The sequence below is a fragment of the Coregonus lavaretus genome (assembly GCF_964263955.1).
Source record: "Coregonus lavaretus genome assembly, chromosome: 18".
NCBI classification, from domain to species: Eukaryota; Metazoa; Chordata; class Actinopteri; order Salmoniformes; family Salmonidae; genus Coregonus; species Coregonus lavaretus.
In genome coordinates, this window is record NC_140005.1 from 44,395,188 (window position 1) to 44,539,366 (window position 144,179).

General features: G+C 43.6%; 1 pseudogene across 1 annotated transcript; it reads left to right on the top strand.

The window, feature by feature from the left end:
* The first annotated feature begins 4,577 nt into the window (after positions 1-4,577).
* LOC311145662 (ribokinase-like) lies at positions 4,578-62,205 on the top strand (annotated as a pseudogene). The gene is made up of 7 exons: positions 4,578-4,643; positions 37,366-37,493; positions 39,964-40,027; positions 40,312-40,374; positions 40,854-41,018; positions 60,915-60,996; positions 62,172-62,205. The product of its transcript is annotated as a ribokinase-like (transcript).
* Positions 62,206-144,179: the final 81,974 nt, after the last annotated feature.

Consider the following 144,179-nt stretch of genomic DNA (forward strand, 5'->3'; position numbering starts at 1 on the left):
ACCTGTCAATTTGTGGAAAAATCCCCCTGATTAACTCTTTAGTATTATCCCAATTTACCTATTTGCTTATGGTCTTGCCTACAAACAGTTTTTTAAATTATATGGAGAAAAAAATATTCAATTTTATTTGGAACGGCAAGCCAGACAAAATTAAACGGGCCTATTTATATAATGAATATGAATTCGGAGGACAGAAATGAATAAATATTAAAGCATTAGACCTATCACTAAAAGCTTCAGTCATACAAAAGTTATACTTAAATTCGAACTGGTTCTCTAGCAAATTAGTAAGATTGTTTCACCCCATATTCAAGAATGGCCTTTTTCCCTTTATTCAGATTACAACCTCTCACTTTCAGTTATTTGAAAAGGAAATCATCTCCCAAATATCACTATTTCTAAAACAAGCCATAGAAAGTTGGTTGCAATTTCAATTTAATCCTCCAGAAACGACAGAACAAATAATGCAACAACTATTGTGGTTAAACTCAAATATACTAATTGACAAAAAAACTATTTTTATAACAAAATGTTTAAAAAAGGTATAATCTTCGTAAATGATATCATCGGTAGGACTGGTGGAGTTATGCATGCAGCTAACAAAAACATATGGAAATGTCTGCTCTACCCAAAATTACAACCAAATAATTGCAGCCTTACCGCAAAAATGGAAGAGGAAAGTGGAAGGGGGAGAAACTAAGGAACTTGTCTGTCGGCCTTACATTAAAGAACATAATTGGTTAAAGAAAACTGTGATAAATAAAAACGTATACCAGTTTTCTTTAAGGACCAGAGGATTGACAGCCGTCCCATATAGATTGCAAAATAGCTGGGAAGAGATTTTTGACGTACCGATCCCATGGCATAGTGTTTATGAACTGATACGCAAAACGACACCGGATTCAAAACTTAGAATCTTTCAATTTATATTATTATATACAATTCTTGCTACCAATAGAATGTTATTTATATGGGGGGTACAATCTTCCCAGCTCTGCAGATGTTGCTGCGAAGAGACAGAATCATTAGATCATTTGTTTTGGTACTGTCCATTTGTAGCTTGTTTTTGGACACAGGTCCAGGAATGGCTAAAGGATTGCAATATTTACCTGGAGCTAACCTTGCAGATAGCATTACTGGGTGATCTGAAAAGTCATAGTCAATAATATAATAATACTTTTAGCAAAAATGTTTATTTTCAATTTACAATCTGTAGAAACAATGAGAATAGAAAGGTTCAGAACTTTTGTAAAACATCACAGTACAGTTGAAAAATATATGGCAAATTGAAATCCTATATGGATGGTGTTAAGTGATAGATCGGTGGTGTTGAATGGAGTTCAAGGATGGGACTAATAACAACTAACAACAACTAATAACAAGATAACTAATAATGTAAGCATACTGTGTCCATAATAAGTATATAGGTTGTAGGTTGGGAGCTTTTGTGAAATAGCACAATTAGAATATACGTAGAAGCAAACCGGATGGACATCATGAAAATGATCAGAGAGGTTGAGAGTAGAAGAAGTTCAGGAGAAAAAACAAACAAAATATAATTATTGTAAAATTGACTGTGTCCATAAAATGTTTATAGTAAGTACAGTGGGGAAAAAAAGTATGTAGTCAGCCACCAATTGTGCAAGTTACAGAGGCCTGTAATTTTCATCATAGTTACACGTCAACTATGACAGACAAAATGAGGGGAAAAAAATCCAGAAAATCACATTGTAGGATTTTTAATGAATTTATTTGCAAATTATGGTGGAAAATAAGTATTTGGTCAATAACAAAAGTTTCTCAATACTTTGTTATATACCCTTTGTTGGCAATGACACAGGTCAAATGTTTTCTGTAAGTCTTCACAAGGTTTTCACACACTGTTGCTGGTATTTTGGCCCATTCCTCCATGCAGATCTCCTCTAGAGCAGTGATGTTTTGGGGCTGTCGCTGGGCAACACGGACTTTCAACTCCCTCCAAAGATTTTCTATGGGGTTGAGATCTGGAGACTGGCTAGGCCACTCCAGGACCTTGAAATGCTTATTACGAAGCCACTCCTTCGTTGCCCGGGCGGTGTGTTTGGGATCATTGTCATGCTGAAAGACCCAGCCACGTTTCATCTTCAATGCCCTTGCTGATGGAAGGAGGTTTTCACTCAAAATCTCACGATACATGGCCCCATTCATTCTTTCCTTTACACGGATCAGTCGTCCTGGTCCCTTTGCAGAAAAACAGCCCCAAAGCATGATGTTTCCACCCCCATGCTTCACAGTAGGTATGGTGTTCTTTGGATGCAACTCAACATTCTTTGTCCTCCAAACACGACGAGTTGAGTTTTTACCAAAAAGTTCTATTTTGGTTTCATCTGACCATATGACATTCTCCCAATCCTCTTCTGGATCATCCAAATGCACTCTAGCAAACTTCAGACTGGCCTGGACATGTACTGGCTTAAGCAGGGGGACACGTCTGGCACTGCAGGATTTGAGTCCCTGGCGGCGTAGTGTGTTACTGATGGTAGGCTTTGTTACTTTGGTCCCAGCTCTCTGCAGGTCATTCACTAGGTCCCCCCGTGTGGTTCTGGGATTTTTGCTCACCGTTCTTGTGATCATTTTGACCCCACGGGGTGAGATCTTGCGTGGAGCCCCAGATCGAGGGAGATTATCAGTGGTCTTGTATGTCTTCCATTTCCTAATAATTGCTCCCACAGTTGATTTCTTCAAACCAAGCTGCTTACCTATTGCAGATTCAGTCTTCCCAGCCTGGTGCAGGTCTACAATTTTGTTTCTGGTGTCCTTTGACAGCTCTTTGGTCTTGGCCATAGTGGAGTTTGGAGTGTGACTGTTTGAGGTTGTGGACACGTGTCTTTTATACTGATAACAAGTTCAAACAGGTGCCATTAATACAGGTAACGAGTGGAGGACAGAGGAGCCTCTTAAAGAAGAAGTTACAGGTCTGTGAGAGCCAGAAATCTTGCTTGTTTGTAGGTGACCAAATACTTATTTTCCACCATAATTTGCAAATAAATTCATTAAAAATCCTACAATGTGATTTTCTGGATTTTTTTTCTTCTCAATTTGTCTGTCATAGTTGACGTGTACCTATGATGTAAGTTACAGGCCTCTCTCATCTTTTTAAGTGGGAGAACTTGCACAATTGGTGGCTGACTAAATATTTTTTTCCCCCACTGTATATATATAAACATGGGGGATTGGAAGTGATGCAGACAATTACATTGATGGAAGTTACAATCTATCTGCAATATTAAGCTGATCTACCCCCTAATTTAAAAAAAAAAAAAAAAAAAAACATAATTGCTAAAGGGTTTTCTAATGATCAATTAGCCTTTTAAAATGATAAACCTGGATTAGCAAACACAACGTGCCATTGGAACACAGGACTGATGGTTGCTGATAATGGGCCTCTGTACACCTATGTAGATATTCTGTAAAAAATCTGCCGTTTCCAGCTACAATAGCCATTTACAACATTAACAATGTCTACACTGTTATTTTAATGGACAAAAAAATAGCTTTTCTTTCGAAAACAAGGACATTTCTAAGTGACCCCTAACTTTTGAAATGTAGTGAATATATCTTATGTCGTTCATGGATTATGTTTTAAATGCTCATAAACATGTGCTAAAGGTTCCTGTTTCAAAAATATATTGTTCAAAACAAGCTGTTCTGTTACTTACTACTCTGCCCCTTAGTGACTGCCAGCTCGGCCTTCGTGGACGCATAGGTCAAGCGAAATGTACTTTGCTTGGGAAGTAATGTGTATCAATTGACTATCAATTGACGTTCAACATTTCAACAGGCTATTAAACAGCCTACTAACTCTAAATCAGTCAGGAGCAGGCCAGGTATCCTAAGATTGAATTAAGACTTGAGGCTTATGTAAACACGGTATTTCATATATGTTTAAAAATGTTTATTTGCTAACATTTCCAAAAACCTGTTTTAGAATAAGGCTGTAACGTAACAAAATGTGGAAAAAGTGAAGGGGTTTTAATACTTTCCGAATGCACTGTACATAGTAATGAAACGAAAAATGCCTTATTAGGCTATACAGTCATTCTACAGTGCCCTTGAATTCACTTTTAGAAACACGAGTTTGGCCAGTCTTTGGTTTAAGGATTATGCAGTGAGCTATGCATGCCTAGTTTGTTAATTTAGCCTAGCAGATGCTGTTATATTTCAATGTCCTAATCACAGTCTACACAAATCTATAAATAAGATGGTAGATTCATGCAGTGCTTTTATTATAATGGAGATATTTTCACCCATACCCTTGTCCGCGGTGGTCTGCGAATCCACAATCTTCTGACTACTTTGCCATGTAATGCTTACAAAACAAAGAACAGTTTCTAAAACTGTATATCTAAGGCTCTGGTCTGTCCTAGGAGTGAGGGTAAACAGAAGGTATGTTCTCTGTTATCCACTTTGTTTTAGTTATTATTTTGGGTATAGGGGAAGGTCACTTGTTGTTTTTGTAAGCGCTCAGGGAGGGTTGGGTAAAAATTTAACCCGTCTAAAGTATCAATTGACTCCTGTGTGTCTCGCTCCAATAGACCATGACAGAGGAGGCTTTCGATGTGGTGGTGGTGGTGGGCTCATGTATGACTGACTTGGTCAGGGGAGTCAGCTCTGGCATGCATCCCATCACTGAGAGAGGGAGTGGATCAGAACTTGCCTCAATGTACTTTTGGGATCTTATGGGAACATATTGTAGAAAGTATTCAGTCACATATAAACAATAAACCTGTAGTTTGAGATGTCATAAGATGTCACAAGTAGTTTTAGCCAATGTATAGTCTCTTCGAAATGTGGGTATTGGTTCTGAGATTAACCAATGCATAAATTATGGCACTGTTGTTTTAGCAGAGAACTGTTCTTCCACATATTGTCTTCTGCAGCTGACAGCCACACATCTTTGTTGTACTAGAAAAGGATGTATTGGTCATTCTGGTTTATACACATCACATTGTGATGGAGACATGGAAAGGCCTATTTTCCGAGCCGATGGCAATCATGTGGTCGAACATGCTCTGTGCGTCACGTTAGCCTATATTTACCATCAGTTGTCATGGGCAGTTTTTACACAAAAGGGGAAATATTCGAATGTGGGCTGAAGGGTGTTTCAGGGTTCATGGCTCGAAATGGATGAGGCTGTTGCTCTAAAGCGCTCTACACACTTTACGCAAATGGAGCGACGGCGCATCGTATATGGTCCGTTCCTAAATTTGTGCCGAACAAAGCATAAAACGATGCTCGGTTGCTGCGTTTGTGTAGTTTGTGTAAAGTGTGTAGCGGCCTTAAGTGCCCTATATACAGACACAGATAAGGGAACTGCTCTGTTCTTCTACCCCCGCCTGGATTATTAATAGCCTACCATAGGATCTAGTTATTCTAGTAATACTATTTATATGATAAATACTGTCCGCTGCCCCCAGACCCAGTCACCACCTTAGGCTATATGTCACGTGATGTGGACATGAGGGGGATGGAGGCATAACTTCAGCCAGAGGGGTAAAGGCCCCCAAGGGCCACATCAGAAACGCAAGGATGACAAGGTATTGTTATAGATTGTATTATTTTGATAGGTTAGAATTGATAGAAAATGTGTTTTTGAATTGGTTTTGTGCCTTAAAATATTGTCTCAGGTCTTAAAAAGTTCAACAGACCAAATATTGTTGAAATTGTACATGTAACTGTTTCAGCATCACTACTTTGAGAAGGAAGTCAAAAAATATATAAACGTAACATATAAAGTGTTGGTCCCATGTTTCATGAGCTGAAATAAAAGATCCCAGACATTTTCCATATGGACAAAAAGCTTCTTTCTCTCAAATTTTGTGCACAGATCACATCCCTGTTAGTGAGCATTTCTCCTTTGCTAAGATAATCCATCCACCTGACAGGTGTGGCATATCAAGAAGCTGATTAAACATCATGATCATTACACAGGTACACCTTGTGCTGGGGACAATAAAAGGCCACCCTAAAATGTGCAGTTTTGTCACACAACACCATGCCACAGATGTCTCAAGTTTAGAGGGAGCATGCAATTGGCATGCTGACTGCAGGAACGTCCACCTGAGCTGTTGCCAGATAATTTAATGTGCATTTCTCTACCATAAGCTGCCCCCAACATCGTTTTAGAGAATTTGACAGTACGTCAAATCGGCATCACAACCACAGACCACGTGTAACCACGCCAGCCCAGGACCTCCACATCCGGCTTCTTCACCTGCAGGATCATCTGAGACCAGCCACCCGGACAGTTGATGAAACTGTGGGTTTCCACAACCGAAGAATCTGCGTGCTCGTTGTCCTCACCAGGGTCTGGACCTGACTGCAGTTCGGCGTCGTAACCAACTTCGGTGGGAAAATACTCACCAATTATGGCCACTGGCACGCTGGAGAAGTGTGCTCTTCACGAATGAATCCTGGTTTCAACTGTACCGGGCAGACGGCATGTATGGCATCATGTGGTCGAACATGCTCTGTGCGTCACGTTAGCCTATATTTACCATCAGTTGTCATGGCAGTTTTTACACAAAAGGGGAAATATTCGAATGTGGGCTGAAGGGTGTTTCAGGGTTCATGGCTCGAAATGGATGAGGCTGTTGCTCTAAAGCGCTCTACACACTTTACGCAAATGGAGCGACGGCGCATCGTATTTGGTCCGTTCCTAAATTTGTGCCGAACAAAGCATAAAACGATGCTCGGTTGCTGCGTTTGTGTAGTTTGTGTAAAGTGTGTAGCGGCCTTAAGTGCCCTATATACAGACACAGATAAGGGAACTGCTCTGTTCTTCTACCCCCGCCTGGATTATTAATAGCCTACCATAGGATCTAGTTATTCTAGTAATACTATTTATATGATAAATACTGTCTGCTGCCCCCAGACCCAGTCACCACCTTAGGCCATATGTCACGTGATGTGGACATGAGGGGGATGGAGGCATAACTTCAGCCAGAGGGGTAAAGGCCCCCAAGGGCCACATCAGAAACGCAAGGATGACAGGGTATTGTTATAGATTGTATTATTTTGATAGGTTAGAATTGATATAAAAAGTGTTTTTGAATTGGTTTTGTGCCTTAAAATATTGTTTCAGGTCTTAAAAAGTTCAACAGACCAAATATTGTTGAAATTGTACATGTAACTGTCTTAGCATCACTACTTTGAGAAGGAAGTCAAAAAATATATAAACGTAACATATAAAGTGTTGGTCCCATGTTTCATGAGCTGAAATAAAAGATCCCAGAAATGTTCCATATGGACAAAAAGCTTCTTTCTCTCAAATTTTGTGCACAGATCACATCCCTGTTAGTGAGCATTTCTCCTTTGCCAAGATAATCCATCCACCTGACAGGTGTGGCATATCAAGAAGCTGATTAAACATCATGATCATTACACAGGTACACCTTGTGCTGGGGACAATAAAAGGCCACCCTAAAATGTGCAGTTTTGTCACACAACACCATGCCACAGATGTCTCAAGTTTAGAGGGAGCATGCAATTGGCATGCTGACTGCAGGAACGTCCACCTGAGCTGTTGCCAGATAATTTAATGTGCATTTCTCTACCATAAGCTGCCCCCAACATCGTTTTAGAGAATTTGACAGTACGTCAAATCGGCATCACAACCACAGACCACGTGTAACCACGCCAGCCCAGGACCTCCACATCCGGCTTCTTCACCTGCAGGATCATCTGAGACCAGCCACCCGGACAGTTGATGAAACTGTGGGTTTCCACAACCGAAGAATCTGCGTGCTAGTTGTCCTCACCAGGGTCTGGACCTGACTGCAGTTCGGCGTCGTAACCAACTTCGGTGGGAAAATACTCACCAATTATGGCCACTGGCACGCTGGAGAAGTGTGCTCTTCACGAATGAATCCTGGTTTCAACTGTACCGGGCAGACGGCATGTATGGCATCGTGTGGGCGAGCGGTTTGCTGATGTCAACGTTGTGAACAGAGAGACCCATGGTGGAAGTGGGGTTATGGTATGGGAAGGCATAAGCTACGGACAACAAACACAATTGCCTTTTATCAATGGCAATTTGAATGCACAGAGATACCGTGACGAGATCCTTAGGCGCATTGTTGTGCCATTCATCCGCCGCCTTCACCTCATGTTTCAGCATGATAATGCACGGCCCGATGTCGCAAGGATCTGTACACAATTCCTGGAAGCTGAAAATGTCCCAGTTCTTCCATGGCCTGCATACTCTCCAGACATGTCACCCATTGAGCATGTTTGGGATGCTCTGGATCGATGTGTATGCCAGCATGATCCAGTTCCCCCCAATATCCAGAAACTTCGCACAGCCATTGAAGAGGAGTGGGACAACATTCCACAGGCCACAATCAACAGCCTGATCAACCCTATGCGAAGGACATGTGTCACGCTGCATGAGGCAAATTGTGGTCACACCAGATACTGACTGGTTTTCTGATCCACTCCACAACCTTTTTTTTTTAGGTAGCTGTGACCAACAGATGCGTATCTGTATTGCCAGTCATGTGAAATCCATCGATTAGGGCCTAATGAATTTATTTCAATTGACTGATTTTCTTATACAGTATGAACTGTAACACAGTCAAATCTTTGAAGTTGTTGCATGTTACGTTTATATTTTTGTTAATTGGCTTTTTCTCCACAGTTGGCTACACTGTATCACTCATACCACAAATACTTGGCTTCCAATATCACCTGCACCACAAATTCCATTTGACTTCTAATCTAGCCTATGAAAGCCAGACAGTGATCCATTGATCTGCCCATTGACTGATGATGTGGATATGACCTCATCAGTAAATCCTAATTAACTCCATTGAGACAGAAAGGATTCAACTTGGACACCATGACACCATGATCCTGTGTAATTAATATTTACCCAACTATTGCAGTTTCATCATCTCAGTAAATGGTGTGAATAGTGCAGTGAAAATGTCCTTCCCACACATATTGCATCATTACTCATCATCTCAAGTACAGTTGAGTGTTTGGGCAGACATAAGTGAGACAACATTTGTCTCCCCTGATGTAGGCTTAGGCTACCTTTTTGTAAGGTGTTGCACAACACAATAGGTGTTAGAGGTCATGAACGGTCGAAATCGTGTTTTTCATGAAATTTGATGATATTTTAAGGAAACCAGATCAAAGTATGATGATCAAAGTATGAAAAATGACTGTTGCTTCTACATTGATAAAGTTTGATCATAAAGTTACTGGTCCCCTCTCCCATGTCAATCACTTAGATAAATTATTAAGGGGACAAGGTGATATCACCTTAACTCTCATTTTAATATCATCACAAGAGACATGCCAAACGGGAGACATGCCAAAAATATATAATTGATGCAGTTTCAATGTTTTTTTAGTTGCTTTGTGTATCACCAAATTTGCTTCATGATTTTACTGCATCACTGCTCACTGCATTCATATTTTCAGAATGACAGTCAGGACCCTTTAACACATGTTTTTTTTTACTTTTAAAATAAATGTCTTGTTTTTTTGTATATCTTGTTTTCTTACTATTTGTATGTATGTGTGTATTGCTAGATATTACTGCACTGTTGGAGCTAGAAACATAAGCATTTCGCTGTACCTGCGATAACATCTGCAAATCTGAACTTTGATTTGACAGAATGATTTTTACCGTCTTTCACTTGCTAAAACATTCCCATTTTCACGGTTTCGGCCGAGGCTGCTCCTCCTCCTTGTTCGGGCAGGCTTCGGCGGTCGTCGTCTCCGGAGTACTAGCTGCCACCGTTCTTTGTTTTCGATGTTTGTTTGGTTTGGTCTGTTTGGTACACCTGTTCATGTTTAGTGTTGATTATGTGTCCTATAAGTTCTCGTTGTTTCTGTCATGTGTTGTGTGTAATTGTTTTCACCTGTCTGTTGGTGCTGTTCATTTTTGACAGTCGCTAGTTTTTACCGTCGCACTGTTGTTTTCGTGCGCAGTCGGTTTTGTGTTTTACGCACTGTTGCGTATTGTTCGCCTCCGGGTTGGTTAGACCCGTTTGTTATTTTGTCTTTTCTAGTAAAGACTGGTTTGACTTAGCTCCTGTGTCCTGCACTTGATTCCGCACCACATCCGCATCAGATACCCTGACACCCATGTGAATGTCCATGCAAACGTACTGTTCTATCATAGGTCACCCTTCAAGTCACTTGCCCTTTATTTTTTTTGTTTTACTAACTATACAATTTTACAATTTCCATCAATTTTACAATTTCCATTCCATTATCTGTTAATATGGTGAAAACAAAAATACATGGACACGCTCGCTGACGGTTTTGATCAAATTTTCAACATCTTTCCTTCGTTCGTTAGAAATTCAGTCATCAACTTTGCGCTTTGAAGGGAAGGAGGAGCTGCACCAATTAGGCCCTGCAGTACTACTGACGGGAATAGGCTGTGATATGTCCATTATCTGTCCATATCAAATGAACCCTCCTAACCAACCTTATAGTGTTTTCCCTTTACAGCGCAGACATTTTTGCACCTGCTACCAGATGCAATATAGGCCTCCTGTAGCTCAGTTGGTAGAGCATGGCGCTTGCAACGCCAGGGTGGTGGGTTCGTTTCCCACGGGGGGCCAGTATGAAAAATGTATGCACTCACTAACTGTAAGTCGCTCTGGATAAGAGCGTCTGCTAAATGACTTAAATGTTAAATGTAAATGCAACCTATGAGGGCTATTGACATAGGCTAATTTGAGCCATTTCTGTCAGTGAGGGAAATGACCTAAGTCAGGGATGTGGTTCAGGCAGCACCTCGGGTATAAAAAAAACAATATATATTATTATTTGATATTTCTATGTATTTTATTTATAGATTTTCAGATATGGTAACAGAAAAACAGTACAACCCCAACCCCTCATCCACACACCCACCCTCCCCACCCGCCCACCAAGGTATCATACAAGGATATCACAGAAAAGTAAATTAAATAAAAAAACATAAACAGTAATAGAAACAAAAACAATATAAAAATAGTATAGTTTAATTATATCAGCACAATATATGGCCACTAGAACAGTTTACCAAAATATAGAAGTTACACTAAGTAAAAGAGAGGCTCTCCACGTATTGTATTAATGGGGACCAGCTTAAGTCAAACTTTTGTCGGGATCCATGCACAGTGTACCTAACCTTCTCCAGAGGCAGAGATGACATCACCTCCTTAACCCACTGCATAAAGGAAGGCGACTTTGTAGACTTCCAGTGAAAGAGGACAAGGCTGTAAGCTGGCAGTGAGCTAGCAGCGAGGCAAATGCTATCACATTCGCCTGATGCGTGGTAACATTCAGGTCTAGGGGAAGTACACCAAATTGGCAGTGAACGGGTTGGGGCTAATAGTTGTATTACACATATGTGAGAATGCCTCAAAAATGGGGTCCCAGAAGCCACTCAAAGATTGGCATTACCAAAACATGTGTCCCACAGTCGCTGGACTCTGGTGGCATCTCAAACACTTGGGCTGAACATTTGGATATATATTTTGGCAATCAGTCATGCGAGTAATGGAGACAGTGCAAAACTTTGAACTGAATGAGCCCATGCCTTATGCAAAATGATGTGTGGATACGCTCAATACTATGATGCCATATGTCTTCGGGTAGCTCTCCACCCATGCTGATTCTGTATTTGCCAAGGAAGGCGGATTAATGTTCTGTATTATGTTGTATAATCTGGAGATTGTGCCCTTCAGATACGGGTTAAGATCTAAGCACCTCTCGACTGGACACTTAGTGGGCTCGAGTGTAAATGAAGGGAAATGTTTCTAAGCAAAGCTGCGAGTTTGCAGGTACCTAAAAAAGTGGGTATTGGGAATATTATGGTCAACCCTCAGAGTATCGAATGAGACTAATGTGTTGTCAACAAATAGGTCACAAAAAAACACCAGACCATTCCTATGCCAGAACTGGAATGCTGTGTCAATCTGCAACGCTGGGAAGAGATGATTAGATGTTAATGGGGAGAAGCAGCTTGCTTGTTTAAGGCTATAGTGATTTCGGAATTTGGACCAGATATTTTTTTATTTTTATTTTTATTTGTAATTTAGCAGACGCTCTTATCCAGAGCGACTTACAGTTAGTGAATACATATATATATATATATTTTTCATATATATTTTTTTTCATACTGGTCCCCCGTGGGAATCGAACCCACAACCCTGGTGTTGCAAACACCATGCTCTATCAACTGAGCTACATCCCTGCCGGCCATTCCCTCCCCTACCCTGGACAACGCTAGGCCAATTGTGCGCTGCCCATGAGTCTCCCGGTCGCGGCCGGCTGCGACAGAGCCTGGATTTGAACCAGGATCTCTAGTGGCACAGCTAGCACTGCAATGCAGTGCCTTAGACCACTGCGCCACTCAGGAGTTTTAAGGGAGTTCTTGACAATGGGATTCAAAACATGGGTACCAAGGTTCATGGGCAGTGGGGAGCACAGGAACAAGACAGGAAAAGTTGGAAGACTGTAACTCCATGATGGCCCAAGTTGGACCATCCTTGTTTTCAAATGTAGAAACCCAATAAACACATTTAGATATATTTGCTGACCAGTAGTACTGTAAAACATTGGGATGCCCCAGCCCGCCTGCAGGTTTAGGTCTCTCTAGATATACCTTTTCTCATTCGTGGATTTGACTTATTCCAAATGAAGTTGGAAATGCAGCTGTCCAGTTGTTTGATCATCGACTTTGGAAATAATTTGGAATAAGTACAAAAACCTAGGTAGTACAGTCATTTTAACAGAATTAATAATCTTGCTTAGTGCGCTACAGGAGTGTTTTGAAGTTATGTTTAAACAGAGCCTTAAATGAGCATGTGACCTTTATCCCCAAATAAGTACAAGGCCTGATGCTCCACCTTAAACGGGAAATTGGCATACCCAGTACCTTCTGCTTACTGATTAATGGGGAGGAGCACACTTTTTGTTAGGTTTAACTTACAACCAGAGAATGTCCCAAAACCTTGTAGCATGTCCAAGAGATAGAGTATAGACTCCTCTGCCCGCAAGGCGATAGCAATAGGCTCAATATTCATATCAAATAGGAAAGGGGATAAACAACAACCCTGCCTGGCCCCCCTGTGGAGAGGGAAGTAGCTAGAGGTAACATTGTTGGTGCAAACAGAAGCCACTGGGGACGAGTACAAAATCTTAATCCAGGAAAGGAATGACGGGCCAAACCCAAATCTCTCTAGTACTGTAAATAGATATTCCCACTCAACCCGGTGAAAAGCCTTCTCAGCATCAAGAGAGATGACGACCTCTGACCTCTGGCTGTGGAGTTGAGTGGGTGGAATAAAGAACATGAAATAGCCGGCGCATATTATAGAAAGATTGCCTACCTGAGATAAATCCGGTTTGGTCAGAGTTAATTATATTAGGCATCACTGTCTCGGAACGGCGCGAGAGGACCTTAGTGAGAATTTTATAATCGCAGCAGAAGAGGCTTATAGGGCAGTATGAGCCACAGTCTAGGGGATTCTTGTCCTTTTTAAGCAAAACCGAAATATTCGCCTGGGTAAGTGTCTGGGGCAGTTTCTGATTAGAAAGGATTTCATTGTACATTGAGCTGAGGATAGGGGATAGTTTAGAGGAGAATGCTTTACGGCTCTGCATTGCCTGGATTGCCCGAGTGGCTTCCTCATCACTTATTGAGGCATCCATGTTAGTTTGTTCATCTGAATTGAGACAGGGGATGTCCAGATTGTCTAGGAATGCATGCATACGAGATGTGTCAGGAAGAGCCTCTGACGAGTAAAGAGCAGTGTAGAAATTGATTGTTGATTTATTTGGGATTGGTAGAAGTTAAATCAGCTGCAACACAGATTTCATGTATGGTGCTGCTAGCAGCGGAATGTCGAAGCTGGTGAGATAACAACTTGCCAGCTTTCTCTCCGTGTTCATAAAATATCTGCATCGACTTAAACAGAAGCTGCTCCGTTTGTTTAGTGGAAAGATTGTCAAATTCCGATTGGTGTAGCAGTCTCTCTTTTGTAGAGTTCAGGAGTCGGAGAAGAGGCATATCTGTTGTCCACATCTAGAATGAGTTGAGATAGCTCCATATCTGTTGTCCACATCTAGAATGAGTTGAGATAGCTCCGATAAGCGCTTAGTGCGCTGTGTGTTGTCATACGCTGTTTATGAAATCATTTGGCCACTTAGATATGCTTTTAATGACTCCCACACAGTAGATTGAGGCATGTCAGGGGTGCAGTTGATCTGTAACAAGACATCAATGTGAGTTGATACGTATTTTTTAAAGGCACTACAGGATAGTAGTAGTGGATCAAGTTGCCTCGCGCGTTGTGACGCAGTACTGTCCGGAAAGCGGATATCTAGCTGGACAGGGCTATGGTCTGAGATAACGATGCTGTGATATTGGCTATTGGTTACAAAAGGAAGAATTCTATTGTCCAGCAGGAAAAAGTCAATCCGGAGTATGTGTGGTGGACTGGAGAGAAAAAATGAGTAATGTTTAGCAGTGGGATTGCTCCTCCTCCATGGATCAGACAAATTATAGGATTCTAGAAATGAGTTGATTACTGCACCTGATTTTGAAATTACATTGTTGGGCTTCGGTCTGGATCTGTCTAGACTTGGATGTAATACACTATTTTAATCTCCGGCCAGTATCAAATGATGAGAGTTGAGGTTGGAAAGTGTTGCAATGAGGTCAGAGAGAAATTTAGCGTCATCCCAATTAGGACCATAGAGGTTAGCCAGAACAACATATGTGCTAAACAATTTCCCCATCACTATAATATATCTGCAATTAGTATCTGATATGACTTTGGAGGAGACAAACGGGCTGCCTTTTCTGATAAGGATGGCTGCCCCTCTGGCCTTAGCACCAAAGTTAGAGGGAAATATTTGGTCGACCCATCCTCTGTTTAGTTTATCATGGTGGCTGGACCGGAGATGGGTATCTTGGAGAAAAACAATGTCCGGACTTAAAGACTTAAGATGAGCATATACTCGGCTATGCTTGACCACATGGTTCATTCCTTTTAAGTTCCAGCTGATAAAGCTAGTGGAGCCTAGAGAATGTGAATTAGGCATAGTCATAGTAATTAGAAATGAATCTTAGTACAATCACATGGCCAGTGTGCTGAAAGGTCAGAGTAATCAAATATAAAGAAAAGAAAAAACTGCTAAGAAAAACAAAATACCCAGAAAACCTTGGAAGGTTACATCTACCATGTTAAACCGGACCTCAGTAGAGCTCTATCCAGAGGGAACATAATCAAGTTTACACATAGGGAAGGGATTCTGGAGGGAACCACCTCAGTTCTCTAATGTATCTTATGCAATATGCATATTTGAAGGATAATAAAAAATTATATTTAAAAAAGGAGGTATACGTTCCGCTCCTCACCTCGACCAGCTCCATCCACTTGGGATGACTTTAAAAAATATTGGAAAAACCCCCCAGTATAATTCAACATTTTTATAAATGTAACCCTCATTGAACATCCTAACAAGCCAGAACACAGAAAAATCACTGGCAAACGCTTGGTAATTAATACCCGTCCTGCAGTGTTCGCTCGGCTGTACAACCTGCGGTCCATTGCCAGCAGCCACTAAGCACCAAAGCGGCCAACCAGTCAAATAGTAAAGAATTATACATATGGTCCTTTGGGAGTACAAACTTGTAGGTATTAAACATGCTCACAGTATACTGGTAGGGTATCCTATTAAGGCATGGAAATAGAGAGCTCAGTGGCAAGCCTTAGGTAGCGACTAGGCTAATTAGTACCGCGCCACCTAGCACCGAGGCTGTCCAGCCACAGCTAGTTGGTAAAAGCTAATTGTACCATGTACTGTAAATAAAATACTATTCAATCTATATTGTCCTTGTGAGAACATGTCACCATATACATACCATCATTGTTCATAACATTAAGTTACTGGAAGAATAACTGTCCTTTTTTTGGCAACAGGGTGGAGGCATGTTTCTAATCAAGAGATGAGTTCACTAGTTGGTCCTTAGTCACTTTAGCATGGCTAGTGTAGGGTCAGGGGCAGAGTATGGGCCTACAATGGCTAGTTAGTCGTATGCTGCCTGTCCTCCTGTGGATGTCGGTGCGCAACGATGTATTCTTTGGCCCTGGTAGGGTCCACTAATGTTTTCTGCTCGCCGGAGGGAGTAGTGATCTTCAGCACTGCTGGGTAGAGAATGCCGAACTTGAAGCCCCCTCACCTCGTTGAAGGCTGAACTCTTCTTCATGACTGCCGCCGTGTAGTCCGGGTATATGCGAATATTCTGGCCGTCGGATAGGTCAGTGGATAATGACTCCACCTTAGCCAACACACTCTGTTCAGACGCCATTATTATTACATTTTTTATTTAACCTTTATTTAACTAGGCAAGTCAGTTAAGAACAAATTCTTCTTTACAATGACGGCCTACACCGGCCAAACCCGGACGACGCTGGGCCAATTGTGCGCCGCCCTATGGGACTCACGACCAGTTGTGATACAGCCTGGAATTGAACCAGGGGGTCTGTAGTGATGCCTCAAGCACTGAGATGCAGTGCCTTAGACCGCTGCGCCACTCGGGAGCCTTAGCTAGGTCGGGGGGGTCAGAGTCTGTGTCAGTGTCCGGTGAGCCCGAGGCTTTAGTAGAGGCCTGCTCTTTTGTGACTCGTGGCTGTTGTTGTTTCGACATTTTACAATGAAAAGGCCAAAAATGTCAGGAAAAATTGCCAAATTAGTGAATTGGGTTTGATTCCTAATGAAATGTTTTCAAACTTAACGCAGTAGGGAAGGTGTTGGTGAAGTATTAATAGTAAATTGTTCGTCCTGGACAGGAGCACCGAGAAAACGTGTCGTCACATGTTGCTGCTTACCAGCGCCCCCCGTTATTATAATTGTTTTTGTTTTTTTTGTTTTTTTGGAACTCAGTCGGGGTCTCAATTTACTGTTGAGAGTTAGAATAATAGAATACACAAGGTGCAATTTCGAATTTTTTTTGTGCATCAGCAGTTTCTCTATTGTTATGTCAGTCATTGACAGTCACTCAACTAGCCCAGCTATCTAAACTTGTAGTAAGCAATGTCAAATTACCGACCGGGGGGGGCTCCATTGATCATCAGATATCATATTAAAACTGCAAACATTTCTCTCCACCCTATGGCAAAGTTTCTACAATTGCAGGAAATTAGCTGTAAAATATCATTTTTTTGGTCTCCGCCCCATTGCAAATTGAGTAGAATTGCATGAGATTAGTTATAAAATTGCTAAATCTTCTCTCCACCCCATGGAAAAATGTGTAGAATTGCAGCAAACTTGCTTTAAAACTGCAACATTTTCTCTGTGTTCCATGGCAAAATGTGTAGAATTGCAGAAAATGTTTTGGGGTCTCCGCTGTCAAGAGGGGGGGGGGCACCTTCACCTTCCCCTGTTCCTTTTCCCTCTCTCACGCGACCTCTCTCTGACTAGAAGTGAAAAGGTCTCTTACAGTTTTTCTCAATTGCTAAAACACTAAACCCTATTGTCTGAACCAAAGGCTCAGTTGCCTGAACCCACTGATTGAATCAATCACTCTTTTGGCAAAACCACAAGCACTTTTCACCTGTTTAGACATAACTTGCCAACACATTTTCATTGTGATGCACCCGTGCTGCATAATGGTGAGCACAGGTGACAAAAGTCAAACACAATTAGAGCACAGGTGTCACCACTTGAACACAACAACTCAAAATTGATCACACTTGTGGCTAATGATGTGAGGGAACATATACAGTAAGCCAGTTCAGAGAGCACTGGTTTGTGAGGCCCTACAATGGATAGAAATCTGAGAGGAAGAGTTCGTGTGAGAGGAGGTCGAGGTGGTCGAGGTGGTCAGCGAAGACAAAGAACAGTAATATCTGATGAAATCAGAGCTACTGTGATTGACCATGTTCTTGTCCATGGTATGAGCATGAGGGAGGCTGGACAAAGGGTACAACCAAACATCAGTAGATTCACTGTGTCCACCATAATCCGAAGATTTAGAGAAGAGAACAGGTAATTACCTTTTTTTGACATTATAGTACAGTATGTAAATGTTGACAGCAATTACTGTATGACATACTATATACTGTACCACAGTATACTGTAAGTAAATATATGTTTCAGTACATCACTGTACCAATGTACTGTAGTATTGTAATGGAGGGTTGGTCTAACTCAGGGGTGTCAAACGTCCGGCCCGCGGGCCGGATCAGGCCCGCAAACGGGTTTAATCCGGCCCGCGAGATGATTTTGAAAAAAATATAAAAATATATAAAATAATAATTATAATAATAATTTTGTAAAGTATAAAAATGCGCTGCAATTTTTCAATAAATAAACTGCTGTTCCAATTGCGTCCACTGGATGGCGCAATAGCAATTGTGTTAAGCAAGCAAACTGTTTATACCGGGGCAGAGCAAGTAGGTCAAGCACGTGCAGCCAATGAGCTACTTTGTTTTGCCCGCGATATTTATTACGGCTTCTACTTTTAACATTATGTGCTTTGGCACCCTCATTGCCCCAATATGTCTCTGTCAAAAAAGAGAAAAGTGGACGCAGAGTGCAGAGTGTTCCAAGAAAAATGGTCATCCTATTTATTCACGGAATTGAATGGGAAAGCTGTATGTTTGGTGTGTTCAGAGCATGTTGCAGTGCTGAAAGAATATAACCTTAGTCGCCACTATGTGAGTCTTCATGCCGACAAATATGACAACTTTCAAGGACAGCGGAGATGAGAGAAGGTGAATGAACTGTTGGCGGGTCTGAAGAAACAGCAGTCTGTGTTTACTCACAGCCGAGACATCAGTGACGCTGCAGTGAAAGCTAGCTACCTCATTGCTAATGAAATCGCAGTGGCTTCAAAACCATTTAGTGAGGGTGAATTTGTAAAAACATGCATGATGAAGGCAGCGGAGATTGTGTGCCCTGAAAAGCGGCAGGCTTTTGCAAATATCAGCCTGACAAGAAACACAGTTGCAGACAGGATTTCCGATCTTTCAGTGGATTTGGACAGCCAGTTGAAGCAAAAAGTAAAGTCATTTATTGCGTTTTCGGTTGCAATTGATGAAAGCACAGACATTACAGATGTTGCACAACTGGCCATTTTCATCCGCGGAGTTGATGACACATTGACCGTCACCGAGGAGTTCGTGGAGTTGGTGCCGATGACAGATACAACGACAGCAGCTGATATTTTTACCGCACTCGTCGGCGCGCTGGACAGGGTCGGAGTGGACTGGTCCCGCGCTGTCAGCCTGGCTACAGATGGTGCGCCCTCAATGATCGGGAAAAAAGCAGGCGTTGTGACAAAGTTCAGAGAGAAAGTGCAATCTGCAAATGGAGGACGTGATTTTTTGACTTTTCACTGTATTTTGCACCAGGAGGCTTTGTGTTGCAAGTCATTAAAGATGGATAACGTCATGAAGGTGGTCATCCAAACTGTTAATTTCATCCGATCCAGAAGCCTGAATCACCGTCAGTTTGACAGCCTTCTCAGAGAGAAAGACCACATCTATGGCCTGCCATACCACACTGAGGTAAGATGGTTAAGCCGAGGTGCTGTGCTGAGGCGTTTCTTTGATTTACGAGAAGAAATGGAACAGTTCATGGAAGAAAAGGGCAAACCAGTGTTAGAATTTCATTCCGCAGAATGGATGCAGGACCTTGCAGTTATGGTGGATGTTACAGAGCACCTGAATAACTTGAACAAACAGCTGAAGGGCGCAACAAAGTTGTCACGCAGTATTATGACAGCATACGTTCTTTCAAGTTGAAGCTGTCATTGTGGGAGACGCAACTTGCCGGTGGTGATGCAGCTCACTTCCCCTGTCTGAAAAATGTGTGCGCGACCCAACATGTGGCAGACATGAAGCGGTTCAAAGATAAAATAACGGGACTGTTACGGGAGTTTGAGCAACGCTTTCAGATTTATGTTTATATGTTTTTATGTTGATGTGCTATTGTTTTTAATTGATTTTATTTTATTTGTATATTTAACCTATTCTTGACTCTGTGGTTCTTGCACTTGTTTGGGGAACAGGATTTCATTATTTTTATCTACATTTCTGCCTGAGAAATGACACCCTGATATAGTTCTGTGATCTGTGATATACTTCTGTGAATCACTGAGGCATTGTGTGTTTGTGTGTTCTTTGTCCTCAGAACTTTCAAATAACTTGAGGTGTTTTATGATTAACAGTGATGTTGTGCTTTTGGACACTGTCCTCAGGCTCCAGCTTTATGTTTATATGTTTTTATGTTGATGTGCTATCGTTTTTAATTGTTTTTATTTTATTTGTATATTTAACCTATTCTTGACTCTGTGGTTCTTGCACTTGTTTGGGGAACAGGATTTCATTATTTTTATCTACATTTCTGCCTGAGAAATGACACCCTGATATAGTTCTGTGATCTGTGATATACTTCTGTGAATCACTGAGGCATTGTGTGTTTGTGTGTTCTTTGTCCTCAGAACTTTCAAATAACTTGAGGTGTTTTATGATTAACAGTGATGTTGTGCTTTTGGACACTGTCCTCAGGCTCCAGCTTTATGTTATATGTTTTTATGTTGATGTGCTATTGTTTTTAATTGATTTTATTTTATTTGTATATTTAACCTATTCTTGACTCTGTGGTTCTTGCACTTGTTTGGGGAACAGGATTTCATTATTTGTATCTACATTTCTGCCTGAGAAATGACACCCTGATATAGTTCTGTGATCTGTGAAACAGTTCTGTTAATCACTGAGGCATTGTGTGTTTGTGTGTTCTTTGTCCTCAGAACTTTCAAATAACTTGAGGTGTTTTATGATTAATAGTGATGTTGTGCTTTTGGACACTGTCCTCAGGCTCCAGCTTTAAGTTTATATGTTTTTATGTTGATGTGCTATTGTTTTTAATTGATTTTATTTTATTTGTATATTTAACCTATTCTTGACTCTGTGGTTCTTGCACTTGTTTGGGGAACAGGATTTCATTATTTGTATCTACATTTCTGCCTGAGAAATGACACCCTGATATAGTTCTGTGATCTGTGAAACAGTTCTGTTAATCACTGAGGCATTGTGTGTTTGTGTGTTCTTTTTCTTTAGAATTTTCAAATAAACTTGACGTGTTTTATGATTAATAGTGATGTTGTGCTTGTACTATTTTGGACACACTGTCCTCAGGCTCCAGCTTTATGTTGTATGTTGATCGTATTAAAACAAAGAAAACAATTTGAAGTTGTTGTTTTTAAGTTATATATACCATGATTTTTCCGGTCCGGCCCACTTGGGAATAGATTTTCCTCCATGTGGCCCCTGAGCTAAAATGAGTTTGACACCCCTGGTCTAACTGTTTGTAGGCCTAGTATTCCATGTATATTTTTTGTAACTCCATGTTCTCTTTTTGTAGAATTGAAAGACTGCCACATGGGGGTGGGAGGACAGGTATGTTCTCCCCACACCAAGAGACCCTAATTGTTGATATGGTCCGTGAGAACAATGCCATTAAACTGAGCGAAATTCAGCAGAAGATCATTGAGGACCATTTAAATTTTGAGGGTATCAACAGTGTCAGCCTCTCTACTGTTGATCGTGTCCTCAAGCGCAACAGACTGCGCATGAAACAGCTATACAGAGTGCCCTTTGATCGCAACTCAGACAGAGTCAAAGAGCAAAGATTCCAGTATGTACAGGTTGGCATATATCCAGACACATTCAATGTTGATTACTCTAAGTAGTGATTTACTGTAGTGGCCTAAATCACTTTTTCCGTATCACTTACAAAACTATATATATTTCTACAGAGGGTTTTTCAACTGGATGCAATGGAAAGACCCCATCAATACATCTACATGGACGAAGCTGGGTTTAATCTCACCAAAAGGAGAAGGAGAGGCCGTAATGTGATTGGCCATCGGGCCATTGTTGGTGTTCCTGGGCAGCGTGGTGGCAATGTCACATTATGTGCTGCCATCAGCAATCATGGGGTTGTCCACCATCATGCCAACCTGGGGCCCTACAACACTCACCAGCTCCTCATTTTCCTCAATCACATGCGAGATGCTTTGTTAGGGCAGCAGGATGAGCATCCCATCTATGTTGTTGTTTGGGACAATGTGAGTTTTCACAGAGCCCTCCAGGTTAGAGAGTGGTACAATATGAACCAAGGTTTTATCAATCTTTGCCTTCCACCGTACTCCCCTTTCCTAAACCCCATTGAGGAATTCTTCTCCTCATGGCGGTGGAAGGTATATGAACGCCAACCTTACACCAGGGTAAATCTCCTGCAAGCCATGGGACTTGCCTGTGGTGACATAGGTGTGGAGGCATGCCAAGCCTGGATACGGCATGCCAGGGTTTTTTTCCCCATTGCCTGGCCAGACAAAATGTGGCCTGTGATGTGGATGAAGTCCTGTGGCCTGACCCAGTACGGAGACATGATGCTGTGGCTGAGTAATGCACTTATTTGTATATTTTTGTACTTTATTTTTTACATGGGCTTACTGTACACAAGTGGCAAACGCATAATATTTCTGTTTGTTTTTACAAGTGCTACATGTAAATGCACAAGATTTCTGTTTTGTCTTTTTGTACAAGTGCTAAATGCACAGGTTTTTTTTGTTTTGCAACATGCATTTAGCCTACAGTGAACAATAAACATTTATTTCTCCAGCTTCATGTCCTGAGCATTGTGTTTTCTATTTTTCTACGTAGTGTTTAGTGACTGTTCAGTAGTGTTTTTTATTTTGATTGACTCGGGGCACGATTTGACAACATAGTTCAGTTTTGAGCACAGATTGAACTGTTTTGAGGTGAAAGTTTGGTTTTGCAAGAAGAGTCAGGTTTTGTGAATGTAGCTTGAAAATTGGGTTTTGTGTTCACAGTTAAGAGAAAAGGAGAGCAGCTTTCAATAAATGTGTCTTAGCAATTGAGAAAAACTGTAACCTACACAGCTAGTTGATGAGTCAACACAGCATGACTGTATAAGGCCTTCCTGTCTTCGAAGAAACTCCTTTGTAAAGCCTTTACCTTTCTGATAATCTATTCTATTTTAAAGCACTACTAGGTTATGTCAACCTACGTGACTGCTGCATAAGGAAATAAGGAAATGGTCCAAAGTTAGCAATGTTTGCACAATCCTCAGTCCCTCTTAAACCTACTTCTGATAGTGATACCGATGTGGTAATAGCTCTCAGGCTACTTCTGCGTCTGAGTCATCCGTGTGTTCTGAAGGTTAGCTTAAATGGAAAGCAAATGTTTTCGTCTGTGCTGCACTCACTGGCCTCCTTAGCCGTAGTAGCCTTGCTAGCTATTGCTCATAATGACAACAGAATAGGCCAAGTTATTTTCCTTGAAAAACAAGAGAGACATAACAAGCTTCGAAACAAACAGCTGACATCACCGAATACCTGTGGTGGCCTTTTGGTGTCGCGGGAGAAAACAGTTGGAGTTGAGCTTTAGCACGTAGCTGCCCATTTGGTTGGCGCGCTCTCAAATACACAGACAATGGGCGAGTGTCTGGTGAGGGAGGGGCAGGGGTTTACCATACCTGTCAATCACAGGTGCTGAGAGGCAGCCAAGCCAGCCAATAGTTGTGGTCAGTTGTCAATAAAGGTGGGACCGGAAGCTGTGTGTGTGTGTGTGTGGTTGCGTATGTGTGTGCATGTGCAGAGTGCAATTACTATGCTTGGCCCACGCACTCTCATACCCTCCCCTACTTCCTCTCAAGTTTCATAGTAGTGTATAACTCTGCTTATCAGGAACAAACACTATCACAACCCTGTTTCGTGTAGAGAGAGAGAGAGGGGGAGAGAGAGAGAGAGAGAGAGAGAGAGAGAGAGAGAGAGAGAGAGAGAGAATCCAGTCATCCAACATACAGAAGAACAATTTCTGATGTCACGCTCTGGCTCCGGGACTGTGTATTTTGAGCCAGGGTGTGTTCATTTGGTTGTTTGGTATTGGTTGTGTTGTATTTGGGTTGTGTTTCCTTGTTTGGTCGTGTGACTCCCAATCAGTGGTAACGAGTGTCAGCTGTCGGCTCGTTATCTCTGATTGGGAGCCATATTTAAACTGTCAGTGTTCACCTTAGTGTTGTGGGTTTTTGTTCCATGTTCTGTCAGTGTTACAGAGGACTTCACGTATCGTTCTTATTTGTTGTTTTGTTCCAGGCTTTAATTAAATAAAGTCATGTTCGCTCAACGCGCTGCGCTTTGGTCTACTCATTCGTCAGACGATCGTGACAGAAAAACCCACCAAGACCAGACCAAGCAGCGTGTCCAGGAGCCATCGCTAATTGATCTCCGTGGCAGCTTCGACTGGGTCAAGCCCATTGAGGAGCTGAGTGAAGAGGGTTGGAGACAGAGGAGCGAGAGGTGGGAGAGAATGTTGGAGGCCTGGTCCACGGGGAGGAGAGACCCCCAGAAAATGTTTAGGGGGGGGCTCACGACATCGGGGCAGCAGGAGGCCGCTATGGAGCGGTCCAGCGGGGTTGCAGAGGAGGCCGCCAGGTTACGGGGGCCACTGGTAGAAGAGGGGATGGAGGGAGTAGAGGCACGGCGAGAGGTACTGGCGGGTGTTGCCAGTCCGGTCCGGCCCGTTCCAGATCCCGGTGTAGAGCCAGTGGTGTGTGTCCCCAGTACGGTCCGGTCTATTCCTGCTCCCCGCACCAAACCTAAGGTGTGCGTCGACAGCCCAGCCCGGCCCGTTCCTGCGCTCCGCACCGAGTCTGTGGTGCGCGTCGCCAGCCCAGCCCGGCCTGTTCCTGCCATTCCCACCAAGTCAGTGGTGTGCGTCGCCAGCCCAGCCCGGCCTGTCCCTGCTCCACGCACAAAGCCTACGGTGTGCGTCGCCAGCCCAGCCCGGCCTGTCCCTGCTCTACGCACAAAGCCTACGGTGTGCGTCGTCGGCCTGGTCCAGCCCGTTCCTGCTACTCGCACCAAGCCAAGGGTGCGAGTCGTCAGCCTGGTCCAGCCCGTCCCTGCTCCACGCACTAGGTCCACGGTGTGCGTCGCCGGCCCAACCCGGCCTGTTCCTGCCACTCGCACCAAGCCAAGGGTGCGAGTCGTCAGCCGGATTCAGCCTGTTCCTGCCACTCGCACCAAGTCAAGGGTGCGAGTCGTCAGCCGGATTCAGCCCATTCCTGCTACTCGCACCAAGCCAAGGGTGCGAGTCGTCAGCCGGATTCAGCCCATTCCTGCTACTCGCACCAAGCCAGGGATGCGAGTCTTCAGCCTGGTGAGGCCTGTTCCGGCTCCACGCACCATGCAAAGGGTGCGTATCGTCTGCCAGGTCCGGTCCATTCCTGCCTCACGCGCCAAGCCAGGGGTGCGCGTCGGCAGACCTGATCCAGCTAACTGGGTCAGATCGGACTGGGGGCACTACGGGGGGATTGTAGTAGGGTGGTGGTCAAGCCCGGAGCCGGAGCCGCCTCCGAGGAGCAACACCCACCCAGCCCTCCCCTATTTGGGGTGTAGGCGCGGTCGGAGTCCGCGCCTTTAGGGGGGGGTACTGTCACGCTCTGGCTCCGGGACTGTGTATTTTGAGCCAGGGTGTGTTCATTTGGTTGTTTGGTATTGGTTGTGTTGTATTTGGGTTGTGTTTCCTTGTTTGGTCGTGTGACTCCCAATCAGTGGTAACGAGTGTCAGCTGTCGGCTCGTTATCTCTGATTGGGAGCCATATTTAAACTGTCAGTGTTCACCTTAGTGTTGTGGGTTTTTGTTCCATGTTCTGTCAGTGTTACAGAGGACTTCACGTATCGTTCTTATTTGTTGTTTTGTTCCAGGCTTTAATTAAATAAAGTCATGTTCGCTCAACGCGCTGCGCTTTGGTCTACTCATTCGTCAGACGATCGTGACATCTGAGTTGAACATAAATGTTTCCTTCATATTGCAACAAAACAAACAACCTATGGGGATCAACTGTAGATGCATTATATAAGCTAATTAAACATACTGTAAAAAAAAAAGTGAGACTAAATTATATAGGCTAAAATAGATTAGTACACAAATGCAGAGTTGTGGACTCGTCACATGACTTGGACTCGAGTCACAAATGTCATGACTTGAGACTCGATTTGATAGAAAATAAAATTACCTGACTTGGGGCCTCAAGACTCGGGACTCGACTTTGACGTGAGAGTGATGACTTGAAATTATCTGGCCAGGTTTTGTAATAATTTGTCACTCATTTTGTGGCACAGAGTCTATGTGGATTACTCTACACGCAGCCAGAGACAGTAGCCGCAGCATCGCCCTTGCAAAAAAAAAAACTGAAACAGATTGGCTAGTGAAACGCACACTCGGCCCTCTGATTGGACCAGCAAACTGTCAATCAACACAGGTCGGGTGAGCTAGCAAACAGATTGCTGATTTGCAGTACAGCTATAGGATCAGGTGCAGCACAAACCTTAAATTGTAGGTAGAGAGGATTGCCATAGTAAATAAATATGTAGCTCCAAAAATTGTTTGAAGATTAAGAATATTAACTGTTACTTTGCAAGCTCACCAGCAATGGGGCAAAAATTACTAGCATAGGCCTACTTTTGGTATGTAAAAATTGCTTGAAATTGATAATTTACTTATGAAGCTTGCATTTGGAATTTGTTGTTAAATTGAATTATCACTGTGGCGAAGAGGCACCATAGGCACAGCTTTTTTCTCTTGTTAAAATGTTTGCTGTTGCTTTCACACGTTTAAATGCATACAGTGGGGGAAAAAAAGTATTTAGTCAGCCACCAATTGTGCAAGTTCTCCCACTTAAAAAGATGAGAGAGGCCTGTAATTTTCATCATAGGTACACGTCAACTATGACAGACAAAATGAGAAAAGGAAATCCAGAAAAACACAATTTGTCTGTCATAGTTGACGTGTACCTATGATGAAAATTACAGGCCTCTCTCATCTTTTTAAGTGGGAGAACTTGCACAATTGGTGGCTGACTAAATACTTTTTTCCCCCACTGTATGTGGTAAATCTATATTCCATGTAATACTACAATAATAGGCTCTATGCACGCATCACTAGGATGCTTGGGCATTTCCGGTTACCGGGAAAAAACATTAGACAGTGACAGTAGACCGTTATGATGGCAGAGATGAAGTTTACAAGGTGTTTGCTGGAGTTGCCTAAAGTATCTGTTAATGATATACGGAGGGTCGTCCGGACATCCAGTACGACACCACGTAGCAAACTGGATAAAGGCTTCAAATTTGACGTTTCTTCTTTTCTTTGCAACTTTGAAGGTAATATGCTAACGCTAGCTAGCCTGAGCTCGAAGCCTTGCTTTGGTGTTTTAAGTCATGACTCTGTCCTGCTTCAGGTTAATCATGCTTTAAATAAAGTTGAATCATGTGTATATACCTCTCACTTCATGTGTTTGTACTTTTATGAAAGTATCAGGTAAAAACAGGGCTACAAATGAGATCTCTGTGAGAGCCCACTGCTACCGCTCAATGAAGAAACTAAAGCCACCACACCAGCTGAGAGTAGGACTAGATTAAGTGACACGTTCAAAGTTCTGTTGAACTTGTTCAAGGTTCCGTTCAACACATGTTTTACTCGTTTAATGTTACCACAGCTTTGATTGCCATTGCTAAGAGAACACTTTAGAACTTTAGTGGTTTTCACGATAGCTGAACAGTGGTAGCCTAATACAGACCAGGGTAGCTGAGTGGGAATTGCCATGCTTTGTTGTTGGGTCTGTTGTAAACAAATTGGAGTTTGGTTTGAAATGTAAACAATAATGAGATTACTACTTTTTCCTGACTTGATGACTGCTGATGTTCTACTCAAAACTGTCCTGTCATCTTTACTTCTTTCTTTATAAACATATGGCCCAACTTCCTTGCTTTTGTACTTGATGTTTCTACTTTTCAAGAGGAATTAGGAGCAAAACCTTCACTCTACTGTTGTTATTGGTACTAGGCTACAATGTTGCACCACTCACCTACTGCTCTGCCAAAACTGTTTGAAGGTAGGTAAATGGCACACGACAATAGGTAAGTGGTGGGAGACAGTATAGCCAAGTGGTGCAAGACAGTAGGAAAGTGATGCAGAAAGCACAAAAGTGACACGAGACAGTAGATAAGTTGCTTACACCAGTAAAAAGTAAAAAGAACAAGTTTTGCTCCTACTCCTGCTGCTTTAGACCCTCGTCTTTCAAAACCCATTAAATTATGCTTCTGTGTATTTCAGATGACATTGCGTGATTCACAGCCAGTTGTGCTTGTTAAAAGCTACTGTTCCTGTGTGGCTGGGTGTGGGATATGCAACCATTTGGTTGCATTACTATATCAGACTGCCCATTACTCTGAATGTGGCATGTCTGTCGTCCCTCCTGTACTTTCGTGCACTGAAACAGAGCAGAAGTGGCATAAACCACGAACAATGGTTTTTTCAATACCAGACAGTACCAGACAGTTGTGTCACATGCATACTAGCATCTCTCCTAATACCATCTCATAAATAAAAAGGCAGTGATTTGTTTTTCTTTAACACATACATGTCAAAATACCTCTCTATGAAAAGTAACTGAACAGACACATGAACTATTGTACAATCATTTTAACATTTATTTTGTTAACTGTCTTATTTACAACATTGTAATATTAAAGGGGCGCTATGCAGTTTTGGTCATTTCTTCGCTTTTTTCTCTATAGAGCTCCCCCTACATATAGATATTTGGCAGCTCCTATGTTTACTTGTGTCTGACTCCTTGCTCGGTCAGCCTGCCGTTTCCTCTTTCTCTGTTCCTCCGACAATGCTTTCCTAGCTTTCTGCTTCTTTTTGGCCGGCTCAGCCATGACGATAGTGTGAAAAACTCCACTGCTACCTTGTTAGCCGGTTCCTGAATGGGCGTATGTGTGCAGTGCTGTGAAGCAATTTGTTACATCGAGAGACCTGATATCACGCGATACTTCCTGACGCTGTGGACGGCGGCTCGCCGGCCGAAAGTTGCAAGGGTGGTTTTTCCGCTCACAGGCGCTAGGGGGAAGGGACACGACCACCATTCAACTCGAAAAAAGTCATATAACCATTCCAATGACTCCGAAGCTGTTCAGTTAAGGTAAATTAAGCTAAAAAAGCTGCATAGTTACCCTTTAATTGCCACATATACAAATTGTAACATATCAAATTATAACATACAAATACTGAGACTTTCTTGTATGCACTCTTACCTTTTTTTTTTCTCTATCCTCATTTCTTTATTATTTATGATTTGGTTTCGCACTGTGTGCTTTAATTCTGTTTTTCTGTACCAAATATTGTATGTATACAGATTAATAGTTGTAACTTTACTGTTACCGTTCTAAAAAAGTGAGCACTGACTTGACTAATTTACTGTCTGTACGATAATCTGTGGCTCAATAAAAACATTCTTGAAAAAAAAAGACATGAATTTCATTACATATTTCATCACAGCCTATTTGTTCCATAGCCATCCATGAGTGTTCATTTTAGGATTGTGCTGCCAACATTAGCCATTGGTTGCCCAGGCTTTAACAAAGGGCCCATTTTGATAATTGACCAAAAGACAGGCAACTGTGCAAAGTTGATTGATGCTGCCCGTCAATGAAAGAGGGATTACTGTACTGAATAATGTATGTTTCTTAACCCTGCGAATGAGCCGCTCAACACGTGGACTCTCAGTCTGGCAATAGATAGATTGTGTCTTCCTGACCTCTGGCTCAGACAGTTGTGCTCTCTTACACAGAAAGGTAGGTATGTGGACCTTGCAGGGCACACAGTCTTCTACAAGGAAAGCCTTGTCAACCATTATGGCCATAGATGGGTTTAAGATAGCCACAATGCCAGACTGCTTCAGAATCTCTTTATCGCTGATGGCACCTTCATAGAGAGACGACACAAAGGTTACTGTGCTGTGAGGGGCCATCCCAATTAATCCTTTAAATGTACAGTGTGATTTATAGTTCGAGAACACCTCACTCTGGAGGAGAAGAGAACTAGGTGTTTGGCAGCGTATTTCGGTACAGTCCAAAATAATTTGTGTGTCAGAGTAACCCTGAAAAACCTCTGGCATGTGAGATTTGACAGTCTCCTCATCCAGCCAAATACCCACAGCCCCTAGTACAGTATACAGGAAGTTAGCCCATGTATTTATGATGCGGCTTACAGTTGACTGGTGGATTTTGGATCTGTGGGCCAGATCCTTCTGCATCAGACCCAATGACAAGTAATTCACGAAGAGAAAAAATGTGTCAATGGGTTGAAGAACCTGAAAAGAGTAAGAATTCCATTATTACCTCATTACACAAATAGATTGTTACTGGCTTAACTTTCAAGATAATAAGATGATGCAATATATCTTGCTTTGTAAGAACAACTGTAAAATATATTCACCGCTGCATTGCCAGTGTGAGGGGCCTCATCAGTCTTTGCTACACTTTGTGCTCTTGTCACCCGTATGATCTTGCAGGTGGCTGGCTCTATCTGCTTCCAAAAGGCCATCAGGTGGGCATGACTTGCAAACCTGTGGGACATACGTGTTACATTTCTATATGTTAAGTGTCCATACACAACATTAAATTGCAAGCATGTTAGCATCCTTATTGACAGTTATACAACATCTTAGAACATTTGGCACTAAGGTCAGAAACTGGACCACGCACACGTCAGTCCTTTTGCTGACTGCTCTTCTCAGTATTTTAAAATACAATTAATGCACTAGTAGATAGCCTAGATCTAGAGCAGAACTCCAAGCAGAACTTGCTGCTGATAGTTATCTCCTCAATTTGATTTCGGACCCTTGCTATCTCTACACTAAGTTCTTCATTGTGGTCAAGGGACATCTCCAGCGCAGCAGGTTCAGTACTGTTGCAGTAGTCATGGTCAGGAGGACAGTCCAATTCCACAGACGGATCATTCATGGTTTCTGTGTTGGGACGCTCGGTCCTTTCCCAAACTCCGGGCCGTGGGGCTGGAAGACTGAAATTGTTCCATTGAAACAGCACTGGAACAGCTCCCTTCTTCAGACGTCTGCGCCCAGCTGGAGTCGGAGGCTCTATCACATCTTCACTTAGAAAGTGTCGGCTGCAGACTCGTGTGTTTGTTGTAAGAAAGTTGACTTGTCGAATGTTAATCACCCACCGTTTATGTAGTTCACTGTCTTTGGGAAAAGTAAAAAAACTAACAGAAGAATTGCATCTGGCAGACACTGTACATTGCGGCACACAGCAGTGTTGGCTGGAAGAGCTGTCATCCCATTTTTGAAAGGACACTTTCGTATGTTTACACGTCATCGTGTTATAAGTCAAGACGAAGTATTACAAGTAAAAACATTAACATAAACATTTAAACAATTAACCGTTTCGGATGTTTTTGACGACAAGCATTCAATGCTAGCATACGGTAGCACAGCATTCTACGATAACCGGAAGTTTACATCCATCCTGAGATTTAACCGGAAATACGTCATGCTCGCCTGTGCATGTCGCCTATTGCTAGCATTTCATCATTCCATCCCTTTACCGTTTATTGCTACACATTTACTTGATCTGTTTCATGCTTAATAGGCTTACGATACATTTTCATTTAGCCAACCATTTCTTACCCTGCTCTGAGTGGGCGCGATGTTTATTGTGCACATGAACTTTCGCAAGACTCATGAGGTAGAAGTTCTGTTTATTCAATGTATGGTTTCCTTTCTTCATATTTCCAGAGTTATGTCGTAGTTCCGTGTGTCTAGTTCCTATGTTGCTGTCATTTTTGTTGTGCGTAAGAGGAGCACGGGCACCTCAGCGCACAGAGAAATCAGTTACGTGGCCTGTGGCTCCACACACTTTGGAGTCAGAACTTTGAATAAGAGAAAATGATTGTTCCATGTATGCATGGTGTTGAAATGACTGGACTCGACTTGACTTGCTCTTAGAATGCAGGACTTGGAATTGACTTGAGTCTTGACCCGTTCTACTTGTGACTCAACTTGAAACTTGGACCTTATGACTTGAGACTTGCTTGTGACTCAAATAATAGTGACTTGATCCCACCTCTGCACAAATGTGTTTCTGAAAGAAATGTCCTAAGAAAGAGAGGACATAAGACATAGGACATGATTCATCAAAACTATTGAGCATATGGACTCCCATACGTTCCCCGCTATTTTGGTTTTGACCAAAACAACCTAAAATCTCCTGCATCAACACCCAGGTTACTGGAAATTCTGAGGATGGGAAAAACAACAAATAACTATTTTTGTAGACTTACTGTAATACCCTCGTATCTCAACCACCATACCTGCTACACACACACACACACACAAATACACACATACACAAATGCAAATCAAATCAAATCGTATTTGTCACATACACGTGTTTAGCAGATGTTATTGCGGGTGTAGCGAAATGCTTGTGCTTCTAGCTCTGACAGTGCAGTAATATCTAACAAGTAATATCTAACAATTTCACAACATATACCCAATACACACAAATCTAGTAAGGAATGGAATTTAAGAATATATATATATATGGACAAGCAATGACAGAGCGGCATGGACTAAGATACAGTAGAATATTATAGAATAGAATACAGTATATACATATGAGATGAGTAGTGCAAGATATGTAAACATTATTAAAGTGACTAGAGTTCCATTTCTTAAAGTGGCCAGTGATTTCAATAGGCAGCATCAGCCTCTAATGTGCTAGTGATGGCTATTTAACAGTCTGATGGCCTTGAGATAGAAGCTGTTTTCATTCTCTCGGTCCCAGCTTTGATGCACCTGTACTGACCTCGCCTTCTGGATGATAGCGGGGTGAACAGGCAGTGGCTCGGGTGGTTGATTTCCTTGATTATATTTTTGGCGTTCCTGTGACATTGGGTGCTGTAGGTGTCTTGGAGGGCGGGTAGTTTGCCCCTGGTAATGCGTTCGGCAGACCGCACCACCCTCTGGAGAGCCCTGCGGTTGCGGGTGGTGCAGTTGTCGTACTAGGCGGTGATACAGCCCGACAGGATGCTCTCAATTGTGCATCTGTAAAAGTTTGTGAGGGTTTTAGGTGCCAAGCCAAATTTCTTCAGCCTCCTGAGGTTGAAGAGGCTCTGTTGCGCCTTCTTCACCACACTGTCTGCGTGGGTGGACCATTTCAGTTTGTCAGTGATGTGTACGCCAAGGAACTTGAAGCTTTCCACCTTCTCCACTGCGGTCCAGTCGATGTGGATAGGGGGGTGCACTCTCCTGAAGTCCACGATCATCTCCTTTGTTTTGTTGACGTTGAGTGAGAGGTTATTTTCCTGGCACCACACTCCCAGAGCCCTCACCTCCTCCCTGTAGGCGGTCTCGTCATTGTTGGTAATCAAGCCTACTACTGTTGTGTCATTTGCAAACTTGATGATTGAGTTGGAGGCGTGCTTGGCCACGCAGTCATAGGTGAACAGGGAGTACAGGAGGGGGCTGAGCACACACCCTTGTGGGGCCCCAGTGTTGAGGATCAGCGAAGTAGAGATGTTGTTTCCTACCGTCAGGAAGTCCAGGACCCAGTTGCACAGGGCGGGGTTCAGACCAAGGGCCTCGAGCTTAATGATGAGCTTGGAGGGTACTAAGGTGTTGAATGCTGAGCTATAGTCAATGAACAGCATTCTTACATAGGTATTCCTCTTGTCCAGGTGGGATAGGGCAGTGTGCAGTGTGATGACGATTGCATCGTCTGTGGATCTATTGGGGCGGTAAGCAAATTGAAGTGGGTCTAGGGTGACAGGTAAGGTAGAGGTGATATGATCCTTGACTAGTCTCTCAAAGCACTTCATGATGACAGAGGTGAGTGCTACGGGGCGATATTCATTTAGTTCAGTTACCTTTGCTTTCATACCGTATACACACTCACACACCCACGTGAAGAAATACTATGGTTAAATACTATGGTTAATTCCTATGTTGTTGATGTAAAGAATATTTGTTGGCCTGTGGTGTGTAATGAGGAGCAACCACACACTGCACTTGACACATTTATGAAATTGCTTATCCTAGTTACTAATAAGCATGCACCCATTTAAGAAAATGACTATAAAAACTGTTAAATCCCCGTGGATTGATGAGGAATTTAAAAATGATATGGTTGAGAGGGATGAGGCAAAAGGAATGGCAAATAAGTCTGGCTGCACAACCGATTGGCAAACGTACTGCAAATTGAGAAATCATGTGACTAAACTGAGTAGAAAGAAGAAACTACACTATTAAACAAAGATAAATGACCTAAAGAATGATAGTAAAAAGCTTTGGAGCACCATAAATGGAATTTTAGGCAAAAAGGCAAACTCAGTTCCATCATTCATTGAATCAGATGGCTCATTCATCACAAAACCCACTGATATTGCCAACTACTTTAATGATTTTTTCATTGGCAAGATTAGCAAACGTAGGCATGACATGCCAGCAACAAACGCTGACACTACACATCCAAGTATAACTGATCAAATTATGAAAGACAAGCATTGTAATTTTGAATTCCGTAAAGTGAGTGTGGAAGAAGTGAAAAAATAATTGTTTCTATCAACAATGACAAGCCACCAGGGTCTGACAACTTGGATGGAAAATTACTGAGAATAATAGCGAACGATATTGCCACTCCTGTTTGCCATATCTTCAATCTAGGCCTACTAGAAAGTGTGTGCCCTCAGGCCTGGAGCAAAGCAAAAGTAATTTTGCTACCCAAGAATAGTAAAGCCCCCTTTACTGGCTCAAATACCCAACCAATCAGCCTTTAACCAACGCTTAACTAAACTTTTGGATAAAATTGTGTTTGACCAGACACAATGCTGTTTTACTGTAAACAAATTGACAACAGACTTTCAGCACGCTTATAGGGAAGGACATTCCACAAGCACAGCACTTACAAAAATGACTGATGATTGGCTGAGAGAAATTGATGATAAAAAGATTGTGGGAGCTGTTTTGTTAGACTTCAGTGCGGCTTTTGACATTATCGATCATAGTCTGCTGCTGGAAAAATGTATGTGTTATGGCTTTACACCCCCTGCTATATTGTGGATAAAGAGTTACCTGTCTAACAGAACACAGAGGGTGTTCTTTAATGGAAGCCTCTCCAACATAATCCAGGTAGATTCAGGAATTCCCAAGGGCAGCTGTCTAGGCCCCTTACCTTTTTCAATCTTTACTGATGTCATGCCACTGGCCTTGAGTAAAGCCAGTGTGGCTATGTATGTGGATGACTATACACGTCAGCTACTACAGCAAGTGAAATCACTGCAACACTTAACAAAGAGCTGTAGTTAGTTTCAGAATGGGTGGCAAGGAATAAGTTAGTCCTAAATATTTCTAAAACTAAAAGCATTGTATTTCGGACAAATCATTCACTAAACCATAAACCTCAACTAAATCTTGTAATAAATAATGTGGAAATTGAGCAAGTTGAGGTGGCTAAACTGCTTGGAGTAACCCTGAATTGTAACCTGTCATGGTCAAAACATGTTGATACAACAGTAACTAAGATGGGGAGGAGTCTGTCCATAATAAAGCACTGCTCTGCCTTTTTAACAACACTGTCAACAAGGCAGGTTCTACAGGCTCTAGTTTTGCCGCACCTGGACTACTGTTCAGTTGTGTGGTCAGGTGCCACTAAGAGGGACCTCGGAAAATTACAATTGGCTCAGAACAGGGCAGCATGGCTGGCCCTTAAATGTACACAGAGAGCTAACATTAATATGCATGTAAATCTCTCCTGGCTCAAAGTGGAGGAGAGATTGACTTCATCATTACTTGTTTTTGTAAGAAGTGTTGACATGCTGAGTGCACCGAGGTGTCTGTTTAAACTACTAGCACACAGCTCGGACACCCATGCATACTTTACAAGACATGCAACAAAAGGTCTCTTCACGATCCAGAAGTCAAGAACAGACAATGGGAGGTGCACAGTATTACATAGGGCCATGGCTACATGGAACTCTATTCCACATCAGGTAACTGATGCAAGCAGTAGAATCGGATTTAAAAAAACAGATCAAAATACATATTTTGGAACAGTGGGGACTGTGAAGAGACACACACAGGCACAGACACACAGAAATTATAAGACACACACGTGCATATGGATGTGTATTGTAAATATGTGGTGGTGGAGTGGTGGCCTGAGGGAACACACTGAATGTGTTGGGTAAGGTGTTATGAAATGTAATGTCATGTAATATTTTAAACTGTATGTAACTGTCTTATGTTGCTGGACCCCAGGAAGAGTAGCTGGGAATCCAGTATTTACTGTAGTGTTGCGGACATGATTGTAGAATACTGTAGTAAAAAAAAAACTTTGTATATACTATGGTCGTTACTGTAGTGTTTTTTGCGGACTGTAGTATACTGTTTTTGCGCACATTACTGTAGTGTTTTTGTTTTATTATCTTTGACATAGCAGGGGAAGTCTACTGAACAAAATATTGAAAGAACACATTTTCCATAATAGGTAGGTAGGTAGGTAGGTAGGTAGGTAGGTAGGTAGGTAGGTAGGTAGGTAGGTAGGTAGGTAGGTAGGTAGGTAGGTACGTAGGTAGGTAGGTAGGTTGAACAGATAGCTCAGCGCTTCTGCTCTTTTCTTTAACCTGTTGGGAACACAATATATGGTCTATACTTGGCATGTAGGTTTTTCACTTATGGGTGGCACAAATTGGGATATGGGGGAGGGGAATGGGCAGGGTATATGCAAATTAAATTATGTAGTATTTACTATAGTAATTACTGTAGTGTTTTTGCTGACTGTAGTGTTTTTGCAGACATTACTGTAGTATTTTCTAAAATGCCTGAGTTTCCGACTTGGAATTCAAAGTTGGATGACCGTTCAAAACAATTTTTCCCAGTCTGAGCTCCTTTTTTTTGAGTTCCCAGTTGTATTGAAATCACTGAAGTCGGATGTCGGAGATGTCCAAGTTCCCAGTTGCAACACACACACACTTTATCCGTATCCAAATGTCAATAATAGCTATGGGTCATGGTGAAAAAACAAGTTATTCACCATGTTCTTGCCACCCTGCTGTGACCCTGAAGTAGCCTGGTGACTCTCTCTGTCATCACCAGCCCGTAGGGTGGTAGCCTGGGGGAGAGAGGACGGTGGTAAGCATGGACCAATCCTGTAGTGAGTCAGGCATTACTGGCATTGGCACTGACACAGTCAAGTCAAAGCAGTTGTGGTTTAAGTCTAGGCAATCCCCATAGTCTGTTATTAGCAGAGATCATATCACCAGAGAACAATTGTTGCTGTCTCAATAATGGACATATCATTGAACCCGTGTCATAGCTTTTTTAAGTTTCGTTTAGACGTTTTACTAAAGGGTTGTATTGTGAGACTGTGAGGGATATTTTCACCTGTGCTATTTCTCCCTCAGACAGGCACCAAGGCTACCCAAGGCGGGAGAGACCATCCATGGTCACAATTTCTTCATCAGTTTCGGAGGCAAAGGGGCAAACCAATGTATCCGGCAGCTAGAATGGAAGCCAAGACTGCCATGGTCTGCAAGGTATGACACAGTGACAGTATATGGCAAGCACGCACGCACGCACACACACCTCTCTCTCTCTCTCTCTCTGTCTCTCTCTATGTACACTCTCTCTCTTTCTATCCATATATGTATACAGTGGGGAGAACAAGTATTTGATACACTGCCGATTTTGCAGGTTTTCCTACTTACAAAGCATGTAGAGGTCTGTCATTTATATCATAGGTACACTTCAACTGTGAGAGAAGGAATCTAAAACAAAAATCCAGAAAATCACATTGTATGATTTTTAAGTAATTAATTTGCATTTTATTGCATGACATAAGTATTTGATACATCAGAAAAGTAGAACTTAATATTTAGTACAGAAACCTTTGTTTGCAATTACAGAGATCATACGTTTCCTGTAGGTCTTGACCAGGTTTGCACACACTGCAGCAGGGATTTTGGCCCACTCCTCCATACAGACCTTCTCCAGATCCTTTAGATTTCGGGGCTGTCGCTGGGCAATATGGACTTTCAGCTCCCTCCAAAGATTTACTATTGGGTTCAGGTCTGGAGACTGGCTAGGCCACTCCAGGACCTTGAGATGCTTCTTACGGAGCCACTCCTTAGTTTCCCTGGCTGTGTGTTTCGGGTCGTTGTCATGCTGGAAGACCCAGCCACGACCCATCTTCAATGCTCTTACTGAGGGAAGGAGGTTGTTGGCCAAGATCTCGCGATACATGGCCCCATCCATCCTCCCCTCAATACGGTGCAGTCGTCCTGTCCCCTTTGCAGAAAAGCATCCCCAAAGAATGATGTTTCCACCTCCATGCTTCACGGTTGGGATGTTGTTCTTGGGGTTGTACTCATCCTTCTTCTTCCTCCAAACACGGCGAGTGGAGTTTAGACCAAAAAGCTATATTTTTGTCTCATCAGACCACATGACCTTCTCCCATTCCTCCTCTGGATCATCCAGATGGTCATTGGCAAACTTCAGAAGGCCTGGACATGCGCTGGCTTGAGCAGGGGGACCTTGCGTGCGCTGCAGGATTTTCATCCATGACGACGTAGTGTGTTACTAATGGTTTTCTTTGAGACTGTGGTCCCAGCTCTCTTCAGGTCATTGACCAGGTCCTGCCGTGTAGTTCTGGGCTGATCCCTCACCTTCCTCATGATCATTGATGCCCCATGAGGTGAGATCTTGCATGGAGCCCCAGACCAAGGGTGATTGACCGTCATCTTGAACTTCTTCCATTTTCTAATAATTGCGCCAACAGTTGTTGCCTTCTCACCAAGCTGCTTGCCTATTGTCCTGTAGCCCATCCCAGCCTTGTGCAGGTCTACAATTTTATCCCTGATGTCCTTACACAGCTCTCTGGTCTTGGCCATCGAGTTCAAACAGGTGCAGTTAATACAGGTAATGAGTGGAGAACAGGAGGGCTTCTTAAAGAAAAACTAACAGGTCTGTGAGAGCCGGAATTCTTACTGGTTGGTAGGTGATCAAATACTTATGTCATGCAATAAAATGCAAATTAATTACTTAAAAATCATACAATGTGATTTTCTTGATTTTTGTTTTAGATTCCCTCTCTCACAGTTGAAGTGTACCTATGATAAAAATTACAGACCTCTACATGCTTTGTAAGTAGGAAAACCTGCAAAAGTGTATCAAATACTTGTTCTCCCCACTGTATACTTACCTACCTACTAACCAGTCGATTACTCTTTTACCTTAGTCAAACCGACCTCCTCTCACCCCACCTTTCAACGCCTGGCCCTCATTCTCTCTTGATCTGTACCATTACACATGCATAACACACACCCACACACCATTCTCCTTCAAACACCCATTATTCCCATACATCTAACCCAAGGTCTCTAATCAGCTAGGCATAGCACAGCATGAAAAACTTTCACCAAAGTAGCTGAAGCCCCACCTCTGTCAAGAACAAAGGGCCAGATCGATACACAGTACAACACAGGAGAGGCTCTCCAGGCATGGGCAGAGCCCAAAAATAGATGCCTAGGCTTTTAAGAAACATCGAAGGAGGAAGGCCGCACTTCAAACAAAAAGGGGGCCAAGGCTGCCATTATAGTACTACAACCACTGCATACTACACATCATAGGCAGATAGGGCACAGATGCCTCTTTGACTTCTTACTTGAAAGCGTAGGATAAAAGTGGGGAGCCTGAGGGCGAGGTGGGGACCCCTTTTACGCCCCCCGAATGAGTTTATGATGTGGACATCCCAGAGCGGATGGAGGGATAGAGGGAAGTGGAGAGGAGAGGTGGACATGAGGAGGCGTCGGATGGGTGGGATCGTCATATCTTGAAGGCTTGGCGCGATGGCCGTGTGTGTGTGCATGTGTTTGTGTTGAGTGACGGCACTTTGCCAGTATGCCAGCGGGGTACAAGAAAATACAACCCAATTCTGTCGATATCTCTGTATCTCTATGTATGGCTTAGATCAGTGTTTTCAAAGTTTCATCATTACATTTTTTTCAGGTTGGCAAAGACTTCTTTGGAGAAAACTAAATTTTGAATTTCAAGGACAATGGTGTATCCACAGGTTAAAATACCAAAACTTACAATGTTCAAAACATCAATCTATTCTTAAAATACTCCAAATTAGCTGCACTTATTTCAAAACGAGTTTAAAACCCAACAGATGTATGTGATTTCATGGCATGCATCATCCCAGACCTAGATCTAAATAGTATGTTTAGATATGCTTGGTTTAAGATTGAGTTTTCGCAGTGTAATTGAACCGAAAGTGGCAAAAGATGAGAAACGAAGGGTTACTTTATATGTATTGAAATGCTTAATATTTATTCTCTTTTTCTCCCTCTCTAGACTTTGTGGGGCAGACGGCTGCCGCTGCCGCTGGTACTGCCTCCATCATCGCCAACGATGCAGGTAAATAAGGCCCCCCCAACAAATAACACATACACGATCACTCGCTCATCGAATGTGCACCTACTTGGTTACTCACTCAGACACACACATACTGTACATATGCTTTACTGAGGAGCATTATTCGTTGGATGTGTACTAACACACATACACACACACACACACTAAGTGCATCTGAATGGGGAAAGTATCAGCAAGCACCGCTACTTCCATATAAACCCTACTCTGTACAGAGCTCTAACACACATACAGACTCAAGTGGTGCGCCCACCCACATATCAGCTGATGCATTATATCACCTGGTTCTATTTGCAGACACAGTCTGGCTCATTTGTCCTGGCTCATTTTACAATCTGTGCAGAGAAGACACACACACAGAAACACACATACTGTACATATGTTGTCGTATGCAAGGGCGAGTGAGCCTACTATCCCATCATTATCTTTCCATCGGGCCACTTCCAGTTGTGTCACATCCGCAGGGGAGAACGCCATCGTGATCGTGGCCGGCGCCAACCTGCTGGTGGGTGGCAAGGATCTGTGGCGGTCCCTGCCAGCCCTGAGCCGTGCCAAGGTGCTGGTGTGCCAGCTGGAAGTCAGCCCGCACACCTCCCTGCAGGCCCTGCTCCTGGCCCAGGAGAACAACGGTCAGTCTCGACGTCTGTCTTCGTGCTGTCTTCTTACTAAGTCTGTCTGTCTGTCTTGGAGAACAACGGTACATCTGGACGTCTGTCTGCCGTGTACTGTCTGTCTATCTGTCTGTCAACATACGGTCTGCCTGTCTACTATCTGTCTGTCTGTGTCTTAGAGCCATGCACCACAATCTCTTTTCCTACCTACAGTGAGTCATCAGGGAAGAGATTTAGTTAGTCTTTTATCAAGAACTCAGACTGCTTTATTGGCACAATCCTCTGTTCATTCATACATTATAGAAATTGACCCTGAGGCCTGACCAATGTCTTATTTTCCCTGATTTTCTTGGTTGTTCTGAATCACATCCCTAGCCGTATATATGTGTGTTTGTATGCTGAGCGGTGGGTCTTAGCAAATGCAGCTGCCACTGAGTTCTCTGCGTTCTATGTTATGTCCCTCAAAAACCAAAAACAGGCTGAGTATTTCTCAGTCTTTATCTGTGCGTGTGTGTTTCGCAAGGTGCGTGTGTGTGGCGTTAGTGTTTCTCAAGGTGCGTGTGCGTGCATGCGTGTTTATCAAGGAACAGTAGCTCCAGGTAAACAAAGCACCATTTAAGACATTAGACCTCCAATGGGAATAACTAGGCCATGGCGCTCTATCATCATTAGCACCCCGATCTATTCTTGGAATGCGTCAGTGTCACACAGACATCTGGGGAGTTGGGACATCCAGGGACATCCGGCCCTGGTGGCAGAGGCCCGTTATTAGTAACCATCATCCACTTCCGCAGCATACCATAACGGGCACTCGCCCATCTCATTGCCCACAGATGGACAATCTGGGCAACTCATATGGCACCGCGCGCCATCTCAGACGCGCCACCCCTGATATCATCCACCACGCCATGGATTATGCAAATCAGCCAATCAACTCCCTTTGCCAAGGCGCTAATAGGCATCACTGCATGGAGCGAAAGGTGCCACTGTGATGTGATAGCGATGATAGCAGCGCTAGTGGATTACATGAATGTCACCCCCCCCCCCCCCCCCCCCCCGGGAGGGGTGCGGTGTTAATGGTTTTGCCCGAGGGCTAATTACAAGATTGGATCGTCAGGTGACGGGGCTCACTGCTGCCGGGCTTATGACACCTCAGAAGATTTCCACAAGGATGAAAAAAAGGTCCTGTTTCACATAGAATCACTGAAAGAATACTTAAAAGTTGGAATATTTTTGAAGATATTTCCAGGTGGATTTACTGTGTATGTAATATATAGCCCAATGGGATTGCTTCCATTGTGACACACTGTTTTCATCACTTTTTTCATACACTGAAATCTTTTTCTTTTTTTGTCTGTGCATCCTTTTCCCCAACAAATTAATGTTGTTTATTCTCCGTCTCTCCATCTCTATCCTTTCACTCTACCTCATTAGAAAGGTGCGGGTAACATGTAAGTGGTAATGCATCCATCCAAAGCTCTCTCTTTCTCTCTCACTATCTCTCTCCCTCTTTTATTCTTTATTTTTCTCCCTATTTCACTCTCTCTCCCCCTCTGCCTCTATCTCTCTCCATCTCTCTTTCTTTTCCGCTCTCTGTTCAAGAGGCAGCTTTGATATGTTCTTACCAGACGCAATTAGTCTATTATTAAACCCTCTCCAAACGCCCCCCAGTGACCTGTGTGTGTGTTTCTGTGTGTTAGAGACTGTGCTTGCATCACCATCTCCTTTTACATCTATATCTCTCTTACTTTCTATCTCTCCCACTTGTTACAGTATTTCTCTCTCAACCCCCCCCCCCTCCCCTTTTCTCTACTTCTCTCATTCTCCTCTTCTGCCTCTTCGAAACGCCTGCCTTCTCTTTCTTTCTCTATCACTTTCTCCCTCCCTGTGTTTCTGTCTCTCATCATTACAGTTCTCAAGAGAAAAACTCTGCTCTGTGTGTGTGTGTGCGCGTGCGTGCATGCGCATGCAAGTACAGTTGAAGTTCATAAGTTTACATACACTTAGGTTGGAGTCATTAAAACTCGTTTTTCAACCACTCCACAAATGTCTTGTTAACAAACTATAGTTTTGGCAAGTCGGTTAGGACATCTACTTTGCGCATCCAACAATTGTTTACAGACAAATTATTTCACTTATAATTCGCTGTATCACAATTCCAGTGGATCAGAAGTTTACATACACTAAGTTGACTGTGCCTTTAAACAGCTTGGAAAATTCCAGAAAATTATGTCATGGCTTTAGAAGCTTCTGATAGGCTAATTGACATCATTTGAGTCAAATGGAGGTGTACCTGTGGATCTATTTCAAGGCCTACATTCAAACTCAGTGCCTCTTTGCTTGATATCATGGGAAAATCAAAAGAAATCAGCCAATGGTAGACCTCCACAAGCCTGGTTCATCCTTGGGAACAATTTCCAAATGCCTGAAGGTACCACGTTCATCTGTACAAACAATAGTATGCAAGTATAAACACCATGGGACCACGGAGCCGTCATACCGCTCAGGAAGGAGACGCGTTCTGTCTCCTAGAGATGAACATACTTTGGTGTAAAAAGTGCAAAACAATCCCAGAACAACAGCAAAGGACCTTGTGAAGATGCTGGAGGAAACAGGTACAAAAGTATCTATAGCCACAGTAAAAAGAGTCCTATATCGACATAACCTGAAAGGCCGCTCAGCAAGGAAGAAGCCACTGCTCCAAAAACCGCCATAAAAAAGCCAGACTATGGTTTGCAACTGCACATGGGAAAAAATATCGTACTTTTTGGAGAAATGTCATCTGGTCTGATGAAACAAAAATATAACTGTTTGGCCATAATGACCATCGTTATGTTTGGAGGAAAAAGGGGGTCGCTTGCAAGCCGAAGAACACCATCCCAACCGTGAAGCATGGGGGTGGCAGCATCATGCTGTGGGGGTGCTTTGCTGCAGGAGGGACTGGTGCACTTCACAAAATAGATGGCATCATGAGGAAGGAAAATGATGTGGATATATTGAAGCAACATCTCAGGAAGTTAAAGCTTGGTCACAAATGGGTCTTCCAAATAGACAACGACCCCAAGCATACTTCCAAAGTTGTGGCAAAATAGCTTAAGGACAACAAAGTCAAGGTATTGGAGTGGCCATCACAAAGCCCTGACCTCAATCCTATAGAACATTTGTGGGCAGAACTGAAGCGTATGCGAGCAAGGAGGCCTACAAACCTGACTCAGTTACACCAGCTCTGTCAGGAGGAATGGGCCAAAATTCACCCAACTTATTGTGGGAAGCTTGTAGAAGGCTACCCGAAACGTTTGACCCAAGTTAAACAATTTAAAGGCAATGTTCCCAAAATACTAATTGAGTGTATGTAAACTTCTGACCCATTAAAAATGTGATGAAAGAAATAAAATCTGAAATAAATCATTCTCTCTACTATTATTCTGACATTTCACATTCTTAAAATAAAGTGGTGATCCTAACTGACCTAAGACAGGGAATTATTACTAGGATTAAATGTCAGGAATTGTGAAAAACTGAGTTTAAATGTATTTGGCTAAGGTGTATGTAAACTTCCGACTTCAACTGTACATTGGAGGATGGCAATTATAAATACACGCAGCTCAGCCAACCCGACGGACCAATATACCTATGTTGTGTCGCAAATGGGATCCTATTCCCAATATCGTGCACCACTTTTGCCCACGGCCCACACTGTAAAAAATGACTCTTTGGATCAACCTAAAAAATGTACTTCAACTGGTTACAAGTAAATTAGTTAGGTTTTTTCAATTATTAACAAACCTTTATTTCAAGTTGCAAGCTATTTGTTTCAACACTCAACCTACTTTTCCCTTTTGGTTCAACCTAATAAAGAACAAATACAAACTAATATTTAATGTAAATACAACCCTTTTTAAAACTCTTCTTCCAAGTTCACTTTTTACTTTGGAATTACCTATCCACTTTTCTTCAATTGGGTTACAAGCAATTTAATCAATTCCCTGTAAATTAAGAAATTAAGTTTGTTCAATAACTTGAAATACTGTTTCCAAATGTATTCTTTACAGAAGTAACTGCAATATCATAACCAAGCTATGGCTACCTTAACATAGAAACCTTATCAGACTCTTTACTATCACATGCACTTATGCAAGTACTGTATCATTACAGATACTGGCAGTGTACAAGTTTCACCTTGAATAACAAATACAAGAGACCACATTAACTGGAATGTCACTCTCACCGGTGGGCAAAAAGAACAAAATGAAATCCACGCCCCCAATAAGCCACTCTTCTGATAGGCTACCGCACCACTGCCTCCACTGCTATTCAATGCTCATGAGCATGAGGTGTTGAAAGCAATTCAGAAGCTTTCATTCAATATAACAATTCACATTGATCTGACAAATTCGTTATTTGATTTCAGACTAATGGAATAGAATAGGTTGAACGAATCATTCCAATCAGTAAAAACACTTCAGATGAACAACTACGTCATCCCACTTTTTACAGTGCACAGGGAATAGGATGCCATTTGGAACGCAGTTCCAGACTCGCAACACCTCCAGACATGACTCAGAACATGACAATCTCCTCTATATGTTACCACAACATCTGCCACAACAGATGTGCCTCCAACCCACTCTCTCTCTACTCTACTACACAGCTACTACAGCTGTTCTCCATAACACCTGGAGTGTTCCAAATAGAAAAATCAGGGTAGGGAGCTGACTGATGACTATTAGCTAATAGCTAAGTATTTAACACTATGTCTGGCACTTACATATGACTTTGGATCGAGTCATTGTCTCTTTATGGTTATGACTGACTGAGACATTAGGGACTTGTTGATTACTATGGGACTGCCCTGCAGGGTTGGGGTCCCCCATTACCATTTAGTAAATTCTCAGGAAGTATAATGAAATTACAATGCCAATTTTCCTCATAGCGTTTTAATGCACACAATTTGAATTTCTGTTTACTTCCTGATTTGATTTGCCTAGGTCCATTATTACCATTATTTGTTACTGTAGTGACCTTGAAATGAGTGAATTATAAAATAGTTTACCCCAACCCTGCTGTACTGTCAAGTGCAGTGGGCACATATGTTATTGTATGTGCAATTTTGTGCACTGTAGCTAATTCACCAGCATTGCTCTCGACTGGGGTTGAACCATCCTCCTCTGGTGATGTGGTCAATGTGAACAGATCTTTAGTTTACACTGTATTCGATACAAAAGCATAGATGAGAGAGAGAGAGACAAAAAGTGAGAGACAGATGAGAGTGGGAGGAATTAGAGAAAGAGGGACCAGAGTACAGTATTTGAGAGAGAGATTCAGAGAGAAAGGAAGGGGAAAGTCTAGAAAGAGGAGATAGACTGGTAGAGAGAAAGAAGAGTGAGCTGAGGGAGGAGGTTAAGATGAGACCCACTGTGAAAGAGAAGAGGAGGCAGATATTGAGAGAGGGGAGAGAGAGGAAAGAGAGAGTTGCTTCTTTGAACCAGAAACCCCTTGTCTCTTGAAAAGTGGAAGGAAGGTGTGATCTGTATCATCCACACACGTCGCCTGCATGTGTGTACTTGTGTGTGTCTGTGTGTGTCTGTGTGTGTGACACGCTGTTTCCACTTATACTTGAAAGAGGCCACAGCATCCACCTCAGAGCGCCAGGTGGCCAAAGCCCTGCGCAAACCCACGCAGCTGCTCACTTACGCACGCCCACACACAATCACATACTCACACACAGATACAAAATAGAGTTTTATTTCACAGACATGCAAGAATACACAAGGGCTTTAGCGTACATACAGTACCAGTCAAAAGTTTTGACACGCCTACTCATTCAAGGGTTTTTCTTTATTTTGACTATTTTCTACATTGTAGAATAATTGTGAAGACATCAAAACTATGAAATAACACATGTGGAATCATGCAGTAACCAAAAAAGTGTTAACCTCTTAAGGATCAGACCCATCTTTTCAATTTCTGCCTAAAATGACAGATGTGAAATTAATGTAGGAGAACATAACACAATAGATCTGGTAAAAGATAAAACAAACAAAAAAACATGTTTTCTATTTTAATTTTTGTTGCATCATCTTGGACATGTAAAATAAAAGCCATACATTCAGATAGGAAGCTGGAGGTAATATAGATGTTGTTTACAAGAGGGCAACAGTGTATGTGCAAGGTTTCAGACTGATACCTTCAAGAATGAGGGAGCATGAAGTCACCCAGGTGTCCCTCACAAGTTTGCCCAAATGTACCCAAGTGGCCTCCAAGAGGCCAAATTGGTAAATTGATACATTTTGAAGTACATAACTATAGAGAACATACAAAAATGCTATGGTAATAAAAAATACAAGTTAACTGTCACACCCTGGCTCTGGGACTCTATATGTTGAGCCAGGGTGTGTTCATTCTGTGGTGTTCATTCTAGTTTGTTGTATTCTATGTTTGCCTGAGTGACTCCCAATCAGAGGCAACGAGTGTCAGCTGTTGGCTGGTTGTCTCTGATTGGGAGCCATATTTAAACTGTCTGTTTTCCCTTTGTGTTTGTGGGTTTTTGTTCCGTGTTCGGTCATTGATACCATTGGACGTCACGAGTCGTTTCTTGTTTTGTATTGTGTTTAAACTTTAACTAATTAAAGTATGTTTGTTCATCACGCTGCGCCTTGGTCTGTTCCATATGACGATCGTGACAGAAAAACCCACCATGCAACGACCAAGCAGCGTGTCCAGGGGCAGCTCTTGGGCTGGACATGGGAGGAAGCGCCGGGAGAAGAGACGGTGGAGGCGCGCCGTAGAGAGGAGCAACGGCGTGATCAGGGTCGTCGTCGGGCGGTCGAGAGGCAACCCCAGAACATTTTTAGGGGGGGGCACACGGCATGGACGACGGGGCTGACGGAGGCAAAAAAGGGGCGGATTCTGGAGGCCACCAGGTTACGGATACACCGCCCTGTACGTCCTGTGCGGATGCCTCACACAGAGTGTGTGAGGGTAGGCATTCAGCCAGGACGGGTTGTGGCCGCTCTTCACTCCAGGGCTCCTATCCGTCTCCACAGCCCGGTTCGGCCTGTCCCTGCTCCACGCACCAAGCCTACGGTGTGCGTCGCCAGCCCAGTCCGGCCAGTCCCTGCTCCACGCACCAAGCCTACGGTGTGCGTCGCCAGCCCGGTCCGGCCTGTCCCTGCTCCACGCACCAAGCCTACGGTGTGCGTCGACAGCCCAGCCCGGCCTGTCCCTGCTCCACGCACCAAGCCTACGGTGTGCGTCGCCAGCCCGGTCCGGCCTGTCCCTGCTCCACGCACCAAGCCTATGGTGTGCGTCGCCAGCCCAGTCCGGCCTGTCCCTGCTCCACGCACCAAGTCTACGGTGCGCGTCGCTAGCCCGGCCCGGCCTGTTCCTGCCACTCGCACCAAGTATACGGTGCGCGTCGCCAGCCCGGCCCGGCCTGTTCCTGCCACTCGCACCAAGTCTACGGTGCGCGTCGCCAGCCCGGCCCGGCCTGTTCCTGCCACTCGCACCAAGTATACGGTGCGCGTCGCCAGCCCGGCCCGGCCTGTTCCTGCCACTCGCACCAAGTATACGGTGCGCGTCGCCAGCCCGGCCCGGCCTGTTCCTGCCACTCGCACCAAGTCTACGGTGCGCGTCGCCAGCCCGGCCCGGCCTGTTCCTGCCACTCGCACCAAGCCAGGGGTGCGAGTCGTCAGCCTGGTAAGGCCCGTCCCTCCTCCACGCACCAAGCCAGGGGTGCGAGTCGTCAGCCTGGTAAGGCCCGTCCCTCCTCCACGCACCAAGCCAGGGGTGCGCGTCGTCAGCCTGGTAAGGCCCGTTCCTCCTCCACGCACCAAGCCAGGGGTGCGCGTCGTCAGTCCAGCACAACCCGTGCCTGGGTCACCGGTGCCTGGTAAGGTACCGGTCAACTGCTCCACTATGGAGCTGAAGCTAACCGCTCCTGCTAAGTCCAGTTCGGCTCCAGCCGGCGGGGCCAGACTGGACCAGGGGCGCTATGGGGGGTGTATTGGAGGGTGGTGGTCAAGGCCGGAGCCAGAACCGCCGCCGAGGAGGTATGCCCGCCCAGCCCTCCCCTGTTTTGTTTTAGTTGAGGCGCGGTCGCAGTCCGCGCCTTTAGGGGGGGGTACTGTCACACCCTGGCTCTGGGACTCTATATGTTGAGCCAGGGTGTGTTCATTCTGTGGTGTTCATTCTAGTTTGTTGTATTCTATGTTTGCCTGAGTGACTCCCAATCAGAGGCAACGAGTGTCAGCTGTTGGCTGGTTGTCTCTGATTGGGAGCCATATTTAAACTGTCTTTTTTCCCTTTGTGTTTGTGGGTTTTTGTTCCGTGTTCGGTCATTGATACCGTTGGACGTCACGAGTCGTTTCTTGTTTTGTATTGTGTTTAAACTTTAACTAATTAAAGTATGTTTGTTCATCACGCTGCGCCTTGGTCTGTTCCATATGACGATCGTGACATTAACACACTCCCAGGAATGTCATACATGATGGATTATTAGCTTCCCTACATAAAAGGTACAGAATGCTGATCCAATGCCTCCAAACACAGAAGTGAACTATTTAAGATAAGGGCGAAGTTAGCAGCCAACACTGATCTAATGTCATAAGTAAACACACCACAAACCACACACAAAGTAAAAAAATATATTTTATTTTTACAATTACAGTATTTAGAACACCCTCAGTCCTCTACACAATATTGTGCTGCTGATGCCAATTCCCATAGCAGTCTCTTTCTGCTGTAAAGTAGAGGGTAACAGAAAAAGTACTGCATGTGATGGGTGACTTCCTACTAAATGTTATGAAGCTCCCTCATTCATACACTTTGTGGAACAGCGGGGACTGTGAAGCAACACAAACATAGGCACAGACATGCATACAAACACACACGATAACATACACACTATACACACACGTACACATGGATATTGTACTGTAGATATGTGGTAGTGGTGGAGTAGGGGCCTGAGGGCACACAGTGTGTTGTGAAATCTGTGAATGTATTGTAATGTTTTTAAAATTGTATAAACTGCCTTAATTTTGCTGGACCCCGGGAAGAGTAGCTGCTGCCTTGGAAAAGTGGTGCGTGCATATGCATTCACCCCCTTTGCTATGAAGCCCCTAAATAAGATCTGGTGCAACCAATTACCTTCAGAAGTCACATAATTAGTTGAATAAAGTCCACCTGTGTGCAATCTAAGTGTCACATGATCTGTCACATGATCTCAGTATATATAAACCTGTTCTGAAAGGCCCCAGAGTCTGCAACACCACTAAGCAAGGGGCACCAGTGTATGTGCAAGCAAGCAGCACCATGACGACCAAGGAGCTCTCCAAACAGGTCAGGGACAAAGTTGTGGAGAAGTACAGAACAGGGTTGGGTTATAAAAAATATCAGAAACTTTGACAATCCCACGGAGCACCAATAAATCCATTATTAAAAAATGGAAAGAATATGGCTTCACAACAAACCTGCCAAGAGAGTGCCGCCCACCAAAACTCACGGACCAGGCAAGGACGGCATTAATCAGAGAGGCAACAAAGACACCAAAGATAACCCTGAAGGAGCTGAAAAGCTCCACAGCAGAGATTGGAGTATCTAAAATCAAATTTTATTGGCCACATGCGCCGAATACAACAGGTGCAGACATTACAGTGAAATGCTTACTTACAGCCCTTAACCAACAGTGCATTTATTTTAAATAAAAAAGTAGAATAAAACAAAAAAGTGTTGAGAAAAAAAGAGCAGAAGTAAAATAAAATAACAGTAGGGAGGCTATATATACAGGGGGGTACCGGTGCAGAATCAATGTGTGGGGGCACCGGCTAGTTGAGGTAGTTAAAGTAATATGTACATACATGTGGGTAGAGTTAAAGTGACTATGCATAAATAATTAACAGAGTAGCAGCAGCGTAAAAAGATGGGGTGGGGGTGGGGGTGGGGGGGCAGTGCAAATAGTCCGGGTAGCCATGATTAGCTGTTCAGGAGTCTTATGGCTTGGGGGTAGAAGCTGTTGAGAAGTCTTTTGGACATAGACTTGGCACTCCGGTACCGCTTGCCGTGCGGTAGCAGAGAGAACAGTCTATGACTAGGGTGGCTGGAGTCTTTGACAATTTTGAGGGCCTTCCTCTGACACCGCCTGGTATAGAGGTCCTGGATGGCAGGAAGCTTGGCCCCAGTGATGTACTGGGCCGTACGCACTACCCTCTGTAGTGCCTTGCGGTCGGAGGCCAAGCAGTTGCCATACCAGGCCGTGATGCAACCAGTCAGGATGCTCTCGATGGTGCAGCTGTAGAATTTTTTGAGGATCTGAGGACCCATGCCAAATCTTTTCAGTCTCCTGAGGACCCATGCCACAATCATCTCCTTTGTCTTGGTCACGTTGAGGGAGAGGTTGTTATCCTGGCAACACCCGGCCAGGTCTCTGACCTCCTCCCTATAGGCTGTCTCATCGTTGTCGGTGATCAGACCTACCACTGTTGTGTCGTTGGCAAACTTAATGATGGTGTTGGAGTAATGCCTGGCCATGCAGTCATGGGTGAACAGGGAGTACAGGAGGGGACTGAGCACGCACCCCCGAGGGGCCCCCGTGTTGAGGATCAGTGTGGCAGATGTGTTGTTACCTACCCTTACCACCTGGGGGCGGCCCGTCAGGGATCCAGTTGCAGAGGGAGGTGTTTAGTCCCAGTATTCTTAGCTTAGTGATGAGCTTTGAGGGCACTATGGTGTTGAATGCTGAGCTGTAGTCAATGAATAGCATTCTCACGTAGGTGTTCCTCTTGTCCAGGTGGGAAAGGGCAGTGTGGAGTGCAATAGAGATTGCATCATCTGTGGATCTGTTGGGGCGGTATGCAAATTGGAGTGGGTCTAGGGTTTCTGGGATAATGGCCTTTAATAACCAGCCTTTCAAAGCACTTCATGGCTACAGACGTCAGTGCTACGGGTCGGTAGTCATTTAGGCAGGTTATCTTAGAGTCATTGGGCACTGGGACTATGGTGGTCTGCTTGAAACATGTTGGTATTACAGACTCAGTCAGGGACATGTTGAAAATGTCAGTGAAGACACTTGCCAGTTGGTCAGCACATGCTCGGAGTACACGTCCTGGTAATCCGTCTGGCCCTGCGGCCTTGTGAATGTTGACCTGCTTAAAAGTCTTACTCACATCGGCTACGGAGAGCGTGATCACATAGTCATCCGGAACAACTTGTGCTCTCATGCATGTTTCAGTGTTGCTTGCCTCGAAGCGAGCATAGAAGTGGTTTAGCTCGTCTGGAAGTCTTGTGTCACTGGGCAGCTCGCGGCTGTGCTTCTCTTTGTAGTCTGTAATAGCTTTGTCCATGGGACCACTTTAAGCCGTACACTCCACAGAGCTGGGCTTTACGGAAGAGTGGCCAGAAAAAAAGCCATTAATTAAATAAAATAATAAGTAAAAATGTTTGGTGTTCGCCAAAAGGCATGTGGGAGACTCCCCAAACATATGGAAGAAGGTACTCAGGTCAGATGAGACTGAAATTGAGCTTTTTGGCCATCAAGGAAAATGTTATGTCTGGTGCAAACCCAACACCTCTCATCACCCCGAGAACATCATTCTGTGGGGATGTTTTACATCGGCAGGGACTGGAAAACTGGTCAGAATTGAAGGAATGATGGATGGCGCTAAATACATGGAAATTCTTGAGAGAAACCTGTTTTAGTCTTCCAGAGATTTGAGACTGGGACGGAGGTTCACCTTCCAGCAGGACAATGACCCTAAGCATACTGCTAAAGCAACACTCGAGTGGTTTAAGGGGAAACATTTAAATGTCTTGGAATGGCCAAGTCAAAGCCCAGACGTCAAGCCAATTGAGAATCTGTGGTATGACTTAAAGATTGCTGTACACCAGCGGAACCCATCCAACTTGAAGGAGCTGGAGCAGTTTTGCCTTGAAGAATGGGCAAAAATCCCAGTGGCTAGAAGAGCCAAGCTTATAGAGACATACCCCAAGAGACTTGCATCTGTAATTGCTGCAAAAGGTGGCTCTACAAAGTCTTGACTTTGGGGTGGGGTGAATAGTTATGCACGCTCAAGTTTTCTATTTTTTTGTCTTATTTCTTAATTGTTTCACCCCAAAAAATATTTTGCTCATTCACAGTGGTAGGCATGTTGTGTAAATCAAATGATACAAACCCCCCAAAAAATCCATTGTAATTCCAGGTTGTAAGACAACAAAATAGGAAAAATGCCAAGGGTGGTGAATACTTTGGCAAGCCACTGTGTGTGTGTGTATATATATATATATATATATATATACTGCTCAAAAAAATAAAGGGAACACTAAAATAACACATCCTAGATCTGAATGAATTAAATAATCTTATTAAATACTTTTTTCTTTACATAGTTGAATGTGCTGACAACAAAATGACACAAAAATTATCAATGGAAATCAAATGTATCAACCCATGGAGGTCTGGATTTGGAGTCACCCTCAAAATTAAAGTGGAAAACCACAAACTACAAAACAAGTCAAAATGAGGCTCAGTGTGTGTGGCCTCCACGTGCCTGTATGACCTCCCTACAACGCCTGGACATGCTCCTGATGAGGTTGCGGATGGTCTCCTGAGGGATCTCTTCCCAGACCTGGACTAAAGCATCCGCCAACTCCTGGACAGTCTGGATGGAGCGAGACATGATGTCCCAGATGTGCTCAATTGGATTCAGGTCTGGGGAACGGGCGGGCCAGTCCATAGCATCAATGCCTTCCTCTTGCAGGAACTGCTGTGCGGCACCCCAAATAAATGCCACCCCACACCATGACTGACCCACCGCCAAACCGGTCATGCTGGAGGATGTTGCAGGCAGCAGAACATTCTCCACGGCGTCTCCAGACTCTGTCACGTCTGTCACATGTGCTCAGTGTGAACCTGCTTTCATCTGTGAAGAGCACAGGGCGCCAGTGGCGAATGTTCTCTGGCAAATGCCAAACGTCCTGCACGGTGTTGGGCTGTAAGCACAACCCCCACCTGTGGACGTCGGGCCCTCATATCACCCTCTTGGAGTCTGTTTCTGACCGTTTGAGCAGACACATGCACATTTGTGGCCTGCTGGAGGTCATTTTGCAGGGCTCTGGCAGTGCTCCTCCTGCTCCTCCTTGCACAAAGGCGGAGGTAGCAGTCCTGCTACTGGGTTGTTGCCCTCCTACGGCCTCCTCCACGTCTCCTGATGTACTGGCCTGTCTCCTGGTAGAGCCTCCATGCTCTGGACACTACGCTGACAGACACAGCAAACTTTCTTGCCACAGCTCGCATTGATGTGCCATCCTGGATGAGCTGCACTACCTGAGCCAATTGTGTGGGTTGTAGACTCCGTCTCATGCTACCACTAGAGTGAAAGCACCACCAGCATTCAAAAGTGACCAAAATATCAGCCAGGAAGCATAGGAACTGAGAAGTGGTCTGTGGTCACCACCTGCAAAACCAGTCCTTTATTGGGGGTGTCTTGCTAATTGCCTATAATTTCCACCTGTTGTCTATTCCATTTGCACAACAGCATGTGAAATGTATTGTCAATCAGTGTTGCTTCCTAAGTGGACAGTTTGATTTCACAGAAGGGTGATTGACTTGGAGTTACATTGTGTTGTTTAAGTGTTCTCTTTATTTTTTTGAGCAGTGTATATATATATATATATACACTACCGTTGAAACGTTTGGGGTCACTTAGAAATGTCCTTGTTTTCGAAAGAAAAGCTATTTTTTTATCCATTAAAATAACATCAAGTTGATCAGAAATACAGTGTAGACATTGTTAATGTTGTAAATGGCTACTGTAGCTGGAAACGGCTGATTTGTAAAGGAATATCTACATAGGCGTACAGAGGCCCGTTATCAGCAACCATCAGTCTTGTGTTCCAATGTCACGTTGTGTTTGCTAATCCAGGTTTATTATTTTAAAAGGCTAATTGATCATTAGAAAACCCTTTTGCAATTATGTTAGCACAGCTGAAAACTGTTGTGCTGATTAAAGAAGCAATAAAACTGGCCTTCTTGAGACTAGTTGAGTATCTGGAGGATCATCAATTGTGGGTTTCATTACAGGCTCAAAATGGCCAGAAACAAATAACTTTCTTCTGAAACTCGTCAATCTATTCTTGTTCTGAGATGAAGGCTATTCCATGCAAGAAATTGCCAAGAAACTGTCTCTAACCAGAATAGAAAGAGGAGTGGGAGGCCCCGGTGCACAACTGAGCAAGAGGACAAATGCATTAGAGTGTCTAGTTTGTGAAACAGGCGCCTCACAGATCCTCAACTGGCAGCTTCATTAAATAGTACCCGCAAAACACCAGTCTCAATGTCAACAGTGAAGCGGTGACTCCGGGATGCTGACCTTCTAGGCAGAGTTGCAAAGAAAAGCCATATCTCAGACTGCCCATCTTAGTCTTTTCTTTTTGTTGGCCAGTCTGAGATATGGCTTTTTTTTTGCAACTCTGCATATAAGGTCAGCATCCCGGAGTCTCATCTTCACTGTTGTGAACAGTTTGAGCTGTTCTGTGAAGTGGGAATACAACATCGATCGTGCATACAACATGGATCGTGTTAGGATATAAAAATGGATTTCATCAAACAAAACTACGCTATATCTTATCTCTGGGACCCTCAGGATGACAAATCAGAGCAAGATTACTGAATGTAAGTACATTATTTACATTCAGATGAGAATGTATCAAACCTGTCTCCGTGATAAAAGTGATTTTGTTGTTGTGCACTATCCTCAAACAATAGCATGGTATTTTTTCATTGTAGTACCTACTGTAAATTGGACACTGAAGTTAGATTAACAATAATTTAAGCTTTCTGTCCATATAAGATATGTATATGTCTGTGAAAATGTGCTTTTCTTTACAACGTCATTGTAGTCACATTATACGTATTGAGCAACAACTGTCTCGATTTCGGGACACCCATCTAGCAGAGGTTAAACAAATCAAAACATATTATACATTTTAGATTCTTCAAAGTAGCCACCTTTGCCTTGATGACAGCTTTGCACACTCTTAGCATTCTCTCAACCAGCTTCATGAGGAATGTTTTTCCAACAGTCTTGAAGGAGTTCCCACATATGCTGAGCACTTGTTGGCTGCTTTTCCTTCACTCTGCGGTCCAACTCATCCCAAACCATCTCAATTGGGTTGAGGTCGGGTGATTGTGGAGGCCAGGTCATCTGATGCAGCACTCCATCACTCTCCTTCTTGGTCAAATAGCCCTTACACAGCCTGGAGGTGTGTTTTGGGTCATTGTCCTGTTGAAAAACAAATGATAGTCCCACTAAGTGCAAACCAGATGGGATGGCGTTTTGCTGCAGAATGCTGTGGTAGCCATGCTGGTTAAGTGTGCCTTGAATTCTAAATATATCACCGACAATGTCACCAGCAAAGCTCCCCAACACCATCACACATCCTCCTCCATGCTTCACGGTGGGAACCACACATGAGGAGATCATCTGTTCACCTACTCTGCATCTCACAAAGACACGCCGGTTGGAACCAAAAATCTCAAATTTGTCTCATCAGACCAAAGGACAGATTTCCACCTGTCTAATGTCCATTGCTTGTGTTTCTTGGCCCAATCAAGTCTCTTCTTCTTATTGGTGTCCTTTAGTAGTGGTTTCTTTGCAGCAATTCGTCAATAAAGGTCTGATTCACGTAGTCTCCTCTGAACAGTTGATGTTGAGATGTGTCTGTTACATGAACTCTGTGAAGCATTTATTTGGGCTGCAATCTGAGGTGCAGTTAACTCTAATGAACTTATCCTCTGCATCAGAAGTAACTCTGTGTCTTCCTTTCCTGTGGCGGTCCTCATGAGAGCCAGTTTCATCATAGCGCTTGATGGTTTTTGCCACTGCACTTGAAGAAATGTTCAAAGTTCTTGAAATGTTCCGTATTGACTGACCTTCATGTCTTAAAGTAATGATGTACTGTTGTTTCTCTTTGCTTATTTGAGCTGTTTTTGCCATAATATGGACTTGGTCTTTTACCAAATAGGGCTATATTCTGTATACCAACCCTCCCTTGTCACAACACAACTGATTGGCTCAAACGCATTAAGAAGGAAATAAAAATTGGAAAGTATTCCTCATGAAGCTGGTTGAGAGAATGCCAAGAGTGTGCAAAGTTCTCATCAAGCCAAAGGGTGGCTACTTTGAAGAATAGAAAATATATTTTGATTTGTTTAACACATTTTTGGTTACTCCATGATTCCATGTGTTATTTCATAGTTTTGATGTCTTCACTATTATTCTACAATGTAAGAAAATAGAACAAATAAAGAAAAACCCTGGAATGAACTGGTACTGTATACTGTATTCAGGGAGATATTTAAATTAGTCACATACAGTTTATTGTGCCCAATAGAAATGAATGGTAAATAATTGATTGTGTCATTTTGGAGTCACTTTTATTGTAAATAACCCTTCTACATTAATCTGAATGCTACCATGATTACGGGTAATCCTGAATGAATCATGAGTAATGATGAGTGAGAACGTTACAGAGGCATAAATATCATACCCCCCAGAATATGCTAACCTCCCCTGTTATTGTAATGGTGAGACGTTAGCATGTCTTGGAGGTATGATATTTGTGTATCTAACTTTCTCACTCATCATTATTCACGATTCATTCAGGACTATCCGTAATCATGTTAGCAACCACATGAATGTAGAAGTGTTTAGAAACCAGTGGATGCTGGTGGGAGGAGCTATAGGAGGACGGGCTCATTGTAATGGCTGGAATGGAATATGAGTCAAACATGTGGTTTCGATATGTTTGATGTTTGATACCATTCCATTCTATTCTTATTTACAAATAAAAGTGACTAAAATGACATAATACATTATTTACCATTAATTTCTATTGGGCACAAAATTATCTGAAACACAATTAAAACCAACAGCAAATGCATCCAACAAGTTTGTAGAGTCACAAGCTTTGGGACCAAATACTAAACGTTTGACTACTTTAAAACACCTACAGTGCCTTCAGAAAGTATTCATACCCCTGGACTTATTCCACATTTTTGGTTGCGTTACAGCCTGAATTCAAAATGGATTAAATATATTTTTTCCCTGACCCATCTACACACAATACCCCATAATGACAAAGTGAAACCATGTTAAAAAAAAATATTTGCAAATGTATTGAAAAAGAAATATAGAAATATCTAAAAAATTTGTAATAAGTCAAGGGGTATGAATACTTTCTGAAGGCACTGTATAAGTGAATTTGTACCAATACTTTTGGTCCCCTAAAATGGGGGACTATGTATAAAAAGTGCTGTAATTTCTAAACGGTTCACCCGATATGGATGAAAATACCCTCAAAATAAAGCAAATTAATTATCATTCAAATCCAAAGTGCTGGGGGTACAGCAGCAAAAAAAAAAGAAATGTCACAGTCCCAATACTTTTTGAGTTCACTGTATGTACATTTAATTTTTTTTTTACATTTTAGTCATTTAGCAGACGCTCTTATCCAGAGCGACTTACAGGAGCAATTAGGGTTAAGTGCCTTGCTCAAGGGCACATCGACAGATTTTTCATCTAGTCGGCTTGGGGATTAGAACCAGCGACCTTTCGGTTACTGGCACAACGCTCTTAACCACTAAGCTACCTGCCGCCCCATACACACACATGCTCATCTCGTACATACACAGAATAACATGATGTTGGATAAAAATATGCAGGGTTAAGCGTCATGAATATGCACTGTGTACACTGGGATACAACACATACACAGAGGATTACACCTCACAAACACCACACACAAACACACACGCATACAGGGTTACAAATCAAATCAAATTGTATTTGTCACATGTTTCATAAAAAACAGGTGTAGACTAAAAGTGAAATGCTTACTTACAGGTCCTAGTTCTACAACAATGCAGAGTTAAAGTTTAAATCAAATAAAAATAGAAATAGTGACATGAGCCAAAAATACACAGTTAATAACAATAATGAGTCAAAATAACATAGCTATATACAGCTAAACCTTCCACTGATGCATTTCCCAAACACATACGCACGCATAGGGTTACACCTTGTACATAGAGGAATATGCGCACGCACGCACACAAACACAGACACACACACACACAGGGTTAGAGCTCACTCACACGCTGATGTTCTTCCCAAACACATATGATTTACGCATGCATAAGGTTACACTTCATACATAGAGGAGTACACACACAAACGTTCTCTCTCTCTCACACACACACACACACACACACACATTGAGAAATTTGAGTTAAAGAACAGAGCGTATTGAAGGCCACCTCACTGGGTACTCTGCTGTTATTTTTTGTCAAGGAAATTCTAATTTGATCTTTAAAAGGGCTGCTTTTTATAGAATTCATCCACTTGAGCTTTGCCTGCAGAGTGAACCTCATGGAAGCCATTGTACCCAATGAAAGAGAAATCAACGTGTTTCTGATTGGCATGTAGTTGTAAAGGGAAAGTCTTGCATGGAGCCCCAGACCGAGGGTGATTGACCGTCATCTTGAACTTCTTCCATTTTCTATAATTGCGCCAACAGTTGTTACCTTCTCACCAAGGTGCTTGCCAATTGTCCTGTAGCCCATCCCAGCCTTGTGCAGGTCTACAATTTTATCCCTGATGTCCTTACACAGCTCTCTGGTCTTGGCCATTGTGGAGAGGTTGGAGTCTGTTTGATTGAGTGTGTGGACAGGTGTCTTTTATAAAGGTAACGAGTTCAAACAGGTGCAGTTAATACAGGTAATGAGTGGAGAACAGGAGGGCTTCTTCAAGAAAAACTAACAGGTCTGTGAGAGCCGGAATTCTTACTGGTTGGTAGGTGATCAAATACTTATGTCATGCAATAAAATGCAAATTAATTACTTAAAAATCATACAATGTGATTTTCTGGATTTTTGTTAAAAATTACAGACCTCTACATGCTTTGTAAGTAGGAAAACATGCAAAATCGGCAGTGTATCAAATACTTGTTCTCCCCACTGTATGCATGCACCACTTTTCCGTTATAAAAAAAAAAAAAATGAAAGAAGTTATTTTTTTCATTTCACTTCACCAATTTGGACTATTTCGTGTATGTCCATTACATGAAATCCAAATAAAAATCCATTTAAATTACAGGTTGTAATGCAACAAAACGCCAAGGGGGATGTAGCTCAATTGGTAGAGCATGGCACTTGTAACGCCAGGGTAGTGGGTTCGATCCCTGGGACCACCCGTACGTAAAAATGAATGCACACATGACTGTAAGTCGCTTTAGATAAAAGCGTCTGCTAAATGGCATATTATTATTATATTATAATACTTTTGCAAGGCACTGTATATATCTGCATGTACAATATAGGTTTAATATTTACTATTTATTATGTTTAACTCGAATTGTCACTGATTGTCCCATAGGGAGGGATTTTCCCAGCAGGAAATGCTTAGCTTGTATACTGATTGTAAAAATTAGTTTTCTAGACGTCTTTTTAGCAACCAGAAAAAATACTAACTGGTTCTCTGACTAGATAACATTCAAAATATGATGTCTTTCCCGAATGTCTTGATGTCATCATAATAAAAGACCCAGTTGTAATCCTGATATATGAAGTCTTTACAACCAGGAAACCAGTTTACAACCAATACATTAAGTCATTCTGATTTTGTCCACTGGGTTGGATCAAATTTGGTGTGTGCAGTAAGCCTTTTTTATACCAAAATTTTTCCAGAAACACTAGCTTACTCTCATCCCCTTTATCAAACTCAGTCAATGGAGTTGTTCAGTTGTTCCATTATTTCAGCATTCTGCAGTGGTATGGATTGTTCTCTGGTAGCATTTACCTGGTATGTACTGTACCGTTTGAGTGTGATATATTTACAGACTGTTTCCTATGTCTTACAGTGAAGACCATTTTCAACCCAGCGCCGGCCATTCCAGACTTTTCTACAGAGGCTCTGATGTTTTCTGCTGTAACGAATCAGAGGTGAGATAGATAATGTGAAGCAACACACACACACACACACCCCTAATATATAAAATAACTCACTTCCTTCCATACAATGTCAATTCAAATAAAATTGTAATTGTCACATGCTTCGTAAACAACAGTGAAATGCTTACTTATGGGCCCTCCCCAACAATGCAGAATACCCCCCCCCCCCCCCCATAAAAAATTATAACAATAATACTATTTAAAAAATGTAACACGAGGAATACATTTCAGCACCTATGTGCCTGAGGCGCTGTGGCAAGCACTGAAGCCCGCAGTTAAAAAACAAGCCTAGCCCCCTTCCTGCCCTCCTTCACAACCATTCGATTGTAACCTCAGGGTCACGGCCCTGCACATCAACAGCATAGCAGCTGCCTCAGAAGTAAGTGTTCCATTCAAGCCAAAATGGGTTAGATGATTCCCTACCTGCCTCCATTTCTCCCCTCCCTCCATTTACGGTAAAGGGTGTTATGGAGCCACCTTAGCCTCACACCTCCACTTTCAGAGATGACAGATAGGGGTTGGGAATGATGGGAAACAGGGCAGATGTGTTAAGAGAGTGAGTCAGATTCACCCGTGGGGTAACACAGAGATGAGTTTGCCCAGAAACTTCTCTTAGAGAGACTTTGATGTGGTCGGGTGGGGGTGAGGTGGCTTTCCAGGTGGGGCCTTGTTTAAGAGAGTTGAAGATGGAGCCGACCGTCTGTGTCTTTTTCTCTTCTAAGTTTGAGTGTAAGACACACACACTCCTTGCTTTCATCCACTCACCGCTGCTCATCTTTCAGTCAAGGCAGTGAAATGATTCACCCCCCAGAGCACGCACACACACACACTGATCATCTGGTCTCCTCCGATGAGTAAGGAGAAGACAGATAGCTCTTTTTCTTATTTGGCAGCCGACCAGAACTGGGTGGCACCCGAGATTATATACTGTGTGTAGTTTATTTTTCAACTATCAATAGTTGGCTTTGAAGCCTCATAGATGATGAAGTGAAAGCCTCAGTTTGTGCTTAGTGACAGTGGTAGTGGTGCCCTGACCCCCACAGAGAGGTGAGCTAGCTGAGCTCACTGTCTGGGCAGGTGTGGAGGGTTGACAGATAAGATGGACGCCCACTCCTTATCTTAAACCCCTACCTTGTATGTGTGTGTGTGTCTGTGTGGTCTCCCAGTGCCATGCTGAATCTGGAAGGGGCTGAAGGATGACAAAGTGCAGACACTCTTTGATCCACAGCCTACATTTTACATTTTAGTCATTTAGCAGACGCTCTTATCCAGAGCGACTTCCAAATAGTGAGTGCATACATTGTTCGTACTGGCCCCCCGTGGGCCCTACCTACAGGTTATGGAACATTTCCTCTTTTCGTATTTCTCTAGTAGGTTTCCTCAAGGAGAAAGCCTCCAGTCCTATGTCAAAGATAATAAAACAAAAACACTATAGTAAATACTACAGCAATGTCTGAAAAAATCTAAGAAAAATTACAGTCCGCAAAAACAATGTGTTGGTCGGCGTAATTAAAAGGTTGAGGAAAGAAGGGTGCGACAAAGCTGCCCATCATGCAGCCATAACTGAAAACAGCATGCAGCTCATCAAACAATCCAAGGCTCTGGACACCGAAACACCTGAAGGTTTGGTGAATAAAGTGTGGTTTGACATTCAACTTAATTTTGGCCGAAGTGGGAAGGAGGGAAACCGTCTGCTGAAACCTGACTAATTTAAAATATGTACAGACGAGAACGGCCTACAGTATGCGACTCGCTCGTTTAACGAACCCACAAAAAACACAAGGACCCACAGGAGAAGAACATGTAGAGTGGACAGGGATTCATGTTTGAACTGCCGGGTGATCCCCTCTGCCCAGTAGCTTCACTTAAGAAGTATCTGTCCCTTCTTCCCTCCGACGCCCCGGCTTGTACCTCCACCGGAAACGGAAAGCAGTGACCGGAGACATATGGTATGCAACTTACAATATAACTGTGGCGGGTGATTTCGGACGGAGTCAGGCGCAGGAGGGTAAATCACAGAATATATAGTTTAATCAGGAACACAGCGGTACGCATCAATGCGTAATACACTCCAGTGCGGTAAATACGGCGCACTGGAGAAAACAAGGCACACGGGTGAATATCCCAGCAATACAAATACAAAGTAGCTCCACCGAGCTATAATACCTCCACAATAAACGATCACACACAAAGACAAGGGGGGGGGCAGAGGGAACACTTATACAGGTACTGATGAGGGGATATGAACCAGGTGTGTGTGTAATAAACAAGACAAAACAAATGGAATGATGAGATGAGGAGTGGCAGTGGCTAGAAGGCTGGTGACGATGAACGCCGAAGCCTGCCCGAACAAGGAGGGGAGGCAGCTTCGGAGGAAGTCGTGACAATAACCGGTAGCTATGTAAGCCTAATTATTAGCTAATGTTATTTTGTCTTTGATATGTTTCAGGTATACAAAAGAGCCGATGGGAGTGAATACCCTTGCAACAATGTTGACAAAGATCTGCAAAAAAGCTGTCACAGCACAGATTTGCACAAAACTCTGCCTCCAAACCACCATGATCCAAAAACTGTCGGATGCCGGACTAGAGGCACTAGAAATCATGTCTGTCAGTGGACACAGATCCGAAACCTCTCCACAAAGTTACTGGAGGCCAAATCTGTAACCGAGGAAGTGGTGGAGCACTATTTTCTCTGACAACACAGCAGCAGCTCCCCCAGTTAAAAGAACGGCATCTATTTTCAGCAGCGTGAAGCCAACAAACGACAACATGGACAAGTTAACAACAAATGATAACATGGGACAATTAGTCGTGCACAATAAATGGCAACATTCAGATCAACATTAATAAATAATTGGCGTGTGTTAGTCACTCTAGAAGTGCTTTGTTTTTGCATGGTTAATGTAAGCTATCTTGCTAGCTAGGCTGTGTTTATGTTGCATAGCAACCACTCTAGCAAAAATGCTTTTGTCCAGACTACTTTTTCTAGCAGAATGTATTTATTATGAATTTATTTATTAAAAAAACATTTTCAATTAAAATGTGTCGTTCATTGTCTTACTGTTTTGGCAACCGGTTTATAAAAGCAATTAGGCACCTCTGGGGTTACCGGTATATGGCCCATATACCACGACTAAGGACTGTATCCAGGCAATCACGTTGCATCGTGCCTGGATACAGCCATATACCAAACCATATACCATACCCCCTTGGGCCTTATTGCTTAAGTATACTACTCATGGGTTGCACCTGAGTCACGTCTTTGCCATTGTTATCAACGTCCTACAGACGCTGCAGCCATATTGATGCTCAAAAGTAGAATGGGGGCTAATGACTTTGTCATCTAAATTACACTATAGGGGCTTGGGAATGCGATGACATTGCTAAAGTAGGCACATATTTGGTAGGAAACAACTTTGCCATCATCATCATGTCAAATTTACTTTAGACAGATGGCAATGTTGTCATTAGCTACCAAAGTTTGTCAAAAATAGCTAGCAATGCTAACGTTAGATAGCTCAGATCTGGGAGGTCTCCCCTCAATCTTAGCTAGCTAGCTAACGTTATACTACATCTAAAGTCAATCTGGCGACATCAAAATGATGACAAAAGGTGTTCCTACTAATTATTTGCCTTCTTTAGAAATGTCATCATGTTTTCAAGCCACAGTAATTCCCATTAGACCAAATCTTCATCAGCACCCAATGAGGATGCATTGAGTAGAATTCTCAGTTGGGCACAGTCCTGAAACAAACGTTCAAAGCAAGATGTGCAATCCATGAATAGTATTTTTTTATGTGGTTAGGACGTTTATTTTTTAAGTTACCAGGAAGTTTTGTTTATCCCATATGTAACTATGTGTTGTTGTTGTTTTTATCGCACTGCTTTGCTTTATCTTGGCCAGTTCTATATCGTGGAGCTCCGCCCCATAGGGGAGCTCTGCTCCTATTGGTTTACCCTCTGCCCTAAGGCAGCATCAGCCTGAGACAAAATTATGCACACACCTACAGCCAATAGGAGTACAGGTGTCCCTATAAGAGGGGATGCCTCCCCTCAATCAGCCTCCCTTTTTCTTCAGCGACTGGATGACTAGACTGAAGAGCCAAGAAGAGACGAAGCACAAGACTCAGGACGAGAAAAACGCCGTTGATATTCCAGTCATCAACGTCGTCTAAATGAGCATACCGGGAGATTTTCCACCCCCAAAAGCTCTTTTCAGAGCTCAGTAAGGACTTTGAGGACTTTGAGGAGGAGTCTGGCATTCCTATGGAACAGTCGGACCCCATCCCTCATATTTTCAAGCCCCCCTTTCCTTTGGAGAGCGAGAGGGCTTGTATTCCTTATAGCGAAAGGGGATACGAGCTCTGAGAGATCAGAAGCTCTCTCTTTCGCCGCAGCCTCTCTGAGATCGGATTTTCCGGGTCTCATTGAGAGAGCTGCCCAACGGCTGGTAATACGGCTGCCCCCTCTTCCCTCCGCACCGGAGGTTGATATGATGGAGGGCGGTCCTTATTCCAGGCCAAGGAAGGCGGCAGAGCCAGTGGCTCCTGCCATGCCTTCTTTGGCTAGATACGTTGAGGGCTCGTGGGAGGCACCTTTAGCGGCGCGTTCGCCTGTAAAAGAGTATCTCCCATTCACGAGAGTGTAAGGAAGGTTCCAGGGTCAGGGAATCCCCAGGTTAGAGAGCGCCATGGCGGCGTATCTCGTACCGGGTTCGAGCCCTTGGCCCTCTTCCAAGAAGGCCACGTTGCCATCCCACAAGGACCGACTCACAGCCTCGCTGTTAGAGAAGTCCTTTGGGTTGGGAGCCCAAGCTGTAGCAGCAGCTAACAACATTGCCCTCTTGGCGGCCTCTCTGTCCCGTTTAACCACGGGCAAGACAGAGCTGGCACCGGAGGAGGTGGAGGAGGCGTCCAGAATTTCTGGCGCCATACTCCACCTGACACAGGCGTCCGCAGTCTTCTCGGGGAGGTCCATGGCCACTTCGGTGGTCGGGGAACGACACCTCTGGTTGTCCTTGACATCCATGAAAGAGGCAGACAGGACGTCTCTTTTGAACGCCCCCCTCTCTGACGACGGCCTCTTTGGGGTCGCAGTCAAAGAGGCGACGGAGCGTTTCTCTAAGCTAGAGGAGGAGAAGAAACAGCTGGCCAAGCACCTGCCGTTGGCAGGACGACTCGGCCCCGCTCCATCTCAAAGGCCATCTACCTCCGCCCCTCCAAGTAGACCGGGGTCTAGGACGAGGCGGCGTAATCGGCATCATCCGGCGGTCACGAGCAGCAAGGGAACGGGCCCTGCCCTCCCAGCAGCTAAGGTAGCCCCACTACAGCCGGCGAGAGAGGTTACGAGGACGTCGACCTGGCCCTCCAAGGGAGACAAGAGGAGGCGTACGTGACGGGACGCGGGGGAGTGGATGGAGGACGCATCGATGGTGTCGAAAGCGCCCACTGTTCCCCCCCACCCTTCGGTTGAAGGGATGGGTGTTGATGTAAATGCCTTTGTTGATGTATTTAATAAAGAGTTGGCTCCACCTGACTTTGTCAAAAAAGAGCTCCTTTTCCATAATACGTCCGAGAGCGTTCAAATCTCACCCTCTCTTCCTTACCACTCTAAGAGCCGTTCAGCCCACCGAGGGTGGTTGCTGAACAGGCACATAGAGTAGGTATCCATAAGACCTCAATCAGGTCGTCACATCACACTTCACGTATAAGAAGTGTTTTACATAGCAGGCAGCAGTCCCGGTCAGATTCTGACATGAGGACGCAGCCGCTTGTTGGGGATGGCGCACTAGCACAGACTAAGGTCTTCGCTAGTATGAGCCAGACCCATGCTGCGTTCAGGGAGGGCCCGATTACCGCGGTCACGAAGGTGTCCAGAGTATCGGCGCCCCCAGGCATTGCAACACAGCAGCTATCTGGGGACGGCGCATTATCGCAGGCCAAGGTCTCGGTTAATGCGATTCAGACCCATGCTACGTTCACGGAGGGGCGGATTACTAAGGTTATGGGTATAACCAACGTATCGGCTCCCCTGACAGAACGAGCTAGTACTCACCACACTGAGTGTGAATCAACCCACCAGGGGTGCAGAGTTGAACACACACAGAAGGTGAAAGTTAAGAAGGTATCAAGGCACTGCCTTGTTATACCTCATAGAGACCTCATACTACAGACTTATAGGAGTACTGTAGTGAAGGGCTCTGATAGTGAATTGCAGTCACCTAAGATGACGCAATCGCTTGCTGGGGATGGTGCCCTGCCGCAGGCTGTGACCTCGGTCAGCGCAATTCAGACCCGCGATGCGTTCAAGGAGGGCAGGAATACGACGGTTACGAGTTTAACCGACGTCCCTGCTCCTCTTTCTCTCTCAGAACGCAATGATGGTTCCTCTCCCTTTCACGGGAGGCCCACCTTGGGCTGTTCCACCACTTCAATGTTGGGGAACAGTGGCGGTAAGGGCCATAGAGGAATACAGGTCCTTCCTACTGGATGCACCACAGCTTCGGGCCCAGCCGCTTTCTCTGCATTGCTGGCAGTGGCGAAGAAGCTGCACCCTCTCACGCTGGCTAGAACAGACGTTGCAGAAGGGTTATGCTCTCCAATTCCACCGGACCCCACCCCCGTTCAGGGGAGTGGTGGAGACGGTGATGAAAACGCCAGACAAAGTGGCCGCTCTGATGACAGAGATTACGGAACTTTTGGCGAAGGAGGCGGTGACAGTAGTTCCCCGGGAGCAAAGGAACAAAGGGCTATATTCGCCTTATTTCCTAGTGCCCAAAAAGACGGGGGGAGTGAGGCCGATTTTGGATTTACGCATTCTCAACGAGAGCATAACCAAACGGCCCTTCCGAATGCTAACGACAAAACGTCTGCTGGAATGTGTCCAGAGAGGGGACTTTTGTACGAGCATAGACCTAAAGGACGCGTACTTTCATGTGCCGGTTCAGCCACGTCACAGGAAGTTTCTGCGGTTCGCCTTTCAAGGGGTGGCGTACGAAACCACGAGGATGCCATTTGGGTACGCCCTGGCACCTCGCACATTTTCCAAGTGTGTGGAGGCGGCATTGGAACCGTTGCGTCGTCAGGGAATACGGCTACTAGCCTACCTGGACGACCTACTGGTTCTCGCCCCGTCAGCAGAGCTGGCGATCACTCACACATCACAGACAGTGATGCATCTCACAAGTCTGGGGTTTGCTGTGAATTGGAAAAAGAGCGCGCCCTGGCCCACTCATCAGATTGTCTACCTGGGGATACAGCTAGACACTGTGAGGATGAGGGCTCGAATTTCGGACCCCCGAAGGGTAGCCTTGTTGCTAGCCCTAAGGAAGTGTCGTCCGAATCACACGGTGACGGCGCTGTCGATCATGTCACTTTTGGGTCTCATGTCGTCAGCCCACTCTGTGGTTCCGCTGGGACTCCTGCATATGCGCAGGATGCAGCGATGGTTCGCCCAACTAAGACTAGACCCATTGCGTCAACGTTATCGATTGGTGATGGTTCCCCTCTCGCTCAGTGCAGACCTAAACTATTGGAGAAACTCGCGCGTTCTCACGCAAGGAGTCCCGATAGGAAAGGTGTCCTCTCACATCCCAGTATTCACGGATGCGTCCCTGACGGGATGGGGAGGGACATGTCAGACACAAGCGATAGGAGGTGTGTGGCCTCAATCAGGTCGTCACATCAACCTCCTGGAGTTGGAAACGGTTCGACTGGTTCTGACCCACTTCGCGTCTACCCTTCGGGGTCGCGATGTGCTGGTCTGGTCAGACAACCGGACCACAGTAGCCCACATAAATCGCCAGGGAGGAGTCAGGTCTCCTGCTCTCCATCGGGCGGCAGAGGAATTGTGGCTGTGGGCTCACGAGCACCTTCGCTCATTGAGAGCAGGACACATTCCGGGCTACTTGAACGTAGGAGCAGACCTCATGTCAAGAGGGGGTCCTCGAGACGACGAGTGGTGTCTGCATCCAGACATTGTTCTCCAGATTTGGGAACAATTCGGGAGAGCCGAGGTGGACCTATTCGCGTCACGCGTGAACGCGCAATGTCCCCTGTGGTTCTCTTTGAGGGAACAGGACGAACCGCCACTGGGAAGGGACGCCTTTGCGCACCAACCGTGGCCGAGAGTTCTCCTGTATGCATTCCCTCCGCTGTCCTGCATTCTCCCACTGCTAGCCAGGGTGAGGTCAGGGGGGCTGTCAGTGATACTGATAGCGCCCGATCGCCCGGGGGCTCCTTGGTTTGCGGAGATGAGTCAGATGTTGATTGCGCCACCTTGGCCAATTCCACATCGACGGGACGCGTTGTCTCAGGCGGCTGGCACGATAGGGAAATTGCCCATAATCGGCCAACCACTGAAGGCCTGGCTGCTGAGAGGGACAGGCTAGAGCGCCGTGGGTTATCTGATGCAGCGATCAGGACCATACAGGGTTCACGTGCCAGTTCCACTTCTAAGATGTATGCCAGTAGATGGAACCTGTTTTCACGATGGTGTGTCACACAAGGTGTAGACCCCATGAGCTGTCAGGTGGAGAGTATTCTCTCTTTTCTACAGCTCATGTTTGATAAGCAAAAATCGCCTGCCACGATTAGAGTGTTTGCAGCAGCGATTTCAGCTTGTCATGAGGGTTTTGGCAGAGACAATGTCTTTAGCCACCCTCTAGTGAAACACTTCCTATTAGGAACGCGGCGACTTAGGCCAACACCTAGAGTCATGCTTCCTCAGTGGGATTTGGCTTTGGTACTCGAAGCGCTATGTAAGTCGCCGTTCGAGCCATTGAATCAAATACCCCTCAAGATGCTGTCTATAAAGACAGCACTGTTGCTCGCTTTGACTACAGCTAAGCGGGTCAGTGATTTGTGTGCTCTTTCGACGAGACCTGACTGCTTGGCCATCAATGGTGACCTGAGCAGAGCAGTGTTACGTCCTAACCCGGCATTTGTGCCAAAGGTTATTAAGAGTTCATATAGGTCACAGACCGTGGAGTTGTGGGCTTTTTCTCCTCCTCCTCATAGAGAGAGGAGTGAGGAAAAGCTCCATCGCCTGTGCCCGGTACGCGCTTTGGCGTGTTACGGCGAGCGCACAGCAGCGATTATGTCATCGCCTCAGTTGTTTGTGTGTCACGGTGCGGCTGCACTAGGTAGACCACTTTCAAAACAGAGGTTGTCTCACTGGCTTTGTGAAGGCATTGAGACAGCTTATGAGGCAGCAGGGCGGCAATTGCCTCAGGGTATCAGAGCTCACTCCACTCATGGAGTAGCGGCTTCTACTGCCCTTTTCAGAGGAACAGGGGTAGAGGATATCTGTAGAGCAGCATCCTGGTCGACGCCGTCTCCATTTATCAGTTTCTATCTCTTAGATATGTCTTCTAATTCTCTGGCTCGATCTGTACTCAGCGTGGCTGAAGGGAGATCTTGAGCAAGAAAGAGAGGAGAAGCAGGACTGTGGACACAGGTTTCCATCAGGTCCGCTTTGGTTAGGAAGACATGTTTTTGACAGATGTGTTTTCTAACTCTTTGGCTCGGTCTGTACTCAGCATAGCTGAAGGGAGATCTTGAGCTAGGAAGAGAGGAAAAAGCAGGACTATGGACAATGTTTCCATCAGGTCCGCTTTGGATAAGAAAACATATTTTGTGGCATGACTCCTGACTGACAGGTTCAGTACAGTAGAGGCATGTGTTGATTGACAGAATGTGAGGTCATCTATCTGCTTGTTCAGTTTAGTATGACTCATGTTTTGTTCCTGCCCACTAATCTTGGGATTCCATTGAGTGAGTGGGGCGGTCTACCGCGTTCACAATGTAGAGTGACACTTTGTGTCATTCCATTAGTGGTCGGTAGTGTTTTCACAGGATATTGAGGCACATCTATCTGCTAGTACAGTGTAGTATGGCTTCTATTCTGGTGATCTGCCCACTAGTCATTGGCATTGCCATTTTAGTTGCAGTACTGCGGGACTTGGTCGCAGCCATTGCTAGGCCTGACCTTTTCGTTTCGATGGGAAGTGTTGGGCTCGGCAGGGAGTACATTTTGGAGCGCTACGCTCCGCCTTAAACCAATAGGAGCAGAGCTCCCCTATGGGGCGGAGCTCCACGATATAGAACGATTAGTTACCGGAGTGTAACTCCAGTTCTATGAGTGGAGCGGAGCCCCATAGGACTTAAGGCCCTGCCGACCCTCTCTAGTCTCGCTGAAGAAAAATATCTCGGGAGGCTGATTGAGGGGAGGCATCCCCTCTTATAGGGACACCTGTACTCCTATTGGCTGTAGGTGTGTGCATAATTTTGTCTCAGGCTGATGCTGCCTTAGGGCAGAGGGTAAACCAATAGGAGCAGAGCTCCCCTATGGGGCTCCGCTCCACTCATAGAACTGGAGTTACACTCCGGTAACTAATCGTTCGCAGTTGTGAATGAGAACTTGTTCTCAACTGGCTTACATGGTTAAATAAAGGTGAAATAAATAAATACAAAAAGTTCATTTGACACTAAAGATTGATATTTAATAAATGTATTCAATATACAACTGATTACCCATCTGAATAAAATAATCTATAAAAAGTTTACAGTTATTGGTATGGACCAATCAACACATTTAACTGGGTTTTCCCTGATATGGATTAGTCTTCAGTATGAAAATGTATGCACTCACTAACTGTAAATCGCTCTGGATAAGAGCGTCTGCTAAATGACTAAAATGTAAATGTAAATGTCTACAGCCATGAATAATATCAGAGCAAGATGGACTTTTCATATCCTGAAACAATAATTACCCCCAATAAAATCCCAAAAGCAAACGAGATGTGATGATTAATGATTGACTAATCCACCAGAAAAGACATATGTCAAATATATTAATTGATAGAAAAAAGGTTTAAAAATGGTACTGACTGACCTTTATGTCTTAAAGTAATGATGGACTACCATTTCTCTTTGCTTATTTCAGCTGTTCTTGCCATAATATGGACTTGGTCTTTTACCAAATAGGGCTATCTTCTGTATACCCCCGTACCTTGTCACAACACAACTGATTGGCTCAAACGCATTAAGAAGGAAATACATTCCACCAATTAACTTTTAAGAAGGCACACCTGTTAATTGAAATGCATTCCAGGTGACTACCTCATGAAGCTGGTTGAGAGAATGCCAAGAGTGCGCAAAGCTGTCATCAAGGCAAAGGGTAGCTATTCGAAGAATCTCAAATATATTTTGATTTATTTAACACTTTTTTGGTTAATACATGATTCCATGTGTTATTTCATAGTTTTGATGTCTTCACTATTGTTCTACAATGTAAAAAATAGTAAAAATAAAGAAAACCCTTGAATGAGTAGGTGTGTCCAAACTTTTTTTTTTTTTTTTGAAATGTTCTACATTGTAGAATAATAGTGAAGACATCCAAACTATGAAAAAACACATATGGAATCATGTAGTTAACAAAAAAGTGTAAAAACAAATCAAAACGTATTTTATATTTGAGATTCCTCAAAGTAGCCACTCTTTGCCTTGATGACAGCTTTGCACACTCTTGGCATTCTCTCAACCAGCTTCATGAGGTAGTCACCTGGAATGCATTTCAATTAACAGGTGTGCCTTGTTAAATGTTAATTTATGGGGGGTGAATAGTTATTTCTTGTTTGTTTCCCACCAAAAAATATGTTGCATCTTCAAAGTGGTAGGCATGTTGTGTAAATCAAATGATACCACCCCCCAAAAACGTCATTTTAATTCCAGGTTGTAAGGCAACAAAATAAAATGCCAAGGGCGGTGAATACTTTCGCAAGTCTCCGGAAGGGATTACATTTAGTTTGTTTTTAGTCCTGCCCTTCCTCTACCCTCAACCTCTCTCATCTATTTCTGATGTCCATCCATTTCTATTTGCCATATATTTTTACCTATGCTGTTTCACAAAAGTTCTGAACCTATATGCATTTCATGGACACAGTATATTTTACATGAGTTATCTTGTTATTTGTCCCACCCTTCAGCGCCATTCAACCCCTCCTTATCTCTTAACACCCTCCATATTGGATTTCTATTTGCCATATATTTTTCAACTATGCTGTGATGTTTCATAAAAGTTCTGAACCTTTCTATTCTCATAGTTTCTACAGATTGTAAATTAAAGATAAACATTTTTGTTAAAAGTGTTATTATATTATTGATCGATTGACTATGACTTTTCAAATCACCCTGTAGTGCTATCTGCAAAGTTAGCTCCAGGTAAATGTTGCCATTCCTGGATCTGTGACCATAACAAGCTACATATGGACAGTACCAAAATAAAAAATCTACTGACTCTGTCTCTTCGCAGAAAAATCTGCAGAGCTAGGAAGGTTGTATCCCCATATACAGTGCATTCGGAAAGTATTCAGACCCCTTGACTTTTTCCACATTTTGTTACGTTACAGCCTTATTCTAAAATTGATTAAATATTATTTTTTTCTCATCAATCTACACACAATACCCCATATTGACAAAGCAAAAAAATGGTTTTTAGAATATTTTTTACATCAATATTCAGACCCTTTGCTATGAGACTCGAAATTGAGCTCAGGGGCATCCTGTTTCCATTGTTCATCCTTGAGATGTTTTTACAACTTGATTGGAGTCCACCTGTGGTAAATTAAATTGATTGGACATGATTTGGAAAGGCACACACATACAGTGGGGAGAAAAAATATTTGATACACTGCCGATTTTGCAGGTTTTCCTACTTACAAAGCATGTAGAGGTCTGTAATTTTTATCATATGTACACTTCAACTGTGAGAGACAGAATCTAAAACAAAAATCCAGAAAATCACATTGTATGATTTTTAAGTAATGAATTTGCATTTTATTGCATGACATAAGTATTTGATTACCTACCAACCAGTAAGAATTCCGGCTCTCACAGACCTGTTAGTTTTTCATTAAGAAGCCCTCCTGTTTCCACTCATTACCTGTATTAACTGCACCTGTTTGAACTCGTTACCTTTATAAAATACACCTGTCCACATACTCAATCAAACATAATCCAACCTCTCCACAATGGCCAAGACCAGAGAGCTGTGTAAGGACATCAGGGATAAAATTGTAGACCTGCACAAGGCTGGGATGGGCTATAGGACAATAGGCAAGCAGCTTGGTGAGAAGGCAACAACTGTTGGCGTAATTATTAGAAAATGGAAGAAGTTCAAGATTACGGTCAATCACCCTCGGTCTGGGGCTTCATGCAAGATCTCACCTCGTGGGGCATCAATGATCATGAGGAAGGAGAGGGATCAGCCCAGAACTACACGGCAGGACCTGGTCAATGACCTGAAGAGAGCTGGGACCACAGTCTCAAAGAAAACCATTAGTAACACACTACGCCGTCATGGATTAAAATCCTGCAGCGCACGCAAGGTCCCCCTGCTCAAGCCAGCGCATGTCCAGGCCCGTCTGAAGATTGCCAATGACCATCTGGATGATCCAGAGGAGGAATGGGAGAAGGTCATGTGGTCTGATGAGACAAAAATAGAGCTTTTTGGTCTAAACTCCACTCGCCATGTTTGGAGGAAGAAGAAGGATGAGTACAATCCCAAGAACACCATCCCAACCGTGAAGCATGGAGGTGGAAACATTATTCTTTGGGGATGCTTTTCTGCAAAGGGGACAGGACGACTGCAACGTATTGAGGGGAGGATGGATGGGGCCATGTATCGCGAGATCTTGGCCAACAACCTCCTTCCCTCAGTAAGAGCATTGAAGATGGGCCGTGGCTGGGTCTTCCAGCATGACAACGACCCGAAACACACAGCCAGGGCAACTAAGGAGTGGCTCCGTAAGAAGCATCTCAAGGTCCTGGAGTGGCCTAGCCAGTCTCCAGACCTGAACCCAATAGAAAATCTTTGGAGGGAGCTGAAAGTCCGTATTGCCCAGCGACAGCCCCGAAACCTGAAGGATCTGGAGAAGGTCTGTATGGAGGAGTGGGCCAAAATCCCTGCTGCAGTGTGTGCAAACCTGGTCAAGACCTACAGGAAACGTATGATCTCTGTAATTGCAAACAAAGGCTTCTGTACCAAATATTAAGTTCTGCTTTTCTGATGTATCAAATACTTATGTCATGCAATAAAATGCAAATTCATTACTTAAAAATCATACAATGTGATTTTCTGGATTTTTGTTTTAGATTCTGTCTCTCACAGTTGAAGTGTACATGTGATAAAATTTACAGACCTCTACATGCTTTGTAAGTAGGTAAACCTGCAAAACCGGCAGTGTATCAAATACTTGTTCTCCCCACTGTATCTATATAAGGTCCCACAGCTGACAGTGCATGTCAGAGCAAAAAAATTGCCATGAGCTCGAAGGAATTATCCATAGAGCTCCGAGACAGGATTGTGTCGAGGCACAGATCTGGGGAAGGGTACCAAAACATTTCTGCAGCAATGAAGGTCCCCAAGAGCACAGTGGCCTCCATCATTATTAAATGGAAGAAGTTTGGAACCACCAAGACTCTTCCTAGAGCTGGCCGCCCGGCCAAACTTAGCAATCAGGGGAGAAGGGCCCGATGGTCACTCTGACAGATCTCCATAGTTCCTCTGTGGAGATGGGATAAATTTCCAGAAGGACAACCATCTCTGCAGCACTCCACCAATCAGGCCTTTATGGTAGAGTGGCCAGACAGAAGCCACTCCTCAGTAAAAGGCACATGACAGCCCGCTTGGAGTTTGCCAAAAGGCACCTAAAGGACTCTCAAACCATGAGAAACAAGATTCTCTGGTCTGATGAAACCAAGATTGAACTCTTTGGCCTGAATTCCAAGCGTCATGTCTGGAGGAAACCTGGCACCATCCCTACGGTGAAGCATGGTGGTGGCAGCATAACGCTGTGGGGATGTTTTTCAGCGGCAGGGACTGGGAGACCAGTCAGGATCGAGGGAAAGATGAACAGAGCAAAGTACAGAGAGATCATTGATGAAAACCTACTCCAGAGCACTCAGGACCTCAAACTGGAGCAAAGGTTCACCTTCCAACAGGACAACGACCCTAAGCACACAGCCAAGACAATGCAGGAGTGGCTTCGGGACAAGTCTCTGAATGTCCTTGAGTGGCCCAACCAGAGCCCGGACTTGAACCTGATTCAAGACCTGAAAATAGCTGTGCAGCGACGCTCCCCATCCTGTCAGCTTGAAGGATCTGCAGAGAAGAATGGGAGAAACTCCCCAAATACCAGTATGCCAAGCTTGTAGCATCATACCCTTTAGACTCGAGGCTGTAATCACTGCCAAAGGTGCTTCAACAAAATACTGAGTAAAGGGTCTGAATACTTATGTAAATGTGATATTTCCAGTTTTTTACATTTACGTCATTTAGCAGACGCTCTTATCCAGAGCGACTTACAGTTAGTGAATACATATATTTTTTTTATACTGGCCCCCCGTGGGAATCGAACCCACAACCCTGGCGTTGCAAACGCCATGCTCTATCAACTGAGCTACATCCCTGCTGGCCATTCCCTCCCTTACCCTGGACGACACTGGGCCAATTGTGCGCCGCCCATGAGTCTCCCGGTCGCGGCCGGCTGCGACAGAGCCTGGATTCGAACCAGGATCTCTAGTGGCACAGTTAGCACTGCGTACTCCAGTTTTATATGTAATACATTTGCAAAAAATTCTAAAAACCTGTTTTTGCTTTGTTATTATGGGGTAATGTGTGTAGATTGATGAAGGAAAAAAACAATTGAATCCATTTAGAATAAGGCTGTAACGTAACAAAATGTGGAAAAAGTCAAGGGGTCTGAATACTTTCCGAATGCACTGTATATAACATTATATTGGTTGCAAGAATTTTGTGTAATAATTGAAATTGAAAAATTATATGTTTTGAATCCGGCGTTGTTTTGCGTATCAGTTCATAAACCATGTGCTATGGAATCGGTACATCGAAAACCTTAAATGAAACTGGTATACTTTTTTATTCATCACAATTTTCTTTAACCAATATTGGTCTTTAATGCAAGGCCGACAGACAAGTTCCTTACTTTGTCCCCCTTCCACTGGCCTCTTCCTTTTTTGCGGTAAACTGCAATTAGTTGGTTGTAATTTTGGGTAGAATAGACATTTCTATATATTTTTGTTAGCTGCATTTGTGACATAACTCCACCAGTCCTATTTATGACATCATTTACAAAGATTATACATTTTTTATCGAAAAATAATGTTTTTTTAAATCCATTTATATATCTGAGTTTAACCACAATATTTGTTGTATTATTTGATCTGTCTTTTCTGGTGGATTAAACTGAAACTGCAACCAACTTTCTATGGCTTGTTTTAAAAATAGCGATATTTTGGAGATTATTTCATTTTCAAATAACCGAAAGTGAGAGTTTGTAATCTGAATAAAGGGAAAAAGGCCATTCTTGAACATGGGCTGAGACAATCTTACTAATTTTCTAGAGAACCAGTTCGGATTTAAGTATAACTTTTGTATGACTGAAGCTTTTAGTGAGAGTTCTAATGCTTTAATATTTAATAATTTCTGTCCTCAGAATTCATATTCATTATATAAATAGGCCCGTTTAATTTTGTCTGGCTTGCCGTTCCAAATAAAATGGAATATTTTTTTCTCATATAATTTAAAGAACTGTTCGCTAGGCATAGGCAAGACCATAAGCAAATACGTAAACTGGGATAATACTAAAGAGTTAATCAGGGTGATTTTTCCACAAATTGACAGGTATTTACTGTACCTTTCTATGGTAGTAAGATCTATTTTTGTTAACTTTCTATTAAAATGTATTGGAGTGAGATCATTTATTTCACTTGGGCTATGTACAGTGGGGAAAAAAGGTATTTAGTCAGCCACCAATTGTGCAAGTTCTCCCACTTAAAAAGATGAGAGAGGCCTGTAATTTTCATCATAGGTACACATCAACTATGACAGACAAAATGAGAAAAAAAATCCAGAAAATCACATTGTAGGATTTTTTATGAATTTATTTGCAAATTATGGTGGAAAATAAGTATTTGGTCAATAACAAAAGTTTCTCAATACTTTGTTATATACCCTTTGTTGGCAATGACACAGGTCAAACGTTTTCTGTAAGTCTTCACAAGGTTTTCACACACTGTTGCTGGTATTTTGGCCCATTCCTCCATGCAGATCTCCTCTAGAGCAGTGATGTTTTGGGGCTGTCGCTGGGCAACACGGACTTTCAACTCCCTCCAAAGATTTTCTATGGGGTTGAGATCTGGAGACTGGCTAGGCCACTCCAGGACCTTGAAATGCTTCTTACGAAGCCACTCCTTCGTTGCCCGGGCGGTGTGTTTGGGATCATTGTCATGCTGAAAGACCCAGCCACGTTTCATCTTCAATGCCCTTGCTGATGGAAGGAGGTTTTCACTCAAAATCTCACGATACATGGCCCCATTCATTCTTTCCTTTACATGGATCAGTCGTCCTGGTCCCTTTGCAGAAAAACAGCCCCAAAGCATGATGTTTCCACCCCCATGCTTCACAGTAGGTATGGTGTTATGCTCCTGTAAGTCGCTCTGGATAAGAGCGTCTGCTAAATGACTAAAATGTAAATGTAAATGTAAATGTGTTCTTTGGATGCAACTCAGCATTCTTTGTCCTCCAAACACGACGAGTTGAGCTTTTACCAAAAAGTTCTATTTTGGTTTCATCTGACCATATGACATTCTCCCAATCCTCTTCTGGATCATCCAAATGCACTCTAGCAAACTTCAGACGGGCCTGGACATGTACTGGCTTAAGCAGGGGGACACGTCTGGCACTGCAGGATTTGAGTCCCTGGCGGCGTAGTGTGTTACTGATGGTAGGCTTTGTTACTTTGGTCCCAGCTCTCTGCAGGTCATTCACTAGGTCCCCCCGTGTGGTTCTGGGATTTTTGTGATTCTTGTGATCATTTTGACCTCACGGGGTGAGATCTTACGTGGAGCCCCAGATCGAGGGAGATTATCAGTGGTCTTGTATGTCTTCCATTTCCTAATAATTGCTCCCACAGTTGATTTCTTCAAACCAAGCTGCTTACCTATTGCAGATTCAGTCCTCCCAGCCTGGTGCAGGTCTACAATTTTGTTTCTGGTGTCCTTTGACAGCTCTTTGGTCTTGGCCATTGTGGAGTTTGGAGTGTGACTGTTTGAGGTTGTGGACAGGTGTCTTTTATACTGATAACAAGTTCAAACAGGTGCCATCAATACAGGTAATTCATTAAAAATCCTACAATGTGATTTTCTGGATTTTCTTTTCTCAATTTGTCTGTCATAGTTGACGTGTACCTATGATGAAAATTACAGGCCTCTCTCATCTTTTTAAGTGGGAGGAGATGGAGGCGACTGAAACAAAAACATATACTTAAAGTACCTTGTTTCCTCCTTCAAAATATCATTTGGTGAATCATGGGTTACTCCGTCAATTGTAACCAATTTCATTAAATTCTTTTTGGTAGCATTCCTATGTTGAAGATTAAAAAAATAATTTGGTGAATTTTTCCCCATATTCCATCCAGTTTGCTTTATTTTTATAATATATTACACTTGATCCTTCTTGAATAAGTTTCTCCATTTCTTTTTGTTTTTCCTCTAATTTATTCTGAGCCTCTATGTTACAGTTTTTATTGCCATCTATCTGTTCTGTTAGACTTTCTATTTCCTTTGTTAGTATAAACTATTTTGACCTAAATTGCTTTTGTTTTTGAGATGAGTACTATATTGCATGGCCTCTAAAGGCACATTTAAAGGTGTCCCATACAATAAGGGGATTTGCTGTATACACTGAGTTTGCTAAACATAAGGAACCCCTCCGAATTGAATTGCACCCCCTTTTGCCCTCAGAACAGACTAAATTCGTTGAGGCATGGACTACACAAGGTGTTGACTCCAATGCTTCCCACAGTTGTATCAAGTTGGCTGGATGTCCTTTAGGTAGTGGACAATTCTAGATACACACGGGAAACTGTTTGTGAAAAACCCAGCAGCCTTGCAGTTCTTGACACACTCAAACCGGTGCGCCTGGCACCTACTACCATACCCCGTTCAAAGGCACTTCAATCTTTTGTCTTACTCATTCTCCCTCTGAATGGCACACATACACAATCCATGTCTCGATTGTCTCAAGGCTTAAAAGTCCTTCTTTAACTTGTCTCCCCCCTTCATCTACACTGACTGAAGTGGATTTAACAAGTGACATCAATAAGGGATCATAGCTTTCACCTGGATTCACCTGGTCAGTCTATGTAATGGAAAGAGCAAGTGTTCCTAATGTTTTGTACACTCAGTGTAAAGTGTGCAGTGAAATGCTTGTGTGCAACCATGCTAGTGTCTCATCCGACGCCTGGATTGCTACCTGTGAAATTATTGTACAGTGAACTTGAATATGTTGTTTTCATTGACAAATAATAAAGACAGAAACCAAACCATTTTAGATGGTAGGGAACAATGGATGCCCAAAACATTCTCACCAGTCACGTTTGTGTCTCCTTTCGTGAGTTGTTCTGATGTCTAACCTAGAGCTGTTTGATTAAGTCTGCTCCCTAAGCATATCCACACCCAGTCAGTTTTGGACCTGGCGGGCTGGGGCCTGGATGAAGTAGTGTGTTTGAGTGTGATGATCTTGAATGGGTTACTCTGCACTTTGCCCTTCACAACTGTGAATGAAGAGGAGGACGAAAGGGAGGTGGGGATCAGATGGTTGTAAACACACATTCACAGCCATTCATTCCCCCATTATGACCAGAGTGAATTCCCAGAGGGAAGGATGTTAACGTCCAGCTCAAACACCACACAGCTTTGGAGAGAGAAGCCACCCACAGGGCTGAGCTGAGGTCATACTAACAGGTGACATAATAACACAGGAAGTTGAGTAGACAAACAAAAGGTCATTAACCACACAGACTAAACACTGAACAAGACCAAAGAACCTAAAGATAATGAACGATAAAAGTAACTTCATGTTCAGTTCTTCATTTTCTGTCCTTTCATTAGAAGACACATAGATAATTGTATTAGACATGAATAAACAAGCAATATATGATACACAGTAATTACACGGTGACGAGAGCTGACTGACTGTACAGTGCAAATGAACAGGTTAGAGGACTGAGATGTCTTGCAAGTCACTCAAGAATACAGTGTACCTGAGTTAGATGGTAAATGTACATGATCTCCATTGAAACAAAGAACAGACACTGTAGGTGGAGAGAGCAGTGCAGTTATACAGAAGGTGGAGAGAGCAGTGCAGTTATACAGAAAACAAGCTTCAGATTGTACAAAACCCTCCTGCAGTACTACTGAGGCCAGGGAAACAGCTCCATGAACACCGGCTGAGCCTGCATAAACTCAGAGATACAGTTCAGTGTAAAGAAATCCTGGGTTATTACATAGGAGACTATATCTGTAAGCTCAGCAGCAGTTTGGGTGCAAGAGATGACGTCACAAGGCTCGTCACAATGCTTTGCTACATGTTGAGTAAGTAGAAATATCTGTAGACATTCAAACACAGCACGCACTGTCTCTATTTCTTAGCTATCACTATAGCAACCTGATATAGAACATTAATTAAACCTGGGATAGTAGGTAGCCAGGCCCATTACGGCGATCATACCATCTGTCTGTATAAGCTTGAATAACACTGTGACTTTAGTATGACTGTGTCCCCAATCCTGGTAGCTACCATGGAGGGGACTGATCTTATTCTGTATGTGTTTGTGATTAGGGTGCTACTTTACCTGAAGGTACATTGTCAGTCTTAATGTGTTTCCTCAGCAGTGTGACAGTCTTGAATATTCCCCCACACTTATCTTCACCCCTGAAACACACTAGGGCCTTGAATCAGCACTTGCAGAGAAAATCTGAACCACAATTAGAATCACTAAACAGAGGACACAGAAAACTAGGATACCAGTAATATAAATATCACCTTGGTTCATGATGGCTTTGGGTGGCTTCATATTGCTCACACAACCTTCTCACAGTTGACCTCAGAGAGCATCCCTGTTGCTCCTCAATGTCATACAGAGATGTTGCCATTCAAGCAGATTCTGAAGACCCCAAATCACCTATCCTTGCAAAACAATTCATAAAAATGACCCCTTGAGGTCTATATCAAAATATAACTTTTTGGCAGAATTACCATGATTCCATGTGCTCCCTGCACCCGCAACACTCAAAGCTCAGTAATATATTTCAACTCAAAATATGCCATTCTGTTCTTTTAAAATGCATTTTGTGATATTCATAACTTTCCTTAAGACCTGCCCATAACAAATGAATAATGAATGATCTTTGTGATGGTGTTTATTTAACGGATATTTAACACTTTAATTGTGGTATTTGTTTTTAGGCTACATAAAGTCAATAGGGACAGTAGGGCTTAAAGCGTTCTCGCTTCTTGGATGTGGATGCTGCATCCTGACCGAGAGGAAGGAGTCTGCATCCTGCGCACTGCCAAGGTAGACTGCTGCGGTCTTTGGTTTCTTCCCCGACTGGTTCTCTTTGCGGTCCTCACAGGATGGCTCTGGCTGGGAGCCCTCTGTGGCGCGGCGGGAGACCTGGATGGCCTGTGATTTCTTCCTCGAGCCACCTAGCTAGGTCAGGGAGTGTCTGGCCGGTGCCGCTACGGATGATCCCACGGGTGATACAGTACTCTGCAAAGCTGTCTCTGTAGCTGGGGGGAAGCTTTGACAGGAGGGTATCCACGTGGGAGCCGCACATCAGCTCGGACCGGGAGGAACCATCCATAGTTCTCAGCATACCCACCAGTGTGTTCACAGCGGAGGAGAAATCCTCAAATCCCTGGGCGTCTCCTATCTACACAGCAGGAGGGTTGAGGATGGCCTTGAGCTTCCCCTGTACCAGCTGCCTGGGCTGGCTGTATCTCTGTTGGAGAGCCTGAATAGCACTTGTGTATGGTATGGGGTCATTGACATACCTCTTGGCCACTAGGTAAGCACTGGCCAACTTTAGATGGTATAACAGTACCTGGTACTTATAGTCCTCCATTAGATGCATGCTGGAGTCCAGCACACTATCCAGTCCCATCACACTTTCCTTGTCTGAGCTGAACGTGGTTACTTTGGGTTTCGGTAGTCCATAGGATGAGGCGATGGCCATCTCTATAAGGCTGGGCATCGTGGGGTCTGCTGGAGGCCAAGCTGATGCAGGAGGTGGCATGGGATATGGATACCAAGGCACGGGCTGAGGAACAGGATAGGGACTGTAGGGTGGCACTAGATACAGTGGCACTGGGTCTGGTTTGGGGCCCTGCAGCAGTAGCGCTGGTTGTGGCCAGGGTTGTGGAGCTGGCTGTGGCCCGGGTTGTGGAGCTGGCTGTGGCCTGGGTTGTGGAGCACAGGAAAATGTACGTACCGTGGTGGTAACACTTTACTTGACACCCAGCGTCATATACATTCCATTATACCATAGCCTACTTGTCAACAGTATGTTTATATGTTATATAACATTCTCAGAAATTGACCATATTAAATTATCATTGTAATTGCGCACAAATTGATGTCAGACATGCACCTACCCCAATGCTCTGTTGCTGATGACTGGGATGAATGCAGGAGCAGATTTCAGGAGCAGGACAAGACACCCTCTTTTTGACTGATGACTGATAAAAGGGCATGTACGTGATAGGCCTATCTGGCTTATATGATTATGATGGTCATAATGCTTCTTGACAGTGTCATAAAGTGTATTTTTTGCAAGTTATTTAAAATATGGGGGGAAAAACGACTAAAGACTTCATTACAACAGCAACAAAGGACTTAAGAAACATGTTTTGAAACTAAAGGAAACTTCTTGGCAGGGAAAAAATGTAGGTGTCATGTAGGTGTCATAACCAGCCATAGAATAACGCAATATATGTCACAACAGGTGTAAATATATGGGTTATGACAGTGTTATGACCATATTATGACAAGTTATGTCAGCTGTTATGACAAATGACATGGTTATGATCGTGTCATAATGTGTTATGACGCTGGGTGTCGAGTAAAGTGTTACCAATTAGGTTAAAGTGTGGAGTAAATAACCTATGATTTGAGCTGTCTGATTTCATTAATTGATGTGTGGGGAGTCAGGGCCGGCTCTAGCCTTTTGGAAGCCCTAAGCGAGATACGAATTTTGCCTTGGGGCAGATAAAACAATTAGCATTTTTTAGGGCAGTGGCGGTCATGAAATTTTGTCAGCTGGTCATTGTCAAGCAAATAACTGCCGGTCTCACGGTAATTTACCGTTAATTAACATAAACACATTTAGCATCTCCTGTATTCCACGCGTAGCCTACAAGCCACTGATGCAGACCTTTGGAACATCTACATTTTAAAAAGTCCAATAAATCCATGTAATATAGCCTACACCTTCACAATAAATCCATTATTTATTTTAGACAGGTCTAAAGAAACATGATATGAAGAAAACACTGTCTATTTCAGAAGAACAGAATAGCATACTCTGCGTTGTCCTTGTGTTAGGTCCTGATCTGGCTATGCCATATGGCTGTGGGCTACACTAGTTCATTTAGCAGACAAGGTTTGCTTAGAATTATGTAGCATTATTTTATATTATTTTATAGAATGAAGAATACAATTGAACAAAGCTGAATAAAATGGAAAGGATATTTTCTCCAAGCAATTTGAGGGAGTGCACACATGTGGCTATTCTATGTTGAGCAGTTAACAAAGAAACAGGTACCCCTATATGCTTAATTTAATGTTGGGCTATATGTTTTGATTTTTAATACATTCTAAGGCTGCATGATGCGACTCTAATGATGATTTGAAAAAAGTCGCATGAAAGGCATGAGCTCTGCTTTGTTTTTTGTGCAGGCTGTACACACTTCATCAGTCTGTCATTCACAATTTGAGAAGCACTTGATAATGCCTCGAATTTCCCAGCTGAATCCCCTTTGTGTGGCCATAATCCCCCTAAAAAAATCCATGCCTTATGCGGTCAGAAGCCGTTTTGCCTTTGGGCTGAATATAATCATTATAATTCCCTTCTCCCCACTGCGTGCCAAAGAACCTCTCACTCACACGGCTCTCAGTCATGTGATCGGGTCTATCTCACAGGCTACAAGTGAAGACAGACACATCGGGGATGGAACTGCGCGCGTCCTTATCCAATTCCGAGGCGCATATTGAAGATATTGGAAGAACTGTCCACATTTACTTTTCGTCAGCCAACAAGATGAGTAGGCCTAACGAACAGCAAAAGCACTAGCCTATGTAAATCTACTATCCCCCATAGTACAAAAGTTAACCTATTCTATTCTGTGCGAGAAATAAATATTCCAAACATAGTCCGGGACAGTTGTGGGATGCGATAGATCCCAAATGAATACAACCACTAGCATAAAAAAAACCTGTATTAAGCAATGAGCCTGATGCAACAGATGAGAACGTTTAGCTTAAAATGTTGATAAACTATTAGGCTATTTCTTCACATTATAAGCGCAGCAATGCGCACATGGGAGTAGGCTATAAGTGCGAATGTTACATTAACAGGAAAACGCCATTCTCAAAAGTGGCCACAAATGTGATTATGCATGTAATGCTTTTATTATAAATGTGCATTTTTATGGTGAAAATGATCTTCCCCAAACTTGAAACTCACGTGCTGCATATGTATGCCAGTTAGGCTCTACACCTATTGTAAAGTGGATTAATGTGCTTCATTTTAAGAAGTTATTTGGTTGTGATACAAACCTTATCAAAACATATAGGCCTATGGGCTAGGCTATATGAGGTGTGCGACTATGATTTGAAAAAGTCGCCTTAAGCTGGGCATCATTCACAAGTGATAATATATCATTCACAAGTGATAGGCTAATATTGTCACCCATCACACTATTCTTGATTTAATCTTTACATATACTAAATAATATATGTGTGAAATTTGTTTTGATTTAGAATGGACCATTATCATGCACCTGTCTCGAAACAAGGGCAGCGAGAAAAAAAGTACATGTAATCTATGCACTTAAATATCGAATGGAGGACGCTTTTCTCGGGTTTCATTTTCATGCCAGCCAGGTATGAATAAGTAAGTGAGTAGGTGTGTCCAAACTTTTGACTGGTACTGTATGTATACTGTATATGTTTTTTTGAGGGTGCGGGGTCAGGGGCCCCCTAGCGACCGGGGGCCCTAAGCAACTCGTTTAAAAGAGAAGCAATGTGCTTAATATTAGGAAGGTTGAGAAATAAATATAGTAGGCCTAGCCTATAGAAAGCTGATGGGATGCTCCTCTTTTTAATAGAGGCCATCACTCTGTTTTCTCACGCAGTTGCATAGCCTATAGAAATGTAGGTGAACGGATGATCTCCGCATGTGTGGTTCCCACTGTGAAGCAATGCGGACGAGGTGTGATGGTGTGGGGGTGCTTCGCTGGTGACACTGTTAGTGATTTATTTAGAATTCAAGGCACACTTATCCAGCATGGCTACCACAACATTCTGCAGCGATACACCATCCCATCTGGTTTGCGCTTAGTGGGACTATCATTTGTTTTTCAACAGGACAATGACCCAACACACCTCCAGGCTGTGTAAGGGCTATTTGACCAAGAAGGAGAGTGATGGAGTGCTGCATCAGATGACCTGGCCTCCACAATCACCCAACCTCAACCCAATTGAAATGGTTTGGGATGACTGTTGGAAAAGCATTCCAGGTGAAGTTGGTTGAGAGAATGCCAAGAGTGTTCAAAGCTGTCATCAAGGCAAAGCGTGGCTACTTTGAAGAATCTAAAATCAAAAATATACTTTGATTTGTTTAACACTTTTTTGGTTACTACATGATTCCATATGTGTTATTTCATAGTTTTGATGTCTTCACTATTATTCTACAATGTAGAAAATAGTACAAATAAAGAAAAACCCTTGAATGAGTAGGTGTGTCCAAACTTTTGACTGGTACTGAATATATACTGTATATATTTTTTGGGGGGTGGGGGTCAGGGGCCCCCTAGCAGCCGGGGGCCCTAAGCGACCGCTTATGTCGCTTATGCCTGGAGCCGGCCCTGTTGGGAGTGAAATATCCCTAGGAAATTAGGGCAGCAAAGTTATCAATACAATAGCATTACTTGTTGAGTCAGACGAGCATGAGCATAACTTCATTTATAACTTTATTCTCACAAATGTATCGGTGATCACATCTGAGCAAAATAAAAGTAGCAGTTCCTGGAATTATCACACTCGAGGGGCCCCAAATGCTCCACCTTTAACTCCTCCTGTAAAAACACACACACATCAGGTCATGTTGGAAACGTAGGGGTTAGTTGTTTAAGAGTAAGGGTCTAGGGTGAGAATAGGCGGTAATGGGTAGGGTGTAGGGAAGGACTTACAATGAAGGAAAAAAGTATTTGATCCCCTGCTGATTTTGTACATTTGCCCACTGACAAAGAAAGGATCAGTCTATAATTTTAATGGTAGGTTTATTTGAACAGTGAGAGACAGAATAACAAAAAAAAATCCAGAAAAACGCATGTAAAAAATGTTATAAATTGATTAGCATGTTAATGAGGGAAATAAGTATTTGACCCCCTCTCAATCAGAAAGATTTCTGGCTCCCAGGTGTCTTTTATACAGGTAACGAGCTGAGATTAGGAGCACACTCTTAAAGGGAGTGCTCCTAATCTCAGTTTGTTACCTGTGTAAAAGACACCTGTCCACAGAAGCAATCAATCAATCAGATTCTAAACTCTCCACCATGGCCAAGTCCAAAGAGCTCTCCAAGGATGTCAGGGACAAGATTGTAGACCTACACAAGGCTGGAATGGGCTACAAGACCATCGCCAAGCAGCTTGGTGAGAAGGTGACAACAGTTGGTGCGATTATTCGCAAATGGAAGAAACACAAAAGAACTGTCAATCTCCCTCAGCCTGGGGCTCCATGCAAGATCTCACCTCGTGGAGTTGCAATGATCATGAGAACGGTGAGGAATCAGCCCAGAACTACACGGGAGGATCTTGTCAATGATCTCAAGGCAGCTGGGACCATAGTCACCAAGAAAACAATTGGTAATACACTACGCCGTGAAGGACTGAAATCCTGCAGCGCCCGCAAGGTCCCCCTGCTCAAGAAAGCACATATACATGCCCATCTGACGTTTGCCAATGAACATCTGAATGATTCAGAGGAGAACTGGGTGAAAGTGTTGTGGTCAGATGAGACCAAAATGGAGCTCTTTGGCATCAACTCAACTCGCCGTGTTTGGAGGAGGAGGAATGCTGCCTATGACCCCAAGAACACCATCCCCACCGTCAAACATGGAGGTGGAAACATTATGCTTTGGGGGTGTTTTTTTGCAAAGGGGACAGGACAACTTCACCGCATCAAAGGGACGATGGACAGGGCCATGTACCGTCAAATCTTGGGTGAGAACCTCCTTCCCTCAGCCAGGGCATTGAAAATGAGTTGTGGATGGGTTTTCCAGCATGACAATGACCCAAAACACACGGCCAAGGCAACAAAGGAGTGGCTCAAGAAGAGGCACATTAAGGTCCTGGAGTGGCCTACCCAGTCTCCAGACCTTAATCCCATAGAAAATCTGTGGAGGGAGTTTAAGGTTCGAGTTGCTAAACGTCAGCCTCGAAACCTTAATGACTTGGAGAAGATCTGCAAAGAGGAGTGGGACAAAATCCCTCCTGAGATGTGTGCAAACCTGGTGGCCAACTACAAGAAACATCTGACCTCTGTGATTGCCAACAAGGGTTTTGCCACCAAGTACTAAGTCATGTTTTGCAGAGGGGTCAAATACTTATTTCCCTCATTAAAATGCAAATCAATTTATAACATTGACATGCGTTTTTCTTGACTTTTTTGTTGTTATTCTGTCTCTCACTGTTCATGTCTTTGTCAGTGGACAAACGTACAAAATCAGCAGGAGATCAAATACTTTTTTCCCTCACTGTATGTAATAAGGTATTCCTGTTTTATATTTTTAATAAATGTACAAAAATATCTAAAAACCTGTTTTCGCTTTGTCATTTTGGGGTATTGTGTGTAGATTTATTTTTTAAATAAATTTTAGAATAAGGCTGTAATGTAACAAAATATGGAAAAAGTGAAGGGGTCTGAATAGATTCCGAATGCACTTTAGTACTAGTTAGCAAGTTTTCCATTTGGGTCGGAGCTGCGTCTTCAAGCTGTTTTCACATTCATGACGTCCACCACTGCCTTTCTTGACAGCACACAGTGTCCCTTGGCAGACCCATCCCTACTCCAGATATAAGGAGTGCCAACCCAAAGAGCTCCCCCTCTGCATTCACCGCAGATTACCTGGGGTTCCTGAGCTAAAGTCTCTCAATAGGCCCTGGGCTCTCTCCCTCCGGAGCCCCTGGAACGTGTCCCCTTGGGCACTCCGATGTTCACCAATGAAGCCATGGCAGCAGCTCTCCCCATGACTCACTTCAGCAAAACGGGGTTCCCGTACCGCTTCCCCATTTGGGTCTCCGTCCACGCTCCTAATCCCGTCAAACCATCCCCCCAGTCCAGCAACCTCAAACATCTCCAGGTTTTCATCCAGTCGCTCACCATCTGCAGTTCAGTCCGCACCACGCCATTGTTAAAACACTGTTCCATAAAACCTTTTGTCTTCCTAAAAAGTACAATTGTGGGTCTTGCTGTTGTAGCTGGGGAAATCATCCCACTTCTGATGAGTAAGGAACAATTTTACCCCAAAACTGATACTTTATTTGAATAAATAAAGTTAATAGCATAAAATCTAACCAACATGCTCTCCTCAACTATTGCTTTCCACTCCCAACTGCCTCTCTCCCCAAACACATATAGAGTACACTTAAACCTAGCGGTCAAACAGGGAAATGGTTCCAATTGTTTTCCCGCCATTCATTTTTCCCTTTGGGGATTTTTAGAAAAACTTAAAATAAGGGCTGTGTTTCATGTATGCTTACCCTGGCGTGACGTTTGATAACCGTGTACATCTCTCTAGGACAAGGTGACTTATCTCGGGCGGCAGGTACAGTGGGGAAAAAAAGTATTTAGTCAGCCACCAATTGTGTAAGTTCTCCCACTTAAAAAGATGAGAGAGGCCTGTCATTTTCATCATAGGTACACGTCAACTATGAAAGACAAATTGAGAAAAAAAATCCAGAAAATCACATTGTAGGATTTTTTATTAATTTATTTGCAAATTATGGTGGAAAATAAGTATTTGGTCATTAAAAAAAGTTTCTCAAGACTTTGTTATATACCCTTTGTTGGCAATGACACAGGTCAAACGTTTTCTGTAAGTCTTCACAAGGTTTTCACACACTGTTGCTGGTATTTTGGCCCATTCCACCATGCAGATCTCCTCTAGAGCAGTGATGTTTTGGGGCTGTCTCTGGGCAACACAGACTTTCAACTCCCTCCAAAGATTTTCTATGGGGTTGAGATCTGGAGACTGGCTAGGCCACTCCAGGACCTTGAAATGCTTCTTACGAAGCCACTCCTTCGTTGCCCGGGCGGTGTTTTTGGGATCATTGTCATGCTGAAAGACCCAGCCACGTTTCGTCTTCAATGCCCTTGCTGATGGAAGGAGGTTTTCACTCAAAATCTCACGATAGATGGCCCCATTCATTCTTTACTTTACACGGATCAGTCGTCCTGGTCCCTTTGCAGAAAAACAGCCCCAAAGCATGATGTTTCCACCCCCATGCTTCACAGTAGGTATGGTGTTCTTTGGATGCAACTCAGCATTCTTTGTCCTCCAAACACAACGAGTTGAGTTTTTACCAAAACGTTTTTGGTTTCATCTGAGCATATGACATTCTCCCAATCCTCTTCTGGATCATCCAAATGCACTCTAGCAAACTTCAGACGGGCCTGGACATGTACTGGCTTAAGCAGGGGGACACGTCTGGCACTGCAGGATTTGAGTCCCTGGTGGCGTAGTGTGTTACTGATGGTAGGCTTTGTTACTTTGGTCCCAGCTCTCTGCAGGTCATTCACTAGGTCCCCCCGTGTGGTTCTGGGATTTTTGCTCACCGTTCTTGTGATCATTTTGACCCCACGGGGTGAGATCTTGCGTGGAGCCCCAGATCGAGGGAGATTATCAGTGGTCTTGTATGTCTTCCATTTCCTAATAATTGCTCCCACAGTTGATTTCTTCAAACCAAGGTGCTTACCTATTGCAGATTCAGTCTTCCCAGCCTGGTGCAGGTCTACAATTTTGTTTCTGGTGTCCTTTGACAGCTCTTTGGTCTTGGCCATAGTGGAGTTTGGAGTGTGACTGTTTGAGGTTGTGGACAGGTGTCTTTTATACTGATAACAAGTTCAAACAGGTGCCATTAATACAGGTAACGAGTGGAGGACAGAGGAGCCTCTTAAAGAATAAGTTACAGGTCTGTGAGAGCCAGAAATCTTGCTTGTTTTTAGGTGACCAAATACTTATTTTCCACCATAATTTGCAAATAAATTCATAAAAAATCCTACAATGTGATTTTCTGGAAAAAAAATTCTCAATTTGTCTGTCATAGTTGACGTGTACCTATGATGAAAATTACAGGCCTCTCTCATCTTTTTAAGTGGGAGAACTTGCACAATTGGTGGCTGACTAAATACTTTTTTCCCCCACTGTAGCTTAGTGGTTAAGAGTGTTGTGCCAGTAACCGAAAAGTTGCTGGTTCTAATCCCTGAGCCGACTAGGTGAACAATCTGTCGATGTGCTCGAGCAAGGCACTTAACCCTAATTGCTCCTGTAAGTCGCTCTGGATAAGAGCGTCTGCTAAATGACTAAAATGTAAAATGTTATCAATATATTTGCCTGTATTTACCCCCCTAAAAATGAAATGCTAATTATCTGCTAATGTGGCTATAATAAAGAACTACAAATGCCATGATGATCTGGACGAGACTGACGAATCGAGGCAAAAGGTAAGAATCTCTGGATTAACTATCTAATGTTAGCTAAATGTAGTAATGAATAAATTGGAGATTTGTAGTTTTGCATGATGTCTACTTTGATACTAATTAGCATTTTCAAATCAGAGTAAATAGAGCCTAATATATTGATAAAAGTCACCTTGTCCGAGAGAGATTTACATGGTTATCAAAACATCACGCCAGGGTAAGCCTACATGAAACGCAGCCCTTATTTTTTATGGTGGAAAAATGATTGGAACCATTTCCCTTTTTGACCGCCAGGTTTTATGGGCATCATGACACCTCCACTGTGGGGCTCTATACACCTGTATTCAATCAACTCAAATTGGTGGGAGGGGCTTACCACACACAATTAGCCCATTCTGATTCTAAACACATATTCCTTTAACACTTAACTGCTGCAGGTGAAATGGTGGATAAACATGTTAACTATGGAAGGATATGAAATATTACTGAAGAAAAGGGCCATTTTAACAAATAAACATTTAACACACTCAAAATGGGGAATGTAGGAATCTTTACGTGAGGATGTGCCATCATATTCACATCACCCAATATTGTATCCAGCTCCGAATAAAATGTGCATTGGATTCTACCGCTCCCACTCCTGCTATTACAGTCCTTTCTGTACAATTTTTTCAAATATTTTATTTTGCGCTGGCATTGGACGTGGGAACGGGAGAAACCTTTTCCTCTCATTCAGGATGACATCTAATAATAGATGTCTTTATTTCTATACTTGTTATCTAATTTCGACTGGACTATGGCATCCAACCACAGTGCCAGTAGACAGTTGGTTTCTAATGAAGACCATGATTTAATTCTGGGGGAATTGTAGAGGTATCGTTTTCCATAATTACTCCCTCAACTGGCCGGTGTGATTTATTTTTAGACGGCGGGACAATCGTACTGTTGGCCAAATTTAGACGCTTTCGTTGTCAGGATTAATTTACACTTCAAGGATATCCGTACAAGATTAGTCTTCGACTACCTCTGAAGGTTGTCAGGAAGATCTAATCGCAATCAGTTAAACAATGAGTCTTTTGATTGTCTACACCTGTCGACAAATTTGGGCACAATCAGAATGTGGACAAGATCAGGACAACTGACGCATGTTAGAACCAGGTATAAACGGGGCTGGAAACTGAAAAAGATTCCTGATGCACAATGTGTTGTGTACTACTACTAATCACCATGATGAGATTAATTGATTACTCTTGGCCCCAGAGTACAGACCAACACACTTTGTACCATTTCCCAGAGGTGGGGGCTAATGGCTCGACAGTTTCTCACCCAGCAGACGTTAAAGATTAAACTGTGTTTCATTGGGGATGTGGGAACCTTTAGGTTTCTCTTCTTGATTTCCCCTTGAAAAAGGCTTGAGTCATTTCACACCGGAGTCTGGTGGTTTTGTCATCACGCTTGGCTTGGTGAGATGTTTAAGCTTCCTGTTACAGAGTGTTTGCGGGCTCCCAGAGGTTGAGACACAAAGAACTGATTAGAGTTGGGTACTGATGCATGTGTTAGGCTATAGTGAAACATTTTAATTTTAGTCATTCAGCGTATGCTCTTATCCAGAGCGATTACGGTTAACTGCCTTGCTCAAGGGCAAATCGACATATTTTCCACCTAGTCGCCTCTGGAATTCGAACCAGCAATCTTTTGGTTACTGGCCCCACGCTCGGCTACCTGCCGCCCCCTAACAGCTTTGTTACCACCATCAACAGTTCTTTCAGTTTGCTAATGCCATCTAGACACTGTGGCAGTCAAGGAGGTAATGATGCTGTTCAGCAGCTGGTGAGGGTCGTCGTTGACCTGTAGTTTTATTCAAATCAATTTTAAAATTGAGTTGACTAAAATCATTTTCATTTTGTATGCATACAACTGTGGAAGATGAATTGAATTAATTTGATGATGAATTCTACAGGATGACAGAGTTGTAAATTAGAGACTGGTGGTTTGCATGCAGTTGTTGATAATGGGTTGCAAAAGTATAGATACATTCAAACTACAATATTATATCTCCTTTGAACTGGCTGTCTTTAATCTTGGGTTCAATAAGAAACTCTTTAAACCGGTCAATTTTGAGACACATTGTTCCTGTTTAGAATCAAAATCCTCCACCTCCAACTGAAGTTAAAACAAGTGAAACCACTGAAGCGAGAGAGTAACAATAGGGTGGATAAGGCTTCATACCTGTAAAGTGTTTTCTATCCCATCAACACCAATTCCTGTTCTGCGGTGTGTGTAGCAGCTCGAGAAGGAGAATCAGTGAGCTGAGTAGTTCGAGAATAATCGCTAATTGATGGCTTGACATTACAACAACCCAAAGTGTCATATTCCTGTCTTAGTGTGTATGTCTGTACTATAGTCCACCTTATACATCCCCCTTTACAAAATAGTACAATAGATACCTAATTAAATCACATTTTATTTGTCACATGCGCTGAATACATGTGTATTAACCAACAATGCAGTTAAGAAAAATAAAGGGTTAAGAAAATATTGACTAAATAAACTAAAGTTTCAACAATAAAACACAATAAAATAACAATAACGAGGCTATATACAGGGGGTACAGGTACCGAGTCTATGTGCGGTGGTACAGGTTAGTCGAGGTAATTGAGGTAATATGTACAGTCGTGGTCAACATTTTTGAGAATGACACAAATACTAATTTTCACAAAGTCTGCTGCCTCAGTTTTGATGATGGCAATTTGCATATACTCCAGAAGGTCATGAAGAGTGATTGGTTAATGTCCATTTGCCATGAAAATGAACTTAATACCTAAAAAAAATGTCCACTGCATTTCAGCCCTGCCACAAAAGGACCAGCTGCCATCATGTCAGTGATTATCTCGTTAACACAGGTGAGAGTGTTGACGAGGACAAGGCTGGAGATCACTCTGTCATGCTGATTGAGTTAGAATAACAGACTGGAAGCTTTAAAAGGAGGGTGGTGCTTGAAATCACTGTTCTTCCTCTGTTAACAATGGTTACCTGCAAGGAAACACGTGCCGTCATCATTGCTTTGCACAAAAAGGGCTTCACAGGCAAGATATTGCTGTTAGTAAGATTGCACCTAAATCAACCATTTATCGGATCATCAAGAACTTCAAGGAGAGAGGTTCAATTGTTGTGAAGAAGGCGTCAGGGTGCCCAAGAAAGTCCAGCAAGCGCCAGGACTGTCTCCTAAAGTTGATTCAGCTGCGGGATCGGGGCACCACCAGTGCAGAGCTTACTCAGGAATGGCAGCAGGCAGGTGTGAGTGCATCTGCACGCACAGCGAGGCGAAGACTTTTGGAGGATGGCCTTGTGTCAAGAAGGGCAGCAAAGAAGCCACTCCTCTCCAGGAAAAACATCAGGGACAGACTGATATTCTGCAAAAGGTACAGGGATTGGACTGCTGAGGACTGGGGTAAAGTCATTTTCTCTTATGAATCCCCTTTCCGATTGTTTGGGGCATCCGGAAAACACCTTGTCCGGAGAAGACAAGGTGAGCGCTACCATCAGTCCTGTGTCATGCCAACAGTAAAGCATCCTGAGACCATTCATGTGTGGGGTTGCTTCTCAGCCAAGGGAGTGGGCTCACTCACATTTTTGCCTAAGAACACAGCCATGAATAAAGAATGGTACCAACACATCCTCTGAGAGCAACTTCTCCCAACCATCCAAGAACAGGTTGGTGATGACCAATGCCTTTTCCAGCATGATGGAGCACCTTGCCATAAGGCAAAAGTGATAACTAAGTGGCTCGGGGAACAAAACATCGAACAAAACAGGGTCCATGGCCAGGAAACTCCCCAGACCTTAATCCCATTGAGAACTTGTGGTCGATCCTCAAGAGGCGGGTGGACAAACAAAAACCCACAAATTCTGACAAACTCCAAGCATTGATTATGCTAGAATGGGCTGCCATCAGTCAGGATGTGGCCCAGTAGTTAATTGACAGCATGCCAGGGCGGATTGCAGAGGTCTTGAAAAAGAAGGGTCAACACTGCAAATATTGACTCTTTGCATAAACTTAATGTAATTGTCAATAAAAGCCTTTGACATTTATGGAATGCTTGTAATTATACTTCAGTATTCCATAGTAACATCTGACAAAAATATCTCATAACACTTTGTGAAGACCAATACCTGTGTCATTCTCAAAACATTTGACCACGACTGTACACTAACGGTCAAAAGTTTTAGAACACCTACTAATTCAAGAGTTTTTCTTTATTTTTACTATTTTCTACATTGTAGAATAATAGTGAAGATATCAAAACTATGAAATAACACATATGGAATCATGTAGTAATCAAAAAAGTGTTAAATAAATCAAAATATATTTTATATTTGAGATTCATCAAAGTAGCCACCCTTTGCATTGATGACAGCTTTGCACACTCTTGGCATTCTCTCAACCAGCTTCACTTGGAATGCTTTTCCAACAGTCTTGAAGGAGTTCCCACATATGCTGAGCACTTGTTGGCTGCTTTTCCTTCACTCTGCGGTCCAACTCATCCCAAACCATCTCAATTGGGTTGAGGTCAGGGGATTGCGGAGGCCAGGTCATCTGATGCAGCACTGCATCACTCTCCTTCTTGGTCAAATAGGCCTTACACAGCCTGGAGTGTTGTTGGGTCATTGCCCTGTTGAAAAACAAATGATAGTCCCACTAAGCGCAAACCAGATGGGATGGTGTATTGCTGGTGAATGCTGTCGTAGCCATGCTGGTTAAGTGTGCCTTGAATTCTAAATAAATCACAGACAGTGTCACCAGCAAAGCACCCCCACACCATCAAACCTCCTCCTCCATGCTTCACGGTGGGAACCACACATGCTGAGATCATCCGTTCACCTACTCTGCGTCTCAAAAGTCTAAAATTTGGACTCAGCAGACCAAAGGACAGATTCCCATGGGTCTAATGTCCATTGCTCATGTTTCTTGGCCCAAGCAAGTCTCTTCTTCTTATTGGTGTCCTTCAGTAGTGGTTTCTTTGCAGCAATTCGACCATGAAGGCCTGATTCACGCGGTCTCCTCTGAACAGCTGATGTTGAGATATGTCTGTTACTTGAACTCTGTTTAGCATTTATTTGGGCTGTCATTTCTGAGGCTAGTAACTCTAATAACCTTTTCCTATGAAGCAGAGGTAACTCTGGGTCTTCCTTTCCTGTGGCAGTCCTCGTGAGAGTGCTTGATGGTTTTTGTGACTGCACTTGAAGAAACGTTAAAAGTTCTTGAAATTTTCCGGATTGACTGACCTTCATGTTTTCAAGTAATGATGGATTGTCATTTCTCTTTGCTAATTTGAGCCGTTCTTGCCATAATATGGACTTGGTCTTTTACCAAATAGGGCTATCTTCTGTATACCACCCCTACCTTGTCACAGCACATCTGATTGGCTCAAACACATTAAGAAGGAAAGACATTCCACAAATTAACTTTTAGGAAGGCACACCTGTTAATTGAAATGCATTCCAGGTGACTACCTCATGAAGCTGGTTGAGAGAATGCCACAAGTGTGCAAAGCTGTCATCAAGTCAAATGGTGCTTACTTTGAAGAATCTCATATATAAAATAAAGTTTGATTTGTTTAAAACTTTTTAGGTTACTACATGATTTCATATGTGTTATTTTATAGTTTGAATGTCTTCACTATTATTCTACAATGTAGAAAACAAAAAAATATTAGTAAAAATATAAACCCTGGAATGAGTAGGTATGTCCAAACATTTGACTGTTGCTGTAGGTAGGGGAATAGTGACTATGCATAGATAATACATTCGCTGGAGTGTCCCGAATGCATGTGCACAGCCTCCACAAGTTAGCCTTTACCACTCCATCAATGTTACCAAAACTATTCGTACTGCAACCTGCCTCGACATGCCTAGAATTAAATAATCCTTTACTTTTACTGTCCCTAGCACAACACGCAAACACAGCAACTCCCCCATTCCCTGGCGGTGCACATGAAATTAACCATAGCCCTGAGGGAAACCTGGCTTAGCATCCTTCACCCCAACCCCCCTCCTATTCCCACTGTGACTCACCTCTCAGCCCCGCACCAGTCAGCAGAACACAACACAGCACATGCTGTGGTCAGGCCTTGCTTTTGGTGGTGCTTGCCCCCACTACACTTTGATGGCCCCATAAATTCTGGAGTGATTAACTATTTTGGATGCCCTAGTCCCTCTTCCAGTAAACCAGTTTTTTTTTTTACTGGCAAAGAGAAAAAAACTGATTGTTGTCTGAATGGCTAGACAGCTCTTTCGTATTTCCTTTTTAAAATGTGTTTAATGCATTGTTAGGCCTGTCAGGTGATTGCCTCTTCAAAAATATTATTTGGTTCTTTGGGTTTGTTGGAGTTTATTTAGCTGAGATGAACACGGTAGTAGTGCTGCACTCGTCATTGTTTCGTCATTAGCACGTTTGTTTGGTGTGAAATTTGGTGGTGTCGATGTAATGCTGGGTTGGCGAACTGAAAAAGGAGGCTGGGTCTGAAGCCATGATCTTGCAGAATCAATACAATGAGTCACTTGGTGTTTCTCACCGGTTCACTTCAGTGTGTTAACCAGCGTCACCAGCCTCCTCTACTGCACATTTAGAAACCCCACTCTGTTCACTTGGACGTAATACTTTTTCAAGCTACTTTTTGCTACAACTCTTATAATGCACAGTGGTTTTATAGAATATTATTATATTATTACAGTAGTGACATCGGGGGACTTTGAGTGTTCACATTTCCAAAAAGAGGCTACTCTTGCTCTTGTGATATTGGTATCAGAAGTGTGATCACAAACACATGGGACATTATTGGAAGCATGTCACAGAGCTTTTGGGAAATTAGAGAAAGCATGCTTTCTTAAAGATTGATGACCATGTTTGAATATGGGAGAATAGAAACAAAATAAGTGTTACCCCAAAATACACATTTATATTGTATTATTATAGTGCCAGTATCCTTTCCAGTCAGTGCTAAGTTCAGGGCTCCCAAGTGGCGCAGCGGTCTAAGACACTGCATCTCAGTGCTTGAGGCGTCATTACAGACCCCCTGGTTCGATTCCAGGCTCTATCACAACCAGCCGTGATTGGGAGTCCCATAGAGCAGTGCACAATTGGCCCAGCGTCGTCCTGGTTTGGTCGGTGTAGGCCGTCATTGTAAATAAGAATTTGTTCTTAACTGACTTGCCTAGTTAAAAAAATTATACTGCTACCCCAGTTCTTTCATCATCCACTGATCCACAACACCCTCCTCTTCCATGAGAAATACATTTCACATGGCAAAGCAATTAGAAGCTGAGTCAGGGTCGGCTGCAAAGCTGGACTGGTAACAAAGCAAAAATCAATTATCATTTAAGGCCCCTTTTCCTCTTTCCCCTTAAGTTTTCCTTCGGTCTTAAATTGAGTGTAGGCTTTCCCTCTTACACAGACGCTGCGCTGTTTCATGCTGACTAGACCGGCATGTGCGTGCGTCCGCGTGTGCCATCGCACACACGCATGTTGATTTTGTCCATCCACACCAGACGTGATCAGGACACGCTGGTTGAAATATCAAAACGAACTCTGGCAATTTAGCTAGCTAACACATTTTTCCTGGGATACAGTGGGGGAAAAAAGTATTTAGTCAGCCACCAATTGTGCAAGTTCTCCCACTTAAAAAGATGAGAGAGGCCTGTAATTTTCATCATAGGTACACGTCAACTATGACAGACAAAATGAGAGAAAAAAATCCAGAAAATCACATTGTAAGATTTTTAATGAATTTATTTGCAAATTATGGTGGAAAATAAGTATTTGGTCAATAACAAAAGTTTCTCAATACTTTGTTATATACCCTTTGTTGGCAATGACACAGGTCAAACGTTTTCTGTAAGTCTTCACAAGGTTTTCACACACTGTTGCTGGTATTTTGGCCCATTCCTCCATGCAGATCTCCTCTAGAGCAGTGATGTTTTGGGGCTGTCGCTGGGCAACACGGACTTTCAACTCCCTCCAAAGATTTTCTATGGGGTTGAGATCTGGAGACTGGCTAGGCCACTCCAGGACCTTGAAATGCTTCTTACGAAGCCACTCCTTCGTTGCCCGGGCGGTGTGTTTGGGATCATTGTCATGCTGAAAGACCCAGCCACGTTTCATCTTCAATGCCCTTGCTGATGGAAGGAGGTTTTCACTCAAAATCTCACGATATATGGCCCCATTCATTCTTTCCTTTACATGGATCAGTCGTCCTGGTCCCTTTGCAGAAAAACAGCCCCAAAGCATGATGTTTCCACCCCCATGCTTCACAGTAGGTATGGTGTTCTTTGGATGCAACTCAGCATTCTTTGTCCTCCAAAGAAGACGAGTTGAGTTTTTACCAAAAAGTTCTATTTTGGTTTCATCTGACCATATGACATTCTCCCAATCCTCTTCTGGATCATCCAAATGCACTCTAGCAAACTTCAGACGGGCCTGGACATGTACTGGCTTAAGCAGGGGGACATGTCTGGCACTGCAGGATTTGAGTCCCTGGTGGCGTAGTGTGTTACTGATGGTAGGCTTTGTTACTTTGGTCCCAGCTCTCTGCAGGTCATTCACTACGTCCCCCCGTGTGGTTCTGGGATTTTTGCTCACCGTTCTTGTGATCATTTTGACCCCACAGGGTGAGATCTTGCGTGGAGCCCCAGATCGAGGGAGATTATCAGTGGTCTTGTATGTCTTCCATTTCCTAATAATTGCTCCCACAGTTGATTTCTTCAAACCAAGCTGCTTACCTATTGCAGATTCAGTTTTCCCAGCCTGGTGCAGGTCTACAATTTTGTTTCTGGTGTCCTTTGACAACTCTTTGGTCTTGGCCATAGCGGAGTTTGGAGTGTGACTGTTTGAGGTTGTGGACAGGTGTCTTTTATACTAATAACAAGTTCAAACAGGTGCCATTAATACAGGTAACGAGTGGAGGACAGAGGAGCCTCTTAAAGAAGAAGTTACAGGTCTGTGAGAGCCAGAAATCTTGCTTGTTTGTAGGTGACCAAATACTTATTTGCCACCATAATTTGCAAAAACATTCATTAAAAATCCTACAATGTGATTTTCTGGGAAAAAATTCTCAATTTGTCTGTCATAGTTGACGTGATGAAAATTACAGGCCTCTCTCATCTTTTTAAGTGGGATAACTTGCACAATTGGGGGCTGACTAAATACTTTTTTCCCCCACTGCATACACACATACAACAACATACAAACATACATACATACATATACATACAGTATATACTTATGGACACAGTATGTTCATTATTAGTTATCTTGTTATTAGTCCCATCCTTCAACTCCATTCAACACCACCCATCTATCTCTTAACACCATCCATATAGGATTTCTATTTGCCATATATTTTTCAACTGTACTGTGATGTTTTACAAAAGTTCTGAACCTTTCTATTCTCATTGTTTCTACAGATTGAAAATTGAAAATAAACATTTTTGCTAAAAGTATTATTATATTATTGATCGATTGACTATGACTTTTCAGATCACCCAGTAATGCTATCTGCAAGGTTAGCTCCAGGTAAATATTGCAATCCTTCAACCATTCCTGGACCTGTGTCCAAAAACAAGCTACAAATGGACAGTACCAAAACAAATGATCTAATGATTTTGTCTCTTCGCAGCAAAATCTGTAGAGCTGGGAAGATTGTATCCCCCATATAAATAACATTCTATTGGTAGCAAGAATTTTATATAATAATTTAAATTGAAAGATTCTAAATTTTGAATCCGGTGTCGTTTTGCGTATCAGTTCATAAACACTATGCCATAGGATCGGTACGTCAAAAATCTCTTCCCAACTATTTTGCAATCTATATGGGACGGCTGTCAATCTTCTGGTCCTTAAATGAAACTGGTATACTTTTTTTATTTATCACAGTTTTCTTTAACTAATTATGTTCTTTAATGCCAGGCCGACAGACAAGTTCCTTACTTTCTCCCCCTTCCACTTTCCTCTTCCATTTTTGCGGTAAGGCTGCAATTATTTGGTTGTAATTTTGGGTAGAGCAGACATTTCCATATGTTTTTGTTAGCTGCATGTGCGACATAACTCCACCAGTCCTACCGATGATATCATTTACAAAGATTATACCTTTTTTAAACATTTTGTAAAAAAAAATAGGTTTTTTGTCAATTAGTATATTTGAGTTTAACAACAAAATATTTGTTGCATTATTTGTTCTGTCGTTTCTGGAGGATTAACTTGAAATTGCAACCAACTTTCTATGGCTTGTTTTAGAAATAGTGATATTTGGGAGATGATTTCCTTTTCAAATAACTGAAAGTGAGAGGTTGTAATCTGAATAAAGGGAAAAAGGCCATTCTTGAACATTGGGTGAGACAATCTTACTAATTTGCTAGAGAACCAGTTCGGATTTAAGTATAACTTTTGTATGACTGAAGCTTTCAGTGATAGGTCTAATGCTTATGTCTTAATTAAAGGGGCAGTGTTGTATTTTGAGACAGGCTTGAATATGCAAATAAGCCAATAGGCAGAGGGGTAGCCTACATTGTCTAATTCTCTGTATGGTAATAATAATACTTTTTTTGCACCATACACAATACAATGCAATTTACAGTCACCTATCTGGCCAATGGTGTTACAGACCAAGTAAAAAATCATTAATTGATTTCAAAAGTCACATGCAATGTAGTTCTGCATTGAACACCACATTTAGGCTACTGTAGGCTATATCATAGAAATCAAAAGCTATTTCCATGTGAAAATATTATGGGATTTGCTCCATTGGTTTTGTTGGTAGGCGTACATTATGCTCAAATAGCCACAATAGCCTATTGGCTACTATCTAAAGCTGTAAGGGTACAGCCTCAGTGTTCACTGTAAACGCACGCCGGAAGTTGCACAAACTTCTCACAACATTCAAATTTCTGCTCACAAGACCTAAAATTTGCTAAGTGCCCCAAAACATTAGAGGGAACATTGCACACCACCCCTTGCCAGGCCAACAAAACAGCTCAGACTTGGTCTGGACAATCTACATTATCGCTTCCTTCCTACGAGAGGAGACGGATGAGGACCAGGAAGCGGTAGGTAGAGGAATCCCACAAACAGTGTTCTTCACCTCTGCCGAACCCTGACAACTGGGTAGTTGTGATGTCACTACGAAGGGAGGCCCCCATGGAGTCCTTCATGGAATGCACATGCCAGTGATTAGCAACCACTGTTATGCCATGCAGTTCAAGCTATCCTCTTTTTCCAATTCGTGTACATTTGTGACAAAGCCTCGTTGAGAACCATTTATCACGCTTATGAAAAGAGCAAAAGAAGAAAAAAGGACAAGACCGTGAGAGCGAAAGCCAGAATGATGAATAGATTAAAGACATTGTGCTCGGAAGTCCTAATCTATTCAATTAACAGTGCTTTTGATCTCGTCATTAGCATCCGCTACTTCGGCAGAGCAACTGTCACCAATCTTTCCCAGAAGTTTGGGGGCCAGTAACAGTTTGAGGAGTCAGCACTGGCCAAGCAGTTCCTTACTCTCCAGGTGGTCATTATTGATGAGGGCCCCAGGCTGGGGGCTACTGTTGCCCATTCCGTCACGCCCGTATGGGAGACTCGATCACAGGTGACCCTCAGGCAGGAAACACAGTCAATGTGATGCACAATGTCAGGTTCCTTGTATCACTTACTTAGATAAAGGTTAGGGCAGGGGTCCGTTTTTTAAAGGAAGAAGAGAAGACAAATGAAGTTGGCCACCAAGGAATTTGGATTTGCAGACCTGTTTTGATCTCAAAGTGAGATTTTATTGAGTAGACTGTAAAAAAATAAAGAAAAAAAGGAAGACCAGCTACAGCCACAACATGCATTTACACTCGTAGACCACAGTTGGTTATGCTGATGTTAGATTGATTGCTCATGCTGCCACCTTAACTCAAACTTCTACGACTCCAGTCTCTAACAACGCAGAGAACCAGCAGTGGTCGCGGCGTAGCGGATGGAGTTAACCGTGAGAGAGCATCAGCGCTCATCCGTGGCTACCTCTTATGTCGTTTGACTGACAGTCTTCCCAATCTAACCTTCACCAAAGTGTGTTGGGTGCAGACGCAGCGGGGCTGAGGGGAGCAGTGGTTGTCAGCTCCAGTGAGCGTCACGCGGGGATCCGACGCTGTCACATGCCAGTCTCAGGGAGCGAGGCATTGTTTAACACAAGATGAGAGGACACTGACTCGGCATGGGGTGCACTGGAGCATGGTTGACAGAGAGGATCAGGTCAGAAGACTTCAGTTATCCAGTTCCACTCTTTACGAGGGGGATAATCACAATTTCAATTTGAAAGGAGTTTGATTGGCCTCCATTTTGTTTATGAACTATGTATTATTTTACATTCTTTAAACCAGACAGGTTAATTGAGGACAGGTTCTCAATGTGTGTATCTTGAAGATACATTTATTATAATTTTAGTTGACATGGAATTGGCCACTGATTATATAGAGGAAAAAATACAAATAAGAAGGCTTATTTGAAATAGATATTTAATAATTAGCGCTAATGTTCTGGCAACTTGAATGTGGGACCATCTTTTCTCTCACTTTTCTGTCACTTCAGGTATGGGTGCCAACCTCCTTGAGTTTGGGTGTGGACAGGGTGTAGTCATTTTCTCAGAACTGTGAACTGGAAACTTGCCAGAGCCAAAGTGTGACCATGCATTTCCACATGGTTAGCACAACCCAACCCAAAAGCCAGACAGGAGACATAAACATACATTGGTAAAAATGGAAATGTACCAGCTTTGTTAGATTTTTCTCCAACTATACTCACTTTTTCCAGTCTCTCAGCAATCCCTGTAATTCACCACTGGTCACCTTTGACTCTAGTCTTGCCTCTTTGCTGATGAGAGTTTTGAATGGGGGTGGGGTGGATACTTGGGGAGGGGTGGAGGTGTTCGGGGATGAGCGCAATGAACTCAGAGCCAGAACGGTGAGTAATCGGCCAGGCCTGTGAGAACCAGTGGCGGGGGCCATCTGTGGTTAAATCTGAGCGCGTTGCCACATTCCTCCATGCGTTTTCCCATCAGTGATCTAACACCCCCATCTCACCCAATACCTCCCCCACGCCCAAGCCTACCCCCCTGGGCGCGTATGGCACATTCCATCATCACTGTCAATAGCAGACAAAGAAATAATAAACCCATGACCAACCCATAGGCAATCCCAGAGGAGTGTTAGACTATAACTGTCAGGCAGAAAACTGGGATAGGGGAGATGTTCAAAAGGACTTATTCACACATTTGTCATTTTGAACCAAATCCAAACTTGGGCTCTGCACGCTAAACTTGGTCAATGGAAGATTTGTACAAAAACTTCATCTCAAATTAGGATTTGGCCCTTGGAGTTTTGTAGACATTGAATTGGTCCTCCTTGTCACCAATTACTACACCAAGGTTGTTTTCTACAACCTTGCCTATAACCAGTGTTGTGTTTGAGACCACCTAAAGTGAGACTGATTCAAGACGAAGACCGGAACAAATAAAGGCAAAGTCAAGACCAAGACCGGAGGGGGGTGGGGGGGGGGTGGTAGGCCGAGTCAAGACCGTGACCACAACAATGCAAGTCCATTTCAAGACCAGGATTCTAATTGTCAAATCTAATATTATTTTCAATGATGTTCTGATTTAATCTCTTCAGTGTTTGTCGGAAAGGAAAAGGCTAACACTGAAGAGGAAAAAGGTATCCAATCAGGAGTTTTCTTTGCTAGTCTCTGGGGAGATAAATCTAACTAGCTAAATCAGCCATTGGCTAGGCCATCAGAAGCTAGATAGAAGGCATCTGCCATTCAACTGTATTAGGGCAACATTTTGGAGTGACAGTGGAATCAACCAATCACATTTTGACTTAATGGATGGGACCTCTTTTACAAAAACGTATGGAAACTTCTGCCTTCTCGAAGGCCAACAGGTCACTGCGCAATAGCGTGCAGTAGTTTTCCCACGGTCTAGCTAGCTAGCTTTTGTTGTCGGCTAGTTTGCAGCGGCTGCAGCAGGTGTTATCGAAGAGGATGTTGTTGCTAATTTGTTAGCTTCTCCCTTTTCAAGAATAACTTTCAACAAGAAGTTAAGATTAAAATGATCATCTGGTGAGTGGAACTGTGTTTTTTATTGCAGCTCGCTTGCTCTTAGCCATTTCTTTGAAAATAACTTGTGTGTGAAACATTGTTGCATTTAAACTTTAGGTCGCCGGTTACTGTGCTAAATGTGAAAAGTTATTTTTGCAATGGGAAGTAATAGTTGTACATTTCAATTGGGAAATGCTTAAATGGTTGTGTTTTGTATTATTATGATTGTAACCTACTGGCTTATCTGAGTGAATGGACTGCTTATTCTTTAACATCATGCTGTGTGTGACTGTTGTCTTTCCATCGGCCCTATGCAGTGAAGTGGGCATACTAAAATTGCCAAAACGTTCCCAAAAGGCCCGCCCAGTGAAGGAAAGGCACCCTGTGTGAAAATTCCTATGTTTTCCTACAGTTTTTTAATGAGTTTTCATATAGATTTTTCAGATTTTCACTGTCAAAATCACACATTTTTTTAATAGAAAAAAATACAAATGTGATGGTCTAAGTCCACAACAATGCTTAAATCACATCAATCTGATTGGGTGGGCCTGTCAGGGCCTGGCTACCAAGTGGGTGGGCCTGTGTCCACCCAGGCCCATCCATGCCTGCGCCCCTGATGCAAACAGCTCATGATGACAATTGCGCGTCACAAATAGCCTACTAAACAAACACATCGGACGAAACTCTTTCAATACCTGATTTGCATACCCATTGTTGCATTTACTGGTAGATAATCATCTTTCCTACCCTACCGGCTACCGATGTCATTCTTCTGTGAGCTGCTCCATGACAAAACCAGTTGAGAGCTGCACACTATTGCTGCCTGCAGATTATACTCTGCTGAAACTAGGCTGTGTGTGCGGCGCACATGTGAATACATTTCACATGCTTTGCAATTGTGTAGGCTACTTTGTGCATGATTTCTCCATTGTCCTACATAATTGATAAGTCGTATACCTCTGCTACACTACTTTGACACGCATCAATAGGGATTAAGAGTGAGTATACGTAATGCCCACTGAAAAAGTGGGTATACGGCTTATTCAATATACATAAAATACAATTTAGCAAAAATGTGATTCTTTAATACTGTAAAAATGTGTCTATTGTTTTATACTATAAATTGTTTATTGTGTGAAAAAATAAATAAAACATCTTAAATGTAGTCCTTGAAATGTCCTGAAAGTCACAAATTATTTTAAGGTTTTGCATTTGTATTTTTGTTTATGGCATTTGCATTAAAGCCTCTGATAATTATATTTAGTTTGTAGGTAAGTTTAGGTAGGTATCATTTGAAAGAAACCATTTGCTCTGAAATATGACGTATTTAAATGTTGATAAAGCTTTGCTTAATTTAGGCTATTAATTCTGGAAAAGTGAACATTAATATTTCAAACATACCATTTTTATTTATATCATTCTTACATTGTCTTGTACACTGTACTGTATGAGCATATATATTTGGTATATGGTATAATTCTGCCAAGTTCACCCTGTCAGAAGACAAATCTCTTCAGCTAAATATGTTGGTAAGAAAAAAAAAGTATAGTCTATTAGATTATTCTGGCATATTATATGCATGATACCGACATATTTTTTTAAAATACGGTAATAACCATTTTTCAATGTAGGCTAAATATTCTTCATACAGAAACAGAACATTATGCAATTAGTATCTGTCTCATGTCTTATCTTTAGTTGTTTATAACAAAAATGGGAATCTCACACTGGATAGGACAATTAGTGATAATACATTTGTTTGCCATAAAGGGTGAGTAATAAGAAAAGTCTAAACGGGATCTTTGGGATGTCCCAACTGACTTCATCCATTGAAGTTGAAAATTAAAACGATTAAAAGGAAAATACCACTCAAAACTCTTTTGGTATTTGTTTCATTTGTCCACTTTTGATACAGTCCCAAAATGTTTTGCATGTCAGCAATCAAGTTCAAGATATAGAACTTTCAAAATACAGAAAGTGTCACAGAATGATGCGTTTTGCATTATATGAAAACATATCATACTGTGACAATTTATGTAGTTGGAAAGTTCTACATCTTGAAAACATGATTTCTGAAACACAAAACATTTTGGGACTGACAATGTGGAGCCTTGTTCAAAAAGCCACACTTGACAAGTGTCATAGCACCCCCTACTGTTGCAAACAGTTGGTCAGTTAAAAAACATCTAGTGTCAGTTCCACTTTTGATTTATTTTCCAAGTTTCATGATAAATTAAGTCATATGATCCTTCAATTTGCTTACATGAAATTCTAAATGAGGGAATTAATGTTTCATTCTTGTAATAAAGGGTAGTGAGCTCTCATGGCAAGGTCATAGTTGTCTGCGGGAAGTACTTTTGTCCTTCCAGCCTACATCTCAATTGAATTGTTGACACCCTCAGTGTGTTTGTTTCACTATGTGAGTATGGTATTGGAGTAGTAATGACCGTTTCCGTCTCTACACAGGGAGATGGAGACAGCTTCATTGCTGCCATGGCATTCTACATGGCTCACTTTCCCACAATGCCACGGGAGGAGATGGCCAGGAGAGCCAAATCAGGTGGCAGGAGTGAGTGCACAGACAATTGGGAAGCAAGCGTCTTATCCCTCCAAAAAGGACCTACCCACTGACATTTTCTAGAGAAGACAGCAACTTGCACGCTAAATGGACACTGAGCCTTAACAATCTAAAGTACTGTATCAACTAATATAGCGACTGTGTAAATTAATAAAGGACAATGGTCATCATTCCATTAATCTATCTGCCATAACAGTATTTATATCACATACAATTATTTTTTAAATATTCTAATTATTTAAATGAATGTGAATAAGATTGAAATACTTTTAATAAATACCGCGTCATACTAAATGTAGCCACAAACTCGTAATTGAAACAATTTCTGTCACTCAAACATTGTATTCATAAGCGTTGACATTGTCAACAAATGGGACAAAATAATGTCAAACATTTAAGAGGTAAAAGACAACTTGAATTATTACACTTTTATTCTGACCTATGACCAGGATACAAATAATTTACTTTCATTTTTAATGTCAGAAAAACTGTGAAAGAAAGTGCACACCAAACCCAGATTAGGTTGTACCATTGATGGATTGTAAATTTGTCTAGACAAAAAAAAGTATTGTGTACTGAATTACTGTAATGTTGTGAAGCTTATTATAATTCAAGGTGAAACATGCTTACCCCTTGACTTATTCCACATTTTGTTGTGTTACAGCCGGAATTCAAAATGGATTAAATAGATTTTTCCCCCTCACCCATCTACACACAATACCCCATAATGATAAAGTGAAAACATGTTTTTAGACATTTCTGCAAATTTATTGAAAATGAAGTACAGAAATCTCATTTACATCAGTATTCACACCCTGAGTCAATACATGTTAGAATCACCGTTGGCAGCGATTACAGCTTTGAGTCTTTCTGGGCAAGTCTCTAAGAATGTTGCACACCTGGACTATACAATATTTGCACATTATTATTTTTCAAATTCTGTCAAGTTGGTTGTTGATCATTGCTAGACAGCCATTTTCAAGTCTTGCCATAGATTTTCAAGTAGATTTAAGTCAAAACTGTAACTAGGCCACTCAGGAACATTCAATGTCGTCTTGGTAACCAACTCCAGTGTATATTTGGCCTTGTGTTTTAGGTTATTGTTCTGCTGAAAGGTGAATTCATCATCTCCCAGTATCTGGTCAAAAAAAGACTGAACCAGGTTTTCCTCTAGGATTCTGTCTATGCTTAGCTTCATTCCGTTTCATTCCCAAGTCAATGCCGATGACAAGCATTCCAATAACATGATGCTGCCACCACCATGCGGAACATAATTACAAATAATTTGTAGATTGCAAATTCACTGCAAGAAGCCAAAACAGATATCATATTTGACAAAAACAATATTTTTTAAAATAATAATAATAATATAATAATAATAAATAATATGCCATTTAGCAGACGCTTTTATCCAAAGCGACTTACAGTCGTGCGTGCATACATGTTTGTGTATGGGTGGTCCCGGGGATCGAACCCACTACCTTGGCGTTACAAGCGCCGTGCTCTACCAGCTGAGCTACAGAGGACCACATTTACATTGTAGAATAATAGTGAAGACATCAAAACTATGAAATAACACATATGGAATCATGTAGTAACCAAATAAATAGCCACCCTTTGCATTGATGACAGCTTTGCACACTCTTGGCATTCTCTCAAACAGCTTCACCTGGAATGTTTTTCCAACAGTCTTGAAGGAGTTCCCACATATGCTGAGCACTCGTTGGCTGCCTTTCCTTCACTCTGCTGTCCGACTCATCCCAAACCATCTCAATTGGGTTGACGTCAGGGGATTGCGGAGGCCAGGTCATCTGATGCAGCACTCCATCACTCTCCTTCTTGGTCAAATAGCCCTTACACAGCCTGGAGGTTGAAAAACAAAAATGATAGTCCCACTAAGCCCAAACCAGATGGGATGGCGTATCGTTGCAGAATGCTGTGGTAGCCATGCTGGTTGAGTGTGCCTTCAATTCTAAATAAATCACAGACAGTGTCACCAGCAAAGCACCCCCACACCATCAAACCTCCTCCTCCATGCTTTACGGTGGGAACTCATCCGTTCACCCACACCGCGTCTCACAAAGACACAGCGGTTTGAACCAAAAGTCTCAAATTTGGACTCCAGACCAATGGACCCATTTCCACGGGTCTGATGTCCATTGCTCGTGTTTCTTGGCCCAAGCAGGTCTCTTCTTATTATTGGTGTCCTTTAGTAGTGGTTTATTTGCAGCAATTCGACCATGAAGGCCTGATTCACACAGTCTCCTCTGAACAGTTGATGTTGAGATGTGTCTGTTACTTGAACTCTGTGAAGCATTTATTTGGGCTGCAATTTCTGAGGCTGGTAACTCTAATGAACTTATCCTCTACAGCAGAGGTAACTGGGTCTTCATTTCCTGTGGCGGTCCTCATGAGAGCCAGCTTCATCATAGCGCTTGATGGTTTTTGCGACTGCACTTGAAGAAACTTTAAAAGTTCTTGACATTTTCAGTATTTACTTTATGCCTTAAAGTAATGATGGACTGTCATTTCTCTTTGCTTATTAGAGCTGCTCTTGCCATAATATGGACTTGGTCTTTTACCAAATAGGGTTATCTTCTGTATACCCCCCTACCTTGTCACAACACAACTGATTGGCTCAAACGCATTAACAAGGAAATCAATTCCACAAATTAACTTTTAAGAAGGCACACCTGTTAATTGAAATGCATTCCAGGTGACTACCTCATGAAGCTGGTTGAGAAAAAGCCAAGAGTGTGCAAAGCTGTCATCAAGGCAAAGGGTGGCCATTTGAAGAATCTCAAATATAAAATATATTTTGATTTGTTTAACACTTTTTTGGTAACTACATGATTCCATATCTGTTATTTCACAGATTTAATGTCTTCATTATTATTCTACAATGTAAAAAATAGTCAAAAAAATAGAGAAAAACCCTTGAATGAGTATGTGTGTCCAAACTTTTGACTGGTAGTGTATGTGTGTATATATATATATATACAGTGGGGAAAAAAAGTATTTAGTCAGCCACCAATTGTGCAAGTTCTCCCACTTAAAAAGATGAGAGAGGCCTGTAATTTTCATCATAGGTACACGTCAACTATGACAGACAAATTGAGAAAAGAAATTCCAGAAAATCACATTGTAGGATTTGTAATGAATTTATTTGCAAATTATGGTGGAAAATAAGTATTTGGTCACCTACAAACAAGCAAGATTTCTGGCTCTCACAGACCTGTAACTTCTTCTTTAAGAGGCTCCTCTGTCCTCCACTCGTTACGTGTATTAATGGCACCTGTTTGAACTTGTTATCAGTATAAAAGACACCTGTCCACAACCTCAAACAGTCACACTCCAAACTCCACTATGGCCAAGACCAAAGAGCTGTCAAACAAAATTGTAGACCTGCACCAGGCTGGGAGGACTGAATCTGCAATAGGTAAGCAGCTTGGTTTGAAGAAATCAACTGTGGGAGAAATTATTAGGAAATGGAAGACGTACAAGACCGTTGATAATCTCCCTCGATCTGGGGCTCCACGCAAGATCTCACCCCGTGGGGTCAAAATTATCACAAGAACGGTGAGCAAAAATCCCAGAACCACACGGGGGGACCTAGTGAATGACCTGCAGAGACCTGGGACCAAAGTAACAAAGCCTACCATCAGTAACACACTACGCCGCCAGGGACTCAAATCCTGCAGTGCAGACGTGTCCCCCTGCTTAAGCCAGTACATGTCTAGGCCCGTCTGAAGTTAGCTAGAGTGCATTTGGATGATCCAGAAGAGGATTGGGATAATGTCATATGGTCAGATGAAACCAAAATATAACTTTTTGGTAAAAATTCAACTCGTCGTGTTTGGAGGACAAAGAATGCTGAGTTGCATCCAAAGAACACCATCCTACTGTGAAGCATGTGGGTGGAAACATCATGCTTTGGGGCTGTTTTTCTGCAAAGGGACCAGGACGACTGATCCGTGTAAAGGAAAGAATGAATGGGGCCATGTATCGTGAGATTTTGAGTGAAAACCTCCTTCCATCAGCAAGGGCATTGAAGATGAAACGTGGCTGGGTCTTTCAGCATGACAATGATCCCAAACACACCGCCCGGGCAACGAAGGAGTGGCTTCGTAAGAAGCATTTCAAGGTCCTGGAGTGGCCTAGCCAGTCTCCAGATCTCAACCCCATAGAAAATATTTGGAGGGAGTTGAAAGTCCGTGTTGCCCAGCGACAGCCCCAAAACATCACTGCTCTAGAGGAGATCTGCATGGAGGAATGGGCCAAAATACCAGCAACAGTGTGTGAAAACCTTGTGAAGACTTACAGAAAACGTTTGACCTGTGTCATTGCCAACAAAGGGTAAATAACAAAGTATTGAGAAACTTTTGTTATTGACCAAATACTTATTTTCCACCATAATTTGCAAATAAATGCATAAAAAATCCTACAATGTGATTTTCAGGATTTTCTTTTCTCATTTTGTCTGTCATAGTTGACGTGTACCTATGATGAAAATTACAGGCCTCTCTCATCTTTTTAAGTGGGAGAACTTGCACAATTGGTGGCTGACTAAATACTTTTTTTCCCTACTGTACATCTAACAAGACTCCCACTATTGGCTCTTTGTGTATGATGTCATCATATGCTTGAGTCTATGGTCGTGTTGCCCTACTCAGACGTTTTTGACACATACCAGATCTTACAACGCCTGGATAGGTATTTAACGTATCAGCTAACCACATCATATGTTATAGCAATCTGGTGACTGATTGCACAGTCGATGACATGGCACGCAACCATTGGTTGATGCATGCAGGGGAGCATGACCATAGTTAAAGCCACACTGTGGCTACGTCTGAAATTTGCCGTCAAACCCTCACTTCCTCCGTACGTTTCCTCAATTTCTCTCAGCTCATTGGAGGAAGAGGTCCAAGGGTGAACCTTGGATCCTCTGCTTCAAAAACCTGCTTTCGCTTTGTAATTATGGGGTATTGTGTGTAGATTGATGAGACATTTATTGTGTGTAGATATATGATACTTATCTATTTAATCCATTTTAGCATAAGGCTGTAACGTAACAAAATGTGGAAAAAGTCAAGGGGTCTGAATACTTTCCGAATGCACTGTATGTAAAGAGTTGATGATTTTATGCAATTCATCATTATAACCGAATGACCAGTTGCTGATGCTACGTGTCAGTGTGAATCATTTCACATATTTCCCCCCTTTCAGGGGTGTAACATTACAATTGTATAGCTAATAGGCTATGTGTTTGTAGATTAGGGTTACGCAGTATCCAGATTTTTATACAGTTTCTGTACCATACCGAGGTATATGGTATTACCGAATGTGCACACAAGGGGTGCTATAAAAAAAAGCACAAAACTATTTAGGTGACAGGGATATTGAATGTCTCTGCAGTAACCAAGAAACTTGATCTTGACATCTAGCCACTTAGCTAGCAAACCAAATGCATAGCTGGAGCCCTGAGCTGGATATAATTTATTTTACACATCTTAAGAGTTCTTATAGTTATACTTAACTTATAGTTATAAGCAGTTGCGTACCACGCAATACCGCAGCCCCCGCAAAGTGTGGGTGCCCCCAATCATACCATCGGTATTTCAAAATATACCGTATACCGGGGTATCACCCAAGCCTATTGTAGATCGACTGAGGTGACTGAAACTACAGCAGCCAAGGTGATAATGGCTGGGGCCATTTTTGCTGTTCTCCAAATAGCATTTAAGTTTTATTTTTATTTTTATGCAGTAAATGAGCTTAAACTTTCAAAACATTTCCTTGGGGACCTGGTTATGGCTACGCAAGTAACGTTTTCAGACACAGCCCTTCTGAGAGGCCATTGTCCACTGTGCATCAGTGCTAACTCCATGAGAGAAAAAGTGTCATAGTTTGCTCCCTTACAATGATACTCAGACAGAGAGGGTTTGTAGCTTACCCAGGGGCTATTTTTTTTCGCAACACCAGTTTCTCCCGTAGTCGGTTCCTTTTGGTGTTCCTCCCTCATCTTAAACGGCACTGACCGCCACTGTGTGAATTAGAATACACAGTACAGGGTATAATACATGGTCCATGGATATAGTAATAAATAAGGGGTCTATGTACAAATAATGAGGTTGAGAAGGAAAGAAAGCACTTACTTTGACTTGGCCACTTGTGTGCATGGAAAACAGAGGAAAGTGAAATTAGATGGGCAAGATCATTATGCCCATTTATATTAGCTTTAGCTAGCTAGTTAACATAACACTTGCCCTGGCTAGCCAATTAGCTTAGCTTCTGATTGAGTAAGCGATCGTTAGTCAACACAACATCTTTTTTCAAGAATGGTCGCTAGCTAAGTTAGCTTACTACTGAAACTAGCGAGGTAACATGACATGCTGGCTTCAACGCTAATAGATAGCAGTAGCCAGTGATTCACAGGGAAAACGACCAACCAAATATGCATTGAGCTAGCCAACCAATGAAATATTTTGCCATACAAGTGTGTGGGGTTCTATTTTCTAATAATTGGATCTGTATGTGATGAATAGCTTAGAAGGAATGCATTAATGATAAGCATAGGTTTGTACTGTACTGATATGAATTGTTTCACATAACAGGCTGTGATTCATGTAAGAACGTTAGGGGGAAGGACAGATAAGACTTGTATTTCTTACAGATAGGAACACTGTCTCTTTGTTGTCTGTGAACCGTTGTCTGTGAACCATCCTTGGACGTAGGAATGGTGTCTAGGGGAGCTGGCTCTTCTCACCATGACAGGTTGTTATGATAAAAACGTATGCCTGGCAACAGGGATGCGCCAAGGGGCTGGGACTAGCCTGTGCGCCAACGGATTGGCTGAGTAAGTTTAAACCACGCCCAGTCTCTACCCTGATAGGCCCAGCAGGGAGCGGGAACTGAAAACTGTCAGAGTATTTGAAGAACAATCTGAAACAATGGATTAGTTCTCTGAGTGCCCTGCGTGGTATTTCAGTGGACCCGTATATACGAACATCATATTTACCATTGAAGGTTTTGCATTAATTAAAATACTAGTATATCTTAGAAGTCGTGTTGACCTCTTTTGTTCCTAATACCAGATTTGAATTGACGCAACTTAACAAGTGGAAAAACCACAATATATAGCAACTTCTTCAAGCATACTCACGAATTACAAGGAACATTTTGAATAGAGTATTAGCTAAACAAATAGCTAGCTTCTTCTTCTTCTTTGGGTTTATTGGCAAAATACACCAAAATGTGCATCGTTGCCACCAACTGGGCGGTGGGAAAAAAAATCCCTAAAGAAATGTAATTCCACTATGGGAAAGAGAAAATTAACATTAATATTATATTCTATATATATTGCAGCTCCTTCAGTCATTCAAAACCTCAAATCCTCTGTTCAGGCTCTAGGGCCTGAGAGAGCGTGGGACTACATGAGTCAGTAATCCATGTAGCTCCTCAGATGTTAAATCTTTTAAACCCAGAAATAGCTCAGCTGCAGAAACAATGATGTCAATCTTTCTTGACGTTTTAAAAAACTTGGGTAGTGCTGTTTACCACCATTGCTATAAAAGCAACACAGTCCACTTTCTTCACTTGAAGCATGTCTGGATCGTGCTGATGAAACACAGGCCTCGGTGCATGATGCTGGATAGCTCCCCTGTTATTCACTACCATCAGACTTTCTGCTCTTTCTACCCTTTTCACAGACTGAACTGCCCTGATTTTGGACTCCTCCATCTCTTTCACCCTATTTGAGCATTCCAAGAATGTCGCCTCATGTTCTCTTCCACAGTTACAACACTTAATTCCTTTGCAATTCTCTTCTGCTATACAATTTCCATCAAAGTGATCTTCCCCACACGTCCCACATCTCGGCTCCTTCTGTCTGCAGACACTCTCTAAATGACCAAACATTTTATATCTCTTACACTGCAATGGCCTGGATACAAAAGCTCTGACAGGGTAGTACAAATATCTCAGCTGCACTCGGTTCAGGAGGGACTCCACATAAAAAAACAGAAGAACAGGCAAACTCTTCTCCTTCCTTCCATTAACCACACGATTCATCCTACGAACGTCGACCACTCCAGGTATTTTCTTTAGCAGTTCAATGTCAACATCTTCTGACACTCCAGAAATTACTCCTTTGACAGGTGCCCTGTTCCGTAGCTCAAAACACGACACAGGATAATCATCAAATCGAGTGAGGCCCAACAAACATTCCTTGTGATCAGCAGAAACACACGAAATCAATACAATACCTATCCTTATGATTTTCACCGACTTTCTTCACCATTTCGGATACTCTCCATGGATCGACCAAATTGGGCTCCAATACTCCCAGAAAACGAACTCCTACCAGATACAATGGGGTAATACCAATACTAGACGTTTCCTTTCCCACATCAATTTTACTTTTTTATTCATTCTTTTGGACAAAAGTCTATTCATCCTTATTTCCACTGCCATCAGATTCAAGCTCCATCTCCGCTTCCGCCATTGTCCTGGAGCCATCAGCTAGCTAACTTAAGGTAAATAACATTGAAATACCAAAGCACAACTTCCAGGTTGCTTCTTCTTCTTCTTCAATGGTATTATGGCAGTCTGCAACAAACATCACTGGGTGTATAGACTATACAGCGGTAACGTACCACGTGCCGCTTCGGCCGCACAGAGGGGCTCGTTTGTGGGCATGAAGGTAGCATATAGCAGCACGTTCGGTAGTGCATCAAGAATTGAGCATAGCAAGTTTGTCTGAAGGTCTGGTTATTAAATGGGTAAATACACTGAACAAAAATATAAACGCAACATGTAACATGTTGGTCCCATCATTCATGAGCTGAAATAAAAGATCCCAGAAATTTTCCATGTGCAAAAAAAGCTTGTTTCTCTAAAATGTTGTGCACAAATTTGTTTACATCCCTGTTAGTGAGCATTTCTCCTTTGCCAAGATAATCCATCCACCTAATAGGTGTGGCATATCAAGAAGCTGATTAAACAGCATGATCATTACACAGGTACACCTTGTGCTGGAGACAATAAAAGACCACTCTAAAATATGCAGTTTTGTCACACAACACAGATGTCTCTAGTTTTGAGGGAGAGTGCAATTGGCATGCTGACTGCAGGAATGTCCACCAGAGCTGTTGCCAGAGAATGTAATGTTCATTTATCTACCATAAGCCACCTCCAACTTCGTTTGAGAGAATTTGGCAGTACGTCCAGCCGGCCTCACAACCGCAGACTTCGTGTATAGCGTTGTGTGGGCGAGCGGTTTGCTGATGTCAATGTTGTGAACAGAGTGCCCCATGGTGGCGGTGGGGTTATGGTATGGGCAGGCATAAGCTACGGATAACGAATACAATTGCATTTTATTGATGGTAATTTGAGTGCACAGAGATACCGTGACAAGATCCAGAGGCCCATTGTCGTGCCATTCATCCGCCAACATCACCTCATGTTTCCACATGATAATGCACAGCCACATGTCGCAAGGATATGTACACAATTCATGGAAGCTGAAAATATCCCATTTCTAAATACATTCTCAAAACATCATGAAGATTGTCCATTATTTTGTTTTTCGAAGGACCCAAAAAACAGAGGCAGTGGGAAAACCTATTCAAGTAAGTAAATACATTTTGAAATGTTAAACAATGTATTATTAGCTAGCTAGCTACAGTGAGGGAAAAAAGTGTTTGATCCCCTGCTGATTTTGTACGTTTGCCCACTGACAAAGAAAGGATCAGTCTATAATTTTAATGGTAGGTTTATTTGAACAGTGAGAGACAGAATAACAACAAAAAAATCCAGAAAAACGCATGTCATAAATTTTATAAATTAATTTGCATTTTAATGAGGGAAATAAGTATTTGACCCCTCTGCAAAACATGACTTAGTACTTGGTGGCAAAACCCTTGTTGGCAATCACAGAGGTCAGATGTTTCTTGTAGTTGGCCACCAGGTTTGCACACATCTCAGGAGGGATTTTGTCCCACTCCTCTTTGCAGATCTTCTCCAAGTCATTAAGGTTTCGAGGCTGACGTTTGGAAATTCGAACCTTAAGCTCCCTCCACAGATTTTCTATGGGATTAGGCCACTCCAGGACCTTAATGTGCTTCTTCTTGAGCCACTCCTTTGTTTCCTTGGCCGTGTGTTTTGGGTCATTGTCATGCTGGAATACCCATCCACGACCCATTTTCAATGCCCTGGCTGAGGGAAGGAGGTTCTCACCCAAGATTTGACGGTCCATCGTCCCTTTGATGCGGTGAAGTTGTCCTGTCCCCTTAGCAGAAAAACACCCCAAAGCATAATGTTTCCACCTCCATGTTTGATGGTAGGGATGGTGTTCTTGGGGTCATAGGCAGCATTCCTCCTCCTCCAAACACGGCGAGTTGAGTTGATGCCAAAGAGCTCCATTTTGGTCTCATCTGACCACAACACTTTCACCCAGTTCTCCTCTGAATCATTCAGATGTTCATTGGCAAACTTCAGACGGGCATGTATATGTGCTTTCTTGAGCAGGGGGACCTTGCGGGCACTGCATGATTTCAGTCCTTCAAGGCGTAGTGTGTTACCTGTTTTCTTGGTGACTATGGTCCCAGCTGCCTTGAGATCATTGACAAGATCCTCCCGTGTAGTTCTGGGCTGATTCCTCACCGTTCTCATGATCATTGCAACTCCACGAGGTGAGATCTTGCATGGAGCCCCAGGCCGAGGGAGATTGACAGTTATTTTGTGTTCCTTCCATTTGCGAATAATCGCACCAACTGTTGTCACCTTCTCACCAAGCTGCTTGGCGATGGTCTTGTTGCCCATTCCAGCCAATATTGTCCCTGACATCCTTGGAGAGCTCTTTGGTCTTGGCCATGGTGGAGAGTTTGGAATCTGATTGATTGATTGCTTCTGTGGACAGGTGTCTTTTATACAGGTAACAAGCTGAGATTAGGAGCACTCCCAGCAATCTCAGCTCGTTACCTGTATAAAAGTCACCTCGGAGCCAGAAATCTTTCTGATTGAGAGGGGGTCAAATACTTATTTCCCTCATTAAAATGGGAGAGAGTAGACTACTCTGAATAGGGCAGGTACTTTTGTGTAGTTCCAGTCCCTAGAGAGAAAAACTGAGGACAGAGATAATAGCAAAATAATATTCAGTGTTTTTGAGTATAGTGAAGCCTTTCTTTGTGATGTTTTCTGTCTTCAGATACAGAGAGCTGTGAAAGCCTGCTGTCATTTGAAGATGCCACAATGCATGTCCCAAGAGCAGTGGTTTGCAATCCTGGTCCTGGGGACACAAAGGGGTGTACATTTTTATTTTTGCCTTTGCATTACACAGCTGATTTAAATGATCAACTCATCATCAAGCTTCAAGTGGTATTTATGTATTCATTTGTGATGCTATAGTTGATATGGTCCTTCTGTTGTCACAGGCTACACATGCACTTGTGTGTGCACATACTGTACATCTATTGATCTAATGTTATCATCATTTGTTATGAGAGATACTATACTTTAGTAATCCACAACAACCTGTTGATGTAAAAGTCTAATAATTACATGATCTTCTATATTCCTACAGATAACTTGCAACTTCAAAGCAATTGCCTACAGTTACAGTGTAGGGCATTGCGCGGTACACTCTAAAAAGTAAAGGTTCCTGGGGTTAATCAAATTGAAACTGTGTGGGAACCCATATAAGTTATTCGAAGAACCCTTTAAAAGGGTTATTCAAAGAACCCCTTTTAATGGATCCTCAAAGAACCTTTTGAATAACTTTTTGGGGTTAATTTTAGAATTACCCCCCCTCCCCTTTTATTATTATTAATAATAATACACATAACAATAACAACAATAACACAATATTTTAGTTGTCAGAGTTTATTATGATTTTAGTGGCAAAGCAGAATAAAAAAATCCAAATATGAGGTAAACTCCCAGCAGAGCCCCAAGTCCAATGGGTATATCCTCTGACGTGTTGATGTTAATGTGTTGATGTTCTCCGTATCCATAGCCAATAATGATTTTGCAGTGCATGGTGATCAAACAGGATTCCTGTTATATTCATCAGAGGTGTAGGGAGGGTGAAGTCTGTAAATCCAAAAACTAGTAATTATACAGATGTTTAACAAAACATGCACACAAAAGTATTCATTCCTTGGTTTTTGTGGTAAATCTGAATGACAAAAACTGTTTTGATAATGGTTTTCATACACATACCTTGTCCATAATGTAGAGGCCTATGGGATTTTCATTGAAGAGGTAAGGGAGGAGGATGGTACATGTGATCTGCATAACATACCAATACCAATTGACATACCTTTGTATGCATCCTCGTCTGTATACCTACAGACACAGACACAAAAGTGAGCAGTTCATTCATCTGCACCCAATACAGCTAGCCTTCAACATATTCTTATAGCATACATATTCTTACCTCTTTGTTGATTGATATCGATTGAATTGTGTCCATTTTCTGTTTTAGAAAGATTTGCACAAATATGGAAAGATAGATGGTATCATCATAAAACAATATCAATTTAGATCATACAAGGGAAAAACCTTACCTTACCTTATTTTGGAGATCTTAAAATGTTTCGTTATGTGCCTGCACCTTCCTGTCACGACTTCCGCCGAGGCTGCCTCCCCTCCTTGTTCGGGCAGGCTTCGGCGTTCGTTGTCACCGGCTTACTAGCCACTGCCGCTCCATATATCATCATTCCATTTGTCTTGTCTTGTCAATCACACACACCTGGTTCTTATCCCCTCATTAGTCCATGTATAAGTGTTCCCTCTGCCCCCCTTGTCCTTGTGGGTGATTGTTTAGTTGTGAGAGAAGTTAGCATGGTGGAGCTACTCGTACCTTGTTATTGCCGGAGTAGATATTTCCCCTGTGCCTGTTATTGTTGGAGCTACCGTGACCTTGTATTGCCAGAGTAGATTTTCCCCTGTGCCTGTTTCGTTTGTCGCTATCCAGCGCTAGTTGTGTACGACGGAATAAACTCTGCATTCGGTGATTACCCTCCTCCGCCTGACTCCTTCTATCACACTCATCACAGAATCACCCACCTGCTATGGAGTCAGCAGGAGAAAAGCGCATGCCTGGAGTCGTGGCACGGGTCCAGGAGCATTCCACGATGCTGGCCAGCTTGGGGGAATCGATGGATCGGGTTCTTCAGGTCGTCCAATGCCTGGAGAGGAGAGGACCCAATCTGTCGAGACCAGCTGGCCAACCGGATCCAGCCACCTACATCCCAGCACCCGGAGGCATCCAGATATCCCGACCACGGGCGATTGACGGGACGGCGGTGCTCTGCCAAGGATTCCTCCTCCAACTGGAGCTTTACTTCTCCAGCATCAGGCCGGCGCCATCGGAGTGGGAGAAGGTGTCCGTCCTCGTTTCCTGCCTCTCGGGGAAAGCCCTGGAGTGGGCCAACGCGGTTTGGAACGAAGGAGGAGCCGTGTTGGAGAACAACGGGGAGTTCGCTCGCCTCTTTTGGGCGGTCTTCGATCACCCGCCCGAGGGTCGAGAGGTGGGCGAGCGGCTAGTCCACCTGAGGCAGGGAACGAGGACCACACAGGACTTCGCGTTGGAGTTTCGGACTCTGGCAGCGGGGTCCGGGTGGAACGAGCAGGCCCTGATCGACCATTTCCGGTGCCATCTGCGGGAGGACGTCCGACAGGAGCTAGCCTGCCGGGATACCATGTTGTCTTTCACGAAACTGGTGGACATGGCCATCCGTTTGGACAACATGCTGGCAGCCAGAGGACGTCCTGGTAGGGGTCTGCCCGTTTCCATCCTGGATGACTCGGATCCCGAGCTGATGGAGCTGGGTGGAGCCACCGCCGAGAGAGCGGAGGACGACAGCGACAGTGCCACTCTGGTGGCACGAAGGGACAGTACACCACACGTCGTAGTCAATGCTCTTTTGGGCCTGGAGACGGCAGGCAGGGCACTCTCGCATCACCCCAGGTATCGAACACCCACACGTTCAGAGTCCTCTGCTGCGCACTGTACCCTACCTATCCACTTTCCTGATCACATGGTAGTTCCCCAGTGTAAGGCGCTAGTCGATTCAGGCGCAGCTGGGAACTTTATGGACAGGGCATTCTCACGCCGTCAAGGCATTTCATTGGTTCCCCTATCCATTCCACTCCCCATCAGAGCACTTGATAGTCGACTATTAGGGTCTGGGTTTGTAAAGGAAGTCACGGTACCAGTCACCATGATCACCCAGGAGACTCATTGTGAGCAGATTACTTTTCCGATTATTGAGTCTCCTGCTCATCGGGCGGGAGATTGTGCGATAAACTTTCGGGTAGACTCTGTACCTCCCAGGAGTCATGTGTACCCCCTGTCGCATTCTGAAACGGAGGCTATGGAAACATACGTCACCGAGTCCCTGGGCCAGGGGTATATACGTCCCTCCACCTCACCCGCCTCCTCAATATTCTTCTTTGTGAAGAAGAAAGACGGCGGTCTGCGCCCGTGCATTTATTATCGATCACTGAACAAGGATATAGTTATCCTCTCCCCCTCATTCCTTCAGTGATTGAGTCAATGCATGGGGCGCGCTTCTTCACTAAACTAGATCTCAGGAGTGCATACAACCTGGTGTGTGTTGGGGAGGAGTGGAAGACAGCATTCAGCACAACCACGGGGCATTATGAATACATGGGGATGCCCTACGGTTTGATGAATGCTCCATCCGTCTTCCAGTCCTTTGTGAACGAGGTGTTTTGGGACATGCTTGGTCGCGGTGTGGTGGTCTACATCGATGACATCCTGGTGTATTCCGTGCGCCGAGCATGTGTCCCTGGTTCGCAAAGTGCTGGCCCGACTGTTGAAAAAGGACCTTTATGCCAAGGCAGAGAAGTGTATGTTTTTCCAGCACTCCGCATTACCACCTCAGGTGTGGAGATGGAGGGAGATCGCATTTCAGCCATGCATAATTGGCCGACTCCAACCACGGTTAAGGAGGTGGATTGCTTCCTTGGCTTTGCCAACTACTATCGGAGGTTTATCCAGGGCTTTGGCTAGGTTGCAGCTCCCATTACATCCCTGTTGAAGGGTGGGCCGTCCCGGCTCCGCTAGTCTGTTGAGGCTGACCTGGCCTTCAGGAGACTGCGGTGTCTGTTCACATCAGCCCCAGTACTGGCCCACCCCGATCCATCACTACCATTCGTAGTGCGTCCGAGGTAGGGATAGGTGCTGTCCTATCCCAACGCTCGGGCACGCCACCCAAGCTCCACCTCTGTGCCTTTTTCTCTGAGAAGTTCAGCCCGGCGGAGCAGAAATACGACGTTGGTGATAGGGAGCTGTTGGCTGTTGTCCGAGCTTTGACCGTGTGGAGGCATTGGCTTGAAGGGTCGAAACACCATGTCCTCGTCTGGACGGACCACCGTAACCTGGAGTACATCCGGGCAGCGAGGAGGCTGAATCCTCGCCAGGCCAGGTGGGCCCTATTCTTCACCCGGTTTGATTTTACACTGTCATACGTACGAAGAACGTGAAGGCAGACGCACTGTCCCGGCTGTATGACACAGAGGAGAGGCCCAGATACATCACTCCCATACTCCCGGCTTCCCGGCATTGTGGCGCCGGTAGTATGGGCGATAGAGGCAGATATAGAGCAGGCATTACGCACAGATCCATCTGCACCTCAGTGTCCAGCTGGGCTGCTGTACGTGCCTGCTCTTATCCGTGATCGTCTTATCTTCTGGGTACACACGTCACCCTCCTCTGGTCACCCAGGTATCGGTCGTACAGTAGCTGCCTGATCGGAAAGTACTGGTGGCCTACCTTGGCTAAGGACGTGAGGGTGAACGTCTCCTCCTGCTCAGTGTGCGCCCAGAGTAAGGCACCTAGGCACCTCCCAGAGGGTAAGTTACAACCTTTACCAGTTCCACAATGACCATAGTCTCACCTAGTGTTGATTTCTTGACTGATCTTCCCCTCTCCCAAGGTAACACCACCATCCTGGTTGTTGTGGACCGCTTTTCCAAGTCCTTCCGCGTCCTTCCTCTGCCCGGTCTCCCCACGGCCCTGCAGACTGCGGATGCCCTGTTTACTCACGTATTCCGGCACTACGGGGTGCCAGAGGATATAGTGTCCAATCAGGATGTGGGTAGGTTCCTGCGGTCTTACTGCCAGGACCGGCCGGGAGAGTGGTCGGTGTTCTTGCCATGGGCAGAATATGCCCAGAACACTCTCCGCCACTCCTCTACTAACCTAACGCCATTCCAATGTGTTTTAGGTTACCAACCGGTTCTGGCACTGTGGCACCAGTGCCAGACCGAGGCTCCTGCGGTGGATGACTGGTTTCGGCGCGCAGAGGAGACGTGGGACGCTGCCCACGTTCACCTCCAGCGCGCCGTACGTCGTCAGAAGGCCAACGATAACCGTCACCGCAGTGAGGCCCCGGTCTTCGAACCGGGGGATCGGGTCTTGCTCTCGACCTGGAATCTGCCCCTCTGCCTGCACTGCCGGAAGCTAAGCCCGCGGTTTGTGGGGCCGTTCAAAGTCCTGAGGAGAATCAACAAGGTCACTTATAGGTTATTACTTCCCCCTGATTACCGTATTAACCCCTCGTTTCATGTGTCTCTCCTTGGCCGGTGGTGGTTGGTCCGCTTCAGGAGTCTGAGGTGCAGGAGGTTCCTCCACCTCCTCTGGACATCGAGGGGCCCCCGACATACTCTGTCTGTTCCATCCTGGATTCGAGGCGTCGGGTGGGGGCCTTCAGTACCTCGTGGAGTGGGAGGGGTACGGTCCGGAGGAACGGTGTTGGGTCCCGATGTGGGATATCCTCGATCCCTCCCTGTTGCGGGATTTCCACCGTCGCCATCCAGCTCGCCCTGCTCCGCGTCCTCCTGGCCGTCCCCGAGGCCGTGGTCGGGCTCTGCTGGAGCTGCCTGTCAAGGGGGGGATACTGTCACGACTTCCGCCGAGTCTGCCTCCCCTCCTTCGGCATTCGTCGTCACCGGCTTAATAGTCACTGCCGCTCCATTATTCATCATTCCATTTGTCTTGTATTGTCAATCACACACACCTGGTTCTTATCCCCTCATTAGTCTGTGTATAAGTGTTCCCCCTTGTCCTTGTGGGTGATTGTTTAATTGTGAGAGTAGTGTAGCTCGGTGGAGCTACTCGTACCTTGTTATTGCCGGGGTAGATACAGTGGGGAGAACAAGTATTTGATACACTGCCGATTTTGCAGGTTTTCCTACTTACAAAGCTTGTAGAGGTCTGTAATTTTTATCGTAGGTACACTTCAACTGTGAGAGACGGTATCTAAAACAAAAATCCAGAAAATATAATAGTTTGATTTTTAAGTAATTAATTTGCATTTTATTGCATGACATATGTATTTGATCACCTACCAACCAGTAAGAATTCCGGCTCTCACAGACCTGTTAGTTTTTCTTTAAGAAGCCCTCCTGTTCTCCACTCATTACTTGTATTAACTGCACCTGTTTGAACTCGTTACCTGTATAAAAGACACCTGTCCACACACTCAAACAAACAGACTCCAACCTCTCCACAATGGCCAAGACCAGAGAGATGTGTAAGGACATCAGGGATAAAATTGTAGACCTGCACAAGGCTGGGATGGGCTACAGAAAAATAGGCAAGCAGCTTGGTGAGAAGGCAACAACTGTTGGCGCAATTATTAGAAAATGGAAGAAGTTCAAGATGACGGTCAATCACCCTCGGTCTGGGGCTCCATGCAAGATCTCACCTCGTGGGGCATCAATGATCATGAGGAAGGTGAGGGATCAATTCAGAACTACACGGCAGCACCTGGTCAATGACCTGAAGAGAGCTGGGACCACAGTCTCAAAGAAAACCATTAGTAACACACTACGCCGTCATGGATTAAAATCCTGAAGCGCACGCAAGGTCCCCCTGCTCAAGCCAGCGCATGTCCAGGCCCGTCTGAAGTTTGCCAATGACCATCTGGATGATCCAGAGGAGGAATGGGAGAAGGTCATGTGGTCTGATGAGACAAAAATAGAGCTTTTTGGTCTAAACTCCACTCGCCGTGATTGGAGGAAGAAGAAGGATGAGTACAACCCCTAGAACACCATCCCAACCGTGAAGCATGGAGGTGAAAACATCATTCTTTGGGGATACTTTTCTGCAAAGGGGACAGGACGGCTGCACCGTATTGAGGGAGGATGGATGGGGCCATGTATCGCGAGATCTTGGCCAACAACTTCCTTCCCTCAGTAAGAGCATTGAAGATGGGTCGTGGCTGGGTCTTCCAGCATGACAACGACCCGAAACACACAGCCAGGGCAACTAAGGAGTGGCTCCGTAAGAAGCATCTCAAGGTGGAGTGGCCTAGCCAGTCTCCAGACCTGAACCCAATAGAAAATCTTTGGAGGTAGCTGAAAGTCCGTATTGCCCAGCGACAGCCCCAAAATCTGAAGGATCTGGAGAAGGTTTGTATGGAAGAATGTGGGCCAAGATCCCTGCTGCAGTGTGTGCAAACTTGGTCAAGACCTACAGGAAACGTATGATCTCTGTAATTGCAAACAAAGGTTTCTGTACCAAATATTAAGTTCTGCTTTTCTGATGTATCAAATACTTATGTCATGCAATAAAATGCAAATTAATTACTTAAAAATCAAACAATGTGATTTTCTGGATTTTTGTTTTAGATTCCGTCTCGCACAGTTGAAGTGTACCTATGATAAAAATTACAGACCTCTACATGCTTTGTAAGTAGGAAAACCTGCAAAATCGGCAGTGTATCAAATACTTGTTCTCCCCACTGTATTTCCCCTATGCCTGTTATTGCTGGAGCTACCATTACCTTGTTTTGCCAGGGTAGATTTTCTCCTGTGCCTGTTTCGTTTGTCGCTATCCAGCGCTAGTTGTGTACGACGGAATAAACTCTGCATTCGGTGATTACCCTCCTGCGCCTGACTCCTTCTATCACACTGCCGTCCTTTCAAATCCAAATATTTCAGTTGGGCACCCCACCAACTAAGGAGGTTCCTGGATGAACCCCACCTGGGGGCAATTTTCAGTGCCAAGAACCTTAATGTTCTTCGAAGAACTTTGAGGATCTTAGAAGAACCCTTGTTGAACCCCTAATTTTTAGAGTGTAGGGTGCATCGTCGCGGGTGTAACCAGAGCCATCTGGGACTGCCTCGTGGGGGAATTAATGTCTGTCCTATCCAAAGACGACTGGAGTGCCATTGCTGTTGGATTTGAAGAACAGTGAAACTTTCCTCATTATCTGGGATCAGTGGATGGAAAGCATGTGATCCTGGAAGCTCCCCCAAACATCGGCTCCCTGTTCCACAACTACAAGGGGACATTCTCCATTGTCCTCTTGGCGGTTGTGGATGCCAATTACCTTTTCCGGGTGGTGGATGCCGGCAGCTACGGGAAGATGAGCAACGGAGGCACTCTGGCCAACTCTGCCTTCAGTCAGACCCTCAGGCACCCTTGACATCCCCGAAGACAGCTTGATTCCTGGAGCAGAGGACCTGTCTTCGTTGGAGATTAGGCCTTTCCTCTCCAGAGAAACCTCATGTGGTCCTTCCCTGGAGCGAACATCCCAAGGAGGAACAGGGTCTTCAACTACCGAGCCAGGCAGACTGTCAAGTGCACCTTCTGCATTCTTGCGTCCCAGTGGCGTATGTACCGTTGAGTCATCGGGGTCCACCCTGCTAATGCAGAGGCGTGTGTCAAGGCTACCTGTGTCCTGCATAACTTCATGGGGCTGGACCCGAGGACCAGGAAGGGACCTGCAGCTCACCGCTGTGTGCCAGAAGAGAGGTCTGCAGCTCTGCAGATGTTACGCAGTTGAGGGGCCAACAATGCAGCATGGGAGGCAATCCGTGTGCGGGAGACCTTCACCTCCTACTTCTTCGAGGAGGGTGCTGTTCCCTGGCAACATATTGTGCCATACACTACACTATGCACAACCTAAGGCTCTTTTAAGAGCCACCCACATTGAAATAAAATAGTATTTTTCCATTTACTTAGCTATGTCAACTGCAGTTATTCAATTCCCAGTTTCTCTCCCTTTGATTTCTACTTCTGAGATGAGGGTTCTATTCAGGTAAGGGTGATGTCTGCACAAAAACAGGCTCTTTTATGAGTCACCCATATTGAAGACATTGTTGACACCCTACAACCCACACCTACACACTAGTGTATGAATCTGATTGATGGATTGATTGTGTTGTGCAATAAGCAGGCTAAGGTGTATAACTGTGTGGGCTAAGACTCCTTCCACCTTCAAAGAATAGTCAAGAGGATCAACCATGGAGAATAGTAAGACACTCTAATATTTCTATCAACAAAGAGGTAAGAATATGTATGCTATAAGAATGAAGAACTGTCCGACCAATACCCGGATGACCAGAGGAGGGTGACGTGTGAGCCCAGTATATCAAACAATCGCGAACCTCGAGCGGCACGTATTTCCGACCCTCTGGACACTGTGGAGGAGTAGGATCGGAACGTAACGCCTGCTCGATTTCCGCATCAACCTCCCACACCACCGGTGCCACCAGACAAGACTCCGGGAGTATGGGAGTGGGCTCAATGGACCTCTCCTCTGTGTCATATAGTCGGGACAGGGCGTCTGCCTTAGCATTTTGGGACCCTGGTCTATAGGTGAGCTTAAATACAAAGCGTGAGAAAAACATAGCCCACCTTGCCTGGCGAGGATTCAGCTTCCTCGCTGCCCGAATGTACTCCAGGTTACGATGGTCAGTCAGAATGAGAAAAGGGTGTTTAGCCCCCTCAAGCCAATGTCTCCACACCTTCAGGGCTTGAACCACAGCTAGCAGCTCCCTGTCCCCCACGTCATAATTGCGCTCCGCCGGACTGAGCTTCTTAGACTAGAAAGCACAGGCGCGGAGTTTAGGTGGCATACCCGAGCGCAGAGACAGCACAGCGCCGATCCCAGCCTCGGAAGCGTCCACCTCCACCTGGAATGCCAAAGAGGGATCCGGATGCGCCAGCACTGGAGCCGAGGTAAACATGTCCTTCAGACGTTTAAACGCCCTGTCCGCCTCAGCCGACCACTGCAGGCGCATCGGACCCCCTTTAGCAGAGAGGTAATGGGAGCTGCTACCTGTCCAAAGCCCCGGATAAACCTCCGGTAGTAATTGGCAAAACCCAAGAAGCACTGCACCTCCTTTACCGTGGTGGGAGTCTGCCAATTACGCACGGCAGAAACGCAGTCAATCTCCATCTCTACCCCTGACGCAGACAACCGATGTCCCAGGAAGGAGATGGACTCCTGGAAGAACAGACATTTCTCCGCCTTCGCATACAGGTCATGCTCCAACAGTCTACCAAGCACTCGACCCACCAGGGACACATGCTCGGCTCGTGTTGCGGAGTATATTAGAATGTCATCAATATATACCATGACACCCTGTCCATGCAAGTCCCGGAAAATCTCATCCACAAATGATTGGAAGACTGAAGGAGCATTCATTAAACCGTATGGCATGACGAGGTACTCATAGTGACCCGAGGTGGTACTGAATGCTGTCTTCCACTCATCTCCCTCCCTAATGCGCACCAGGTTGTACGAGCTCCTGAGATCCAATTTTGTGAAGAATCGCACCCCGTGTAATGACTCCGTCACACTAGCAATCAGAGGGAGAGGATAACTGTATTTGATTGTGATCTGATTTAGACCACGGTAATCAATACACGGGCGTAAACCCCCATCCTTCTTCTTCACAAAAAAGAAACTTGAGGATGCAGGGGAAGTGGACGGCCGTATGTAACCCTGTCTCAGAGATTCGGTGACGTAGGTGTCCATAGCGGCCGTCTCCTCCTGAGACAGAAGATACACGTGACTATGTGGAAGCGCAGCGCCTACTTGGAGGTCTATCGCACAATCCCCCTGTCGTTGAGGTGGTAATTGAGTCGCCTTCTTCTTACTGAAGGCGATTGCCAAATCGGCATACTCAGGTGGAATGTGCAAGGTGGGAACTTGGTTCGGGCTTTCCACCGTCGTTGCCCCTACGGAAACGCCTACACACCGCCCAGTACACTGATCAGGCCATCCCTTGAGAGCTCTCTGCTGCCATGAAATGTTGGGGTCATGAGATGTTAACCAGGGAAGCCCCAACACCACGGGAAACGCAGGAGAATCAATCAAATACAAACGTAATATCTCCTCATGGCCCTCCTGCGTTTTCATCCGGAGAGGCGCCGTGACCTCCCTAATCAATCCTGACCCCAAAGGGCGGCTATCTAGGGCATGAATAGGGAAGGGCACATCAACAGGTACGATAGGAATCCCTAACTTATAGGTGAACTGGCGATCGATAAAATTCCCAGCTGCGCCTGAATCTACTAGCGCCTTATGCTGGGAGTGAGGAGAAACCTCGGGAAACACCACTTTAATACACATATGATCAACAGAGAGCTCTGGGTGAGTTGGGTGCCTACTCACCTGGAATGACTCATCAGTGCGTCGCCCACTGCCTCGATTCCTAGGAGACCCTCCCCAGCACCGACCAGCAGTGTGTCCTCTGCGGCCACAGTTGGTGCAGGGGACGGCCTCCCTCCTGGTCTCCCTCCTGGTCTCCCTAGCACCAGCACCCCCGAGCTCCATAGGGGTCAGCTCGGAAGTGCTGGGGGATGGAATGGACGGCCCCGAATCCGGACGTCCGCGGGTAGCCAACCGGGTATCCAGGCGAATCGACATGTCCACCAGTTGATCAAAGCTGAGGTTGGTGTCCCTGCAGGCCAATTCCCGACGCACGTCCTCCCTCAGGCTACATCTATAGTGGTCGATGAGGGCCCTCTCATTCCATCCCGCGTTGGCAGCCAGCGTCCAGAAGTCCAGCGCGAACTCCTGCGCGCTCCTCCTCCCCTGTCTAAGGTGGAATAGACGCTCACCCGCCGCTTTACCCTCTGGTGGATGATCGAATACTGCCCGGAAGCGGCGGGTGAACTCCGCATAGCTGACCGTAGCGGCGTCTATCCCACCCCACTCGGCGTTGGCCCACTCCAGCGCCTTGCCGGACAGACAGCAGATGAGGGCGGACACGCTCTCGTATCCCGAGGGCGCCGGGTGAATGGTTGCTAGGTAGAGTTCAACCTGGAGTAGGAAACCCTGGCACCCGGCCGCTGTGCCATCATAAGCCCTCGGGAGCGAGAGCCGAATCCCACTGGACCCCGGAGGTGAAACGATGGGCATCGCCGATGGTGGTGGTATCGCTGGAGGGGGTATAGGTAGACCCCCTCTTTCCCATCGCTCAAAGGTGTTCACCACCCGTTCCATGGCGGTGCCGAGAGCCTGGATCATGACCGCTTAGTGTTCGACGCGTGCCTCCATAGATCCAGCTGGCACCACCTCTCCTGCTGACTCCATGAGTGGTGTGTGATTCTGTCAAAGTGCGACGTGAATGCGAAGTCAAACGCAGGACACCGAGCTCCTGGAAACGATACTTTACTAACAAAGTAACCAGAATACAAAACAACCTCCAAACAGGGAGGGGAATACCCGCACACTAGCAACTGCCGAAAATGACGAGAACAATCACACACAACACACAATGAACGACAGAGGGTTAAATAGGGAATACAATACAACATAATAGGAAACAGGTGTACACAATCAAGACAAAACAAGTCAAACACAGAAACATAGATCGGTAGCAGCTAGTACTCCGGGGACGACGAACGCCGAAGCCTGCCCGAGCAAGGAGGAGGAGCAGCCTCGGCTGATTCCGTGACAATCTGTCTCTCGTCTGCAGGTATGTTTTGATGTTAGAGAGGATACCAACCCCAGTCCCGTCATCGGCCCCTCACCCGCTCTAAGATAACCCTCAGCAAGCTAACGGGGGCCCTCAAGGCTGGTTAGGAGACCCCGCTAAAGACACTGTTATGCAATTGTGATGACCTGAGGGAGTATTAAGTTTAGTAGCACTGTAATTCATTAATCAAATGCGGTCTTCCCTGCTCCTCTGTTCTTCTCTCTTTCCCATTGTCTTTGACAGCATGGTTTGCTGGTTTTCTCAGGAGTCCCTGAAACATTAACCAACACAAATTACAATTTCATACCCATGTCAAAACGCCCATAAAGCTAGCTAAATGTAGCTAGCTGGCTAACGTTAGCTAGCTTGCCTCCCACGCCACGTTCGCGCCGCCCAATGGTCCCCCACCCACTCCACTTCTCACTGCTTTCCTTCCATCGAAAATATAGGAAGCTGTGTTTCACTGCTCGGTGCCTCCCCCTAGTGTACACGGGCTGTTACAGGGGACATCCACTGCTTCCTATTAATTTTCAATGGAAGGAAAGCGCTAAGAAGCGGAGTGGGCGGGGGACCGTTGGGCGGCGTGAACGTGGCGTGCGAGGCGGAGAAAAAGTTCAAGATTCCCCGACTTTATGCAAATCACCAGCGCCGAATGCTGGTTGATGACCAATCTTATCGAGCGGTTCCCAAAACTCCCATGACGAATTTGATGCTCTGCGACCCAATGCTGGAGGCTTGCTTCAGCAAAGATGTCTTTAAAAATACTAGAATGGAGGCAAATGTAAGTAATTTTAATGTCATAACGAATCATGCAAAAAATGTACAGTTGATAGGAATATGTTAGTTAATGTAGACAAACAATTACGCTTTTTATTTTGTCATAAAGTTCATTTATGAAAATAGCTACAGTATTTAGCAAGCTAGCTGACTAGCTAACATTAGCTAACTAGCTATATTTAGATAGTTTTATGAGCATTACTCACAATACCCCATAATGACGAAGTGAAAACATGTTTTCATACATTTTTGCAAATGTATTGACCTTGAAATAAAGAAATATCTCATTTACTTAAGTATTCACACCCTTTTACTATAACACTCCAAATTGAGCTCAGGTGCATCCAATTTCCTTTGATCATCCTTGATTTGGAGCCAAGTCAATTGCTTGGACATGACTTAGAAAGAAACAATGTAGTAACCAAAAAAGTGTTAAACAAATCAAAATATATTTTATATTTGAGATTCTTCAAATAGCCACGCTTTGCCTTGATGACAGCTTTGCACACTCTTGGCATTCTCTCAACCAGCTTCATGATGTAGTCACCTGGAATGCATTTCAATTAACAGGTGTGCCTTCTTAAAAGTTAATTTGTGGAATTGATTTCCTTGTTAATGCGTTTGAGCCAATCAGTTGTGTTGTGACAAGGTAGTGGGGTATACAGAATATAACCCTATTTGGTAAAAGACCAAGTCCATATTATGGCAAGAGCAGCTCAAATAAGCAAAGAGAAACGACAGTCCATCATTACTTTAAGGCATAAAGTAAATACTGAAAATGTCAAGAACTTTTAAAGTTTCTTCAAGTGCAGTCGCAAAAACCATCAAGCGCTATGATGAAGCTGGCTCTCATGAGGACCGCCACAGGAAATGAAGACCCAGTTACCTCTGCTGTAGAGGATAAGTTCATTAGAGTTACCAGCATCAGAAATTGCAGCCCAAATAAATGCTAATAAAAGTTAATCTGTGGATTTTATTTCCTTCTTAATGCGTTTGAGCCAATCAGTTGTGTTGTGACAAGGTAGGGGGGTATACAGAAGATAACCTTATTTGGTAAAAGTCCATATTATGGCAAGAAAAACCCAAATAAGCAAAGAGAACTAACAGTCCATAATTACTTTAAGACATGAAGGTCAGTCAATACGGACATTTTCAAGAACTTTGAATGTTTCTTCAAGTGCAGTCACAAAAACCATCAAGCGCTATAATGAAACTGGCTCTCATGAGGACCGCCACAGGAATGGAAGACCCAGAGTTAACTCTGATGGAGAGGATAAGTTACCATCCTCAGAAATTGCAGCCCAAATAAATGCTTCACAGAGTTCAAGTAACAGACACATCTCAACATCAACTGTTCAGAGGAGACTGTGTGAATCAGGCCTTCATTGTCGAATTGCTGCAAAGAAACCACTACTAAAGGACAACAATAATAAGAAGAGACTTGCAACACGAGCAATGGATATTAGACCGGTGGAAATGTGTCCTTTGGTCTGGAATCCAAATTGGAGATTTTTGGTTCAAACCGCCGTGTCTTTGTGAGACGCGGTGTGGGTAAATGGATGATCTCCGTATCTTTAGTTCCCACCGTAAAGCATGGAGGAGGAGGTGTTATAGTGTGGCGGAGCTTTCCTGGTGACACTGTCGGTGATTTATTTAGAATTGAAGGCACACTTAACCAGCAGTATTCTGCAGTGATACACCATCCCATCTGGTTTGGGCGAAGTGGGACTATCATTTGTTTTTCAACAGGACAATGACCCAACACACCTCCAGGCTGTGTAAGGGCTATTTGCCCAAGAAAGAGAGTGATGGAGTGATGCACCATATGACCTGGCCTCCACAATCCCCCGACCTCAACCCAATTGAGATGGTTTGGGATGAGTCAGATGGCAGCGTGAAGGAAAAGCAGCCAACAAGTGCTCAGAATATGTGGGAACTCCTTCAAGACTGTTGTAAAAGCATTCCAGGTGAAGCTGTTTGAGAGAATGCCAAGAGTGTGCAAAGCTGTCATCAAGGCAAAGGGAGGCTATTTGAAGAATCTCAAATATATTTTGATTCGTTTAACACTTTTTTGGTTACTACATGACTCCATATGTGTTATTTCATAGTTTTGATGTCTTCACTATTATTCTACAATGTAAAAAAAACAGTAAAAATAAAGATAAACCCTTGAATGAGTAGGTGTGTCCAAATGTTTTACTGGTACTGTACATCTGGGGAAGGGTATAAAACAATTTCTAGAGTGTTGAAAATCTCGAAGATCACTGTGGTCTCCATCATTGGGAAATTGAATAAATATGGATCTACCCAGATTCTGCCTAGAGCTGGCTATCTGACCAAACTGAGCAACCGGGCAAGAAGGACCTTGGTCAGGGAGGTGACCAAGAACCCAATGACCACTCTGACAAAGCTACAGAGTTCCTTGCCTGAGGTGGGAGAACCTGCCAGAAGGACAACAGTCTCTACATCACTTCACCAATCTGGGCTTTCTGGGAGAGTGGCCAGACAGAAGCCACTCCTGAGAAAAAGGCACATGACAGCACGCCTGTAATTTGTAAAAAAGGCACATGAAAGTCTGAGAGCTAAGGCAAAATATTCTGTGGACTGATGAAACAAAAATGTTACTCTGACCTGAATGCAAAGCGCTATGTCTGGAGAACCAGGCACAGCTCATCAACCATCTAACACCATCCCTTCTGTGAAGCATGGGGGTGGCAGCATCATCATGCTATGGGGATGGTTTTCACGGCAAGGACTGGGAGACTGGTAAGGATAGAGAGAACAAGGAATGGAGCCAAATACAGGGAAGTCCTGGATGAGAACCTGCTTCAGAGTGCAAACAACCTTCGATTCGGGCGAAGATTTACGTTCCAACAGGACAATGACCCCAAGCATACAGCCAAAGCAACGCAGGAATGGCTTCAGAAAAATAATGTGAAAGTCCTTGAGTGGACTAGCCAAAGCCCAGACTTGAATCCCATTGAAAATCTGTGGAAAGACTTGAAGATTGCTGTTCACCACCGCTCCTCATCTAACTTAACAGAGCTTGAGAAAATCTGCAAGGAAGAATGGGATAAAATCCCCAAATCCAGATGTGCATAGCTGATACAGTGAGGGAAAAAAGTATTTGATCCCCTGCTGATTTTGTATGTTTGCCCACTTACAAAGACATGATCAGTCTATAATTTTAATGGTAAGTTTATTTGAACAGTGAGAGACAGAATAACAACAAAAAAATCCAGAAAAATGCATGTCAAAAATGTTATAAATTGATTTGCATTTTAATGAAGGAAATAAGTATTTGACCCCTTTGCAAAACATGACTTAGTACTTGGTGGAAAAACCCTTGTTGGCAATCAAAAGGTCAGACATTTCTTGTAATGAGCAGGGATGTAACATTGTTGGACAGAGCCTAATTGTGCAACTGACAAGGTATCCCCTTTCCCTATTGTCGTAAGCAGGCAGGGCGCAGCTGTCAGGAAGTGCGTGGAGGAGAAGCTTGCGTCACCAGAGGGATAATTCAGACCACCAGCATCAGCACCACCACTAGCAGCACCACCTCCACCCACTCAACACTCAACACATTCCAGCAGCACGCAGCCTCTAAGGAGGTTAAATATGCATCGCTCTCCCCTCCCTGGCTGGAGAGATCAGACTACTGCCATGGTGGCCCAGTGACTGACTGATTGGTGGTGATGACAGACTTACAGACAGAAGAAGCAGGTCGTCTGTCTGCAGTCAAATGGTGAATGGTACCCAAATTAGGAAATACAAAGAAATATGCTGACACCCCTTACAAAAAAAAACATGTCAAATTTGCAGTTTCCCATGTGAAACCATATTTTCACATGTATTACATTTAGAGTTAACATGTTAACACCACCTTTTCACGTGAGGATAATAACATGTTTTCACCTCACATGTGAATTGCAGTTTTACATCTAAAATTAGCAGTTTCACTTTTTAAAAACGTTCACGTGAAAATCAGATGTGCAGTTTCGAATGTGAAAAACATTCAATGTTAAAAAACTCTACGTGAAAATTTCACTTTCACGTGGAATTGTAAGTTCACGTGAAAATCTATCAAATGTGAAAATCTAATTTGCATGTTCACATGTAAGAAAACTCCACATGTGAAAAACATTCACATGTGAAAATCACATTTGCACTTTCATATGTGAAAAACGTCCAAATGTGATTGTTTTTCACATGTGAATTTGCAATTCCACATGTGAAAGTAAAAATCTAATTTGCAATTAATGTAAAAAAAAAACTCCAACTGTGAAAATCTCACTTTCACATGTGGAATTGCAGATTTACATGTGGGGTTGAAATAATGTTATTATTCTCACATTTGAAAAGATGGTGTTAACGTGTTGCAGTAGCAATGTTTCCACCGGTAGAATTAGGGTAACCACATCTAAAAAGCCCAAATGTGGGACAAGGGAACGATTTGCAGGTTAATGGATCATGTTCAAATGGCAACATAGTTCTGCTGTATGATGGTCACTGCATGTTTAGGGGCAATCCTTAGTTGCTACATCCATTTTTGGATTTATAAATTGATTCTTGAAGAATATAATGTATAAATGCCTCATGAGCTTAGTTCAACTGCCGTACCCCATCAGAACTCAAAATATAAGCTTGTTTCCCTCCAATGTTTGTAAACAAAGAACATTTAAACAACCACTGAAAACATGGTTAAAACTATAATTTTGATATCATGGAGGGTCAGTCCTTGCATCCACAGCGTATTCTATGGATTTGAGAGTGGTTGCATTTCTCTAGCCCCATCCCCTCAGCATGTTACTGAAACTGTGGCAGGGAAAACACTTTAGCTAATGTTTCAATTAAGGACTGCCGCTTTAAACACCTTTAATAGAGTAATATTGTTATTATATGGTTAGTTAGTTTTGTGCCATTAATATGAAGCAAAACAAATTGTATTGCAAACCAAAATAATGATATTGAAAGCAAAACATGAAACTCAAAGTATTGATAGCAAAACAAAATATTGCAAGGAAATAATTTTGAAATGTGAGAACAAATGAATTGTAAATGGATTACAAAAAGTATTTTATAATTTGTTTTTATTATGATAATGCGATTAAATAAAACGCCTGCTTCTTTGGTTACCTTGGCCTTTGCTTTGGCTGCTTTTTTTCCAGTTGCAAGTTTTGGAACATTAATTCCAGCAACATAGCACCCTGCATCCCACTGCTGGTTTACCTCTGAAGCTAAGCAGGGTCGGTCCTGGTCGTCCCTGGATTTGACACCAGATATAGCTGAAAGTGGTGAAAAAAACACGTCTGACTCGTGAACATTTCTAAAAACCATCTCAGGTATCTCTTTATCAGCTATATCACATCAGCTCGGCTGTTATTGTGACCTAACAACCGTATCCAAGGAAGTGACACGGTGACTCATACGCACACAGACAGTCACAAATACCACACACTGTGTGGCTGTCACTTCCTCGGATACCGTTGTTAGGTCACAATAACAGCCGAGCTGATGTGATATAGCTGATAAAGAGATACCTGAGATGGTTTGGAGGCAGGCATCTTAGTGTTCTATTTCATTATGTGGTTTGGGGATTGTGTGTGTGTGTGTTTGTGTGCATGCGTACGTGTTTGTGTGTGTGATTTAATGAATTACATCTATTTACATATCGACCAACCCCCCTTGCTCATGCACTAATAGTAAAGCTTAGGTATGTCTTGTAAAAATCCAAGTGTTTGAGCTGATGTAGATGGCATACAGTCCATCTCATTTGGAGTGCTACCAAAAGGTGAGCCCCTGGAGTGTAGATCTGCCCAGCTACCCAATAGAGTCTCATTGAGTCCTTCCTTACTCAGACCAATATACACATTACAACCCAAGCCGTGTCTCTGCGTAGTTGGTCGTTGATTAAATGGCCTGTGATTTCAAGCACGGATGTGCATCCAGTCGCCATGGTTACACCAATTGAGCGAGCCCTGAGATGTTGAGTCCTCTAATCGAATCCTCCGTATGCAACAGGTCAGTGGATATTTTCAGAGCCCTCACGGTTTTGTTGTCCAGGAGAAGGAACTCAACTGGTTTTATAATAGTAAAAAGAAAAGCTGTGGTGGAGCAGCAAGGAACATTTAAGACAATTATCACAGATTGCAGTTTGCCATGTTGGTCCATCCGGGGTGATGGGGGGGTGATTGAGAGCATTTATTCCTGAATGTTACTCACAGTGTTTTACTTGTATTCCTATCACATAAGCATATGAATATGTAACCTAGTTTGTATACCAGTTATTGCAGTTATTGCAGCACCAAACATCTAAGTACAGTAATTAGCTTTAGTCATTCAAAGTCATGTACTGTACATATACAGTTGGTTATAGGTAATATATAAGCATTGTCCTGTCACGAGGGAGAAGTGGAGTAATTCCACTTTTAAAGAATGCTTCAGATGTTAAGCATTGTCCTGCCACGAGGGAGAAGTGGACAAATTCCACTTTGAAAGAATGCTATATGTAAAAGCACATGCATAGATTTCTCCATCCCTGATTCAAGTCCAGGTGTTACCCTCAAAGCATTCGATCATCAATTGATGTTCCAGTTAATTAAGCACCACACAGATGTGTGTAGTCTTCTTTTAAACAATCAAACTTTATCTTTATCCGCGTTGCTTATGTACAGTTGAAGTCGGAAGTTTACATACACTTAGGTTGGAGTCATTAAAACACGTTTTTCAACCACTCCACAAATTTCTTGTTAACAAACTATAGTTATGGCAAGTCGGGTAGGACATCTACTTTGTGCATGACACAAGTAATTTTTCCAACAATTATTTACAGACAGATTATTTCACTTATAATTCACTGTATCACAATTCCAGTGGGTCAGAAGTTTATATACACTAAGTTGACGGTGCCTTTAAACAGCTTGGAAAATTCCAGAAAATGATGTCATGGCTTTAGAAGCTTCTGATAGGCTAATTGACATAATTTGAGTCAATTGGAGGTGTACCTGTGGATGTAAACTCATCAAAAAAAGAAACGTCCCTTTTTCAGGACCCTGTCTTTCAAAGATAATTCGTAAAAATCAAAATAACTTCACAGATCTTCATTGTAAAGGGTTTAAACACTGTTTCCCATGCTTGTTCAATGAACCATAAACAATTAATGAACATGCACCTGTGGAACGGTCGTTAAGACACTAACAGCTTACAGACGGTAGGCAATTAAGGTCACAGTTATGAAAACTTAGGACACTAAAGAGGCCTTTCTACTGACTCTGAAAAACACCAAAAGAAAGATGTCCAGGGTCCCTGCTCATCTGCGTGAACGTGCCTTATGCATGCTGCAAGGAGGCATGAGGACTGCAGATGTGGCCAGGGCAATAAATTGCAATGTCCGAACTGTGAGACGCCTAAGACAGCACTACAGGGAGACAGGATGGACAGCTGATCGTCCTCAGAGTGGCAGACCATGTGTAACAACACCTGCACAGGATCAGTACATCCGAACATCACACCTGCGGGACAGGTACAGGATGGCAACAACAACTGCCTAAATTACACCAGGAACGCACAATCCCTCCATCAGTGCTCAGACTGTCCGCAATATGCTGAGAGAGGCTGGACTGAGGGCTTGTAAACCTGTTGTAAGGCAGGTCTTCACCAGACATCACCGGCAACAACGTCGCCTATGGGCACAAACCCACCGTCGCTGGACCAGACAGGACTGGCAAAAAGTGCTCTTCACTGACGAGTCGCGGTTTTGTCTCACCAGGGGTGATGGTCGGATTCGCATTTATCGTCGAAGGAATGAGCGTTACACCGAGGCCTGTACTCTGGAGCGGGATCAATTTGGAGGTGGAGGGTCCGTCATGGTCTGGGGCGGTGTGTCACAGCATCATCGGACTGAGCTTGTTGTCATTACAGGCAGTCTCAACGCTGTGCAATACAGGGAAGACATCCTCCTCCATCATGTGGTACCCTTCCTGCAGGCTCATCCTGACATGACCCTCCAGCATGACAATGCCACCAGCAATACTGCTCGTTCTGTGCGTGATTTCCTGCAAGACAGGAATGTCAGTGTTCTGCCATGGCCAGCGAAGAGCCCGGATCTCAATCCCATTGAGCACGTCTGGGACCTGTTGGATCGGAGGGTGAAGGCTAGGGCCATTCCCCCCAGAAATGTCCGGGAACTTGCAGGTGCCTTGGTGGAAGAGTGGGGTAAGATAATGACTGTTACTTTTGATTTTGACCCCCTCTTTGTTCAGGGACACATTATTCAATTTATGTTAGTCACATGTCTGTGGAACTTGTTCAGTTTATGTCTCAGTTGTTGAATCTTGTTATGTTCATACAAATATTTACGCATGAAAATAAAAGCAGTTGACAGTGAGAGGACGTTTCTTTTTTTGCTGAGTTTATTTCAAGACCTACCTTCAAACTCAGTGCCTCTTTGCTTAACATCATGGGAACATCAAAAGAAATCAGCCAAGACCTCAGAAAAAAATTTGTAGACCTCCACACGTTTGGTTCATCCTTGGGAGCAATTTCCAAACACCTGAAGGTACCACATTCATCTGTACAAACAATAGTACACAAGTATAAACACCATGGGACCACACAGCAGTCATACCGCTCAGGAAGGAGACGCGTTCTGTCTCCTAGAGATGAACGTACTTTGGTGTAAAAAGTGCAATCAATACCAGAACAACAGCAAAGGACCTTGTGAAGATGCTGGAGGAAACAGGTACAGGTATATCCACAGTAAAACAAGTCCTATATCGACATAACCTGAAAGACCGCTCAGCAAGGAAGAAGCCACTGCTCCAAAACCACCATAAAAAAGCCAAACTACGGTTTGCAAATGCACATGTGGACAAAGATCATACTTTTTGGTCTCTCTGGGCTGATGAAACAAAAATAGAACTGTTTGCCCATAATGACCATCGTTATATTTGGAGGAAAAAGGGGAACGCTTGCAAGCCGAAGAACACCATCCCAACCGTGAAGCACGGGGGTGGCAGCATCATGCTGTGGGTGTGCTTTGCTGCAGGAGGGACTGGTGCACTTCACAAAATAGATGGCATCATGAGGAAGGAAAATGATGTGGATATATTGAAGCAACATCTCAAGACATCAGTCAGGAATTTAAAGCTTGGTCGCAAATGGGTCTTCCAAATGGACAATGACCCCAAGCATACTTCCAAAGTTGTGCCAAAATGGCTTAAGGACAACAAAGTCAAGGTATTGGAGTGGCCATCACAAAGCCCTGACCTCAATCCTATAGTAAATTTGTGGGCAGAACTGAAAAAGTATGTGCGAGCAAGGAGGCCTACAAACCTGACTCAGTTACACCAGGTCTGTCAGGAGGAATGGGCCAAAATTCACCCAACTTATTGTGGGAAGCTTGTGGAAGGCTACCCGAAACGTTTGACCCAAGTTAAACAATTTAAAGGCAATGCTACCAAATACTAATTGAGTGTATGTAAACTTCTGACCCACTGGGAATGTGATGAAAGAAATAAAAGCTGAAATAAATCATTCTCTCTACTATTATTCTGACATTTCATATTCTTAATATAAAGTGGTGATACTAACTGACCTAAGACAGGGAATTTTTACTAGGATTAAATGTCAGGAACTGTGAAAAACTGAGTTTAAATGTATTTGGCTAAGGTGTATGTAAACTTCCGACTTCAACTGTGTATAGAGTGGTTCTAATAAGTGGTTATGGATGCGTTCCAAATGGCACCCTATTCCCTACACTCCAAAAGGGTTATTCGGCTGTCCCCATAGAAGAACCCTTTTTGGTTCCATGTAGAACTCTTTTTGGTTCCAGGTAGAACTCTTTTGGCTTCCATGCAGAACCAGCTGTGGAAAGGGTTCTACATGGAACCCAAAAGGGTTCTACCTGGAACAAAAAGGGTTCTACCTGGAACCAAAAAGGGTTCTTCAAAGGGTTATCCTATGGGGACAGCCGAATAACCCTCTTTGGTTCTAGATAGCACCTTTTTTTCTAAGAGTGTATGTATGGTGCACTACTGTTGACCAGGGGACATAGGGCTCTAGTCAAAAGTATTGCACTAAATAGGGGCCCAATAGGAATCTGGTCAAAAGTATTGCACTAAATAGGGAATAGGGTGCCATTTAGGATGCATCCGTGGTTAAAACAATGGAGGGACGGTGTGTTCTTCCTCCTCCATCTGTTCTGTGTTGTCTCTGAGGGATCTCTGTTCCATGACGCAGAGACTGAGTGGGAGTGGACGGCCTTTTGCTCCCTGAGAGGGCTGAGTGGGCCTCCGCACTCCGCTGATGTGTGTACAGCCTACCAGCCAGGGAGGGATATATGGGGAGAGAGAAAGAGAGGGTGAGGGAGGGAAAATTGTCGGAAAAGAGAAAGAGAGTGAGAGGGAAGAGGGAAAGAGAGAAGGAAGAAAGATGGGGTAATTCATGATTAAGGGGGAGTTTAGAGGTGAGAGAAAGTAGTTGAGCTTTAAACAATTTCTGCTGAATAACCAACTCTTTCAGGTCCTTGAGTGGGTGGCCGTGCTGGCCTTACAGTCTTCTTACTTAAACCTAAATGGACAAAGGGTCTCCAAAGCAGCTGGGCACACTCCTTCATATTAAACTCAGCCTCCAGCATCCCTCTATCCCTCCCTCATCCCTCTCTCCATCCCTCTCTGTCCACCTCGCTTCCGCGACTATCTTTAGTACCTCACACCCTCCCCTGTCACTACGAGGGCTATTTTACCATTTGTTAAATCCAGTGCTGAGGTAACGACCTTCTGTTTCCATGCAGCCGGTCGCCTAGCAACCTGGCTATTATGGCAATGGCAGGAAGTAGCGCCCTGTGCCCCCTGCTTCCATTGATCTTGGCAGGCATTAGTCAGCGGGGTTCGTCTACTCTGCATGAACTGGAGTTTTCTTCCACTCAGTCAATGACGAGGGCTGCACCACTCCACGCCACATGATTCTCTCCTCTCACACTGTACACTGTACATTATCCTCTCTTTCTCATATCTTTCTTCCTTCACTCTTTCCATCTTCCATCTCGCTTTGTTTTTTTTAATCTCCATCTCTCTTTCTGTCTCTGTCTCTGTC